At 48.7% G+C, this 144,179-nt stretch overlaps 1 protein-coding gene across 1 annotated transcript; it reads right to left on the bottom strand.

The window, feature by feature from the left end:
- Positions 1-38,278: 38,278 nt before the first annotated feature.
- Positions 38,279-109,448, bottom strand: GFRA2 (GDNF family receptor alpha 2). Its single transcript, XM_035119132.3, has 8 exons — positions 108,694-109,448; positions 93,068-93,382; positions 86,780-86,863; positions 73,836-74,184; positions 51,535-51,644; positions 49,303-49,443; positions 48,816-48,973; positions 38,279-39,737 (listed from the first exon to the last, which is right to left on the bottom strand). The coding sequence occupies exons 1-8, from the start codon at positions 108,731-108,733 to the stop codon at positions 39,612-39,614; spliced, it is 1,323 nt and encodes a 440-aa protein (XP_034975023.3). The 5' UTR covers positions 108,734-109,448; the 3' UTR covers positions 38,279-39,611.
- Between the last annotated feature and the right edge of the window lie 34,731 nt (positions 109,449-144,179).

The following is a 144,179-nucleotide window of genomic DNA, read 5'->3' as shown; positions in this document are numbered from 1 at the left end:
TCTCCCTCCTGTATATGACATCCTTTTATATATTTGAACATGGCTATCATATCACCCCTTAACCTTCTCTTCTCCAGGCTAAACATACCCAGCTCCCTAAGCTGTTCCTCATAAGGCATCTTGTCAGCATCCTTCTTGAACTGTGGTGCCCAGAACTGGACACATCCTACCTTTGCATAGTTGACCCCAATCTAAAAACCCCTCAATACAACAGCCTTCTCTCCCAATAGACTATTAACAGATGGATTATCACAGGGCGATGCATCAGCAAAATATAAACAAAACACCTCTCATGCAATTCTAGACTGCATCAACAGAAGTCTGGTGTCCAGATTGAGGGAAGTAATAGTTCTACTCTGTTCTGCCTTGGTCAGATCCCACCTGGAGTTCTGTGACCAGAAAGTTGAAACCAAGCCTCATGAGGAATGGTTTAGGGCAGGCTTCCTCAAACTTGGCCCTCCAGATGTTTTGAGACTACAGTTCCCATCATCCCTGACCAGGGCCGGCGCGTCCATTAAGGCGAACTAGGCAGGGGGAGCTGTGCGGCTTCACCCAGCAGGGGTGTGGAAGGGTCACCCAAGGCTGGGCGCGCGCCCTCTGCCAGTCCTGCGCAGTGGCAGGAAAGGGCTGGAGGGCGCCCTCTGGGGATCGCGCCCGCCTCCTGGGTAGGGTGTGCACACCAGAGAGGGGCGGAGGGAGGCTGATCGCTGTCCACCCGGCTCGCTGCCGCCAATTGCCTCCTCCTGCCTCCGAGCCTCGTCAGGGAGGCTCCACCGGCTGGGATGGCTCTGCTGCTGCGCCCGCCCGCTGCTTACCCGCTTTCCCCAAACTTATCCAACTCTGCCCCGCTTGCCGCGTCCTGTCAAGGCAAGGGAAAGGATGCCCGGCGGTGCCTTGTCCCAGGCCAGCCCCGGCGTTGAGTGAGGGAAGGCCGGGCAGCGAGCGAGCGAGCAGGCAAGGGATGTCGGCCCCCCCCTCCGGCGCTGGGTCCCAGCAGCAGCCATCCCCAGCTGCTGCCTTTGCCCTCCTCCAGTTGTCACCCGCGGCCGCCGCTCCGGGCCCCAGAGCAATTCTGAGCGGCTCGGCCCCAGCAGTGACTGCCGCTACTTCCCCTCACAGGGTGTGGTACAAGTTCTTCAGCCAACCAGATCCTTGGGTTTCCACTATTGTTTGTTTTTTAAAAGCAATTTATTGAGTTTTCCAAATAAACACACAAAAAACGATAAACAAAACAAACATTCAAAAAACAAATACCACACACACAATTATCTTTTTAACAATTCTTTCCAAATCTCTCATTCCCAATGCTCTGCCGAGCTTGACTTCCCTGCCTCCCCTCATTTGGTTTTATTTTCAACTCTTATCTCGCAGTTCCTTTGTTCCATCCATTTAAAGTCAATTCGTAGGATTTATTTCAACCCTGCAAGTGTCTTTAAACTTCTACAGTTCTTCTCCATATAATCCACAAATTCACTCCAGTCTTTTGGGAACCTTGTTTCCCCCTGGTTCCGGATCCTGCTAGTCAGTCTTGCTAATTCCGCATAGTCTATCATTTTTGTCTGCCACTCTTCAATCGTTGGTGATTCCTGAGTTTTCCATTTTTGGGCTAATAAAGTCCTAGCCGCGGTTGTCGCATACAAAAATATTCACTATTGTTGGCATAGACTTGCAGCAGCTGTCTGGGCTTTCAGACCCAGAGCCTCCCCCCCCGTGAGAGCTGAGCAGGATCGATCCTCAGACCTTCCGCAGGCCAACTAAGCTACGGACCTCCTTCTAGGAGAGGCAGGGCTTCAGCCCATGAAGGGCTTCCCCCTAGTCAGCCAGCTGGTCTACCTGCTGCGGGAGAGCCTGTTCTGCAGCCTTTGATTTCCCCCCTCATTTGAAATATGATTGGCCGGGGGGGGGGTGTGTGCCAGAAGGTGATCTCGCCTAGGGCGCAAAAAACCCTAGCACCGGCCCTGTCCCTGACCACTGGTCCTGCTAGCTAGGGATCATGGGAGTTGTAGGCCAAAAACATCTGGAGGACCAAGTTTGAGGAAGCCTGGTTTAGGGAGTTGGGGATGTTTAGCCTGGAGAAGAGAAGTCGGAGAGGTGATCTGAAGGGCTGTCCCATGGCTTTGCCCAGAAGGTTAGTTCTAATCCTCAGTGTATTTGATCACCACAGTATAAAAGACTGATATGCACCAAAGGCCTTGATTTACAAAGAAACAGTCCCCAAAGATGGCTCAAAGCTTCCATATGAGGATGTTTGTAAATGTGACTTAAGTGACTTTGACATCATTGAGTGGGAAGCTCTGGCATGCGTGAGGAACATCTGGCATCTCAGACTCTGGGCTGGTGCACACAACTGTGCCAAGAAATGTCTCCTGCAGGCCAGTAGAAGCTCATAAGCAGAATGAAGAGTAAGGAGGGAGGAGGCAAGCGTTGAAAACGGGCTCATGCCATCAGCTCGAGGCTGATTGAGATTGGTCTACCTAAGCATTTGCATACAGACATGTGCGGGCTACTTTAGGAAATCTACATTATACGGTATGCATATGGTGTTATATGTATGCTAATTTGTATACCGTAAATGCATCCGTCACCATCATCTTTGTGGGTATTATAACTTTGGGACTTTGGCTGTTGTGTTTTTCTGAAACACAAACTGTGTGTTTCCAGAGGATTGGAGAATCCAGAGGGCTTCTATATCAGTGTTTCTCAACCTTTTTTGGGCCACGGCACACTTGTTCCATGAAAAAAATCACGAGGCACACCACCATTAAAAAAGTTTTAAAAAATTAACTCTGTGCCGCCCTATATTGACTATATAATTATGACTGTAAGAAACACTTGCCAATTGCTGTGTTGGTTGCAATCTCCTGTAATAAGGCTTCACAAGCCGTTGATTTCTCTGCCAGCACAATCCTTTGCTCAGCAAGTTTCAGGTGGAGCTCATCCAGCCAGCTTCTTTAAGTTTGTCTAAAACCACCCTCCAGTCGTTTGCACTGAGCTTTGGGAAAGAGGAGGAGAAATATTGCTTTCCGGCGGGTAAGTGCTGTTTATTGGCAGCCGCCAGGCACGTGACAATGCAAATCGCCCTTCTCATCGCGGCACATCGCGGCACACCAGCCAGCGTCTCGCGGCACACTAGTGTGCCGCGGAACAGTGGTTGAGAAACGCTGTTCTATATCACCTGGTGGGACTTTATTCCCACTGCTTCAGTCTTCGATGCTCAACATTCACTATTCACACCAGCTCAAGAAATATGGGTGCCTTGATTTACATCAGTGCATCTCCTTTTCTTTCTCCTGTTATTTATTTATTGATTGCTTGCTTTGTATGTAGCATCGTGGGGGGGGGGAACCTAGCAAGGGTTGGGCTACATGACCTTGGGGGCATATTCGAACTGTAGGATTCTAGGATTCTGTGCTCACTAGTGGGGCAGACTAGGGGGTTGGACTAGAATGGTTTCCGAGGACCCAGCCAGCTCCATGATTCTATTATCCTATCCTGGCTGTTTTTCTCTTGGTGGCTCTTTCAGTGTCACCATCTCTAGTGGGGGCTCCTCGCAGGAGAGGGAGCGAGGGGCGGCTTAATACATTACCTGCTTTGTCTTGCAGGACTTAACACTGCGCTGGAAAGAATATCTTTATTCCTAAACCCTTCAGTTCCAGTAGAGACAGCTTTCCTGGCAGAGCTGTGCAGGGAGGGCTCCCCTCTCTCTCTGCGATATTCCTCAAAGGAATGAGCAGCTATTATGAAATCATTAAATTAATAACTTGGTAATATAGGCAGATATATAAAGCAATCTGTTCACAGAACAAAAGAAATTACCACCTCCCAAACATTCATAATTTAATTTAGCAATGAATTATTACCAGCATGGAGGATTTCAGCCTCAAAATGTCAATAGAATCATGTAAATATAACTTTGCATTCTTAATGCTCAGTGTGTCGACTGAGGAAGGGTGGGCAGAGCTGGGCATTGTGTGGGTACCATTTTGAAGATTCCTGTTGTGGGTAAGGGGCACTTGCTTCCCTTTTAGCCCCCAAACCCAACAGACAGAAATACATGAGATGTTTGGCTTTTAATTAAGAGTTTATTAAACGCTCAAAGCTCTCTGAAGGAAAATGAAAACATGGGCAAGAGCTGGGGTTTACTCCGTTTGTAGGATTTAACAGAAAGACTCAACCCAGCGATAGTTGGAGAGCCCAGGAGTTTCAGGCAGCTGAGAGGGTTTGTTGTGGGAAAACTAGAAGGAGCCCATTTGCAAGAGTGTGCAGTGAAAAACAAAAATAATCTGTTCAGCAAACTGCGAGGCTCCCACCTTGGCTCAAATATCTAAATGGCATCTAGGCAGCACCCATAACAAACTACAGTTCCAATTATTCTTTGAGGGAAGCCATGACGGTTAAAGTGGAATAAGAGTGCTCTTATGGTGTAGATGTGACCAAAGTAACACCAGGCCAGGAAGGAGGGTGGGGGGCTTGTGGTCCTATTTCATGCCAGAGATGCAGGAAGCAATTCCAGGGCCAAGAAATACTGAGCAGCAGCAGTGGGGTGCATTGGGCCACCCCATCAGCTCTTGGGTACAGTCCAAGGACCCCACCAGCCAATGGAGCGTGGGAGAAGGAACCTGGCAATTCCATACACAAGTTCTGTGCAGCTTGCTGGTTTGGGTGAATGAACATACTCAAGAAGGATATTGACAAGCTGGAAGGTGTGCAGAAGGGGGCAACCAAGATGATCAAGGGCTTGGAAGCCAAGCCTTGTGAGGAAGGGCAGTGGAGGGAGTTGGTTATGCTTAACCTGGAGGAGAGAAGACCGAGAAGTGATATGATTGTTGTTGTTTAGTTGTTTAGTTGTGTCCGACTCTTCGTGACCCCATGGACCAGAGCACGCCAGGCACTCCTGTCTTGCACTGCCTCCCGCAGTTTGATCAAACTCATGTTCGTAGCTTCGAGAACACTGTCCAACCATCTCGTCCTCTGTCGTCCCCTTCTCCTAGTGCCCTCAATCTTTCCCAACATCAGGGTCTTTTCCAGGGAGTCTTCTCTTCTTATGAGGTGGCCATAGTACTGGAGCCTCAGCTTCACGATCTGTCCTTCCAGTGAGCACTCATAGAATCATAGAGTTGGAAGAGACCACAAGGGCCATCCAATCCAGCCCCCTGCCAAACAGGAAACACCATCAAAGCATTCCTGACAGATGGCTGTCAAGCCTCTGCTTAAAGACCTCCAAAGAAGGAGACTCCACCAAACTCCTTGGCAGCAAATTCCACTGTCAAACAGCTCTTACTGTCAGGAAGTTCTCTTACTGACAGTAAGATGTTTAGGGATGATTTCCTTCAGAATGGACCAGTTTGATCTTCTTGCAGTCCATGGGATATGATAGTTGTCTCCAAATATCTGAAGGGTTGTCACAAGGAGGATGGAGCAAGCTTGTTTACTGCTGCTCCAGAGTGGGGGACCCAGACCAATGGATTCCAACGACAAGTAAGAACGTTCTGATGGTAGGGGCACTTGGACAGTGGAACAGGCTCCCTTGTAAGGTGATGGAGGGATTCAGTTCTAGGAAGGATTGAAGCACAAGTTGAGGGGCCACCTTCCAGGGATTCTTTTTCTGCGATTCCTTCGTTTTATGGGTGGTTGAACCAGATAGCTCTTGGTATCCATTCCAGCTCCACAATTCTATTTTTCTATGACCAAAAGAAGAATGCACATTCAAGCCCCATGCACAAACTCCATCGCTCCCTGTCAACAGTGGCTGGTTCAGGATCTCTTCTGGCGAGATTCATGGTTGCACCTCCATCTTCTTCCCTCCTGCTGCAGAAACTCACTGGAGCTCAGAGCGGCCCCTGCTGCCCGGCTAATTCCAATCCCACAAAGCACCAGAGAAATCTTTGCCCGACTCCTGCATCTGCCTCGCGGTCTGCCTCAGACTTTCCGCCCGTGTCTTTTTTCCATCTGATCAACCCAATAGTTTCTCTTTGGGTTGGAAATTAATTTGTTATAATATATGTGTGCATACGTTGATTGCTTTTGATTAAGTTTAACAAGCTGCAAAAAAAATCTGCTGAATTGAACATCAGAGTAAACAAACCCATTTTCGAGGTCTGCTTGTGTATAATTAATACACGCTGTCATTTTGGGTGCAGTGAATATATCTATTATGTTACAATAAAATATGTGTTGTGGTAATTACTACATGCAGCCCAAATATGCACTGAATAAGTTTGCAACCATCTCCAGACACAAGTTGCATGCCAGGCAATTCCCTTATTGCTTGTAACCGAAAGACATCTGTGATTGGGAAGGGGGGGGGAGAGAGGTTAGCAATTAGAGATGGCGCCAAAGGGGTGGGTGGGGGTGGGGTGGGAGTGTTCAGAAATGAACTTCTCCAGTTCATAAAGCTTGAAGTACTTACAGGGGGAGCCCAGCCCCCTCCTATATTGTCTGTTGAACCTTGGCTAATAGTTTCAGGCTCCCCACAGGTGTTGGCGAGTAGCAGATTTGTTTTACCGGGTCATAATTATAGAGCACTTTTGCAGGGTTCGAAAGCACATTCCCACAGCTGAGCTCCACTTAGACTGCAGAGAAAGACCAGAGGGAGCCAGAGAGGGACAGCTTGCTTCTACTTGAGGCTAACTTGAGGGACTCTGCTGATAGGGTCCCCGTCTCCTCAGTGCTCCTGCTCGAATGTGCATTGCAAGAGAGGAGGGAGACAGGCAACAGAGAAGGATCGTGGCAGAGTAGGAGTGGATGGGCAGTTCTCACAATGGAGGGATGCAAGAAGACTCATAGAACTGTAGAGTCGGAGGGGGACCCCCAAGGGGCATCTAGTCCAACCCCCTGCAATATAGGAACCACAGCTAAAGAATCCCCGACAGGTGGCCAGTCTTGGTAAAGGGTAAAGGGGCCCCTGACCATCAGGTCCAGTCATGTCCGACTCTGGGGTTGCGGCGCTCATCTCGCTCTATAGGCCGAAGGAGCCGGCGTTTGTCCGCAGACAGCTTCCGGGTCATGTGGCCAGCATGACAAAGCTGCTTCTGGCGAACCAGAGCAGCGCACGGAAATGTCGTTTACCTTCCCGCCGGAGCAGTCCCTATTTATCTACTTGCACTTTGATGTGCTTTCGAACTGCTAGGTGGGCAGGAGCTGGGACCGAGCAACAGGAGCTCACCCCGTCGCGGGGATTCGAACTGCTGACCTTCTGATCAGCAAGCCCTAGACTCCGTGGTTTAACCCACAGCGCCACCTGGGTCTATCTCTGCTTAAATACCTCCCTTCCAAGGGAGTCCATTCCAACATCATCACCCCAGTTATTTGATGAGTAAGGAAGCAGAAATAACTCCCCACCCGCTACACACACATTCAGCTGAGCTACACGTGAGAGTGTGGAGTGGGTGCATCCACCACTGGGGGGGTGTCCAAAAAGGTTAGCACCCCCTCATTGTACATGCTCAAAGGCACCATCTTTATTGTTCCTTCCCATCTTTCTTATCCGAGATAGGACCCATTTCAATGTCTATTTAGGGCTTAGCCATGGAATGCTTTAGCTCAGGCATAGGCAAACTCGGCCCTCCAGATGTTTTGGGACTACAGGTCCCATCATCCCTGACAACTGGTCCTGTTAGCTAGGGATGATGGGAGTTGTAGTCCCAAAACATCTGGAGGGCCGAGTTTGCCTATGCCTGTTTTAGCTCAAACTCTGCAATGCCCCAGCCATGAAGAGAAGACCAGGAGGCCCTGTCTTTCCACAAAGCCCTATCAGGGATCCTGTGACACAGCCAACGAAGGACTCTCCACACACAGGGTGAATTCTGTGGGAGATATTACAGTTGAATCTAACAATGAATACCACGCTACTTAGTTAATGAAGGCGTTAAGGACCACAGATATATAAATTTCTAGAGAAGGCACGGCTAGATCATGCCCTCTCACCTTCACGGAAGGAGAAAGTAAGGCTTGCTTCGTGTTTCTTTCTCTCTGTCTTCTCTTTGAATCCTGCAACTGAGCAGACATCTGAGGCTGGGGCTCTAGACTCAGACTGTGTGTTTGAGACCAACTTCTGCATTTTGTAACCAAGGATACCTTACTGGCGTTGTTTCTGCTGTGCCGTTGAACAATGCATGAGCGAGACCTTTGATTACTATAAGTAAAGCGTTTAAACTTACTTAAGGTTGTGGTCTATTCACTCCAAGAAGGGTAGAGGCCAGGGAGCACAATTGTAAGCACTTAATACTGGAACATTTAAAGACCTATATATTTCCTGCTGTTTTAAACTGCTGGGGTGTTTTTGGCTAGAGAGTGAGTCAAGCCCCATGTCCTTTTTGAAGTCAGCTGTTTTTTTCTTTTGCCCACATACGGGGGACATCAGGATTAACTGGTATTCCCCAGTTGATCCCAAGAAATTCAGCCTCTGACCAAACAGGTCCCAAGCCAGAGGAAGAGACGGTGCCTTAAAGGCCAGATGGAAATCCAGCCCCCATATACAGGCAAGGACTCCTCTGGAGCTATGTCTCCTTGGGAGTGAGACCCTTCTCTCAAGGAGACCTCTGGAGAGAAGGGAGTTGAGAGGAGTCAGCAGCTCCAGCTCAAAGAAACTAATGCTGGCCTGGAACAACATCCACGCACCAACTCTGTGCTCCTCTGTGTTATCCGATCACCTGCCTATGCCAAACCTGACCACAGGATGCTCTGGTCCTTTGTAGTGCGTTCTGCTTGCTTAGACTCTGACCATGGACCAGTTTGCTCCTCCCTGTTCTCCTGCCAGTTCATGGCATTTAGACAAATTCATGGAGGAGAGGGGTGTTGATGGCTGCTAGCCATGGTGGCTCTGTTCTGCCTCCGTGATACGAGGTAGCAATGCTTCTGAATACAAGCTGCTGGAAACAGCAGGAAGGGAGAACGCTCTTGTGTTCGAATCCTGGGTTTTCGATTCAGTAAGGTAAAGGTAAAGGGACCCCTGACCATTAGGTCCAGTCGTGACCGACTCTGGGGTTGCGCGCTCATCTCGCATTATTGGCCGAGGGAGCCGGCGTACACCTTCTGGGTCATGTGGCCAGCATGACAAAGCCACTTCTGGCGAACCAGAGCAGCACACGGAAACACCGTTTACCTTCCCGCTGTAGCGGTTCCTATTTATCTACTTGCATTTTGATGTGCTTTCGAACTGCTAGGTTGGCAGGAGCTGGAACCAAGCAATGGGAGCTCACCCCGTCGCAGGGATTCGAACCGCCGACCTTCTGATCAGCAAGCCCTAGGCTCTGTGGTTTAACCCACAGCGCCACCTGCGTCCCTACTTCGATTCAGTAGGATTGCCATATTTCAAGAAGTAAAAATCCAGACAACCCCAAAGCTGCTGAGTTTCTTTTACAAAAATGCCACGATTTCTCATTTTACTTGCCGAAGGTCCAAGACAAACCGCCGCCTTCTGGAAATTCCCCCTGGACGTCACTTCCGCCTTTGAAACCCCAGTAATGTCTGGGAAATCTCCGGTGAATGGCAAGCCTATATTAGGGCATCTGGTTGGTCACTGTGAGAACAGGATGCTGGACTAGATGGTCCCCCTTTGGCCTGATCCAGAAGGCTTGTCTTACAGTGTTGCACAGGTACCGTACATGTCAGAGACAGAATGAAATCCAAACTGGAGACGCAACAGAAACCAAAGCGGGCAAGAGCAACTTTAGAATGAAAATCCATAGCACCTGGGGCCAGCCCCCTTAGCCAAAAAAGAGGTTTAGATCAGGATTCAGGAGGACGAAATTGGCTTCCTGGTTCCCACATCAGGACTGGCTGCCAGCCCAAGTTTCCTTCTGCTTAAAGGAGGGACATTGTAGAAGGATGTGCTGTGTTTTATTAAGGCATCTTCTCTTTTCCCCTCCCAAACTTCACACCATCATCTCAGTTTCCTCCCCATTCCATTGTTCTGACAACATTTTGGATCTGATACTCATCAGCCATCAGAGCAGATTCCCCAAGCTCCTCAAATGTTGCCTCCCCTTCTTTCAACAGGAAGCTCAGTCTGTCACCATATTTCAGAGGCATTTTGTTTCAACTGAAATGATCAAGGAGATGGAACAACTCCCCCAGGGGGAAAGGTTGCAGCGTTTGGGACTTTTCCATTTAGAGAAAAGGCAAGTGAGAGGTGACAAGGTAGAATTATATAAAATTATGCCTAGCATGGAGAAAGTGGAGAGAGAATGGTTTTTCTCCCTCTCTCACAACACTAGAACTGGTGGACATCAGTTTCAGCTTCATTCAACACAGAGTTAAACTGTGGAACTCCCTCCCACTGGAGACAGTGGTAGCCACCAACTTGGATGGATTTAAAAGAGGATCATGGAGAAGAGGGCCACCGATGGCTACTAGCCAGGATGGCTATGCTCTGCCTCCACAGTTGGAGGCAGCAATGCTTCTGAATAGCAGTTGCTGGAAATCCCAGGAAGGGAGAGGGCTCAGGTTCTGCTTGCGGGTTTCCCCTTGGAGCATCTGTTTGGTCATTGTGAGAAGAGGATGCTGCACTAGATGGGCCCCCGTGGGCCTGATCAAGCAGGTTCTTCTAATATTCTTACTGTAGCCTGGAGAAGGAACAGAAATCTAGATGATGCTGGCAAGCAGACAATCACTGGGGGAGGTGTTGATAATGTTTACGATGCCCATTCTCTCTCCCGGCCTGATCATCAACTGTCCTCCTCAGCAGCTTCTGTTTGCATTTAACATCCCATAAACGTGGATCTCAAGCACAAGGTCACCTTTGACAGTCACACATACTATTTGGGCACCTGGAGGAGTTTCTTTGTTTATTGCATTTATATCCCACCCTTTCCTCCAAGGAGCTCGAGGTGCCATTCCTTGTACTACCCCTCCTCATTTAATCCCCACGACAACCCTGTGGTGTAGGCTAGGCAAAGAGGCATTGACTGACCCCCAAGGTCACAGCCATGGCTGAGTTCTCCTTACCATGTCCAGGTGAATCTCTTCTCATGTAACAAAGTATCAGACCATAGCTCTGCAGCCAGAGAGGGTTTCAAAGGCTGCTTTCCGCTTTGAAGAGAGGGCAGACCGATGGAAATGAGGTAGGAAGCATTTATTTTTCATTATAATCCCAGGTGATACCACCATGTAGCTGACGTTTTCCTATTCAAAAGGAGTTGAGCATTTGAATTTTGGCAGCCAAGGCCATTACAAAAAAAATAATTAATCCCTTTTGCCTACAGTTAGCAACATTTGTTGTATTTGGGTTAAAGGAAGTGTATCATTTTAGAAGCTACTTGGCCAATTATTACCTTTTATTCCTTAGGAGGCCCCCACCACCACCGCCACCCATGTACCGTCTAATGATAGTAATTGCAGGCAGCTCCAGAGAACAGGGAAATTAATGACTAAGAATGAAGGCAGTTAAGAGCCAAAGGAACCAGGGCACTCGGTGCAACGCCATTGTTGCTGGCATTTAATATTTATGGCTGGTGGTGTCAAATAAGCTGTAAATTGAATGAGGTTGTTTGCAAGGTAATTAAAAAGAGGCAAGGCAGGAGATGGAAAGTCTCCTTTATGGGGAGTTATAAAGCCGGATGTAATTGGGGAATTGGGTGTTCAGCAGAGAGGGAGCAGCCTATGGGCTCGCGGAGGAAGGGGGACCCCACTCGTGGGACGGGGTGGGAGGGAGTGCACCAGAGGGACAGGCTGAAGGCAAAGGAGCAGAAAGCCTGGCAGGTGGGCCTCCCTCTGCAGAGAAGCACCTTCTGTTCGTTGGGCCGATTAGAAGACAGGCATATCTAAACATGTCAGGCTAATTACAGAGTTGTTTAGACAGCAGCCGCGCTTCTGCTTCTCGTAGGGGCTGCGTAACGAGGGGTGGAAGCTGCTGCAAATAGCTTTGCTCATTCCCAGAAATAGGTCAGGCCATGAGTTTGGGTGGAGGGGGGGGGGCTCGTGGCAGCGGAGCTGCTCTGTGCAACGGCTGCCGGCCCCATCGGCAACGGCAGGCAGCAAAGTGCTCTGGGAGAGGGATTTTGCTCAAACAGGTGGGGCAGAGAACTAGGCATTGTGAGTGCACAGCATAGCAATTCAAAGCATCGCAAGTCAAAATGCAAGTGCCAAACGTACTTGAAGAGAGAGGCAGTATACAAGTGTTTATATACGGATGCTGAAATCCTCCAAGCCAAGGTGGGTGGACTCTACAGGAAGGACAGAAAAGGATGTGGTGTTACTCTGTCAATGTCTGCTATCTAAACCACCACGGCCATCGCCATCATAGCTTCCTCTGCCGAAGGACCTCCTTCCCTCTTTGTCGTGCCACTTCTTGCTCACTCTGGGGAAGAGGGGTGCCTCCTCCTCTAAGCAAACGCCTCACTCCCCTTGTCTAATGAAGCAACCAGCCTCCAGGTCGCTTTCCATGAGAACCTTTCTCCAGCACAGCCAAGAATCCTTGGCTTCCCACTCCTCAGCAAGGCTCCGACTCAGACTATTATTAATGTCAGCTTTGATGCAACCCTATTCCTGCTCCAGCTAATTCTGGAGGCAAGCCTGCGACAAACACACGCAAAGAGCACAATGGCTTGGCCGCGGTGCCGTTCACAGTCTCATTCCCAAGCCAATCTCTTCCCAAGCTTGCGATACAAGAGAGAAGGGGCAGGGTGGGAGAGCTCTAACGCGGCAGTGGGACGAGGGGCAGAAAGAAGGACTTGCATGTTCAAGAGGGGGGAGCGAAAAATCAGCATGGATTTGAATGGGTTTGCTGCGGCATGTGACGGATAAATTTTGTCTAAGTAAAAGAAAGTCACAAAATGGAGAACGCCATTATTCAGAAAAAGTGATGGTGCCACAGATGCCTGATGGCGTTGTAGACCAAAACTTCTAGAAGGCAGCAGGTTGGCAAAGGCTGTTCCACACTTTGCACATTCACATAATGACCCATCCAGTCCAGTATCCTGTTCTCACAGTGGGCAACCAGTTGCCTCTTCTGGGAAACCTGCAAGCAGGATCCGAGCACAAGAGCCCTCTCCCCTCCTGTGGTTTCCAGCAACTGGGATTCAGAAGCGTTTCGACTTCCAACTTTGGAGGCAGAGCACAGCCTAGTAGCCATCAATAACCTCTCCTCCATGAATTAGTCTAATCCTACCATATAGGTCAGTGACCATCTCCATACCCACCAACTGGCCCGAATCTGCTGGGAGCGCCACAGAAACAATGAAGCCATTGCTGCTGCTTCCTTTGCCACAAGGAGTCCCAATTTAAGCCGCTCTAAAAGGGGCAATGAGCTTGCAGCTTAAATTTAATCTCATTCTTTTTATCTGTTGAAGGTGTGTGTGATCCCTTCCCTTGCACTTTTTTCCTTTACAACAATCCTGTGAGGCTGAGAGGTTGTAACTGGCTCAAGGTGACAGATGTCTATGTGTGTGGTGAGATCTAATGTGGGACAAGCCTCCTGATGTAGAATAGAATGTCCCTATGTTAAGGGACCCAGGTGGCGCTGTGGGCTAAACCACTGAGCCTAGGGCTTGCTGATCAGAAGGTTGGCAGTTCGAATCCCTGTGACGGGGTGAGCTCCCGTTGCTTGGTCCCTGCTCCTGCCAACCTAGCAGTTCGAAAGCACATCAAAAAATGCAAGTAGATAAATAGGAACCGCTATAGCGGGAAGGTAAACGTCATTTCCATGCGCTGCTCTGGTTTGCCAGAAGTGGCTTTGTCATGCTGGCCACATGACCTGGAAGCTATACGCCGGTTCCCTCGGCCAATAATGCAAGATGAGCACGCAACCCCAGAGTCGGTCACGACTGGACCTAATGGTCAGGGGTCCCTTTACCTTTATGTTCATCTGAGGAATGTTGGCAGGTGGGCATCTCTGCCTCCAGTGGGAGAGAGTTCCATAGTTTAACTATGCACTGTGTGAATAAGGTCTTTCTTCTATCTGTCTGGAATCTTCTAAGATTCAGCTACCAAGGGTTCTAGTGTTATAAGAGAGGGACAAAATAATCCCCCATCCACTTTCTCCATGCCAGGCATAATCTTATAAACTTCGCCTCTTGCTCACCTTTTCTCTAAGCTAAAAAATCCCAGACACTGCAAGCTTTCTTCATAGAGATATATTTTTTAAAAGGTAAGGACCCCTGAAGAAGTGTGCATGCACACAAAAGCTCATACCAAAATATAAACTTAGTTGGTCTTTAAGGTGCTACTGAAGGAATTTTTTATTTTGACCCCTGAACACTTAAGTTCAGTCCAAGGCGACTATGGGGTTGTGGCGCTGATCTCGCTTTCAGGCCAAGGGAGCCGGCGTTTGTCCACAGACAGCTTTCCGGGTCATGTGGCCAGGAGGACTAAACCGCTCCTGGCGCAACGGAACACCGTGATGGAAACCAGAGCGCAGGGAAAGGCCGTTTACCTTCCCATCGCAGTGGTAACTATTTATCTACTTGCACTGGTGTGCTTTCGAACTGTTAGGTTGGCAGGAGCTGGGACAGAGCAATGAGAGCTCACCCCGTTGCGGGGATTTCAGCCCCTGCTTCTCTGAATCCACCCTGCACTGGATTATTCTGCACTGTGGGTGACTGGAGGCCAATGATGATTTACTACCCAGTTGCTGAGCTACTAGCAAGCCACTTGACGGTTTCCTTTCCCACTGCCTTGTCTACCTACCTGCCTGCCTAGCTCTTCCTCCTCCCCTGGATTCCTCTTCCAGGCAGCTTCTGTGAAACAGGCCCTTCCACCCTCCCGTTGGCTGTGGGTGACTCTGCCCCGGAGCTGATTCTCTCCTTGTACAGTACTCCATTGACCAGGGCTGATCCAAGAAGCAGAGCAGCCAATGGCCAGCCAAATTATTTTGGCACTTGAGGCATAAAATCCCACAAGCAGCTCTTCTCCTCTGGGAGCAAATAAAAGGGGTGGTGGTGGAATTAAGTAGCTTAACATTTTGCTGCCATGTTAACAGCAAGCAACAATTCTGTGTAGATTTGCAGGTCTCAGCATAACATACACAAACACACAAAACATGTTGCCAACCTAGATAGATGATAGATTAGATAGATAGATAGATAGATAATATAGTGTTAAAAGTACACTCGACAGGAATTTTAATTTGCTTCAGCTGTGAGGTGTTTAATTGTTTTATGATCATGCTGTAGTTTCTATTTTTGTTTGATGATAAATGGCAACCAGGCCAGTCCTGTTGTGGGGTGGGGCATGGGAAATCAGAGGGTGGTAACTGCAATATCACCATATTTTCTCAGTAGGGAGTAAACCTAATTTATTTCAAGAGAGGTATTTCTGAATAATTGTTGGGAAAGATTGAGGGTGTTGGGAAAGATTAAGGGCACTAGGAGAAGGGTGGGACGACAGAGGACGAGATGGTTGGACAGTGTTCTCGAAGCTACGAACATGAGTTTGACCAAACTGCGGGAGGCAGTGGAAGACAGGAGTGCCTGGCGTGCTCTGGTCCATGGGGTCACGAAGAGTCGGACACGACTAAACGACTAAACAACAACAACATTTCTGAATAAAACATACCCAAACCAACCAGTTGTATTTTATTCTGAAAGGCAGCACACTTGGGGTGGGGTGGGGTGTGTGAATGAAATAATGTGGACAGGAGGAAAGTACTTAAACAAACGTACCCTGGTATCTTCCCCTATCCAGCTTCTCCTGCTACTCTGGAAGGGACCTCTCCTGAGTCCCAGGGGTGGGGGATAGCATCCTTTTTGTTGCCTGCTTAGCAACAGTGATTAAGCATCCTTTGCAAGGATGCTGCCTGCCAAGTGCCAAAGCATTAGAGATCCCTCCACATTTTCTGCTCAAACTTTCTTCAGAAATGTCAAAGAGAGAGAGAGGAAGGGAGGGAGGGAGGGAGGGAGGGGGGGGAGGGCCATCTTAAGTATGTTGGGCGCCCTGGCACCATGGTGCGGAGATCGCTCCGCCCCCCCCCCCCCGCCCTGTTTCTCGCCGCAGCAGCGCCCCCCTCACCACGCGGCGCCCCCCGGCAGCCTGGCGCCCTGGTGCCCTGCGCCACCCAGCCTTCCCCTAGAGCCGGCCCTGAGGGTGGGTGTGGGGGCCCTGTTGGCATTGGGCCTGGCAAAATTGTACCCCTATAGCCCCCTGTGGCCTCGTTTCCTGGCATTTGGGAGCTTGAATGAACATGGAACATGCCTAACATAACATGTTAAGCCCAAAGGGATTTTGTTGAACGGATTGGATTAGAAGCAGAGTTCATTCCATCAGCTCTGATGAAAGGCCTGTTCCATCTCCTGCTCCTGAATTGTTCCCAGCTGGGTTAGAAGAACAACTATCTAACTTCAATAACGCGCCTGAGTGTGTTTTACCCCTCCCCCTTGTCCCTTTGTGTGTTGTGTCTTTTAGATTCAATTTAAGCCCTCCAAGCAGGGACTGTCTTGTTTGAATTGCTTGTATTTAAGCCACCCTGGGAGTCCTTCTTGGTCCAAGAGTGAGGTCCAAATGTTCTGAGGATGCCTCTGGACTCTCTCTCTATAATTTGGCCCCATGGATGATATTTAGCAAGGATCTCTCTGTATGAAATGGACTGATATAGTGATTTTTTTCCCAATGAGAACTTCAGAGAGCTTTATTGTTTTTCTGTTGTTGTTGTTGTTGTTGTTTGCAGTATTATTACAATCTGTATCATGGTTTGTTAATTTTCATTTGTACTTTCAGTGCCCTGGGGAAGGTTCTTACCACCACCCAACCCCTAACCTTATATCATCTAGTGAGCTTTGTGACTGGATACCGGATTTGAAGCTGAATATTCGTGGTCCTACTTCATGAATCGCATTTCAAACCATTGACAAGGCATCACATAGTAGGGTGGGCTGCCTAGGACTCAGCTATACAGCTGCAACTAAAACATTTTAAATGTGTTGCAAAGTGCAATATACAAATGTGACACTAGATGGCTAGAGTGAGCTATGCAAAATTCAATGTATTTTTCAAAACTTTTTTTTTTAAAAAAAAATATTTTCACAACGGTTTTTTTTATTTAAAAAATGTGTGTAGATCCCACCTCTCTCTCTGTGTGTGGAGGCACACCTGTCTGCGTGCGCATGGCTCCAAAGGTGTGCAAAAGAAACAGAGCTGACGCTTCTCGGATAGTACCGTATTCATTTTCCTGGGTAGCTTATTGCTTAAAAATGGGTAGGATTTTACTTAAGGTGAGAGAGAAATTTCCAGAAAAGGGTAGGGCGGCAGCTAAACCAACCTCTCAGTTGTGGAAAGGACTTCTTCTGTGACTTGGAGAGCTTCCTGCCCTCCCTCCTGGCTTCCAAAACCAGAATGATGTCAACAGAAAACAACAGGAACTGGGCCCATTTGCCCCCAGTTGGCAAAGTCTTTCCAGGTTGCAGAATCCTGATAGGTAGTTGTGCAGAATAGCAGGGAATGTACTGCAGGAGAAGGTTATAAACAAACAGCTGCCCCTGCCCATAAGCCATCAGCAAAGACTTCAAAACAAATTAAAGTTGTTATAGCAACTGGAATGTGAGGGCAGCAACTCGTGCAGCCCAAATTAACACACAAGCTGCCTCTTGTTGCTAATTAAACGATCCCTTCGAAAGGCCTTCCTTCCGTATCCCAGCCCAGGGAGAATTGTAAATCCAATCTTGCTGCAACAGGCAGAGTGCTTACATCAGCATGACGAAAGGGTGGGATGCGGCTGTTTTATATGAGCATTAGCATGTTTTTCTACTCCTCCCTTCATGCTTCTGCATTTCCTATGTACGAAGGTGGGTGGGTGCGTTGCAATTGTCTTAGCTGATGCTCTGCTCTACTCTGTTGCTCTCCAATTGGGGGGGGATTTGGAAAAAAACCTGACAGCAAGAGCTGCTCGGAAGAGGTTTTCAAGCAGAGGTTGGATGGCCATCTGTCATAAATGCTTTAGCCGGGATTCTTGCATTGTGGGGTGTGTGTGTGTGTGTGTGTGTGTGTGTGTGGACTAGATGACCCTTGGGTCCCTTCCAGCTCTAGGATTCTATGATTCTATGATCAGCCAGTTGGAGCCTTGGGGTTCCTTCCAACTTTGTTGTTGTTTAGTCATTTAGTCGTGTCCGACTCTTTGTGACCCCATGGACCATAGCACGCCAGGCACTCCTGTCTTCCACTGCCTCCCGCAGTTTGGTCAAACTCATGTTCGTAGCTTCGAGAACACTGTCCAACCATCTCGTCCTCTGTTGTCCCCTTCTCCTTGTGCCCTCAATCTTTCCCAACACCAGGGTCTTTTCCAGGGAGTCTTCTTTCTCATGAGGTGGCCAAAGTATTGGAGCCTCAGCTTCACGATCTGTCCTTCCAGTGAGCACTCAGGGTTGATTTCCTTAAGAATAAAAAAATTCCTTCAGTAGCACCTTAAAGACCAACTAAGTTTTTATTTTGGTATGAGCTTTCGTGTGCATGCACACTTCTTCAGATACAGTGAAATAGGAGTCCCCAGGCACTTATGTAGAGAAGGGGTGGGGAGGGGGTCGGGAGGGGAGGGGGTATCACTCAGAAGGGTGGTGGAAGTGGGTGATTGACTGACTGACAGCTGTTGATGACCGAAAACGGCTGCAAATTGTTTTGCATGAAAAAGCAAGGGTTGAGATTGCTGAAGATCGCTTATCATGTATAATGAGATAAGAATCCGATATCTCTGTTCAAACCAGGTCCCTCCATGGTTTTGAGCTTGGTGATAAGTTGTAATTCAGCAACTTCTCTTTCCAGTCTATTTCTGAAATTCTTTTGTAGTAAGACAGCTACTTTGAGATCTTGTATAGAATGTCCTGGGAGATTGAAGTGTTCTCCTACTGGTTTTTCTGTCTTCTGGTTCCTGTCAGATTTATGTCCATTATTTAAGAATGGATAGGTTTGATCTTCTCGCAGTCCATGGGACTCTCAAGAGTCTCCTTCAGCACCTTCCAACTTTACAAGTCTATAATTCAACGAAATCATGCACATACACACACACACACCAACAGGGAGATTTTGGGGCTGCTGTCAATTGTGCAACAAATAAACTGCTCTCCCGTGTTTCTGCCTTTCTCTTTAACCTGTCTGCAAGCTGGATTGTGTCTATTTTTAAATCAAGGTACATCAAGGCTAATAACTACAAAGTGGGGAAGCTTTGCCATTATGTAAACGACAAAAGGAAGACCATGATTCTCCACTCTGACGCCCCCAAAGGCCATCTATTTGAGGGAGGGAGGGAGGGATGGCTCTCCTTGCTGCAGTTATTCAGTCTGGCGGATTCAGATCTCGTCTCCAGCGCACCTATGTACACAGCAATGTTCACTGCCTGATCTCTCTGGGAAGCTTCCAGGGCGTCCCTAGATGGATGTGGCCGCAGGCGAGAATGCTTCTGAAGACCACTTGCTAGAAGCCACGGAGAAGCACTCAAGTTGTGCTTGCAGATTTCCCTTTGGGGCATCCGATTGGCCACTGTGAGAACAGGAGGCTGGACTAGATGGACCATTGGCCTGATCCAGATGGGATGATCAAAGGAGGATAACCCCGTTTTCAGGCCACAGGCCATGTGCCAGCTTCCCCTTGTCTTGTGCCATTTTCCATTCTGAATCATTTCCCCACAAAGCCAACCATGAGGGCCAGCCAAGGGAATGGTCTTCCTCACAACAGCTCCCAGTGATCATCAGCTTGCCTTCCTTCCCCCTCCCCTGCCCACCCCTTACTGGGTGCGTGCTTGGGAGACGTGTGGGCAATCAGTCTCCAGCTCCCCTCCCCCTGGTCACCCACGAGCTGCAATTCCTTTGGGTTTTAAAAGCTTTTGTCAAGAATGGGTGGGAATTTTCACACCGCCAATTTTGCTGCCAGATGATATGATCCCTCTGTGAGATTCCCCTGGAAAATGTCAATTAAGATGAAATGTTTCACTTTAGAGTGCAGAGGAAAATGAAGCTGCAAAGGGTGTGTTTCACCAGATTAAATCATTGCGATTCGATTGAAAAGCCAGCGGAAATGCACAAAGCCCTGTTGGCTTTTAACGTTCTGTGAAATTCCCTGACATTTGGGCTTCTGATGGGATGTGAAATGTTTTTAAAGGCTGGTTGAATTCCGCCCCCGCCCCCCCCCAATCAGTCAGAAAATAATATGGGCAGCGCTGATGAAAGCAAAATGTGGGGTGGGAGTTATGGTGGAAGAATTTTGAAAACAGTTGCACCATTTTTATTTTTATTTTTAAAATGTGTATTTAATTCTGAATATTGCATTTTACATTTTCCTCTGAGGTTAGAATCCTCTTTCGTGTCTTCTAGATTGGGGTACCCAGGAGCCAAATATGGCTGTCCAAGGCTCTCTGTCTGGCCCGCTGGACTCCCCAAGACAGAATAGAGCACTACTATTACTGAACACTAGACTTCTGTTGGTGTAGCCTAGAATTGCATTAGCTTGTTTTTTGCTGCTGCATCACACTGTTGACTCATCCTCAGCTTGTGTTCTGTTAAGGCTCCCAGATCCCGTTCACATCTGATAATCACAAAACAATTATTAATCAACACACTCATAAGTTCCCCGGAAAGTCATGTTAGTGAGAATAACGCAGTAACGCACAAGGCTGAGCATTATCCTTGTATAGCAAGTGGCTCCCAGGCCTGTTCACAACTGAGTTGAATTTTTTTATTTGATTCCAACTTTTTCTCCATGGAGCCTTTGTATTCCAACTTTTTCTCCATGGAGCTCAGGCAATCCCTCACTTCCTGGCCAAGTGGAGGATTTCAACCCTGGTCTCTCCCAGGCCCTTGTATGACACTCTAGCCACAACACGGGACTGACTGTCAAATGCAGTTGAACATGTATTTGACTGTCTTGTGGGCCCATCTTCCACATGACATCTCCCTCAAACTGCTCCTACCCAGTTGGTTTTCCCCTGTAAATTTGGATTTCCCTGATCCAGGCATCATCCAGTAAGTTTTGAAGAATGCAGCTCCAAACTGCTCTTTTTGAGACAGCAGAGGCATTTTCCCCCTATGTGTGTGCGTGTTTGTGTTTGTGTATGTATATACCAAGCATCCATTTTTGCTACGACCATTTCTAGGCCCCCGCTCCCCTCCACACCCTAACACCAGTTTTGTTCTGGCAGAGGTGGTGCCCATTTTCAGCAACCTCTGCAGCAATGTGATGTTGTTGTGGTTGGTGGTGTTGTTGTTTAAAAAAGCCCAAATGTGGTTGTTGTTTTTTTACTAGAGAAGCATATATATGGAGTAATTTATTTGATTTTACAAGTGTAAGATTACAGTGGTACCTCGGGTTATAAACACCTCGGGCTACAAACACTTCAGGTTACAGACCCCGCTAATCCGGAAGTAGTACCTCAAGTTAAGAACTTTACCTCAGGATGAGAACAAAAATCGTGCAGCGGCAGCGGGAGGCTGCATTAGCTAAAGTGGTACCTCAGGTTAAGAACGGTTTCAGGTTAAGAACGGACCTCCGGAACTAATTAAATTCGTAACCAGAGGTACCAAATACATCTCCATATTTAGAGATTTCTCCGAATCTCCAGACTTCCCACCTTCCCCTCCATGGGTCCTATTATCAACCTTTTCCAACTTATTTCCTCATCCAAATTTTATGTATCTCCATTTTATCCATAATAATTTCTACATTACAAGTGTTATCGCAATCCTGCTAATGTTTTCATCTACTGCCAGCAGTCTCTCAAGTAAATTGTCATTTCCCCCCATTCTTTATTAAAATTTTGGTCTTCTTGGTTCCTGAGCTTTTTGGTCAGTTTTGCCATAGTCCAAAAGCTTAGTTTGCCATTCTTCTCTGGTAGGGACTTTGTCTTCTTTCCATCTCTGGGCTAATAACATCCGTGCGGCTGTCGTTGCATACACAAAAAGTCTTTTCAGTTCCTTTGGGATCTCGGTACCTACAATTCCTAATAAAAATGCTTCTGGTTTCTTTATAAAAGTTATTTTAAACATTTTTTTCCAATTCATTATGTATCATTTCCCAGAATGCTTTTATTACCTTACAGGTCCACCACATATGGGAAAAGGTACCTTCTTTTTCTTTCCAACAGATATTTGTACTTGTCTTATACATTTTTGCTAACTTACTAGGAGTCAAATACCACTGGCACATCATTTTCACATAATTTTCTTTCAGCGTACAGCATGCAGAGAATTTCAAATCAGTTTTCCATAACCTTTCCCAATCTGAAAGTTGAATAAAGCCCAAACAAGTTTGGTGCATACAGCAAAACAATGATTTTTCCTTATCTCCCTGCCCCAGTCCACACATGCACACACCCCTTTTGATTTCACTGTATATTACTTTATTGCTTTGAGTCTGGAGTTTGGATGATGCCGAGCCCTTTCCAATTCTTGGGATCCTGTACTTGTGGGGGTAGAATGCATAAGACCAAGCTTGTGGACCCAGTTCTTTTATCAAGGTAGTGGCTTTGGGTGAATAGCTAAGTTTTGGAAATATATATATGAATAATATTGGAGAAAACTGGGTATTGAAACCTAAATCATATATCCCAGTTTCCAGCAGCCCTTTAAAGTACACTTCACGCAGAGTATACGCAGTCAGAAGTCGACCTGGCCAAGAAAGCACCACCAAGAATGTAGGGAATTATCTCCCTTATATGAAACCCCTTACTAGCTGTACACTTGTAAAAGTATACAGAAGAAAATACAAACGGTTGGGTTTCTTTAACTGAAAAGCAAACTGAATCAAAAGAGACTTTAAACTAAAGATAAATGCTTTCGCTCTTAGCAACTTTATCTACCCACATTCCAACCCTTCAATCCAATCCAAAACTCCCACAATACTCCCACATAACTCCCATTAAACTACCCAAGAATTAACAGCAAACTAGCATAATAACTAAGCAACTCTCATACTAAGATTCAACTAAGGAATCTCTTAAACTGAGAGTCTCTCTTATTAAGATTCAACTGGGAATCTCTTAAACTGAGAATAACGGAGAATCAACTAAGTATTCTCCAACTACAGTACTGATCTCACTGAGAGATACAGTTCTCCTAAGAGATACATTCAACTGAGAGAGTGATCTACTAAGAGATGAATCAAACTGAAAGATCTAACTAAGAGATACAGAAGGCTTTCTGGCAGAGCCTTATATACAAGGAGCAGAGCCCTCGCCTGTGAGCAATTAACAGAAATCACCAGCACCTGTTTCTCTTAAACAGACAGTATTTACATTAGACCGGCTCTAAAGTAACTTGACTATTCAAAAAAAAACACTAAGCACCACAATTAGCTAGTCCAAGCACCCCCAACCTTTGACCCTCCAGATGTTTTGAACTACAATTCCCACCATCCCTGACCACTGGTCCTGTTAGCTAGGGATCATGGAAGTTGTAGGCCAAAATATCTGGAGGGCCGCATGTTGGGGATGCCTGAGCTAGTCCAAATAAGCTGCTGTAGTCTATGCCATGGAACAAATGAGTGGGCCTTTCCTCGACACCCCTCACCTAGCTGCTAGGTAGGAGAACAAAAGCTGTGTATGAGGGCTGAATTGCAAGCAGACTGGAAGCTGGAGACACAGAGACCTGCTTGGTCTGTGCTGGATCCATAGCTGTGACCAAGGGACAAGCAATATCTGCGGGGGTGCCAATGCCACGAGCCCCTCCCTCCTATGCTCAGTGTGTATAGATGTGTAAATAAAATCAGGCTTGACCTTCAGCTTCAACTGTAAATACATCTATGCGTGTGGGAACTAATAACAGGAAGGGAGACAGTGTGGATTCCACATGAGATCCAGCTCCCAGGTGTGATCAAGCCCCCAGTCTCACTATTAATTTGTTAGATGCCCACCTGTCATTGCTTTTGATAGTTAGCAAGCTTTGTTGGACAGGCTCTCTCCCAGGTGCTGTCATACCTTTGTGGTCTGTCAAACAATTTACAGGATTTACAGTTAGTGGCAATCACCTGCCTAACACCTGCTAGCAGGTGTTTTTTTTGTAAGCTTGCAGCTTTCTTTGTTAAAAGTTCCTTCCAGGTAAGCCAGGAGGGTTCTGTTAGGCTTCCTGAGAATGGCATATCACCTGCACCATGTCCTTTATTACATTGAACATTTCTTGCCAGAAGGTTAATGTTTGAAGACTTTAGCATCGTAAATGTAGGTCAGTGGTGCGTAGTGTTTGAGACCTCCAGCCCCTGCCTAATTAGAGGGTTTGTGTTTTTCACAAGACCAGGAACCACATGCCGCCTACAACTCAATTGAAACTTGAATGGATTCAGTGTCAAATTTATCTGAAGCATCTCACTCCTAAACGAATCACCTGCACCATACTGCTCCTCTGCTTTTCTGCCTTCCTACACTCCCACCCCTTGTGGGGAAAATATCCTTTGATCTCTTGAGAAATCCAGCAGCGCCCTTCTCTGTTTCCTAGACACTCACTGCATGGCCAAGCAGAGAACAATCCCCACTACCAACTCCACATTTTTCAGAAGGAGAACTTTCCTGCAAGGGCAACTGTTACAGGTGTTTTTTTGGGGGGGGGGTGTCCTAATAAAAAGGATTTGCTTAATCTGCCATAGTGTTTTATGGTCAGTTGGTCTGGAAATAGCAGGCATGAAACAGGTGGCCTGCTGTAAAAAAAACACAACACACACACAAAAAACCTGTCAAAGTGCAGATAGATAGGTCCAGGGGCTTTAATGCCAGGCCCCTTTGAAGTTGATTTGGGGGTAAAGGTAAAGGGACCCCTGATCGTTAGGTCCAGTTGCGGATGACTCCGGGGTTGCGGCGCTCATCTCGCTTTACTGGCTGAGGGAGCCGGCATACAGCATGTGGCCAGCATGACTAAGCTGCTTCTGGTGAACCAGAACAGCGCACGGAAACGCCGTTTATCTTCCTTCCGGAGTGGTACCTATTTATCTACTTGCACTTTGATGTGCTTTCGAACTGCTAGGTTGGACCGAGCAACGAGAGCTCACCCTGTCACGGGGATTCAAACCGCCGACCTTCTGATTGGCAAGCCCTAGGCTCTGTGGTTTAGAACCCAGCGCCACCCATGTCCCTCGATTTGGGGGTAGGAAGAACTAAAAGAGATAAAATAATTCCCTCTGATTACAAGCAGGATGACTAAAGGGGAGTTTGGGTCATGGCAAAAAAAGGAGGATTATGCAGAATTTCTGGTTTAATATGCTGGCTGTTTGCTGTAATAAACATTGACTTGACTTGACTTGCAAAAAAGGAGGGGATTTTTAGACTGCCAAAAAACCATTATATGGGATAGAAAATAAATGTGTTATCTCATTTTTATGTTAATAATAGATATGATCATACTCATGTGGTTGTTGTTTAGTCGTTTAGTCGTGTCCGACTCTGCGTGACCCCTTCTCTTCTCATGAGGTGGCCAAAGTATTGGAGCCTCAGCTTCAGGATCTATTCCTTCCAGTGAGCACTCAGAGCTGATTTCCTTCAGAATGGATAGGTTTGATCTTCTTGCAGTCCATGGGACTCTCCAGAGTCTCCTCCAGCACCATAATCCATACTCATACCCTTTGAGAATATTAACATCTTAGTGACTAAGGGCAATAATGCAAGCGCCCACACAATTGTTGCTGAACTAACCATACACTTCAAACGCTAAGCTTGGACGTGTAACACAACACAATGTGCATCACACGACAACTTTGTTGCATTCACAGGGTGTTCGCTTACGAAAACCTTCAAGCCCAACTGTAAGTTATAAAGTGAGTCTGCTCTATCATAGTGTCAAAGTGCAGAGAGAGGGAAATGCTTGGAAATGCTCGGCTCACGATACAAGTTCACAAGCCACAATTCAGAATTGCCCATGCACTGCCCATGAAATATATATATATATATATATATATATTTATAAGAATAATGGAATAGAGTAGTATTATGACACTATACCTATTTTGATGCCACTTAGAAGAGCATTAGCTCACATGTGCCACTGGCAAGCCAGCTTATATTTGTTCAGCTGGTTAATCCTTCCGAAGGATAGAGCTATGTATTTGTCCCTATTGAAATTCATTTTCTTAGCTTGGCCCCAGTTCTCCAATCTGTTAAGGTCATTTTGAATTCTGATTGTGTCTTCTGCAGCATTAGCTACCCCGCCCAGTTTGGTGTCATCTGCAAATTTGATGAGCACCCTCTCAATTCTTTTATCCAAGTCAACAACAAATCTTTATTACGGTCACAGACCAGCATAAGGAGGGAGGGGTACAATCATTTAAAATCTTTTTTTTAAAAAAAGTTTCAGTATAAAAAAATTAAACTAAAAAGAGTTAAAACAGAAAATATATATGAAAGTCCATTAGACTCCAAAAGAAGCTAAGAAAGTCTAAAAGAAGGGTTAGGAACATCAGAGAAGAGTGAAAGAATGCAAAAGGCTAGTACTGTATATGTAAGACCACAGTATCTACAAAACACTCCGATACGAGTGCTCATCTTTTCATCCAAGTCGTTTATGAAGACGTTGAACAACAACGGGACCAGGACATGATCCTGCAGCACCCCACTCGTCACTTTTTCCCAGGATGACAAGGAACCATTAATGAGTACGGTACTTTTGGGGTTCAGACAGTCAACCAGCTACAAATCCACCTAACAGTTACCTCATCCAGCCCACATTTTACCAGCTTCTTTGCAAGATTATCATGCAGGACTTTGTCAAAACCCTGAAATCAAGATATGCTACATCCACAGCATTCTCCTGATCCACCAAGCTTGTAACTCCGTCAAAAAAAGAAAAAGGAAATGAGATTTGACTGCCATTACTTGATTTGGGGGGAACCCTTGCTGGGTCTTGGTAATCACAGCATCCTTTTCTAACTGTTTAATTATGTGTTCTTAGACCAGGGGTCAGCAACCTTTTCTAGCCGTGGGCTGGTCCACCGTCCCTCAGACCATGGGGTGGGCCGGACTATATTTTGAAGAGGAAAAAAATGAACGAATTCCTATGCCCCACAAATAACCCAGAGATGCATTTTAAATAAAAGGACACATTCTATTCATGTAAAAACACGCTGATTCCCGGACCGTCCACGGGCCAGATTGAGAAGATGATTGGGCTGCATCCAGACCCTGGGCCTTAGGTTGCCTACCCCTGTCTTAGACCCTTTTAAAAAAATAATAATGATGTTAGCTGGCCACTTAAGTGTTCTCGTCAGCATCCCAAAAGAATGAGCAAAGTTCCAAGAACTCCAGCCATGTGGGCCTCACCTAGCTGCTAGGCTGAAGAACAATAGCCAAACTTAGTTGGTCTCTAAGGTGCTACTAGAAGGAATTTTTATTTTTTTTATTTGGTTTTGACTATGGCTGACCAACACAGCTAAGGTAAAGGTAAAGGGACCCCTGACCATCAGGTCCAGTCGTGTCCGACTCTGGGGTTGCGGCGCTCATCTCGCTCTATAGGCCGAGGAAGCCGGCGTTTGTCCGCAGACAGCTTCCGGGTCATGTGGCCAGCATGACAAAGCCGCTTCTGGCGAACCAGAGCAGCGCACGGAAACGCCGTTTACCTTCCCGCCGGAGCGGTCCCTATTTATCTACTTGCACTTTGATGTGCTTTGGAACTGCTAGGTGGGCAGGAGCTGGGACCGAGCAACGGGAGCTCACCCCGATGCCGGGATTCGAACCGCCGACCTTCTGATCAGCAAGCCCTAGGCTCTGTGGTTTAACCCACAGCGCCACCTGGGTCCCACGGCTACCTACCTGTAAATAGCCATGGGAGTGTGTGAGAGCTGAGCTGAAAGCAGGCTGGAAGATGGAGACACACACACCTGCCTGCTCTGTGCTGGATCAAAATTTGCCACCAATGGAGAAGTAAGATCTGTTTGGATGTTAATGCCATGGGCCCCTCCATCTTATGTTTAGGTTGCATCCATGTGTAAATAAACCATATATCCTAATGACGCCATAGTCTCTGCTGAGTTTTATTCCTAGGAAACCAAAACCCGAGGAGGTAGCTGGAACCTCTGAAGCCTCTTGCTGCTTGGTTGTCGGGGTGGTGTGTAAACAGGCAATTACAGCTGGTGGAAGGAGATTAGAATAAAAAAAAATTAATAAGCAAATCTTTCTGGGGCTGTTTTTTTTTTACTAAAGCAAATAAAAGTAAATATTCACTGCACATCATCAATCATTTTGCAAGTACAGCTATTAGGCAACAGCAAAACCCTCTTTGTTCCCCAGTATAGCAGAACAATTGCAGAGTTAAAATGAAACATAAGCATCTATGGAGTTTGAATTATTTAGCAGACAGTATCCCTTACATCCCTGGACTTCTCTTTTGTACCAACCCTGTGCAGCTGAAAGTAATTCTGCATGCGATGATAACATTTCTCATCCCTATGATTAATTTACTGGAAATAAGTTAGGGAAACCACCACTGCCTTTCTCTTTTGATAGAATGCATGGATCTGTGATAAATTAACAAGGTATTCTTGCTCCCAAGCACGAAAACAATACAGAGGAAAGAAGGGGCGGGGGGAGAGAGATCCCACCAAATAGCATATTGAAATTATTGAGATGAACGCTTCTACAGTGGCTGCTTTCGGAGTTTTGCCACAAAGCGTATATTTCACTGTACATCTCAGCTGCGATCTTGTGTGCTGCTAAGGGGGACAAAACAAAAGCGAGGCAGTGGAACTTGGTGCAAGAAGGCCGTACTCTTTCCATGCTCTTGCAACACAGCATCCATTTTCACAAGGAACGCTTCAGCTGGAGTGAGCCAGTGTCACAGAATCGCAGAACTGTTCCACTGTTGAATAGCTCTTACCGTCAGGAAGTTATTCCTAAGGATTAGTCAAAATCTCTTTCCATAGATTATCGAATTGTAGAGTTGTAAGGGCCCTAGTGGTCATCTAGTCCAGCCTGCTGCAGTGGAGGAATCACTCAGTGGGACTTAAAGGTAAACGTAAAGGGACCCCTGACCATTAGGTCCAGTCGTGACCGACTCTGGGGTTGTGGCGCTCATCTCGCGTTATTGGCCGAGGGAGCCGGCGTATAGCTTCCAGGTCATGTGGCCAGCATGACAAAGCCGCTTCTGGCAAACCAGAGCAGCACACGGAAACGCCGTTTACCTTCCCGATGTAGAAATGCCAGGGATTGCAATGTAAAGCTGCATGGTCTCTCCCTAGTAAGCTGAGAAGACTTCCATTTCCAATAAAGGAATCAACACTCCCTGTGTTTCATTTAAAAAAATGGCTGGCTGCTGAAGCATTTCAGTTAAAGAATTTAAAGTGGATTGGTGACATTTCCCTTCAAAATTATAGGAAGGGTTTCATATGCCAGCTTCCCTATTTCCTTCATTTGATGCAGGCATTTTGTTTTCCATATAAACAGGACTCCGTTTTTGCACCTACCGGTACGCCCACACACAGCGCTTTTAATTGTCCTCTGAGACATGGAGGAGAGGAAAAGTGGGACATTCCAGGAAAAAACCAGAAACTGGGATGGCGACTGTAATTCTGGGTCTGTCCCTGGAAAATCGGGACAGTTGGAAGGTATGCAACCAGCAAGAATTTGCATTGATTAGGTTTGGCTGCTAGTCTCCCACACAACCTTGTTTAAAAACCCGAGGGAGTCCGTTCTACTGTCGAACAGCTCTCCCCACCAGAAAGTTATTCCTACGAACTTGGTTTGGTTTGGTCGGGATCTCCCTTCTTGTCATGTGAACCCATCAGTGCAGTCCCATGTCCCTCCAGCTCTGTAGCAACTCTGTGCATGGGCGTATCCAGGATCAAAGCTGGGGGGGGGCACACCAGCCACACCCCCAGCCACACCCCCCAGCCACCCAATTGGCTAGCTGGCAATGATGTGGCCAGGATCCCCCCCAGGAGGCATGGTCAACGTCCACGCCCCCCAGAGGAAAGGGGGCCGTTTGCAAGGCAGCACACGGAGCCACCCGCGCTTGCACTCCTGCCTCGCCCGCTCCTTTAATGGCAGTGGTTAGCTGCCTCTGTTGAAGGAAACCTGGACCTGGGCTAACTTCAGCCCACACTCTTTCAAGTCACAGCGAGCACAGCCCAGAAAGTGCTGCCCCACAATGCTCCACGGCACTTCATTTGCATGCAAATGAGGTGCCATGGAGCATTGTGGGGCAGCACTTTCTGTGCTGTGCTCACTGTGACTTGAAGGAGTGTGGGCTGAAGTTAGTCCAGGTCCAGGTCCAGGTTTCCTTCAATGGAGGCAGCTTCGCTGCCGCTGCTGCCATTTCGCTTCAGCCAAGCAGGCTGAGGCGGAGCACAGCAGGCAGCGTCCCTGCCTGTCCTCTCCAGCTGCCCTTCTTCTAGGGGGGCAGCTGCCCCCCTTGCCCCATGCTGGGTACGCCCATGACTCTGTGCCCTACACAAAGGAGGCTGGCAAGGCAGCCCTTTGCAAGAGGATGCCTGGGTTAGCCATGTCCAGCCCTGCCCCTTTGTGTTCAGCTAACTGGTTAACAATAGCCGCATGGCTGCCTTCCCTTTCTTAGAGGAGTGTGGAGCCACGTCCATGAAATCAAATGCTAGTAAAAACTGCAGGTGAACACGACCCACATCAAGTCCTTTGCAACTCCCCCCGCCCGCCCGCCTGCCCGCCCCACCCCCCAATATTTTGAGCAACCAGCTTTGTTTATGTCTTTAACATATTTGAGTGCCGGCCGAGGAGGTTATTCTCCCCGACACTCCAGCAGGCAAGTAATTCCCTTTCCACAAACATGTGAGCGGAATGCCAGCCAGACAATTAGTGCGGCTTTTATTTTGCCTGCTTGCCATCCTTGCTAAGCTGAAGGAAATTTGATTTATTTCAGTAATAGGGAGGCAAATGCGCTGCTCCTGCTAAGTTCAGCCTTTCGTGTGCCTCACCATATACATCGCCGAGTGGGGAGAAGGCAGGGAACAAACCATGTCAACACACTGTGCTCAGCTGGAACAAGACCTGACGGCCACAATGCTCTTAGCTCAATGCAATGCATGAGTTTGGCAAGGGGAAATAAAGGAGAAAGGTTATATCTGGCCCAAGAGCTGGACAAGGGGATAGAGTGACTCCCTTATTAGGGGCTTTTGGGACTTTTTAGTTTAGTGAAAAGGCAAGTAGAAGTTTATAACATTATGCTATGATAGAAGTTTATAAAATTATGCCTGGCATGCAGAGAGTGGATGGAGAAATGTCGCCCCACCCCCTGTAACACTAGAACTTGTGGACATCCATTGAAGGTGGATGTTGAAAGATTTAAGATAGATAAAAGGAAGTCCTTCTTCCTGCAGCACATAGTTAAACTATGGAACTCCCATCCACAGGAGGCAGCGATGGCCACCAACGTGGATGGCATTAAAAGGGAATTGGACGAATACATAGAGGAGACAAGGTTAAGTCCGGGGGGGGGAGGGGGAATAGGAACATGATGTCAGGGGCAGGCAGGACTCCAAAGAGTGTGGGATGGAGGCAGGGGACCAGGAGAGTGACCCAGGAGAGGGGACAAGTTATTGATGGGGCTTGGTGCTGCCCGTAAGGAGCCAGGGGAAGCAGGAGAGTCAGGGCAGTCTGCGTGGAGAAAGGCATTCTAGATGTGGCACCAGAAAAAGAGGCTGTTCAGCCAACAGAGGAGTCTGCAGGCTCCCCACCTTCTCCTGCCTTGCTGCCTCCTAGATTCCAGAGGACCAAGAGGCGGCAAGAGCTGCGGTGACTGCCGTGCAAAAGAAGTCTCAGGTTCTGTTTGTGCAACCCACCAGGGGAGGGCATATAAACCAGCACACTTGGGGGGGGTGCGCGCACACACACATGCACGCACGCACGCACGCATGCACCCTTGCTTCCTATTGCCATAACTGCTGCATAGGGTCCAGACCAGTGGACAGTGGCCTAGAGGCTAGAAGCATGTTTGTGTGTATGTTTCTCTTGCAAAAAAAAGAGTTAACTGTCAAATGTGTGCTTTCCTTATCTGTGACGGGACAGCACACATAAGAGCACCTGCTGGATCAGGCCAATGGTCCATCTGGTCCAGCATCCTGTTCTCACAGTGGCCAACCAGATGCCTTTCAGGGGCTGGACTGAGGAGGAATGGTGGGAACCGCACCCCCTGCTCTTACTGTACCTTCCCGAGAGGAGAAGGGACAGTATAGATTTAGAACAGTGGTTTGCAGAAGGGCATAGTTCAGAGGCTGCAGAGGGGAGAAGCTGGGAAATATTGGAGGAACAGCAGGAAGAAAAAGGCACCAGGGGAGAGAGAAGCTGACAGACTCAGTGTCTCTTGAAAGCATTCCTGACCCACCCACCCCTCCCAGAACCAGGCATGCCTTGAGGGTAGTAGAACAGAAAGCTCAAGATACAGAAATCACAGATCAGCCAGCGCAGGGGTGATGCAGAATAGGAGAGACGGAAGGCGTGGGGCTTTACTTGGAGCAACGTCATTATCTACAAGAGACCGCATTCCTTTGTCTCTCTCTGTGAATATTAAATAAACTACTTGGTAAGAACCTTAGGGTAGTAAGACTCCTTAGGGTAGTGCAGGATATCAAATCCAAACTACTACTCCTCCTCCTCCTCCTCCTCCTCCTCCTCCTCCTCCTCCTCCTCCTCCTCCTCCTCCTCTTGTTTTTTGCTTCTTGGCATCCCACTGTGGAAGGTGTATAGGATTCCCTGAAACCTTGACAGAGACCCAGTGGGAAACCTGCAAGCAGGGTTAGAGCACCAGAGCCTTCTCTTGGAGCCAGGGTTGTTCCAGGTGATGTAAAGATCCCATGGGCACCAAGGGGCGGAGATGACAAGCAGATGGAAACCTGGTGTGGTCATCAAACAGGAGGAAGGGTGGGATAGAAATGGAATAAATACATAATAATATGTGGTAGGTGTCAAGTCTGTAGGTGCCAGGCTCATCAGCAGGGGAACCCAGGACAACTCCATGGGCATCAAATGCCAGTGGTCATCTAAGTCCTGATATTCAGCCCCAGGTGTGGAAACATCTGTCCTTCCCCTGCTGACATGATAGAAGTTCATAAAATGATGCATGGCATGGGCAAAGCGGAGAAACGCTTTTCTTCCTCTCTCCTAACACTGGAACTGCTGGACATCCAATGCAGCTGAATGTTGCAGGGTTCAGGATAGAAGAAAGTCCTTCTTTATGCAGCACATAGTTAAACTGTGGAACTCACTCCCACAGGATGCAGTGATTGCCACTGGTTTAAAAGTGGTTTGGACAATTTCATGGAAGAGAGGGCTACCAATGGCTGCTAGCCACAACAGCTATGCCCTGCCTCAACAGTTGGAGGCAGCAATGCTTCTGAATACGGGTTGCTGGAATACGGGTTACAGGAGAGTGTTGCTATTGTGCTTGGATCCTGCTTGCAGGCTTCCCCATTAGGACATCGTGTTAGCCACTAAGAGAACAGGATACTGGACTAGATGGGCCATTGGCCTGATCCAGCAGGCTTTCGTTATGTTCTAATTCTTGGAGGTTACATACATCTTTTAGATTTTAATTTTCCTTTTTCAGAGCCGGCGACACCCAATTCCCCATGGCTGCCAATGCAAAATGATCACAGACCACATCTAGATGTACTGTATAGACTCCCTGAATTCAGAAAGGGGGGGGGGGAGCCAGCCGAGCCAACACTTTGCCGGAGCTCTCCTGCAGGAGCACTGCATAGCTTGGGAAATGTGCAGCCGCACCATTTAGTCAATTGATCGGTTGCATGTCTCTCTTAAAAAGAGCTCCCCCCCTGCTAAATCAAGCAGCAGCTTTTAAAATACTTTTGCACTGCTGTTTATAGGAAGTCCTGTTTTCTAAGAAGATTGGCACCACCGTAGATAGAAGAGGCACCATCTCAGGAAGTACTCCCTGATATGGCACGGGAAGGCGGCATCTGAAAAGAAATAAATGAACTGTTCTCTTTGAAAAGAAATTGTTCTTCTTCACTGATGATTGTTCTGTTGGTGGATCTGCTTAGATTTCAGGCAACAGCCCAAACTGACTATCCACTTACTCCTGAGCCAGGTTCAAGATCTTTGCATTAATTCACAAAGAAGTTCTGAACAACTTAGGTCCAGCATACCTCAGGGACCTCCCCTAAATCCTTCCATCCCAGCTTGGTCACTGAGATCAACTGCAAGAGCATCGTTGCTCATCCCTCAAGTTTTGACGTTCATCTGACACTGTCGAGAAACAGTGCCATTTAGTGCCATTGGCCCAGGCCTGTGGAACTCTCTGCTACTGGAGATTTAGCAGTCACCTCCTCTGCCAATTTTTAAATGCCTGCAGGCAATGAAGAATGCATCCTTCCATAGTGGTTAATGGGTATCTGTTTTAAACTTTTACAATAGTTTTCATGGCTGTAAAGCACTTCAATATTTTTTATGACACAGCAGTATGCATTCCCCCCCCCCCCCAATAAATAAATAAATAAATAAATAAATAAAGTGGAAGTGGCACATTTTGCTCTTGGTGGGCATGTCCGTGTGTCTCACCCCTAAGAGAAAGAGATGAGCTGCTTTGTCTGGCCAGTCACGTGGCCCATGGGCAGTCTTGCCCTTCTGCAATGCTTCCATGTCCACTTCGGTAACCAACTGGCATGGTACAGAACTGTGGCTCAGTGGTTAGAGCGTCTGCCTTGAAAGCAGATGGGGCTATAGGTTCACTCCCCAGTGGCACCTCCAGGACTGGAATGGACTCCTGCCTGAAACCCCAGGTTGCTGCTGGTAGTCAGTGTAGACAATAGATGGACCAATGGCCTATCACAGAATTCTAGAGTTGGAAGGGACTCTGAGGACCATCTAGTACAGGGGTGGCCATGTGATGAGTAACAAGTAACTAAAGAGTTAACTGTGTACTGTAGCACCTGACCACTGAGGAAGATCATGTTACAGAATGTACCAGAAGTGTTTCTGTACGTTGCAGTTGGTTTCGTTTCTGCCTGGGAGACGGTCGCAAGATGTCTGCGCTCTTACCAGGTTGTTTGTTATTTTCTCTCTAGAATAAACTTAAGTAGTTATTAGAACACTTTGGACTCTGTGTGTTCTTAAGAGGCTTTTTATCCAACGGCTATACAAGCTTTCGCTGTGTGAGAAGAAGAACTCTGCTGTGTGTGTGTTTTACTGCCAGCCCGGTTCTGCGGAAGCAGAGAAGCGGAGAGGAAGCGCGCCGGGCGATAATCAGAGGCTCCTAATTGAGTCATAAACAACTCAACGGAGCCCTATAGCCGTCACAGGCCAACTCCCAAGAGACTGCGATCTACTCACAGAGTTAAAAACTGGCAGTGATCTAGTGGGAGGTTCAGGTCAAAGTTGTTGAGCTTCTTTTAGGGATGAGGAAAGCCCCATTTTGGGGGATGCAGGAGCTTTTTTAGGGGGGGCAAAGTTGTTGAGCTTCTTTGGGGAGAGCCAGTGATCTACCACAGACGTCCAGTGGTCTACCGGTAGATCACGATCTACCTGTTGGACGTGCCTGATCTAGTACAACCCTTTGCAGTGCCAGAATATGCAGCTGTCCCATACGGGGATCAAACCTGCAACCTTGGTGTTATCTGCACCATGTTCTAACCAATTGAGCTTGTCACATTTGGCTCATATTTATCTGGCCCATATTTAAAGGCAATTGTGCGGTCTCTGGATAGATGCACCCTTCTCCTTTTGTCACCACTGTAATTTGCTCACCAGCAAGTCCCCAAGGACAAAAAAAAACCCAGCTGGGTGGGTGGGTGGGTGGAGATGCAGAATCTCAGCAAATGACTTCCCTCCACCAAAGGCAGGATTGCAGCTGACGGGCAATTTCAAGCCGTGGCTATCACCGTGGCTTCTGGCCTGTCTCCCTTCAGCCCAGAAGTGATTTCCTTTGCCTTGGTAAAGGTAAAGGGACCCCTGACCATTAGGTCCAGTCATGACCGACTCTGGGGTTGCGCGCTCATCTCGCATTATTGGCCGAGGGAGCCAGCATATAGCTTCCAGGTCATGTGGCCAGCATGACAAAGCCACTTCTGGCAAACCAGAGCAGCACATGGAAACGCTGTTTACCTTCCCGCTGTAACGGTTCCTATTTATCTACTTGCATTTTGACATGCTTTCGAACTGCTAGGTTGGCAGGAGCTGGGACCGAGCAACGGGAGCTCACCCCGTCACAGGGATTCGAACCGCCGACCTTCTGATCAGCAAGCCCTAGGCTCAGTGGTTTAACCCACAGCGCCACCTGGGTCCTTGCCTTGGAATACCTTGCAAAGATGCGTTTTCTCCTGCTCCCCACCCTTTCCCCCCCAATCTCCACCTGCAGGTAGAACAGGTGGAAGCCAATTATCATAAAGGCAGCGGCAATAGGCAATTTTGTGCAGTTCTGTTTGCTTGCGAGGCACATCAGAATCTTTCAATTTCATTGCCCTCCGGAGATTGTATCTATTTTCTTCCCCATTTGGAGAGGCGGCTGTTGAGAGCATATATAATGGGCCCTGGGTATTTCTGAGAAGAGCTCTGGTTCTTCCACCGAGCTCGCTTCCGATCAGTCACCTGAGCAAGCAGCCATTCACCTCTTAGCAAATGAGACCATTCAGACCCACCACTTTTTGCACCTGGCCTCATTTGAGCCCCGCAGCCACAAAAACATGAAAGGAGGCTGATGGATCAGGCCAATGGCCCATCTAGTCCAGCATCCTGTTCTCACAGCAGCCAACCAGATGCCGCAAAGGGAAACCAGCAAACTGTACCCAAAAAACAGGTGACCTCTCCTCTCCTAGGGTTTCCTGCAACTGGTATTCAGAAGCATTGCTGCTTCCAGCTGTGGAGGCAGAGCATAACCATCATCGTAGTTCAGCATCCAGTAATGTCTCCAGGTATGGCTGGAAGTGGCCCCACCTGGAATACTCATGGCCTGCCTCTGAAGCAGCTCCCCATGATCCTAGGGCCTTTTTATGGCTGGATACTCATGGCCACTGGTCCCACCACCTCCTGGCAAATAGAAGGGGAAGAAAATGGAGGCAGTGAGAGATTTTACTTTCTTGGGTTCCATGATCGCTGCAGATGGTGACAGCAGTCACGAAATTAAAAGACACCTGCTTCTTGGGAGAAAAGCAATGACGGACCTAGGCAGCGTCTTAAAAAGCAGAGACATCACCTTGCTGACAAAGGTCTGTATAGTTAAAACTATGGTTTTCCCAGTAGTGATGTATGGAAGTGAGAGCTGGACCATAAAGAAGACTGATCGCCAAAGAATTGATGCTTTTTGAATTATGGTGCTGGAGGAGACTCTTGAGAGTCCCATGGACTGCAAGAAGATCAAACCTATCCATTCTTCAGGAAATCAGCCCTGAGTGCTCACTGGAAGGACAGATCGTGAAGCTGAGGCTCCAATACTTTGGCCACCTCATGAGAAGAGAAGAATCCTTGGAAAAGACCCTGATGTTGGGAAAGATTGAGGGCACTAGGAGAAGAGGACTACAGAGGACGAGATGGTTGGACAGTGTTCTTGAAGCTACCAACATGAGTCTGACCAAACTGCGGGAGGCAGTGCAAGACAGGAGTGCCTGGCGTGCTCTGGTCCATGGGGTCACGAAGAGTCGGACACGACTAAACAACAACAGCAACTCATGACCAGCTTAAAACACAGTGAGGTTGCCCACCACCCACACACTTTGTTTCAAATGTCATGCGTGTGTCATTAAGGTCGGGGATGTTTCCACATTGCCAGCTGCCTGTCCACACAAGTGGGTGGAGAATGGCCATAAATGCCTTCATATGGCTTATGTGTATTCCTGCAGTGCAGAGGGTTGGTCAATATGACTCTCAGGGCCCCTTCCAACTCTGCGATTCTATGATTCCAAGTCAGGTTAACGCTGGTTTGCGGGAATGCAGGAATCATGGCTGAAAAATCCCAGACCAAGGGCCATCCAACCTCGGTTTAAAACAGTGTTTCTCAAACTTGGGTCTCTAACTGTTCTTGGACTACAACTCCCATCATCCCAGTGGTCAGGGATGATGGGAATTGTAGTCCGAAAAAAGCTGGGAAACACTGGTTCAAAACCTCCAATGAAAGAGAGTCGACCATCTTCTGAGGGAGTCGATTCCACTGGCAAATACCTCTTACCAATAGAAAGCTCTTCCTAATGTTTCGTCAGAATCTCCTGTCTTACCATTGGAATCCATTGGTTCAGGTCCTCCTCTTTGGAACAGCAGAAAACAAGCTTGCTCCACCTTCCATGTGACAGCCCTTCGGAATGTTGAAGATAGCTACCCATCTTCTCCTCTCAAGGCCAGAAATATGGTGGTCTGACCATTTCCAGCTGTATTCACCTACAGAAAAGCAAGTTGAGGCAGGTGCTCTGAGCTTTACCCTCACCTTCCTCAAGCAGGATGGGGAAGTAGGATTGTGGGGGGACGGCCAGTGACTCAAACAGCACACACTTTGCTTCTTGGTATGTTTATTTTAGATATTGTTTAAGCACTCCCAACTGCTCTCCTCTTGCCAATGCCCCCACCAGCCACAGGACTCTGGAGGAGGTCATCTTGAACATGGAGGGCAGAGATATTTTGTTCCCTGTTGTAGACATTGGTTAAATAATAATTAAAAAAAAACTTTACAATAATACATTTTTGTTGTGGTTTTGATCCTTAAAAAAGAAGACAGGAAAGCTAACAGAACCCTATCCAGGTTATGTGTTTGGTTACGTATATCCATATGTATATAAAGAAGCAGGTCTCTCTTGATATACATATGCTAGATATGCCTAGGATCAAAGGAGAGTAATGAATGCTGGTTGCCAGCTATGGCTGCTTCCATCCATCAGGAACGCAAAGTGACATTGGGGCAACCTTAAGAAGAGGAGAAGTTTCACCTATTGGACAGCAAAAATCCTAGAAAAAGAGAGAGGAGGGAAATCAGAAGAAACAGCAGAACGGGGTATCTCCTCTGGACCTGTCCGATACTCTTCTTGTTCCACCACGAGACTTGACTGGGTTTGCTATCAGGAAGGCTTTCCTGAAGGCCTCGAAAACCATGGGGTGGGTGTTGCTGCTCATCTCACAGTGCTCCTTGCACTCCTGGAGGGACCCCCATGCCCCACCCGCCCAGCTGCACAAACATCTTCTCCACCTTCTGCTTCACGAGGAGAAAGTTAAGACACTTCTGTGGGTGACGGAAGCCAAGCTTAGCCAAGGGGAGGAAGGAGACAGGGTTTTTTCCCCCTCCAAGCAGCAAAAAGGAATGGTATGGAGGTTGGGGAGGGGGGGTTGGACAAGGGGAAAGGGGGGAAGTAGCTGTCTCTTGCCCTGCAAAGCAGTTTGGCAAACTAAGGCGCATCAGCCACAATTGGCTCAGTCTCTCCATCCAGAGTCGGCCTCCTCGAGATTCTCCAACTGCTGGCAAAAGCAGGCGTGCTTCTTTGAAACGCCATTTGTGACCCCTTTCAAACATGGATGTATTTTGACACAATGGGAGACTCCTGGACTCTTGCTCTAGAGACACTTCAAACCAAAAAGAAACACAAAGCAAAAACCCCCCTCCTTTAAGTATGCAGAATTCCCAGCGTTTAAGTGCTCCCTCGGCACAGATTTTCTGGGGGAAATGTCCCGTCAATGCTCCTGCAACTTGCCGTCGTACCTTTTCGAAAGCAGAGACTCCGGAAGGCCAAAGGCCAAAGGAAACGTTTTCAAGGTGTCTTTGTCCATCTCTGCATGCACAAAAAGTTTGGGCTGCGCCTTCCCCCACCCCCTCAGAGCACTTGATCCCACTTCTCTTCTATAATGCCACTTTCAAAAGGAGAGAAAGAGCAAAGAGGGTCCCTGGGACAGAAGGCCGGATGCCAGATCCATTTGTGTCCACAAACGTCTTCTGTTCGGGGATCATGTCTGTGGTCAGCGACTTCTGCAGGGAGAAAGGAGGAGGGGGGGGAGAGAGAGGAAAAGAAAGGAGGGTCAGTTCAACAGAGCGGCAGCCACCCCAGGGCACTGGAGTTTTTTCCTGAAAGAGCTGCTTCTCTCCTTCCAAGCCAAGGAGTCAGACTTCTTGGTTTCGAGCGAGGATATTGGCAAGTGTCATTGTGGGCATGAAAAGCAATACAGCTCTCCTGGGGAGCTTAGAGAGTAAAAGCCCAGGCAGTAACTGCAGGAGGCTCTCTTCTCTCTGCAAGGCAATCCCTTGCTAGTCAGTGAAGACAATGGGCTCATCCACAAATCTGCTTGCCCCACTGCCTTCCCCATGGAAAACCCATGGCTTAGCTCTGAACTAGAGCAAACAGCAATCAGGTTTTGCACAGATTGCTGTTTGTTCTGATTTATCACTAAAGAACAGGTTTTTTGGGGGAAAGCAGTGGGACAAAGGCAAAACCACTTGGACCTGTACCTAGAAAGCAGAAAGCCACTTGGACCTGCACTTCCTAGACACAAGGCAAGCAGAAGTGTGGACCTGCCATACATACAGATACTTTCAATTGACGTTTCTGACTGCAGATTCCTTTAACTGTCGGCTTTTAATGGATCGTGGTTTCAATGTGCTGTGTACACAGACTGGGATTGTTACGATTCTTTGATAATGAATGGTTGTCTATAAATATTTAATAAAATACATAGAATCAATCTACTACGCTAAAGAGGCAAACAGTCTGGACTGGGCTGGGAAAGGGAGCTTCCTCGCTTTTCCTGATCACCATCTCCTGTTGTTGTTGTTGTTGTTGTTGTTGTTGTTGTTGTTTAGTCGCCTTGGTCGTGTTCGACTCTCCATGACCCCATGAACCAGAGCATGCCTTGGGAACTCTTCTCAAAGCTTCTCCTATTTTATGTCCATGGAGTTTTCTTGGCAAAATACTGGAGTGGTTTGCCAGTCCCTTCTCCAGGTGGATCACAGTTCCTTCTCAGCTATGACCTGTCTGTCTTGGGTGGCCCTGACCGGCATAGCTCATAGCTTCTCTGAGTTATTCAAGCCCCTTTGCCACAACAAGGCAGCGATCCATGAAAGGGCACCATCTCCTACCAGATGCTAATAATTCTGGTCTACTTTTGGAGGTGTTGTGAGGATTACTGAGCTAGAGCACATCTGCTTTAAGTACTTGAAATGTGCTCTGCTGGTATCATCATCATCATCATCATCATCGGTCATCAGGTCATCCAAAACAAAGGGGTCACAACCAACAGCATGAAATACCTTGGGTTCAGGTGACAAGGAAGGAGATTCTGGTGAATCTCAGTCTACTGCAGTGTTTCCCAACCAGTGTGCCTCCAGATGTTTTGGGACTACAACTCCCATCATCCCTAGCTAGCAAGACCAGTGGTCAGGAATGATGGGAGTTGTAGTCCCAAAACATCTGGAGGCACACTGGTTGGGAAACACTGGTCTACTGGATATTACAATATCTGCTTCTGTGTATGGACAGTTAACATTGATAAATAGGCACATAGAAGGGGACTTCCATTCCTGATGCCTCCTAGAGGGGATGGCCAGATGACCTTATAATCTTCCAAATGGATCGCTGCTCTACCAGTTAAGCAGCCAGGCCAGGAGTGACCAAAACAAACGTACAGTGGTACCTCGGTTTAAGTACACAATTGGTTTCAGAAGTCTGTACTTAACCTGACGCGAACTTTCCCATTGAAAGTAATGGAAAATGGATTAATCCGTTCCAGACGGGTCCGCAGAGTACTTAAACTGAAGCGTACTTAGCCCGAAGTATGAGTGTAATTGGTTCTGGAAGTCTGTACTTAACCTGAACCGTACTTAACTTGAAGCGAACTTTTCAACAACAAAAAAAAAAACTGGAAGCGAACTTTCCCATTGAAAGAAATGGAAAATGGATTAATCCGTTCCAGACAGGTCCGCGGAGTACTTAAACTGAAAGTACTCAAACCGAAGCGTACTTAAACCGAGGTATGAACGTACAATAAGAAGGGGGCGCTGGAGGGATCAGTGACTATCAGACTTTGAACAGCTGGTGTCACTGGATCAAGTTTGTCGAATTCAACAAAAAGTTTTCTATGTCTGCAATCCTATACCCACTTAACTAGAAGTAAGACCCTGTGAATTTGCAAAAGGTTAAAAAGAAATAAGATCCCAAATTGTCCTACCCTATATCAATCAGGATTGATGCCTTTGGTATGTTAGGATACAATATATCCCTTGGAACCTAAAATAGTTCTGCTTGGTTATCTGAAAGCTGTTATTCCACAAAATAATCAATAAATAGTGTTCAAACTTATAACAGCTGCTAAGAGTGCAAAATTAGGAGGTGGGGGAATCAAATATCCTACTATATCTGAATGGACTGAGGAAAAATTGGTTTGATTAAGCTAACTTATTACAAAACAAAATAAAAAAATCCTTCCAGTAGCACCTTAGAGACCAACCAAGTTTGTCATTGGTATGAGCTTTCATGTGCATGCACACAGTATGTTTCCAAGCACAGTTCAAAGTGTTGGTGCTGACCTTTAAAGCCATAAATGGCCTCGGTCCAGTATACCTGAAGGAGCGTCTCCACCCCCATCGTTCTGCCCGGACACTGAGGTCCAGCACCGAGGGCCTTCTGGCGGTTCCCTCGTTGCGAGAAGCCAAGTTGCAGGGAACCAGGCAGAGGGCCTTCTCGGTGGTGGCGCCTGTCCTGTGGAACGCCCTCCCATCAGATGTCAAAGAGAAAAACAGCTACCAGATTTTTAGAAGACATCTGAAGGCAGCCCTGTTTAGGGAGGCTTTTAATGTTTAATTGTTTTATTTCATTTTTCTGTTGTAAGCCGCCCAAAGTGGCTGGGGAAACCCAGCCAGATGGGCGGGGTATAAATAATAAATTATTATTATTATATTATTCTTCAGATACAAAACAATACATATAAACCAGCCTAACAGGTTGGTATATTTTATAATCGGAATGGTATATTTTATAATCGTTTGGAGCAACAAGTTCAATGATAATGTCCAACCTTTTGCTGCTTTCAACCTGCTGTGGCAGCACAGTATTTCTTTATGCTCTTTGTCTTTGGTTTATTTTCTTTACTTTTTTTATAATTAAGACCCCAAGGTAATTACAACTTGGTAGAATGGCCCCGCTCTTTAAAATGAGTACATAGTCCACGGGCCCCTCGAATCGGCACCCCAGCACCTCTTTTCATCCCCAAATGAGAGATTCTTTCTGTGAAATGGGGCCTAAATAGATGTCAGAGGGGACTTCTTTGTATTTGTCCCCTCCAGTTGAAATCTCTGAGCCTGGGAAGAATGACGAGGACGACGTGAGCTTTGAAGAGGCTCCTCTTAGGGATGGGCAAGAAAGGACCAAACAGCCACTAATGTTTCAAAACCAGGAGCTAGTCGAGGAAGCGGGGATCAGAGCAGCATCCTTTGGCATGAAACCATCAAAGACGCACGTCTCTTTGCCTTCATGAACTTGAGAGAGATAACTTCAGCTGCAGAAAAAAGACCTCATTAAATTCCACAAGATGGATTTCCTTCAGGAGCTCCTCAAGCCGCAGAGAACAAGCAAATTACCTTGTTTATGAGATGCTGCTGTACATATAAAAACCATCTCTGAATTGATGAAGTGGAATTTGACCTGGGCGACAGGGGGAACACAGTCGCACCAGAACGCCAAGTCGAGAGAGGTAGAGGGAGCAGAGGAAAGGTGGTCTTCATTCACGATTTACTATGTATTATTATTTATTGATTACATTTCCATACCACTTTTTTTCTCCAAGGGGCTGGGGGGGCATACATGGTTCTTCTGCCCCTCCTCCTTTAATCCCCATGACAAACCTAGGAGGGAGGTCAGGCTGAGAGGCAGTGACTTCCTCAAAGTCACCCAGTGAGTCTTATGATGGCCAAGTGGAGATTTGAACCTTGGTCTCCAAAGTCCAGGGACTTGTTGGGACACGGGTGGCGCTGTGGGTTAAACCACAGAGCCTAGGGCTTGCCAATCAGAAGGTCGGTGGTTCAAATCCCTGTAATGGGGTGAGCTCCCATTGCTCGGTCCCAGCTCTTGCCAACCTAGCAGTTCAAAAGCACATCAAAGTACAAGTAGATAAATAGGTACCGCTACAGCGGGTAGGTAAATGCCATTTCCGTGTGCTGCTCTGGTTCGCCAGAAGCAGCTTTGTCATGCTGGCCACATGACCTGGAAGCTGTGCACCGGCTCTCTCGGCCAATAACACGAGATGAGCACCGCAACCCCAGAGTCAGTCACGACTGGACCTAATGTTCAGGGGTCCCTATACCTTTGTACCTTACTCCCAAGTCCTCATGTAATCCTCACAATAGCCCTGTGAGGTAGGTTAGGCCGAGAGACAGTGACTGGCCCAAGGTCACCCAGGGAGCTTCATGATGAGCGAGTGACATCATCGGATGGGTTTTTCCAGGACTAAGGTGAAACTGCCAAGCTCCCAAGTTAGTTTTGCTGTTGGATGTTGCTAATGTACTCATAGAACTGTAGAGTTGGAAAGGACCCTGAGGGTTGTCTAGTCCAACCCCCTACAATGCAGGAATCTCAACTAAAACACCCCTGACAGGATGGCAATCTCTGGTCTTGTTACATTTATAGTACTGAAATGTTAGGAAAACGTTTTTGCACTCTTTGGTTTTGAAATGCCTTCCTGTTTTCTTGCTTGTAAGTCACTTTGGCCTGATTCTTTTTGAGTGGAAAAGTGGCATACAAATAAAATTACGAGTGAATGATGTCAAGTGAGGATTTGAACCCCGGTCCCAGAATTCCCAGTATGCAGAGCCAGGGGGGATACCTGTCCATCTCTAAAGTGGGATGTAATCCTCTAGAGCAGTCAAGTACAGCATTTCCTGTTTGCCTAGAGTGAACATGCAGGGGAATGTTGGTCCAGCCAGTTGAACTTCCTGTTATACCTGGTCCGGAGCATCCTTCATTTTGCATGTGACCAGGTAGGTGGGCATGGCCCTTCCAGACCTAACAAAAGGTCCAGTCACGCAGCCTTTTTGCCTCCTTTTGCCTCCAGTGGTTTACCAGTGTGGTGTAGTGGTTAAGAGCGGTAGACTCGTAATCTGGGGAACCGGGTTCGCATCTCCGCTCCTCCACATGCAGCTGCTGGTTGAGCTTGGGCTAGTCACACTTCTGTGAAGTCTCTCAGCCCCACTCACCTCACATAGTGTTTGTTGTGGGGGAGGAAGGGAAAGGAGAATGTTAGCTGCTTTGAGACTCCTTCGGGTAGTGATAAAGAGGGATATCAAATCCAAACTCTTCTTCTTCTTCCTGGACTGCTGGGATATACCCATGTGGAGTAAATCCACTCCTTCTACTTATTTGTAACTTCAAGCCTAAAACCTGCCTTCAGGGACCACACTGTGCTCTGATCGTGAGTAAACTTCTTATTGTTACTAACTGTATGAACAAGACTGTTGTGTCTTTATTCTTTTAGGAGGATTCAAAGGGGTCTTAACCAGGAATAATAGAACTTACGAGATTCTAACAAATCTGCAACTAGCTTCCTGCTTTGTAAAAGGGGGGGAATGTATGAATAAACTCACTAGCATGAGTTAGGAAGGATAATATTTAATCAATATATCCTCTCATGCTATTCACAACATTCCCACATCTAACACATCTGGATTCCCAAAGACCATTCCTTTCTCAAAGGTCTGCAGTGGTGGTCTTCCTTGCCTGCAGACTCAGCTCGCCCCCTCACCCTCACAGGTGACACCTATGCCTGGCCCCCTGGATCCGTGCACGCTGGGGGCTCGATGTCCTTGTGAAGCAGCGGCCCAAGGGCAATGGACAAATTCTCATGCTCATCACAAGCTGGCAATTACCCAGCTGGGGAAGCGGGAGGCTTGGATGCTATCTGTTTGCTTAAATATTTTGCCTCTCTACATGCATTTCTTGACACTCCAACTGCCAGAAGAGATTTGGAGAGGGAACAAGAAGAGAAGGGCCCCCACGTTTAGCTCCCTGGGAGCCTCCCGCCCTTTCCTTTTTTTTAATGAGGGGGGGAGAGAAGAGAATAAGAGAAGAGACTTCATTGCACCAACATTGCTGCTTCTTCATAAATGTCTAGATCTTGGGCAGCGGTTCTGCTACACAGGGTGCCAAGCCAAAAGGGGTGCAAAATTGAGAAGATCCATAACTGAGAAGATCCATTTGGGGGTGCCAAATTTTGGCCTTGCACAGGGCGCCATATTGCAAAAGATTAGCAAAGTCTGCCTGTGTCTTGGGATTTGGGGTGCATTAGGGAAGCTGGTATTAGGATATAATAAAAAGACACTATGAGAGCAAATCATCTAGCTGAGGAAGGCTTTATATTATTAATTTGCTTATTTAGCATATTGTTTGTCTCCTAATGTTTATACACCACTGGTTTGTAAAAATAAAATAAAATAAAAATCTCAAAGCAGTTTGCCGAAAAGATCCGACACTCAAAGAGCGAGTTCAATTCCTGAATTGCAGAAGGTTGGACTAGATGGCTCTTCTGGTCCCCTCCAACTCCACAATTCTATGATTCTATGATTCTAATGAAAGCAGGACGGCTCTTAGGCGGCACCTGTAATGGTGGCCGTTCCACCGATAGAAGTGGCCAAGTGGATGCATATGGGCAAGGTGATCTTGCAGGTAGACTGGTCCCAAGTTATTAAGGGCTTTGGATACTAATAGGAACACCTTGAACTTGACCCAGTAACATTTGAACTTTTCAATCATTCTTGTTATTTTTTTCTTAGTGATAATTTTATTGCTTTATCTTTTTTGTACACCATTTTGAGGTGTGTGGGGGGGTTTTTAACAATCAGGAGGTGTATAAATTTTTCGAAATAAATATTCACAGTTTCGGAAGAGAAGGGATGGAAACAGGTGCGCTGATATACTGAAAAACAGAGGATATCTACAAAGGCTGTTAAGCCACCCCCAAAAGGGGGTTCGGCACTGAGTGCATATTATGGGGTAAAGGTAAAGGTAAAAAGGTAAAGGACTCCGGCATGATTAAGTCCAGTCAAAGGCAACTATGGGGTTGTGGTGCTCATCTCGCTTTCAGCCGGCCATTGTCCACAGTCGTTTTCCGGGTCATGTGGCCAGCATGACTAAACCACTTCTGGCGCAACGGGACACAGTGACAGAAATCAGAGTGCACGGAAACGCTGTTTACCTTCCCACCACAGTAGTACCTATTTATCTACTTGCAGTGGCATGCTTTCAAACTGCTAGATTGGCAGGAGCTGGGACAGAGCAATGGGAGCTCACCCTCACCCCGTTGCATGGATTCAAATGGCCGACCTTCTAATCGGAGAGCCCCGGAGGCTCAGTGGTTTAGACTACAGCACCACCCGCATCCCTATATTATGCGCTACACACCCTAGAACCATAGAATTGTAGAGCTGGAAGGAGTCACAAGGCCAGGAATCTTTTGCCCAATATGAACCCACGACCCTGACATTAAGAGTCTCATACTCTACCGACTCAAAACCTCCAGAAAAATTCAAAAATAGGGCACTCTGGGCCTTGGGGGCGGGGTGGGTTGTATAGTTTGGAGCTGGTCTTTGTCAACTACAGCACCAAAAGACTTTTTTTTTTGTCTGAGCAAGATGTAACAAAGGATGTCAGGGTTTGACCCCAGGCTTGGGTAATGAATGTCCCTTGTTCCAGGGCAGGCAGCGAATCAGTCAATGGGGCTGAGGATGTGCTAATGGAGAGGAAAACGTTCTGTCCTATCCCCCACTTGCCATGGGGGGGGGAGAGGTTCTGTCGCGAGTAGAGGTGCCCGCAAACAGAGCACCGGGCTTCTGATGCGATGCAACTCTAGCATGAAATTGAGCCGCTGATTGTCTCAAGCGGCGGTAACGAGAAGCATAAGATGTAATTTCTCAGGCATGCCGGATCTAATTAGGGGCTGCCCAAGGGTGACATTGCTGCCTTTTGCATCTGCTCGCCGAGCTGAGGAGGGGATCCAAATGGCCAACAAGACCCCCCGAGAGAGGAGGAAGGGCTTCAGCAGAGAGTTGTCTCGCAGGTGGGCTGGGGATGGGGGTTCAGCAGGCATTGTGTCTCCACGCACATGGGAATGTGCCCCTTGGCGAGGGGCTCGCTGAAACGGCCATGTGGCAAGGCCTCGGTGCTCCCGCTGCTCCCTCGAGTCTTGTCCAAGTGTGGCTTAAATCACCGAATCAGAACTGTTGTGTTGGAAGGGAGCCCAAGGGTCATGTAGTCTAGCCCTTTGCGATGCAGAAATCGTAGGTAAAGACACTCTGACCAATGCCCACCCAGTCTCTGTTTAGAAGCCTCTGATGAAGGAGAGTCCATCACCTTCCCAGGTCATATAATTATAAAATTGTAGAGTTGGAAGGGACCCAAGGGTCATCTAGTCCAACCCCCGGAAATGCAGGAATCTCAGCTAGAGCATCCATGATAGATGGCCATCCAACCTCAACTTAACCTGCCACCCCAATGAAGATCATTTTTTAAACAAAAACAAAACCTCCAGTGAAGGAGAGTCCACTATCTTCTGAGGGTGTCAGTTCCACAGTTGAACAGGTCTTACCCTCAGAAAGCTCTTCCTAACGTTTAGTTAGAATCTCTTGTCATTTGAATCCATTGGTTTGGTTCCTAGGCTCTTGAGCAGGAGAAAACAAGCTTGCTCCGTCTTCCATGTGGCAGCCCTTTCGATATTTGAAGGTGGATGTCATCTCATCTCAGTCGTCCCTTTCCAGGTTAAACATCTCCAAGTCCTTCGGCTGTTCAAATGACCATTCATTGGAGGCAGACTGACCATGAGTGTGCCTGCTCTGCCTCCCTGTCCCCCCCATCACCCTCCGTGAGCTGACCCCCCTCATCAGCTGCTCTTTGGAGCTAAAACTTACACAAGGAATAAGAACATGAATAGAAAGTGGAGTTGGTGGGACTGGCCAAATGCCCCGTCCTCTGAGGAAGGAAGGCTGGGTCTTTCAGACTCCACACTCTGTGACCTGCTAAGCAAACCTGTGCTCTTGAGATGCCATGCAGGGATGCCTTCTCATAGGACTTACCTGGATGGAGGTGCAAGTGGTGGTCACCCCTGTGTCGTAGATGGTGTTGCTCTCGTTGGAGTCGTACGTTGATGTCTCCATCTTGGGCGGCAAGGTGATGTGTTGAATCGGCGGGAGAGGCCGGTCCGTGCCATTGCCAAAAGCCTGGATGGCATTTCCTGGAGAGGGAAACGGACAGCTTTACTGAAGGAACAACGAAAACTCCTCCTTGACATCACCTCCATGCCCTTTCCTATCAGGCTTCCATGTTAGGGACCCATCCCTCTCTGACCTGCCCTTTGCTTCCTGTGATAGCAGGATGCTGAACTAGATGGGCCATTGGCCTGATCACATTATGGTTGGTAGCCATCAATAGCCCTCTCCACCATTACATGTGGCGCTCTCTCTCTCACACACACACACACATGCGTGAGGCTCCACGGTGTTTGAGAGCAGCCCTAACCTCCCTCTGGCCAACTTCTACTCTGGGGACCACAGAATGACTTACGCAGGCAGGGGTTTTCCGTGAAGTCCTTCAGGAACTTCTCACACTCTTCCTCCATGTTGCCACTGCCCCGGCAGGAGCACGACGGGGACACAACGAGGTTGGCAGTGCTGGAGTCGACATAGTTGGGTGTCATGTCTAACCCTGTCCAAGAAGGGAGAGGGTAAAGCTTGAGTTTGCCACCTCCTACTCACAGAGGGATGGGCAAAGGCCACCTTCTTTGTAATTCCTTTCTCAAAACCCTGCCCCATTTGTCCAGCGCACATCAGGTATCTCAGAGACCCAGCTCTTTATTGTGAGAGATTGCAGTCAAACAGAACTACGCAAGACTCCTAGTTAGTACATGAAGGGGTTAAGGACTGCGTTGTATTGCTAGATAGCCTCAGTTAAGTCATGCCCCTCTCCAAAGAGGAAGCAAAGATTCTTTCCTCCTCCTTTCTGCCATTTGCTTAAGCAACCTCTACACTTAGACCACATGTCTGACTCTGGCTGTATTTTCTACCCAAGACTATTTTGCCTGTATTATCCTTGCATGGAACAATGCATGAGTGAGACCTTGCATCTGCAAGCAGAGCACTTTAAACTTGCTTAACATAGAATCATGGAGTTGGATGGGACCTGAAGGGTCATCTAGTCCAACCCCTGCAACGCAGGAATCTCAACTAAAGCATCCTCTACAGATGGCCATCCAGCCTCTGCTTAAAAATGCCCAGTGAAGAAGATTCCGCCACCTCCTGAAGGAATCCATTCCACTGTTAAACAGCTCTTACTGTCAGAAAGTTCTTCCTGAATCTCCTTTCTTGTAACTTGAATTCATCGGTTTGTGTCCTACCCCTCCAGAGCAGAAGAAAACAAGCTTGCTCCATCTTCCATGTGACAGCCCTTGAGATATTTGAAGATGGCTATCATATCCCTTCAGATGGTCTTTTCATTGCAAGAGGGGCAGAAAGAGGTCAGCTGCTGTGTGTGGCTAACTGGGATAAGAAAGATCCATGAACCTACATTCCTAATGTTGTCCTCCTGCACAAGCTGTGACTTGATTTTAGACTCTGCTGCGGCTTTCAGTGTGCTAGCTCTGGGTTTGGCATGTGTGGCGATGGACGGCACCCCACATGTGGAAAACCACCCACGCAATGTGCTCTGGTGCCAGGCTGCCCATCAGCCTTGGTGAGGACAGCTGGGGTGGGGCAGCAGATCCAGACATCTCTTTTTTTTCTCCCTTGTCACCTTCAATGTACTAGGGCTTCCCGCCTCCAGTAGCCTCAGGTAGGAGCAGAGGAGCCAGGGAGGCAGATGGAAGCCTCTGTCTGTTTTGCCTCAAGTGGAAAAATGCCTTGGGCCAGCCCCATTCAGTATATTCACAGTGGGGTAACATGCAATTTTATATTGGATTTTCTTCCGTATCAGACTATACATGGTTCAGTAAAATCTGATTTTGGGGGTGGGGTGGTAGAGTACAAGCCACTATTTTAATGAGGAAGATCATAGAAACCAACTGTAGAGCTGGAAGGTGTGGGAATGTTCAGGGAGGCAGGAGAGGATATATTGTCTAATAATATCCTTCCTAACTTATGCTAGCAAGTTCTGTAGCTTAGCAGAGTTTTACATTCCCCTTTTAAACGCACAGCAGTTAGCTTGTTGCAAGCTTGTTTAAGCATCTCAATATAAGATTCTGGTAATTTCCCTTATATCCCTCTTAAAAAGAATAGACACGACACAATCTTGTGTAAACTATATAAAATACGTTTACTCACACATTCAGTTCACAGATGGATCCCTGAAGGCAGACTTAGTTACAAAGTATATACATGTGGAACTATCCCACATGGAGATAGTCTCCAACAGAGCATCTCTATCTAAAAAGCTGCTGGTCTTGCGGCGGAGAAGGAGAAGAGAAGAAAGAGGGGGGGCGCATGCCCTGTGCTTTTGTGACCTGCACAGTTAAGGTCATGCCCACCTCTAGTCACATGCTAAAGGAAGTTTGTCCCAGCCCAGGAGGAAACAGGAAGTTCTGACTGGCTGGACCAAACATCCCCTTGCATGTCCACTCTAGGAAAACTAGGAATGTTGTACTTGACTGCTATCTATGTATCACGAAAGGGACCCCAACGGTTATCTGGTCCAAGCCCCTGCAACGCAGGACATCATGTGGACACTGCCAAAAATAAAAGACACAACAAGCAGTTTCAACTCAGCATTAGCTCCAGTGTGGATGAGCCCATTAATGCCACTCACCTATTAGGCCTGCGTAGGAACCAAGACAAGCCTGGTAATTGTCCCCAGGGCAGCTGGTCAGTGATTGGAAAGAGGCTTGGCAATTCGTGTGGAAATCTGCCAGTCTTGACCTGGTGACAAAGACAAGGGAGGAAAGGGGAAGGAAAGTTAAAATACTGCCCTGCTCAAGAAGTAGCAAGTTGCTTATGAGAGTTGGGGTGGAGGGAAGAGAGAGGAGGTGAAGGGAACCATGGTATTGCCAAATCCTGGACAGGGCCGTCTTAAGTATATCCGGCGCCATGGTGCAAAGATCCCTCCGGGAACCAAAGCGTTCCAAAACCAAGGCGCACTTTCCCATAGAAAGTAATGCACAATGGATTAATCCGTTCCAGACTTTTAAAAACAACCCCTAAAACAGCCGTTTAACATGAATTTTACTATCTAAGGAGACAACTTATCCATGAAATGAAAACATGAAACAACGTACTGCAGTCACACAATCAATCAGTCAGTAGCTGAACTGGGTTCCACACAGTCACACACAAAAAGAGCCGCAAAAACAAAAACGGAAAATAGCAGCAAAAACAGACAGACCTCAGCGTAACCCTCAAAACGGAAAGGTGGCACTCAAAATGTAAGCGTAACACTCAAAACGGAGCACGTTCGGCTTCCGGAAAAAAGTTTACAAACCAGAACACTAACTTCCGGGTTTGCAGTGTTTGGGTTCCAAGTTGTTTGAGTACCAAGGCATTTGAGAACCAAGGTACCACTGTAATTTGGATTGCTGGTATTCAAGGGTTTGCAAATGGTCCTTCTTGAAAAGGTATTTCATAAACCAGGCACGTCCAACAGGTAGATCGTGATCTACCAGTAGATCACTGGACGTCTGTGGTAGATCACTGGTAGATCACTGGCTCCTTCCAAAGAAGCTAAACAACTTTGGCTCCCCTAAAAATGCTCAACATTTTAGCCCTTCACCCCCCAAAACAGGGCTTTCTTCCCACCTCAGAAAATCTCAACAACTTTGACCTGAACCCCTAAAAAACAGGGATTTCCTCCTCCCTAAACAACTTTGACCTGAACACCCCAAAAGGGGGTAGATCACTGCCAGTTTTTAACTCTGTGAGTAGATCGCAGTCTCTTCGGAGTTGGCCACCCCTGTCATAAACCAAGTATCTAAAGGGCAGGGTTCAAATGGCCTTTTTTTTGGTATACAGTCATACCTCATGTTATGTCTGCCGCGGATTACATCTTTTCAGATTACGGATGCGCCGGAAGTCCCGAAACGGGTTACTTCTGGGTTTGGCACATGCGCAGAAGCGCTAAATCACGCTTTGTGCATGCGCAGAAGCGCCGAATTGCATCACGTGTGTGCGCAGACACAGCGCTTCAAGATGCAGCCTTTTCATGTTGCGAACGGGCCTTCGGAACAGATCCCGTTCGCAACCAGAGGTACCACTGTATATAATAGAATCATAGAATTGCAGATTTGAAAGGGACCCCAAATATTGTCTAGCCCAATTCCCTGCAATGCAGGAATCACAGCTAAAGCATCCCTGACAGATGTCCAACCACTGATTAAAAAGCTGAAATGAAGGAGAGTTCACCACCTTCCAAGGGAGTCCATTCCACTTTCGCATAGCTCTTACCATAAAAAAGCTCATTCATATGGCATGATTTTATTTCTTATACAAATATTGAGGCACATGGTCACTCAGTGCCACCAGCATATGCAAATGTCTGACTCATTTAAGCCTATACAAAACTTTGGACACATCTACACAGCTGCACATTTAAAATGTGTTATAAAGTGCAACATACAAACGTGACACTTGGTGGCGATAGTGAGCTATGCAAAATTCAATGCATTTTTCAAAACCTTTTTTAGAGAAAAGCTTGTTCACAGTGTTTTTTTAATATGTATGTAGATTCCACCTTTTATTCTCAGTAATGATGGAACTCACAGATGGAGAATACTTTTATTTTTATAAATCTTTTTGTTTTTTAAAAAGGAATATTTTTGTGAGTTAATACTTTATTATCCCTTTGGAGCTGTGTTGTATCTTTAACTATGATTCCTGCTTCACAAGGTTCAAATTAGATGACTCTTTGGGTCCCTTTCCATCTCTACAATTCTATGATTTTATTCTCTTTGTACTTTTGTCCTTCCCGGTTTTATGGTTTACATTTCTGACTCTCTCTTTTTTGCCTTTTTTGTTACGTTTGTACTTTTGGCTGTAGTTCGCAAATCAATAAAATAGAATAAAGAATAAAGGCAATCAAGGGTCTGAACAGCTGCAGGAGGTGGTCATCATGTCACAACTCATATTCCCAACCCTTTTGTGGCTCTTCCTGGACCTCAAACCGTGAGCGAGAGGAGGCAGAGAAAGCTGCCAGGAAGATCTATGTCCGAGATGACCACGGAGGCGTGAAGACCATCACCCAGGGAAGCACGGAAACTAGAGCTGGGCTGAAATGACTCACAGCTTTTCATAAATTTTTCTGGCAGTGCAAAAAAGAAAAAAGAAAAAAACCCACCCTTAGCATTTGGTCCCCACGTCCTTCTTGTGAAATTATGCACTTCCTTCGTTGACAACTGGCTGTCTTTTCTCTCAGTTAACCCTCAGTGACATCTTCACGCGGCCAAGTGGAATTGGCTTTGCAGTGTTGTGGCATCTCGTTCGCTGCATGAATCATAGAATCGTAGAACTGCAGGGTTTGGACAGGACCCCAAAGGCAATCTAGCCCAACCCCCTGCAGTGCAGGAACCACAGCTAAGGAATCCCTGGCAGATGGCCAGCCAACCTATCTTTCTAAACCTCCAACGAAGGAGAGAGGTCACCATCTCGCGAGTGAGTCCACTCCACTGTAGAACAGCTCTTACCATCAGGAAGTTCTTCCTAATGTTTAGACACTGGTGGAGGAAGAGGGGGTGGGGAGGAGTGCACCGCCCCCCAGCACCATGATCCCGGTGGGGTGCCATCACAGCTGCTCCCCCCCCCCCCAGGGCTGGGCGCCACGCCCACGCCTGCTCTCTGCTCCCGGTGCTGAAGCATGAAGCTCCGCCACTGTGTTTAGACACAGTTGCCTATATCCTTTTCACATGTACTGCTGTCAAACTAGGTGTCTCCCCTCCATACATTCTCTATTTGTGGATCTCACTAGTGGAGAACTTTACGTTTAAAACCTATTGGTTTTGAACCAATAAATAACCGTTCATAATTCAACCCACCTGCCTGTTAGGAAACCATTTTAATCTGTGTGTCTGGGAAGTAGGTGCGTTTCATTTCGCTGGCTTTGACCTCACACCTCTCTCTTCCTCCATCCCATCAAGGGAGAAACTTGCACCCCTATTTAATCCAGATAACGCTGAACCCCCCCTTTTTAATGTGTCCAGTAAATATATGGCGCGTATTGTGGAGTGACCAGTTTAACTACGTGGTTTGGTGAAGAAGCACCTCCTCCTGCCCAAATCTTCCAACAATTCAGCCTGTTGGCATTTCATTGGCATGTCATCGTCTTCAAGGCGATACAGGGCAGGCTGGCAATGCTAAAATCCTGGCATGCACTGCTGAGTTTGACATGCTTTCTCTGCCTTTCGCTGGAGTCTAGGCACGCTGGTGTCTTGAGGCATCTCCTTCTGGAAAGCTGGTTTGTCCTGGGCAGGTAATGAAGCAAGAGAATCGATGGGTTTTCACCCTTCTTCACTTTGAGGGAGGCCCCAGGGTGGGGGCGGGGAGGATGCTGTGGCCGCAGCAGGAGAAAGGGGGAGCCGTTTCATTTGCAGCGCCTTTGTGGGGCCAGGCTGAGCACCAGCAAAACACTGGGAGCACCGCTTACCTTTCTTAGTGGGTCGTGAAAACGACTATTCCAGATAACCCTTTTTAGAGGGTAGAATCATAGAATCATAGAGTTGGAAGAGACCACAAGGGCCATCCAGTCCAACCCCCTGCCAAGCAGGAAACACCATCAAAGCATTCTTGACATATGGCTGTCAAGCCTCTGCTTAAAGACCTCCAAAGAAGGAGACTCCACCACACTTCTTGGCAGCAAATTCCACTGCCGAACAGCTCTTACTGTCAGGAAGTTCTTCTTAATGTTTAGGTGGAATCTTCTTTCTTGTAGTTTGAATCCATTGCTCCGTGTCCGCTTCTCTGGAGCAGCAGAAAACAACCTTTCACCCTCCTCTATATAACATCCTTTTATATATTTGAACATGGCTATCATATCACCCCTTAACCTTCTCTTCTCCAGGCTAAACATACCCAGCTCCCTAAGCCGTTCCTCATAAGGCATTGTTTCCAGGCCTTTGACCATTTTGGTTGGGGCAGTAGGGGTGAGTTTATGGAAATAAAATGCTTGGGAACCACTGAGACGTAAATATCAGCCTGTAATATGAGTCTACCATATACAGTTGGTATAAGGATTTATGGCATCACGCTGGTGAGAGATGTTCAGCGCCTGCATAGGACAAGGCTACCTAAATACCAAGGAAGCTTCTTCTTATTTTGCTCCTTGCTGAGACCTGCTTAGTCCAGGCAGGCAGGCACACAGAATTATGAATGGTTATTTCTTTGTTTAACCACAGGCTAAAGGAAGCGCACAAAGAATAAGCAATATTCCAGGTGGGATATATGGCTTGGTTCTTATAAGGCTTAAATCAAGGCTATCTGAAAGACTCTGTTCCTTCATAAGAACCTGCCCGGGTTTTGAGATCTTCAGGAGAGTCCCTTCTCTTGGTCCTGCCACCCTCCCAGGCACACTTGGTGGGGACGTGGGAGAGGGCCCTCTCGGCGGCTGCTCCCAAACTTGGAACTCCCTCTCTAGAGAAGCCAGACAGGCTCCCTCCTTACTGTCCTTTTGCCAGCAGCTGAAGACTTCCCAAACAGGCATTTGGGAGCTGACTGCTTTTAAGGAAGGATCTCGCACTGTGCTTCTCCCTCCCTCCCTCCCTCTCTCTGTATAAATGTTATTGCTTTTTAATGATTGGCCCCCTGTCTTTTAAGCTGTTCTTATTTTGATCTATAAGCAGCCTTGAGGTCCGTGTCAAGGGAAAAGGTGGGGTATAATCAATCAATCAATCAATCAATCAATCTGGCAACTGGCGTAAATCTAGAGAAATAGTACATGTTGCATTTTAACAGATTCATTCCCTGGGTGGGGTATCTCAATGATCAGGTTCTGCCGCATCCCCAATCCCAGGATCAGAGTCGGTCGCATCAATGGCCCCAGGAAGCAACACAAGCTCGTTGCCAACAAGGAGAGAAATTTGTCACACACACACACACACACACACACCCTCCACCGGGTCTTTCTCCTGGCTTGTAGCACCCTCCAAGGCAAATGTTATTCTTTGCACAATACATGACAGGCCAGCTGGTAATCTTTCCGTAATATCCAAGCCAGATGTCGCTCTTTCCATTAGGCACAATGAATTCACAGTTATTGGATGAGATTTTAACTGCCAGGAATAAACCTTCCTGGAGCCATTCCAGGGCCTCTCAGGTTTCCGTCTTTCAAGTGCCTCGGCCGGGAGCCCTGGGCCAAGTCCCTGGGTGTGGTGGCATGGAGAAGTCCGGCCAAGCTGCCACTGAAGCACTCCTGGGGCAGGCAGGTGGTCCTGCCCAGGCTTCAAAGCTGAAGGGGGACCTGGCGGAGGTTCTGGAAAACGGGATTGATGCTGAAGGGAGGCCAGGAGGCCAGGAGGCGAGTCCAAAAACTTGGTTGGGTTCCTTTCCTGAAATACTGTACTTTTGAGAAAGGTATAAAGAAAAACAGATGAAAAACGTAGGCTGCCTTCCAAGGGCTCCATTTCAAAATTAAATCTCCCAGTTGTTCCTCTTTGATGAACTCATTACATGAATGTACTTTCCTTCTGGAGCCATTTGACTTGGCCGGGACATGCTGAGAATGTCTCCTTGGCAAACAAAGAGCACACATTGCTCAAAGTGTCTGGATCCCTGGACCTCTGTCATGGGATGGGGCCATGATCAAGCACTGGCCTAATCTGCAGAACCCCCTGGGCTTCCCGTGGCATTTTTTTTTATTGCATTTCTGCCCCACCTTTTTCTCCAAGAAGCTGAAGATGGTCCATAGGGTTCTCTCTCCCTCCACATTTTACCCCCCCCCCAACAACTTTGTGAAGTAGGCTAGGCTGAGAGGCACTGACTGGCCCAAGGCCACCCAGTGGGCTTCATGGCTGAGTGGGAACATTGGAACCCTGGTCTCTCCCTAGTCCAACCACTACACGACACTGGCTCTCAACCATGGAGCCAGACAGGAGTTGAAGCTGCAGTCTCCTTGTCCATAAGAGTAAGGTAAAGGGACTCCTGACCATTAGGTCCAGTCGTGACCGACTCATCTCACGTTATTGGCCAAGGGAGCTTCCAGGCCATGTGCCAAGCATGACAAAGCAGCTTCTGGCGAACCACACGGAAACGCCGTTTACCTTCCCGCCGGAGCGGTCCCTATTTATCTACTTGCACTTTGACGTGCTTTTGAACTGCTAGGTTGGCAGGAGCTGGGACCGAGCAACGGGAGCTCACCCCGTCACAGGGATTCGAACCACCGACCTTCTGATCAGCAAGCCCTAGGCTCTTTGGTTTAAGTCACAGCACAACACCATAGCTGCCAAGTTTTCCCTTTTCTCGCGAGGAAGCCTATTCAGCATAAGGGAAAATCCCTTAAAAAAAGGGATAACTTGGCAGCTATGCACAACACTGGTCCAGCTCTTGTAAAGCCATCCCAGGCCTGGATTGCAAAGCATGCCTGGATTTGAAGTGCTCGGTGCATATGCTGATTTGCAGGTGTGCAAGCGCACAGTAGAAATAGTTAACTAGGTATTTGCAATCAAATAATAGAAGAGCAAGTCTAGAGCAGAGGTGTCAAAGGGGAGGAGATCTGGAGAAATAAGCAGCAGGTGCATTAAATGAGGGTGGAGGGGACCATCAATAATACTGGGGATCACAATGTTGATTATTTACCAGTTAACACCTATCCATAATCAGGGGAGTAAATGGCTTGTGGGCATCCAATGAAGCCGAGTGTCAGAACATTCAGGACAGATTAAAAAGTCCTTCACGCAGCATGTCATTAAACTCTGGAACTCCCTCCCACAGGAGGCAGTGATGGTCACCAACCTAGATGGCTTTAAGAGAGGTTAGACACAAATTAATGGAGCCAGGCCACTACCCAGGGTGGCCACTCTCTGCCTCCACAATTGGAGGCAGCAATGCTTCAACTGCGGGAGACCACAGGAGGGGAGAGGGCTCTTGTGCATGAATCCTGATTGCAGGCTTCCCAGAAGAGACATCTGGTTGACCACTGTGAGAACAGGATGCTGGACTAGATGGGCCACCGGCCTGATCCAGCAGGCTCTCCTTATGTTCGTATGCTTAAGAGTTCTTATGCTTGTCCCAGACCTGCAAGTATCTGCAGAATCCCTAGAGGCCCCAGAAGTAAAGGGCTGAGGGGAGCCAGGTGTCTGGAAGGAGAGGACAATTACAGAATGGCTTTCAATTGGCAAATTTAGGCTAAGGAAAGTGCAGGTTGACTTGGAGAGATCCTATCTTCCAGAAGTATTGGCACAGTGGAGACCAACATTTAGTCTTAAGGTTCTGTGTAGTTGTTAACTGATATTAATTTTTGTATCTTTTTAAAGATCTTATTTAGATCTTATTTTAGATCTTATTGTGATTTATGTGGGAATTGTTCAAACTGGTTGTGTATTTTTTTGATGTTTGACTAATTGTTTATGACTACTTTTGTTACGTTGCAATTATGTACTTTTTCATGTTGTAAGGCACCTTGAACATGGTTTGAACTATGGAAAGGTGGCATGCAAATAAAATTTAATGCATGCATGTATTTAAACGCGCACACTCAAAATGTATGCATTAAAATGCACACTTTTAGATGGGGTCATCTGGACTGTTCCCATGCAAGTCCATGAACCACACATGGAGATTTCTTTCCGTCCCAAGGCAAGCCAAAATGGCAAATAGAATTGAGAACGGCAGCCCATAAAAAACAACTATAAAATCTACAAGGAACATTAAGTGAGTTTCTTATTTTATACAGAGGAAGGTAATTGAACCAACTGTTCAAACGGATGTTTTGGGACCCTCCAAAACGAGAGAGAGAGAGAGAGAGAGAGAGAGAGAGAGAGAGAGTGCTGAACTGGCACAATCGCTTTGGCCTTTTGCTTCCCTCCTCCACAAAAAGCTCCTGCCAAAAAACCTCCTTTCTTGTCACCTGGTCCCATATCTTGCTAGGAAGAAGCCTTTCTTTTGGGGAATGTAGGCCATGAAGAAACGTAAGCTTTCTCGGCGGTGTCATCTGTGTAGCCCTCTATTCCAGGCATCCCCAAACTTTGGCCCTCCAGATGTTTTGGACTACAATTCCCATCTTCCCCGACCACTGGTCCTGTTAGCTAGGGATCATGGGAGTTGTAGGCCAAAACATATGGAGGGCCGAAGTTTGGGGATGCCTGCTCTATTCACTTCAGTGTCTCTCTTAATGCCCTGACGACCTTTGGAAGACACGTACCTATTTTGTCTATCTATCCTTGCTGGACCCAGGTGGCGCTGTGGGTTAAAGCACAGAGTCTAGGGCTTGCTGATCAGAAGGTCGGCGGTTCGAATCCCTGCAATGGGGTGAGCTCCCGTTGCTTGGTCCCAGCTCCTGTCCACCTAGCAGTTCGAAAGCACATCAAAGTGCAAGTAGATAAATAGGGACCGCTCCGGCGGGAAGGTAAACGGTGTTTCCGTGCGCTGCTCTGGTTCGCCAGAAGCAGCTTTGTCATGCTGGCCACATGACCCGGAAGCTGTCTGCGGACAAACGCCGGCTCCCTCGGCCTATAGAGCGAGATGAGCACCGCAACCCCAGAGTCGGACACGACTGGACCTGATGGTCAGGGGCCCCTTTACCTTTACCTTTATCCTTGCTGCATCCAAGTTCCTTAGACTATAGTTCTAGCTCTTTGCTCATCTCTCTTCTGGAAACCTTAATACCCCTCTGGTCCCCGGAAACTTTGGATTCGCCTGCATCTTTTGGAAGTGTGTGCCTGCAGTAGCAAACACAAAGGGTATGTGGTTCCAGATCCACCTTCCCCAACCTGGTGCCCTCTGGGTGTTGTGGACTGCAGGCTGATGGGAGTGATAATCTAATAGAGGTGGAGGTTACAAAGCTGAACCATGCTGCACTCTGTGGACCAATATTGGTCTAGTCCAGCACAGGTAGATGTGTTTATCTTTTAAAAACATGAGCATCTGTGCTGGATCAGACCACAGTGGGGCCATAGAGTGCAGGTGGAGATTTGTGGGTGTCTGTCTCACTTAGGAGGCCAGCCAGGGCTGGGTCAGAGAAACCAGCAGCCAGTCAGTCACAGAGAACATCTCCTTGCATGGCGAGACTTGTTGAAGTGAATGGGGGGTTCCTCAACAGCATCTTCCATCACTCTGTTACATTTCAATGCACCCACCAGGGGGACTGTGCTCAAAGGCTTATGTTCCACGAGCAAAACTTCCTTTTCAAATCCCACCTCCGTATTTGCTGGTGTGATGTTGTTTCCTCTTAAGAGCCCGTGTTTTCTTTTTAATTCATGGCGGTTAAATGCAATTGAAGAGGAGCCCGCTCCCCATGGCATCCCCTCACCTGTGCTCAGAGGCCATGATTACCTAGCGAGGGAAGGGAAGAATTAAGGGCATGCATCATTTGATTTTAATAGAAGGAATGTTCTATCCCATTGAACTGCTAACTAAGCCGAACACAGGATTGTGTTTACATAAGCAAGCCCCGAGTCGATATAGACTTGCTGTCACGTTAAGTCAATACTTATGAAAGTTCCCTGTTTAATTATTCAGTGAGGATTGACTTATTATTGTGTTAAGATGGTGGTTAGCCTTGAGCAAAGGGAGCCGCAAAACTGAAAAGGCTTCTTTCGGCTTTCCCCGGAAAGGGCTAGGGCGCAGAGAGAGGGGGTGGGCGTCTCTTGCATCTTCAGCATCGTCAGATGCTGCTTCGATGGGGGGGGGGACACAGCTGGGGATGGGGAGAAGGGGCAGTTTCCCATTTTTGTATCTTTCCATTCATACATTCCCAAATCAAAGCACGACCCCAGCTAGCCTTGGAGCTGAATATCAGCCAGCTGAAATCAATGATTCCCTAACAAAAAGTCACCAGCCTTCTTTCACTTTCAGAGCTAATTGAAGAGCCTCTATCCCCCCCCCCACAAGATGTATTGTTCCACGCTACCCCAGTTTCTGAGCAATGAGAGACTCCAGGCCTCCTGCATGCTTAGCCAGAGTTCAGATTCCCTGGAATGAAGGTCAGTGGAGCCTGTTGAATCTTTAGGGTATGTGGTTTTATTTACCCCGACATACTGAGCATAAGATGAAGGGCTTCACAGCATCAACAGCCCAGCCGATCTTTCTTCTCCATTCTTTGGCTCCAGCACAGAGCAAGCAGGCCTCTGTGTATCCTGCTTCTAGCCTGTGTCCAAAAGCTCAGCTCACACAATCTACTCTGGCTATTGTTCTCCTGCCTAGCAGCTAGGCAAGGAGCGAGCCATCCCTTAGCTTGGAGGGTCCCATCACTTAGTTGTAGCTCTTGCAACCTGGCTCATTCATTAGGGATGTTGATGAGGACTCTTAAGTGGTCAGCCTAGCAGGGGTCCCCAAACTAAGGCCCAGGGGCCGGATGCGGCCCAATCGCTTTCCAAATCCGGCCCCCGGATGGTCCAGGAATCAGCATGTTTTTACATGAGTAGAATGTGTCCTTTTATTTAAAATCTCTGGGTTATTTGTCGGGCCTGCCTGGTGTTTTTACATGAGTAGAATGTGCCCTTTTATTTAAAATGCATCTCTGGGTTATTTGTGGGGCATAGGAATTCGTTCATTTTTTTTTCTTCAAAATATAGTCCGGCCCCCCACAAGGTCTGAGGGACAGTGGACCGGCCCACGGCTGAAAAAGTTTGCTGACCCCCTGGCCTAAGGTCTTTGTCATATCAAGAAACTTATCTGACTCAGTCAACAATAGAATCCTTTATTAAATTCTGACCCTTGCTGCCCCCAAGAATTGGAGGGTCTAAACTTAGGCATCATCCTGACTGACCTTCACCCCCCAAAAACAACAACAACCCACAACAGTATGCTTGCAGGGATGAATGTGTTCCCACCCCCTAGAGAACAAACCTCAGGTCAGGGGGAGCAGGGGGAGGTATATATGGATGTCATGATCAGTCCAGTCAGAGAGAGGCTCAGGGTCACCTCCCCCTTGCGGAGCACTTTCCAATTGGCACAGCCCCTCCCCTCCATTCCTCCCTGCAGGGCAGTCTCGAGCAGGTTGCGCGCCCTGGCGCTGAGGGGCGGAGATTGCTCCGGTGCCCCCGCCCTCGCAGGGCGCAGCATGGCTTCCACGTGGCTTTGCCGCGCAGCGCCCTACCTACCGGCCCGGCACCCTGGCACCCCACGCCACCGGGACTCTACCTAGAGCCGGCCCTGCCTCCCTGATGGGGACCAAGGAGAGCTGACATCTCCCCATCTGGTTCCATGAACAGTATATTCTTATTTATATATTTACAAGGGAGGTCATGATCATTTGTGAAGGGTGAGTCAACTGAATGTCATTCTGTCATGAGAGAAATGGGTGTGTGTGTGTCATTTCTATGACTTACAGTTCCAACATAACGCTTTGTTTTTCCCATGAGAGAAAGCATCCAAGGATTAACCATGGATCCCTGTGACACGTGAGCAGGTGCTACCTACCATGTGTTATTGATCCAGACAGCCATTTTACAAAGCGGTAAAGGTGGTGGAATCCTTACAACTGGATGAGCCCCCCCCCAACCTTGGTTATACAAGAGAAAGCATAGCAGGAAAGGAATTACATTGCATTTCATTAGTGCAGATGGCCAAGACACACTAGAAAATCTGGCCAGTCACATTGGGCTCAACTCCCACAAAGAGAACTGACCGTTGAGCTATGGAAATCCAGATTCTGAGCTCAACACCACAAATAGATGGCTCTTCCCCTAAGAAGCATTTCTGAACCCCTCCTTTCCACAGATTAATAGGCAATTAATCCTGCCCTGCCTATTCTCTGGCTAAAACCTGGACCTGTGAACAGCTGCTCCAAGCCCTTCTCATTACGTAGTGTAATGAGAAGGCCGAACCGCTCTGGTTGTTGGTTTTTTCCAGAAACGCATCTACTGTATTACCAAATGACATTTTGCCCATTGCTGTAGAGCAGTGTTTCCCAACCTTGTGCCTCCAGATGTTTTCGGACTACAATTCCCATCATTCCTGACCACTGGTCTTGCTAGCTAGGGATGATGGGAGTTGTAGTCCAAAAACATCTGGAGGCACAAGGTTGGGAAACACTGCTGTAGAGGATATGGAAGTTCTGTGGGTACACGTACAAAGAAAGAAAAAGAAAAAGAAATCAAGCGTCCCACTTTGGACACGAATGCTCTCAAAGTCAGGTCATTTCATCAGCACCACCTTCTCCTCTTTCGAGGTTTTCCGTTGGAGGGTGAGGAGAAGAGAGTCGGAATTGAAGGAAGAACCCCAATGAAAAATGAAGGTCTCTCCTTGCCTCTGGAGACGGTGGAAACACAGCCTTTGTAGAAGATGGGAAATTCTTCTGAGGCAGCATTCAGTGAAGCATGTTAAGACCAGATTATTTGTGGTCCTGATTTGCTGATGCAAGATGAAAAAATACAGCAAACTGCAGCTGCTGAAATCAGCTCTTTTCACCCTTTCCCCTCCTCTTTCCCCTTAGCTGAGGTTATGGTTTTGCAAAAGGTTTTATATTCTGAAGCTAAAACCTGTCCGGTACAATCAGCGCCATGGTGCAAAGAGTCTGTCAGAAATCCCTGCAGCTGCGGGGAAGACAAGAAAAGCCACACAGAGGGGAACGAGGGTGCCAGCAGAGGGGGAGGGGGTGCTGTTCCTTTTTTCCTACCACCTTTTTCCATTCCAAGGGGATGGGGAGCCTGATCCAGGCACCCTGGGATGGGGGCTTTTCCCAATCTCAGCCAAGGTCCCAAGTGGTGGCAAATGACACGTGACATACAAATGCAATGGGGGAGGGTGTCTGGCTGCTGCTTTAATGAAAAGCGTGTCATTGGGAGGCTGCGATTTTGAGCAAGGGAGGGGTGATGTGTGCTTAGCCCATAGAATTGTAGAGTGTAGAGGTACACCCGAAGGTCATCTAGTCCAACCCCCCACACAATGCATGAATCCCAATAAAGAATCTCTGATGGGTGGCCATCCAACCTACTGTATCTTTTGTACAAGGGAGCGACAGGGTTAGTTAGCCTTTCCCCTGCTAGCCACATTCCCATTCTTCATTTCTGCCCCCCTGGTTGCATTAGCAGTTTGACCCCTATCCTATAAGGGGCAATCTGCTCCCCACCTCCTTTCCTCTGATATCCTCCTGCACTTGAGATAAGAAGAAGAAGAAGAAGAAGAGTTTGGATTTGATATCCCACTTTATCACTACCCGAAGGAGTCTCAAAGTGGCTAACAATCTCCTTTCCCCTCTTCCCCCACAACAGACACTCTGTGAGGTAGGTGGGGCTGAGAGACTTCAGAGAAGTGTGACTAGCCCAAGGTCACTCAGCAGCTGCATGTGGAGGAGCGGAGACGCGAACCCGGTTCCCCAGATTACGAGTCTACCACTCTTAACCACTACACCACACTGGATGACAGTAAGGGGGGAAGGGGAAAAACAAAAACTCTCTTTAAAGGCTCTCCAATTACAGCTCATCTTTTTGCCTATTAGCTCTTGGGTTGGAGGTTTAATTACCTGCTGTCCTCCTAGCACAGAAACCTTATATTTCCCTGTGTCTCTAGGTTATTATCAGGGTGGTAAGTGCGGTTTTCTTGGTTGTAGCTGGAGTCCCATCACTTAGGTAAAGGTAAAGGGACCCCTGACTGTTAAGTCCAGTCTTGAATGACTCTGGGGTTGTGGTGCTCATCTCGCTTTACTGGCCGAGGGAGCCAGCATACAGCTTCCGGGTCATGTGGCCAGCATGACTAAGCCGCTTCTGGCGAACTAGAGCAGCGCACGGAAACACCATTTACCTTCCCGCCAGAGCGGTACCTATTTATCTACTTGCACTTTGACGTGCTTTGAACTGCTAGGTTGGCAGGAGCTGGGACCGAGCAACAGGAGCTCACCCCATCGCAGGGATTCGAACCGCCGACCTTCTGATTGGCAAGCTCTAGGCTCTGTGGTTTAGACCACAGCACCACCCGTGTCCCAGCCCCATCACTTAGGCCTGCTTAATAGCCAAAGGAATGAGCATCAAGGAGGCATTTTTCCCAAGAGCAGCAAAGACAAGACAAGCAGTGCCTTCCACATGGTCTCTTGCACCTGGCACTGCATGTTTCAGAAGAAAATAAGAAGAGCACCTGTTGGATCCAGCCAATGGCCCATCTAGACCAGCATCTTGTTTCTCACAGTGGCCGACCAAATGCCTTTGGGAACCCCACAAGCAGAATCCAGATATTCAGAAGCATTGCTGCCTCCAACTGCGGAGGCAGAGCATAGCCATCCTGGCTAGTAGCCATCGATAGCCCTCTCCTCCGTGAATTTGTCGAAATCCTCTTCAAAAGCCATCTAGATTGGTGATCACCATTGGCTCCTGTGGGAGAGAGTTCCACAGGTTCGCTATGTGCTTTGTGAAGAAGGGCTTTCTTTCCCCCCAGTCCAGCTAGAGCTGCTGCTTCAGGTCAAGGCGCACACAGTGACCACCTGTCCATTATTTAGTGGCCATGGTGGCTTCCGTGGAATCCACTCCTAATGCTTTTTGACTTCCGACCTGTCTGCTTTTCTCCAATGCCTTCAGCCACCCAATTTCCCTTCCCCCTTGCTGCCCTCTTGGGCTTGCAATGCTCCCCCTTTATACCTCTATGCCCCTTCCCTTTCCCACCAAGACTTTGGGTTTGGTCCCCTTGTGCCCCGGCCCTCTGCCAATCACAGAAAACAATGGCCCATCCTAATATACCAGGATACCGACCAGATTTGCTCTCTTTTACACTTTCCTCCACTTCCGCTGTCATCTTTTCTGAGCTGATTTATATACATACATATTATCCTTCATTCCTTATCTCACTGTTCCTACTGTAGAGCCCAGAGTAGCTACCAATGTATAAAATATAGCAATAAATGACTCCTGAAAGCACAGACTAAAAATACCGCCATAAAAATGCCATTAAGCAGCCTATCACAATCCAAAGTGCTGCAGGCATCCTGTCCCAAAGCCCTGCCAGAACATAAATGTTCTTTGCTGGCATCTGAATAAAGGGGGGGAGAGGAGACAACCTGACCTGCAGAGAGAATAAATTCCACAAACAGGATGCCACCACCAAGAAGCCCCCGCCCTCAGACCATCCTAAATGGGGGGATCACCAGCAGAGCCTCCCCCTGCAGCTCTTAACACCCAGGCTGGTCGGCACTGGGCAAGGCGCTCCATCGAGTACTGGGCTCTTAAGTCATTCAGGGATTTGTACATTAGTACCAACACTTTGAAACTGGGCCAGGTCATTTCGTTGGTGAAATATGAGCCTGCCTTGCCCTTCTAGATAATAAATGGGCAGTAGAATTCTGTACCAGCTTCAGCTTCCCAAAGCACTTGGGGCCATGCTGCCCTCCTCAGACTCCAGCTCGGAAGCCCTCATCTCTCCTGCTCTGCTCAACAACTGCTAAAGCCAGCTAAAGGTAAAAGGTAAAGGGACCCCTGACCATTAGGTCCAGTCGTGACCGACTCTGGGGTTGCGCGCTCATCTCGCGTTATTGGCCGAGGGAGCCGGCGTACAGCTTCCAGGTCATGTGGCCAGCATGACAAAGCCGCTTCTGGCAAACCAGAGCAGCACATGGAAACGCCGTTTACCTTCCCGCTGTAGTGGTTCCTATTTATCTACTTGCATTTTGACATGCTTTCAAACTGCTAGGTTGGCAGGAGCTGGGACCAAGCAACGGGAGCTCACCCCGTCACAGGGATTCGAACCGCCGACCTTCTGATCAGCAAGCCCTAGGCTCAGTGGTTTAACCACAGCGCCACCTGGGTCCCTGCTAAAGCCAGCTAGGCTGCTTTAATTGAAGAAGTTTCTGTCACCAAAGACAGAGCAAGCCACTGAGAGAGAGCTGCAGCTCTTATTCAGGACTCAGCCTTGGAGCGGCTTTCATGGAGCCTTCAGCCAGAGCCCTGCATGGATGGAACTGTCCAAGGTGCCACAGGAGGCTCTCCCTCAAAGCAGAAGAGACTCAGAAAAGTTCAGGTAGCCCCCTGCCCACTTCCTGACACTGGCCAAAATATCCTGTGCTGGAGCAGTATATTTTGCAGGTCTCTTAAGAAGAGCACCTGCTGGATCAGGCCAATGGGGGCCCGTCTAGTCCAGCATCCTGTTCTCACAGTGACCCACCAGATGCCAGGAGCAACCCTTCTGAAGGCATTCCACATGGGACAATGAAAGGACCTTTGAGGGCCCCCATCCCCACAAACCTTGTGCAAAGGCTGTTAATGGAGGGAACAAAGTGAAAGGAAAGTGAAAGGTGCATTAATATCAATGCTGGATGTTCCATAAACAGGTTTCCCTTTAGAATGGCCTGGCTGATTCCAAACCTATTTCGGTGATCCCATTTGCCACCCAGAATTCACTGCTCCTGGTTCCACAGCAGAGCTAACTTCTGTGATGTATAGAAAGAAACTAACAGGACAATAGTTGCTTGATTAGCCGAGCATCCACCCAAGAGTGTGCAGAGGAGGCACAAACACCAAGCAACAGGTGGTGGCCATGCCCAGGGAGTCTTTCTTGGGCAGCAGGAAGGTGAGGTGGCTGCCCAGCATTCCCACTGAGCAAGCAGGGAAAAGCTTCCCATTGGCTTATGGGTCTCCCTTTGGGGCATCTGGGTTGCCACTATGAGAACAGGATGCTGGACTAGATAGGCCATTGGCCCGATCCAGCAGTCTATTCTGATGTTTATATATATATATATATATATATATATATATATATGTAAAAATCGTGAAAATCCAGGTTCCACTTTTCTCCGTAACCGCTTGGCCGATCGTCCTGAAATTTTGACACAACAATCCAGGCCACTCCCCGCGCGTTGTTGGGGGCAAAAATCCCTCAAATAGCACACCTGTGCAGGTACAGACCTGGTTTTCCACCAACTCAAACAGCGCCCTCAAGTGGAATTCCTCCCACAGTTCACCCTCTCCCTTCCTGTGAAATCTAAGCCACACCCACAAACCAAATGACATCATCATCAACCAAGCAACTGAAACCACACAGGCGGCCATTATCAGACAGACTAGGCCACTTTCCAGACTAGGCAAAGTGGAGGTAAGGGGGGGGGCAATAGAGGGCACAGTGTACATAAATAGCACAGTGTACATAAAAATCACACAGTCAATTAATTAAAATACATTCTAAAATCAATTCAGAATCAAATAAAGGGCAACCATTGGGCTAGATTTCTATGAGGATTACAGAAGGAGAGAGGGGGTCAGACTGTGCCTTGGTCAAAGGCCTGGTGGATCAACTCTGTCTTGCAGGCCCTGCGGAAAGATGTCAAGTCCTGCAGTCTCTTGTAACAGAGCATTCCACCAGATCGGGGCCACGGCCGAAAAAGCCCTGGCTCTGGTCGAGGCCAGCCTAACCTCCCTGTGGCCCGGGATCTCCAAGATGTTTTTATTTGAAGGTTCTCCGTGGGACATACCAGGAGAGGCATGGGGGTCCTAGGCCGTATGGGGCTTTAAAGGTTCTTATGCTCTTGCACTCAGGTCGGGCATGCAGGCTTCCCACGGGCACCTGGCTGGCCCCCAGGAGACAGGAACCATCCCTCTTCCAGGGTGAGGCTTTGCCAGGGATTCCCCATTCCTGAGCACTTGTTGGGCCTGGGCCCAGTTCTGCTCCAAACACCATTTCCCAGGCCCACAAAAGGCTTTTCATTATTATGCCCTTAAATCATGGGAGAGCCTGAGAAATAAGATGACCTTTTTGGTTTGGAAAAGAGTCGAGCAAGAGGGAGGGAGGGAGGGAGGGATGTTGCAGTGCTAGGGACTTTTTAATTTAATTTAGGAGAGTAAAAGGTGACATGGTAGAAGTTTATAAAATTATACATGACTTGGAGAAAGCGAATAGAGAAAATGTTTTCTCCCTCTCTCATAACACTAGAACTCGTGGACATCAAGTGAAGCTAAATGTTGAAAGGACCAATGCAGATGTTTAAAAAGGACTTATTTACGCAGAGCAGAGTTAAACCGTGGAACTCACTCTTACAGGAGGCCGTGGTGGCCACCAATCTGGATGGCTTCAAAAGAGAATTGGACAAATTCAGGAGGAGAGGGCTATCGATGGCTCCTATGGTTCTGAATATCAGTTTCTGGGAGCCACAGGAGGGGAGAGGGCTCTTGTGCTCAGGTCCTGCTTGTGGGCATCCCAGTGAGGCATCTGGTTACTCGCTGGGAGAACAGCTGGACTAGATGGGCCAACATTGGCTTGATCCCGCAGGACTCTTTGTATGTTCCCATGTGCTGTGGTTCCCCAACTAGCCATTCCAGGAGCTCAGAGTTCCTTCCCTCCGCCTCCTCCCTTTGTACCCAGCATTTAGCAAGGGGCAAGGGGAGGCACACAAGGATCGGCAGTGCCCATTGGCCCTTGGAAGAGAATATTGCCCTGGCAGCTGATTAGACTGCCGGGGGAGTTCTGGCAGCTGGAGAGACAGAGAGACAAAACCAGAGAGACAGGGCAGAGCAAGAGACCGGAATTCAGGGAGACAAGTCTAGCACTAATGATGTTTCCCCCTTGGCCAGCACTTTGACACCTCCTTTTTCAACATCACTTGCAATTTCTTTCTCCCTGATCTCCTGAGACACATCCCTGCCCCTGTGTCCAGCCCTAGCAGAGCATCACGTGCCCTCCCACCCCCACAAACACGCAGACACATAACGCCTAGACCAGCTCCCTTCCCCTGCCTTCCTAAGCAGGCCTGTCGTCTTGGCAAAGTCAGCTCCAGGTTGCCTGGTCCATTGGGGCCAGATGATTGACAGGATCCCCATCCTGTCTCACAGTGGCAGACATGAGGGATGAACCAGCATGGCCAGCACTGTGTCACCTTCCCCAACAGCACCCCACCTGCATTAGAGTAATAGAATTGTAGAGCTGGAAGGAACCAAAAGGGCCATGTAGTACAACTCCCGGCAAGGCAGGAATCGCAGCTAAACAATCCCTGACAGGTGGCCACCTGACCTCTGTTCAAAAAGTTCTAAGAAAGAAGAGTACAACATCTTTCAAGGAAGTCCGTTCCCTTGTCAAGCAGCTCTTACTGTCAGAAATTTCTTCCTGATGTTTAGTCAGAATCTCCTTTCTTGTAACTTTTCTTGTGACTTTTAGAAGACATCTGAAGGCAGCCCTGTTTAGGGAAGCTTTTAATGTTTAATAGATTATTGTATTTTAATACAGTGGTGCCTCGCTTAACGAATGCCCTGCTTAACGAAATTTCCGCTTAACGAAAGTTTTTTTCTAGCGGAGGTTGCCTCGCTAGACAAATGTGTTTTATGAAAAATTCGTCTAGCGAATCGTGGTTTCCCATAGGAATGCATTGAAATTCAATTAATGCGTTCCTATGGGCAAAAAAAAAATTCAATGCATTCCTATGGGATTCGCTAGACGAATTTTTCATTATAAGAAAAGACCTGTGGAACGAATTAAATTCGTCTAGCGAAGCACCACTGTATTCTGTTGGAAGCCACCCAGAGTGGCTGGGGAAACCCAGTCAGATGGGCGGGGTATAAATAATAATTATTAATAATAATAATATTACTACTACTACTACTACTTGAATCCTTTCATTTGGCTCCTACCCTCAGAAGCAGCACAAAACAAGCTTGTCCATCTTCTCCATGACAGCCCTTCAGATATTTGAAGACGGCTCTCCAATCACCTTTCAGTCTTCTCCTCTCCAGGCTAAACATTGCCAACTCCCTCCACTGTTCCACACAATTCTTGGTTCCAGGCCCTTGTTACCCCTCCTTTCCACACCTTCCAGCTTGTCAGTCACAGGACTCCAGGTGGGGTTGGACCAAGACAGAATAGAGAGATACTATTACATCCCTTGATTTAGTTTCTTAGACTCCAAGGAGAGTCAACAAAGGTTGTATCTTGGGCTGGCCAACCTTGACATCCATGCTCAGTCAGGGCTGTGGTTGGTCAATTGGGGCACCTGAGCCACAGAGACCAGCACTGCCCAAGAAGGTATGGTACTATTACTTCCCTTGATCTGGACACTAGACTTCTGGTTTGTGCAGCCTAGGATTCAATGAGCTTTAGGGGAACTTGGAACCTCCATGTCCTCCTCTTTCACTTTACCCTCCCATTTCTTGCATTCATGAAAACTCAGGAGGCCTTCCCTTCCTTGGACAACTTCCCTCTCTCTCGCTCCCTTTCCTCCCATCTGAACTCCATTTCACGCTGGACCAGGCTGGTAACGAAGGCTGCACTCACTCAACACTTTTCCAAATGCATCAAGTTTCCTCCTGCTACTCAGATGCATCCAGATCCCTGAATGTCCAAGCGAGAAGCAGGAGAGAATAGCAGCCCTTAATTTGGCCACTGTGCACAGCTAGCCAAGAATCTTTTATTCATAAAGATGGGGTGTCTGCTGTTACTATTTGATGAAGAGCTGCATTCAGGAGAATCGGACACATTCCCTGGGAAATTCAGGACAGAAAGAAGAAAGGACTTCTCCACACAGCACATCTTTACGCTATGGAACTCGCTCCCACAGGAGGCAGTGTGGGCCACCAGCTTGGGTTTAAGGGGGGGGGGCTGGACAAATTCATAGAGGAGAGGCTACTAGCCAGGATGGCTCGGCTCTGCTTTCCAGAGGAGGGAGAAAGGTTGTTTTCTGCTGCTCCAGAGAAGCGGACACGGAGCAATGGGTTCAAACTACAAGAAAGAAGATTCCACCTAAACATTAGGATGAACTTCCTGACAGTAAGAGCTGTTCGGCAGTGGAATTTGCTACCAAGGAGTGTGGTGGAGTCTCCTTCTCTGGAGGTCTTTAAGCGGCGGCTTGACAGCCATATGTCAGGAATGCTTTGATGGTGTTTCCTTCTTGGCAGGGGGTTGGACTGGATGGCCCTTGTGGTCTCTTCCAACTCTATGATTCTATACTCCATAGTTGGAGGCAGCAATGCTTCTGAAAACCACAGGAGGGGAAAGTGCTCTTGTACTTGAATCCTGCTTATAGGTTTTCCTTTGGGGCACCTGGCTCCCCACCGTGAGAACAGGATGCTGAATTGGATGGGCCATCGAAGACTCTTACGTTCTTATCTTCTTACCCCACCACAGACTTTCGTGAGCCAGAGGACAAGTCACTTGCATGTGGAGTGAAAATTGAGAAGGGCAGTCATATGACCCATTATTTGAAGGCTTCCTCTATCCGGAGGGTGGCTCAAGTCCTTAGGTGGGAGAGGTGGTTGGAAATTGCTCACCCACAGTTGCAAACACCTGGATGGCAGGGACCTCACAGCTCACCAGTCACAGTCTGGCTGATTTTGTGTTCTTTATTGTAAATTTGCATTATAAGTTAGCCTAGGCAGATCTGCCCCCTCTTTGGGGGCAAGGCATAAGTCACAAAACCCTAGCACCGGCCCTGACCATTGGTTGGTCACTCATGGTTGGACTGAGTGACGAAACTCATCACTCAAGAAAGTGTTTGAAAATAAACCTGTATTTAGATGCATTTTACTTTAATTACATCAGTATTTTCATAACAAACAATACATGTGCTTAGGGGGTAAGGGTCTCTTTAACTAATCTAGTGGAAGAGACTCGAGTGCTAAAATCCACGGGTTAGGGGGCGCAAATTACTTGCCTTGCCCCGGGTGCTGACAACCCATGCTACGCCACCGCATAAGTGGCCACCCTGAAAAGGTGAGTTTCCCCAAGAACACTCCCAGCATGCACCCAAACGCACAGCCGCACATCCAAATCACTGCATCAAAGCAATCCATCGCCACTGAAGCTGGAGACTCCATCAAAAACCACACACACCCAAGACTCAAAGCCCCAAATGGGACACAGTGACAACGTTTCATTGGTGAGCCCAGGATGCTATGCCCGTTTTCCATAGTGACCTTCCTTTGGAAATAAACTCCAGTGCTCAAGGCCTTCCTTCCTAGGTACCTTCTCCCCCACGTTTGAAAACTCTGCTAATAACAAAACCCAAATTTCACAGATCATTCGTGAGCCCCAGGGGCTTTGCCATTGGGAAACCTGGCTTCACAGTGAGGCGGTCCTTACCGGCAGAGGGGGTCCGACCTGCACAGGCTGCGGAGCTCCAGGCAGTTGGGCTTCTCCTTGTCCTCATAGGAGCAATGGGGGACGATGGTCTGTCGGCGTCGCTCGGCACACGCCTGGTCCCTGCAGGAGCAGAAGAGCAGCCGGTAGGTGTACTCGTGGGGCACGCGGTCGAAGAACTGGCGCAGGGCTTTGTGGCACTTGCGGCGGTTGCAGGGCTCCGTGGAGGAGATCTCCTTGTTGCAGATGGAGATGTAGCTCGAGCGGAGGCGCTTGCAATTGTCGTTCAGGTTGCAGGCTTTGGCCGCATCGAGGCAGTGGTTGCTTTTGGCGTTGGCAGTCGAATCCATCCCTGTCCCGGCAGAAGAGAAAAAAGGGGTTACTGTGCATAAGAACACCCTGCTGCATCAAACCAAGGACCTACCTAGTCCAGCCTCCTCTTCTCACTGTGGCCAAGCCAAGCCCAAGAGCCTTTCCTCCCTGTGTGATTTCCAGCAACAGGTATGCAGAAGCATTGCTGCCTCCGACTGTGGAGGCACAACATGGCCATCATGGGGAGGAGCCCCTGATAGCCCTCTTCTCTATGGATCTGTCTAATCCTCATATATATATATATATATATATATATATATATATATATATATATATATATAATATTTATTAAGGTTTTTTCAAACAGTTAAAAAACATTTAAAAATACAAAAAACATACAAAGCACAAAAAATACAACAATACAAAAAGTATAAAAAGTACAAAAAATATAAAAACAAAAATTCAAAATTATAATCCTTATTGCTAACCTATTGACTTCCTCATTCCTCCTCCTTCTGCGATTCTTTACATATCTTCAGTAGTAAACTCTAAATCTTCTATTTGTTACTTAATATTACCTTATTTCTATATCTTTTACATCTTAACCTTTTATATTCTCTCCAAATCTTTCTTCTTAATTAGTTTATCATCAATTTCTAACAATGTTTATTTTGCACCATGGTATTATCTACAACCTCTATTTATCTCCCTCACTTCCACTAATTCTAATCTATTATATGCTTATTCTTTAAATAAATTTCAAATTTCTTCCACTCTTGTCTAATCCTCTTTTAAAGCCATCCACATTGATGGCCATCACCTCCACCAGTGGGAAGGAGTTCCATAGTTTACCTATGGACTGCCTGAAGAAGACCTTTTTTTATCTGTCCTACCGTAGATCTTCCATCATGTGCCACAGGATTCTCTGGGCACTTCCAGACTGGTCCTTTACAATGTGCTCTTTGGGTGATCTGTGCCCTTGACGCTCCTCCTCTAGCTGCTCTCTGGGACCCTTTTGCAGCAGGTGGGATTCTTATCTATGCTCCGGGAACAGCAGGTTGCAGCCATTTTAGAAGGAGAACTCCCAAGCATGGCATTTGGGTCCAAGATTACATGCACCTCTGATCCAATTTGAAGGATGTGCACCTGGGAGATTTGGCATGGGTACCTCAAAACTGCCCAGAAGGGGCAATCAAGCAAGAGAGAAGGCACTGGCACAGAAGCATCCTTGTGGGGCTTGCCCCCCATCCCTTTCCTTCCCCTCCATCCAGAGGAGAAGAAGAAGAAGAAGAGTTTGGATTTGATATCCCGCTTTATCACTACCCGAAGGAGTCTCAAAGCGGCCAACAATCTCCTTTCCCCTCCTCGCCCACAACAGACACCCTGTGAGGTGGGTGGGGCTGAGAGACTTCAGAGAAGTGTGACTAGCCCAAGGTCACCCAGCAGCTGCATGTGGAGGAGCGGAGACACGAACCCGGTTCCCCAGATTACGAGTCTACCACTCTTAACCACTACACCACACAGGAGAGGAGCTGTTCCTTCCCACCAAACCACAGAAGCACTGACCCACTAGCTCTGTGGCTCCCAAACTTTGGGGAGCCACCATTCCCATGGTTCCATAAACTCATCCCCAAAGCCCACCACCTTACCCTATATATATATATAAACATTGTTCAGAACATCAATTTGCACAACCCACAAAGGAAGATAATAGCACAATAAAATCCAAAACAGTAACAATTAATTGCAGTTATTCAAAAGCCAATTAAAAGTATTTCTTTTAATTAATTCAAGAAAACTGATCCAGCGAGACCAGCTTTTCAAAGTCTGGTAGTCATTTACACCTCCGCCACCTCACACACACACACCCCGCCACCCCCTTGCCTCTTAGCACCCCCTGCCCACTTTGGGAAACACTGGACTAGATTGAGAATCTCAAGGGCTGATGCCAGCAGAGCATTCTGGAGCCCTAAGCTATTTAGTCAAAAGATTTTTAGGTGCCCATCGGTGAAATTTGCAGGCCAGCATACAACAAGAATAACAGGGCATCAACTCTTTAAAAGGAGGGGAAAATGACAATTGAAAATGCAGAACTGGACAAAAGCAGAAAATGCAGCAGAGCTGAATGAAAGCCTCTTCCAGCTCCCAGTCATCCCTGGAGGGGCTCCTCTGCCCACTTTCTCAAGGATTTCCCTGGAAACTGCAGCTGAAATTGGACACAGGTGGGCAGCAGGGAGACCCCACACGCCCCCAGTGGGCCGCCTTGCTCCACCAGAACCACCAGAAGAAAGGATCACGGCATTAACCGCTGGTCTGGGTCATGTATGTGTTCTATAGTGGAGAAATATGACCCCCACCCAAAGTGGAAAGTCCTCTCCTGCCAAGTGCAGTTGTTAGATTCTCAGCATCTGCCCTGGAACACCAAATATTAGCACAAACAGAGAAGGTTGCAAGGAAAAATGAAAGGTGGGATTTCTATCTGAAAGAAGCATTGCCCCCCCCCTAGTTTGCTCCATAGCCACCCAGAACCTCAGCCATCATGTCATTCATACCTCATGGACCTATTAGAACCCATTGGAGTTCTTTGACACTCCTTGGTAGCAAATTCCACTGCCGAACAGCTCTTACTGTCAGGAAGTTCTTCCTAATGTTTAGGTGGAATCTTCTTTCTTGAACAATGGATTCAAACTTCAAGAAAGAAGATTCCACCTAAACATTAGGAAGAACTTCCTGACAGTAAGAGCTGTTCGGCAGTGGAATTTGCTACCAAGGAGTGTGGTGGAGTCTCCTTCTTTGGAGGTCTTTAAGCAGAGGCTTGACAGTCATATGTCAAGAATGTTTTGATGGTGCTTTGATTTCTCTTCCCATAACATACTCATTTTTCAACAAAACTGACCGAAGCACATAATCTGAATGAGAGTTGTGCAAGCAAGTTTTGGGGCCACACCATTCCTCCAGCCATACATGAACATCAAGAGATCTACAGCTACATTCAGAGACAACATGCACCCATCCTGGCTCCGCCCGCCCCCAGCATGTTCTGCCTCCAGCAGTGACCAGCAAGCTGGCTTGAGGCACGAGGCCTCCCTAAGCAACAGCCTCACACGAACTCCAGCGCGCAGATCTCTGACCTCAGAGATCCTTTCCAGATGTTCATTGGGGAAGTTGATTCAGCCTGCCACAAGCTGGCCTGAATCTTCAAAGCAGCTTCCTTGCCTTTAGCAACCAGGATGATCAAGGGACTAGAGCAGGGGTTCCCAAACTAAGGCCCGGGGGCCGGATGCGGCCTAATCGCCTTCTAAATCCAGCCTGCAGAAGGTCCGTGAACCAACATGTTTTTACAGGAGTAGAACGTGTCCTTTTATTTAAAATGCATCTCTGGATTATTTGTGGGGCATAGGAATTTGTTCATTTTTTCCCCAAAAATATAGTCTGGCCCCCCACAAGGTCTGAGGGACTGTGGACCGGCCCCCTGCTGAAAAAGTTTGCTGACCCCTGGGCTAGAGTGAATCCCCTGTAAAGAAAAGTTGCAGCTTTGGGGGAATTTCAGTTTGGAGAAAAGGCAAGGAAAAGGTGACTTGACAGAAATTTATAAAATGATGCCTGGGATGGAGAAAGTGGATCGAGAAACATTTTTCTCCCTCTCTCATAAAACTAGAACTCGCAGGCATGCGGCGAAGCAGAACTTTGGAAAAACCAGGACAGATAAAAAATACCGTATTTTTCCGTGTATAAGACGACCCCCTATTTTTGGGAGCCCTCAACAGTTGTTGAGCTTCTTTTGTGAGTTCGCTGAGCTGTTCAGCAGCTTTCCCTGCTACTGCCACAGCACCAGCCCTCACTTACTAAGCATATTAACCTGTGTATAAGACAGCCCTCAATTTATCACACACACACACACAAAAATAATCAGATAAAGGGTCGTCTTATACATGGGGAAATACGGTAGTCCTTCTTCATGCAGTACAAAGTTCAACTATGGAACTCGCTCCCACAGGAGGCAGTGATGGCTACCACCCTTGATGGCTTTAAGAGAGGTTTAAAGAAATTCATGGCGGAAAAGGCTATCAAAGGCTGTTAGCCAGGATGGCTCTACTCTGCCTCCACAGCTGGATGTAGCAATGTTTCTTAATCCTTGTGGCTGGAATCCACAGGAAGGAGAGTTGCTCTTGTGCTCAAATCCTGCATGCAGGTTTCTCACAGACATCTGGCTGGCCACTGTGAGAACAGGAGGCTGGGCTAGATGGGCCACCACTGGCCTGATCCAGCAGATGCTCTTCATATGTTCTTATGGTGGGAGCACATTCATCACTGGTCCTTCCATGCCAGCCTTATTATGGTGCCTGGGCCCTCCCTACCCTAAGCTGGTAAGCCTAATGGGAAGAGAGCTTACTGGGAAGTGCTGGTGCGCCCAGTTCCCTTCTCCTGCAATAGCCAGCTTCCTTTACTGCGCAGAGCCAGTTAGCCGCTTTCCTGATAGAGTTAACATGTGTCAGGTGCCAAGTTCTAATACAGCGTAAAATTAAAGTCATACCAGGGAAAGCATGAGGCGACACGCAAGTGAAAGGGGAGCCCCTCCCACATGCCTGCCTTGAACTCAAGCCTGTCCTCGTCCGCCATCTGCTCTTGATTCAAACCAGCTTTCTCTGCAACGTTTCGGTTCCTTTGGCTGAAGCTGATCCTGGCCCTGCTGCCACCAGCCCTCTATGGCTGGGGGATGCAGAGCTCCTAAAGTCACAACAGAAAGTCCTTCTCCACGCAGCGTATAGTTAAACTGTGGAACTCCCCCCCACAGGAGGCAGTGGTGGCCACTAACTGGGATGGCTTTAATAGAGGATTAGGCAAATTCATGGAGCAGAGGGCTACCGATGGCTCCTAGCCACGATGGCTCTGCTCTGTCTCCACAGTTAGAGGCAGCTATGCCTAGAAACCCAGGTGGCGCTTTGGGTTAAACCACTGAGCCTAGGGCTTGCTGATCAGAAGGTCGGCGGTTCGAATCCCTGCAACGGGGTGAGCTCCCATTGTTTGGACCCAGCTCCTGCCCACCTAGCAGTTTGAAAGCACATCAAAGTGCAAGTAGATAAATAGGGACCGCTACAGCGGGAAGGTAAACGGCGTTTCCGTGCGCTGCTCTGGTTTGCCAGAAGCAGCTTTGTCATGCTGGCCACATGACCCGGAAGCTGTCTGCGGACAAACACCAGCTCCCTCGGCCTATAGAGCGAGATGAGCGCCGCAACCCCAGAGTCGGACACGACTGGACCTGATGGTCAGGGGCGCCTTTACCTTTACCTTTATGCCTAGAAACAACAGGGCGGGAGAGGGCTCTTGTGCACCAATCCTGCTTGTAGGTTTCCCTTTGGGGCACCTGGTTGGCCAGACTAGATTGGCCTGAATTGGCAGACTCTTCTGTCGGATGTCGCAAGAGGGAGAACAAGGCAAGTCACACCTGCAACCTACCCTTGAGGCAAGGCAATTGGATAATGTATCCCCTCCTCCTCCCGCTTTTGAGCCTGAATCCAGGCTGCCCTTTTGCAAGACGCCAGCATCAGTGCGGGGATCTATGTAAAGCAGGCTGGATTGCCTAATCCTCCCGAGTCCCCCCTGCTCCTGCCCTGCCTGAGACCGGCAGGGACCTGGATACATTTTAATAGATTCAGGGCTTGCAGGAGTCTTGCTTTCTGGGGAGCTCATTAATGAGGTACAAGCATTAAACTTTCATGAAGAAGAAGAAGAAGAAGAAGAAGAAGAAGAAGAAGAAGAAGAAGAAGAAGAAGAAGAAGAAGAAGAAGAAGAAGAAGAAGAAAGGGAGGCTGGAGTCAGGCCTTTCAGAGGGGGAGCTGAACATCGCTGACCCGATTTGTTCTCGGGAGCTGCCTCTCCTGCCTCAAAAGGCCTCAAATACCCAAGATCCCTTATTCCACGTTCAGAAAGGAAAGGCATGTTCTCCCTTTGCCCTCCTGAAAACACTTGGGATAAAAAAAGTTCAGAACCTAAGGAGAGCCTGTCGGATCTCGCCAATGGCCCAGCATCTCACGGTGGCCGACCAGTTGACCCCAAAACAGGACCCAGGTACAAGAGCGTTCTCTGGACTAATGTGCCTTAGTCTCAGATGCAGGGGAAGTTGTAGCCTCTGCCTGCCCCTTCATAGAAAATGATGTCCCGTTAATGGGATCTGCGAGGAGCTGCTTCTGTCCAGGCACCCAGGTGGGTGCTAGGGCCAGGGCACTCCTCGATGGGGCTCTGGGGGTACCCCTATTTGACAAAGAGTTGTGTCGGCCCTGGGAACACTCCAAGCAGAAAGGCTGGAGTGCGAAAAGGTATACCCAGTGCATATGCCACAATTTTCAAACCCGTAATCAATAAAGCTGTGGCTTATTTGACCCATTTTACACTTACCTTCTTTGTCCTGCCTGGTTATTTTTACTATATTGAGGGTGAAGGGGTCACAGTTCCTTGGCACGCAACTCGGGGGGCTGGCCCTCTTAGCTAGATGACAGAAGGCCATTCAGCACTTGGAGAAGCTCTGTACTTGTGACAGCAGAGAAGGAAGCAAAAGCAGCTGATACACTTTGGAACTCCCTCCCTAGAGCAGTTAGGCTTCCTCCCTCCTTGTTGTCCTTTTGCCAGCAGGTGAAGAAAGAACCTTCTATTCCAAAAGGCATAGAAGCATAGAATCGTAGAGCTGGAAGGGGCCCTCAGGATGATCTAATCAACCCCCCTGCAAAGCAGGAATATGCAGTTGTCCCATATGGGGATCAAACCTGTGCCTTCAGCAGCTGACTTTTTTAAAGGGCTGGTACTGTGAAGCTTTTATATTCTTAATAGATTTTTAAATGTTGTTTTAATTCTATGTTTGTTTATTTTTAAAATGATTATCCTTTCTATGTTCTTAGCTTCTTCTCTTTTACCTGTGTTTTTGTATTTTAATCTGTGAGCCATCTTGAGCCTTGGTCTGGGGGAAAGGCAGGATATAAATTGTTGTTATTCAGATGCCTCAACATCCCATGCTCTGCAGATGATGCTGCGGTCATTCCTTGGCTCCCAGGCACTTGGCCTATGCTCAGCAGGTAAGGGGGCCTTGTGGCCCTGCCCATAGAACATGCCATGCCACCCCGACCCCCGGGAGAGCATCTGGAGCCACCCCAGCCTCCTACCTGCCTCTCCAGCTGCCATCCCCAGCACATCCCGAGGGGCTCCTTGGTTTTGCAAAAGAAAGCTTTGAAAAGCTGAGCCGCATTTCTAACCTGCTTTGTGGTGAGACTTAGCAGGTTTGACAGCCGCTGGGCGAGGAGGTGGGAGGTTTTGAAATTTAAATAGCATGTTTTCCACATCTGCCTTTGGATCCAACCTGAGGGTAATCGTTTTGCATCCCCGTGCAGCTGGAAAAGTGACGCTCTCCAACGTTTAGCTTCTTCTTTCCTTGTGCAAGGACAAACACCACCACCCCCAAGCTCTCTCTCAGCCCCCCGCCCCCCCCACCCACACCCACACACGCTTCCTGAAAATATTTTCGGTGATGAGATCCAGAATAAATACATCCTAGCGCTAATGCTTCTTGATGCCAAACACGGCCCCGTTCCTTATTTTCCACCAGCTAAATAGTTTATTGATGGGGATTTGCTTCAGAGCGGAAAAAAAGAAAAGTATTGTCGACTGGAATCTAAGCGCTGCATTTCTTGGAAGGGAGTTTTGCAGATTCCCTTCTGGATGTCAGTTCATATTTCCTGCCCACAGAATTAGGAGGGGGGAGGGGAGGACCAACGCGGCCCTGCAGCCCTTCGGGGCAACTCTGTTCATGGGGCATTGTCTGAGCACATCCAGTTCCCATCGCCCAGCACAACACACACACACACACACACACACACACACACACACACCAGGTTCCTTGGCTGCCCCCAACCCCAGCACCTCCAGGAAAGAGAGGAAAGTGTCAGGAGTATGGGCAGGAGTCAGCCCCTGGGGGCTGTAGTGCTTTGCAGGACTGGGGCCTGCCTCAGCTTGTGCTGGAGAAGCAAGGAGTGGCCACTCAGGTGAGGCCACTTGATACCTCACTGCACCTGGTGGCAGGAGCTGGGAGGGATAAAAGCTCAGCATTTCCCTTCAGCTCTTTGCCACAGCAATGCTATCCCTGCCTGTTTGCCTCTGGCCTCTTGCTCCTTGGACCCTTGCCTTGCCGACGCCTTGCTCTTTGGACCCTCGCCTTGCCGACGCCTTGATCCTCGACCCTTGGACCTTTGCCTTGCCGATGCCTTGCTCCCTGACTCCCAGACCTTCACCTCTGCCTTGCTCCTTGACCCTGTGACTGCCTGCTACTGGACCCTCAGCCCTGCACCTGTTCCTGCTTCTACACCTCCATCTTGCCTCTGGTCCTGACGTCCCCAGCCAGGGCTTCAACCGCCCGCCGACCGGACCGTGACAGAAAGAGCCCACACAAACCACAGGGCAATCAGTGGGGCTGCATGGCTGCCCTCCTGAGCCACAGCTTTCTTGAAGGAACTTCCCAAAGGTCTGCTTGGACATGCATACAATTATACATGGCATGGAGGAAGTGGGCAGAGAAAAGTTTTGCCTCCCTCTCTCATAACACTAGAACTCAAGGTCACCCAGTGAAGCTGATTGTTGGGAGATTCAGGACAGATAAAATAAAGTTCTTCATGCAGCGTGCAGTTAAACTAGGGAACCCAGTTCCACAGGAGTCGGGAATGGCCACCAACCTGGATGGCTTTAGAAGAGGATTGGACAAATGCATTGGGAAAGAGGGCTTTCGATGGCTACCAAGCCATGATGGCTCGGCTCGGCCTCCACACAGTCAGAGGCAGCAATGCTTCTGAATACCAGTTACAGGAAGCCACAAGAGGGGAGAGGGCTCTCGTTCTCGAATTCTGCTTGCAGGTTTCTCTCGGGGGATCTAGTTGGTCACTTTGAGAGCAGGATGCTAGACTAGATAGGCCCCCAGCGTGACCTAGCAGGCTCTTCTTCTGTCCTTGTGACACTAACATGCCACGTGCATGAACCCACGTGACAACGGAAACTGACTTTCCCTCTAAGATCAAGTATTAGTCATTGGCTATATTTATTATTATGCCTCTCTGGGTTGCCATCAGCTGTCATCAGCTCTTAATCTTTGCAATCTCATTTGCAGAATCAAGTTCAGTATCTATTTATTTTTTATTTGAAGTGTTTATCTGCTCCTGTTCAGCCACAGCATTGCCAACATTTAAAACAAGCAACTATGGTAGCAGAACCATTAATCTGGCAACGGAAAAAGGGATAAACAGCACAGCAGCACTGCCACCAAAAGCAGAATCAACTCTCAAGGATGCTGTGGGACTACAATTCCCATTACCCCTGCAACTGGCCAGGCTGGCTGCTGGGACTTGGAGTCCAGCCCCACCCCTACTACATCCCTGGTAGCCAGTTCAGATCCCAAAAGCTTTGTGAAATAAAATGTTTAGATTGCATGTAGCAGTAAGTTGAGAATGAGGCTCTTGATTCATTCCACTTTCATGAATGATTATTATTATTATTATTAATTATTATTATTATTATTATTTTATTTATACCCCGCACATCTGGCTGGGTTTTCCCCGCCACTCTAGGCGGCTTCCAACAATTACCAACATGCATTAAAATATCACAGATTAAAAACTTCCCTAAACAGGGCTGCCTTTAGATGTTTTCTAAATGTCAGGTAGTTGTTCATCTCCCTGACCTCCGATGGAAGGGCGTTCCACAGGGCGGGAGCCACTACCGAGAAGGCCCTCTGCCTGGTTCCCTGTAGCTTTGCTTCTCGCAGTGAGGGAACCGCCAGAAGGCCCTCAGCGCTGGATCTCAGTGTCCGGGCTGAACAACGGGGATGGAGACAGACGCTCCTTCAGGTATACTGGCACAAGAGCATTTGCACAGAGCTCAGAATGTGGGGCATTGCTAGTAAAAGCTCGTGCTTCTGACATCTGGTAGCAGTCAGGCCCCACCTATGTTGAAACAACCCAGCTCCTCCCTCCCCCCGCTGGCCAGCAGGGTCCCCAACTTCAGTTTCAAGAAAGGAGATTCCAACTAAACATTAGGAAGAACTTTCTGAGGGCAAAGAGATGTTAAACATGGGAAAGCATGCCTTTGGAAAGCGGTGGACTCTCCTTCCTTTTAAGCTGTGGTTGGATTGCGATCTGTCAGGAATTCATTAGCTAGGGGTTGGGCTAGATTGACTCTTGGGGTCCCTTTCAACTCTGTGATTCTAAGAGGGCAAAATCAACAGACACACACCCTCACTTTTTTTTAACCTGACTGGTATTAGAGGTTATTCTTCTCTCAGATATTTACATGCCTTTATTGCTGCTGTATCTGGATATTCTGTTTCCATATCAAATGTAAGCCTCTGCTCTAAACATTCCACATGTCATAATTAAAAACAGCTTCTGTATTTACCCAGGCTACTTAGTATCATGACAGAATGATCAAAGGAAAGACTGTCTCCATCAATGCCTGGAGTGAGTGGGATTTAGATGCACCTGGTGAGAGAAGGAGGGTGGATTTCATCACTCCACTAGGAGACAAGTCCCCCCCCCTCCCCTTCCAGGCCTACCAGAAGAAATGCAAATGAAGCCAGCTGGATGCCACCCTGCCTCCTTGGAAGATGGGGCAAAGTCCTCTTTCTGGCATCCTTCCTGGCAAAGACCATTGAATGTTGAGTTAGTGGCTTGACGTTGAGTCTGAGAAGCAAAGAATCTGCTCCTGAACTGGGATGGGGTGAAGGAAGGGTTGTTTTGCCCCACTTTGCTGACACAAGGTGCCTTTTGCCTGCTCTTGATTCCTGGAGAGGGGTGACCAGACCATCGAGGGATCCATGCTCTAGTTCAGTGTTTCCCAACCTTGGGTCTCCAGCTGTTTTTGGACTACAATTCCCATCATCCCTGACCACTGGTCTTGCTAACTAGGGATGATGGGAGTTGTAGTCCAAAAACAGTTGGCAACCCAAGGTTGGGAAACACTGCTCTAGTTATGTCCAGGCTGCGTTGCCATGGTGAGTAATATATGTGGGGCTTTAGAAGTGGTCCAGAAACTTCAGCTGGTGCAGAAGATGGCTGCAAGAGCCTTAAGCAGGACCAGGTGTTAACAGATGTATAATGCCAATGTTCATCCATCTAACAAACTTGTTTTGGGGACGACTGGATATCACAGGAGGAAGAACAAGGCAGGTCACACACAGAAGAAGAGCCTGCTGGATCAGGCCAATGACCAATCTTTTAAAGCCATCCAAGTTGGTGGCCATCACTGCCTCCTGTGGGAGTGAGTTCCATAGCTCATCTATGCATTACATGAAAAAGGACTTCCTTTTATCTGTCCTGAAACCTTCCAACAGTCAGCGTCATTGGATGTCCAAGAGTTCTAGTGTAACAAGAGAGGGAGTAAAAACTTTTCTCATTTCACCTGCACAAGGGAGTTTGTGAGACAACCCACCAGTCAATCATGTGGTTTGGCCCAAAAGGCCTATCCTGGTCAAAAACTGGCCTGCAGAGCCAAAGGCCCCATGCCCTGTTCTGTCCTAGGAACACAGCATATTCAAAAGTTGCATAGATCCGATTTCTCTTGTGAGCGTTTGCTGGCACACAACACTCTCTGTTGAACATCTCCATGTTTCTCAGGGTGGGATGCCTTTGTACTGCCTGTGGGCCTCCCCACCTTCCCTGAGTTCTGGAAACTTGAGGCCCACTATGCACCCGGCCAATTTCTAAATCATGTTCAAGATACAAGTTTCCAGTATACCAGACATGCACAAAACAGTAGTTAAGGAAAATATATTTTGCTGCCTGAGGCGAAAAACAAGATAGCACCCTCCTCTAAGGCCCGTCCTGAAGCCAACTGGACTGGTAGTTGAATCCTATATAATAAAGTGCAAGTGTCTCTGCGTCCAGTATTCCCTGTGTCCCTGGGTTTGCGCTACTGCGCATGTGCCCCACGGACACAGGGATTGGACGCAGAGACTTGGAACGCACACCGCGCGTGTGCTCTACCCACCCCACCCCACCCCACCCCACCCCTCTGCCTACCGTTTCCCTCGCAGTCCTCAGAAGAATCGCGGCCTTCTCCTGGGCGCCCGCTGGCCAGCTGGGCTCAGCGGAGCGCCCCGACGAAGCGGCGGCCATGGGAGGGGCCAGCCGGGCCCCCCACGCGCCGCCGCCGAAAGAGGCCGAATCGCGGCCTTCTCCTGGGTGCCCGCTGGCCAGCTGGGCTCAGCGGAGCGCCCCGACGAAGTGGCATGTTCTAGCGCCCATTTATTAAATGGGCTGAATGACACTAGTCCTACTTAATACTGGTGAAATGACTACCCTCAAGGGCAGAAGGCTAGCATAGGAGCTACAGGGCAGGTCATGTGGCACTCACAGCTCTGTTCGCTCCCTGCCCCACCTCAGCATCCGCCGCCTGAGGCAGCTGCTTCATTCTGCCTCATTGTAGGGCTGGCCCTCATGGGATGAACCAGATCCACTTCAAAGTGCTATGTGAACACAGACAGCCCTGAACTCCCAGGAGAGAGGAACAAGGAGAAGATGTTGGTTCTCCTGGAGTTCTGGCAGTCACCTGATGGAAAACAACAAATGGAAATGGCCAGGAAGCCTTTTCCCCTTGGCCTCTCTTACCTGAGACAATTGAAGCGAGTCTGAATATATCAGTGAGACGAGAGGTGACTGGTTCGTAGGGGGAAGCTTCGTAAAACTCTTCTCCTGGAATGAGAAGGAGGAGAAAGAGAGACTCTTAGCAACTCATAATGTCCTTTTGCTTTTGCACGGGGGGGGGGGGGGGGGCAGAGAGCCACAGATCCCTGGACCCCTGTTAAACTGTGATTTGTTTCTTGTGAAAACAAACTCAAAGCAGTTTACCAAAAACACGAATTAATAGCATTGTTAATAAGAAAAATTGACAACAACAATTTAAGTCTTTGGGGAATTTAAAATGACAATAGACTAAGCACAGTTTAAAACTCACATCAACTTTCTAAAGATCTGAGCAGGCTTGTCTAAACAAGAATGTTTTTAACAGGCACCAAAAAGAGGACAGTGAAGACGCCTGTCTGATGTCAATAGGCAGGGAGTTCCAGAGTGTCGGTTCCGCCACACTAAAATACCAGCTTCTTGCAAATGTGGAATGAGCATTACGTGGCACCTATAACAGCACCACTTCCACTGATTGAAGTGGATAAGAGGGTGATGTGGCTCAGCAGCTATCATAGGTTGGCCTTAGTTGATCTGTGAAATCAGATGAGGCTCTTTTGCCCCCTTTTTCTTGATATCTGACCCATGAAACAGGACTGACAGCCTCACAGGGTTGTTGCAAGGATGAAAGAGGCAAAGGCTATTTTAACACAGTTCTAAGCATCAAGAGCCTAAGTACGGTAACTTGATTGAATGGCCCCTGAAGTTGCTCAGGCAAGGCATTTCAGATTCATTCAGGAGCCCTTGGCTTCCCAATTCACCTCTGGAGCCCTGGCGTGACTGTGATTCACACACCAGACCAGAGGGGCATGGAAGCAATCCTGAGGAGAGAGGGCCCCAGTTTAAACCATGGATTTCAACAGTTCTTAGTCCCAACGCCACTTTGACCATAGAATTTTATGGTTCAATCCTCTGCAATGCAGGAATCAAAGCTAAAGAATCCCTGGCCATCCACCGCCTGTTTAAAACTTCCTACAAAGGAGAGTCTTCTCTGTAATATTCCGATTTTAGTATATGTGCTCCCAAAGCAAGCCCGCTGCAAAGGCGAGTCCGCCACCTTCTGAAGTCGTCTGTTCCACAGGCAAACAGCTCTTGCCACTGGAAAGTTCTTCCTAATGTTTAGTCGGAATCTCCTTCGCTTAAATTGGATCCATTGGTTCAGGTCCTCCCCTCTGGAGCAGCAGACAAGATTGCTCCATCTTGCATATGACAGGTATCTGAAGATGGCTATCATGTCCACCTCTCAGCCTTCCCTTCTCCAGGCTAAATAAACTCAACTCCCTCAACTGTTCCTCCTCCTAAGGGTTCGTTTCCAGACCCTTGATCATTTACTTGTTCCACCCTTTGCGATCAGGAGAAGGTTAAGGGGTGATATGATAGCCATGTTCAAATATATAAAAGGATGTCATATAGAGGAGGGAGAAAGGTTGTTTTCTGCTGCTCCAGAGAAGCGGTCACGGAGCAATGGATTCAAACTACAAGAAAGAAGATTCCACCTAAACATTAGGAAGAACTTCCTGACAGTAAGAGCTGTTTGGCAATGGAATTTGCTACCAAGGAGTGTGGTGGAGTCTCCTTCTTTGGAGGTCTTTAAGCAGAGGCTTGACAGGCATATGTCAGGAATGCTTTGATGGTGTTTCCTGCTTGGCAGGGGGTTGGCCCTTGTGGTCTCTTCCAACTCTACGATTCTATGATTCTATGAGTTGTAAAACAAGCTCAAAGGATGGAAAGACTGGTGGAGGAGGAGGAGGAGACCTCCCTCCCTTCCTCACAGGTTCTTCCTGGGCAGCTTACTCACAGAATATATTCTCAGCCTGGAGGACGAGGAGGAGGAGGAGGAGGAGGAGGAGGAGGAGGAGGAGGAGGAGGAGGAGGAGGAGGAGGAGGCAGCTGCCCTCCTCCTCTCTGGTAATTAAGAAGCTCAGCTGCTCAAACACAAGGTTATTAGCAAGCCAGGAGCACTCCAGGAAGGGTCGGCCCCCACCACAGGAGCTCCTCGCTGGACAGTTACAAATGCATTTCATTACAGTACAGGGGATTGTTCCCCTTTGCCAGGCGAGCTCAGCTGCCCCCATGCACAGAGGCTGCTTCTCAAGGGCACGCTTCTCACACAGGCTGCTTCTCTCCTTTCTCAAATAGAAACGGGAGCCCGGGAAGGGAAAGACAGAGCCTTAACGGGAGGTTCACATGAAAATCATAGAATTGTAGAAACTCCCTACAATCCCGCTTGAAATGCAGCAAGGTCATTTCCCACCCGCCCACAGAGTTCCAAGGTGCATTTACAGGGAATCGTTCCCATCAGGAAGTGGAGGGTTGGGAGGGATGCCTGAATCTGACACACGCAGGACCTTGTTAGTTTCCCACCCTGACAATTCCTATTTACGAAGCTGCCGTCTGCGCACGCATGATGGCCACACATTGGCACGACCCCACTCCCTCCCTCTGCACCCACTTTCCTAATCGGATTGAAGCTGGCTTCAGAAATGGCAGCATTTGTCAAGGAACAGCAGGAGCGAAATGGATCGTGGCTCACATCATGTGAGCATGGCATCAAAATTTAGCAGTGGGGGTGCACTGGATGCGGAGGAAGCGGTCATGTGGAGGTGCCCAAAGAGGCTCTGACTTACACCTAAGGGGGAGCGAGTGAGAAAAGTCCTGGTGTCTCTCAGCCATGGCTCAGTGGTAGAGCAGCTGCCTTGCATGTAGAAGGTCCCAGGTTCAATCGCTGGAATGTCCAGGAAGGGTTGGGAGAGACCGCCTCCCTGAAATCCTGCTGCCGGTCAGGGCTTGTCCACACCCCTGCTTGTCCCGTGCTTTTTTTGCATCTGTCCCACAGCTCCCCTGGAAAAATGCTCTTTACTGTTGAATTGGAACAAACAGCAATCCATGGAAAAGTCAGTTGCTGTTTGGTCTGATTCAGTGATAAGAGCTGTTCAGCAGTGGAACAGCCTCCCACGAGAGGTGGTAGACTCTCCTTCATTGGAGGTTTTAAGCCGAGGTTGAATAGCCATCTGCTAGGGAAACTTTAAATGAGATTCCTGGACTGCAGGGGGTTGGGCTGGATGACCCTTACGGTCCCTTCCAACTCTGCAATTCTATGAAATCGATTCAGTGGCTACCCTTGCTTCTGCCTCCAGTGGACTCTCATGAAGCTGGAGAATTGCTGGCGCGGAATCAAAGCTTTGTCTCTCCATGGGCAGCTCTGACAGGTCACAGCTTTGAATTTCCCCCTCGCTGGGCTTGCAACAACAAATCACACATTCGCAATTCAGGTACCTCAGTTGCTTCTTTTTCTATATCGCCTCGCCAGGGCCGTAAGTAATTAGGTATCTGAAAAACTTTGCTCCTCTCTAGGAAAATTGCCTTGCATCAAAAGGGCAATGGACCTCCCCTGAGCTGGAGGAGGCAGAAATAGCCTCTTGGGGGAAGCACCAAGGTGGAACAGGAGCAGCCTTGGTGGCGGGGGGGGGGGAGCTCAGCTGGGCTCCTTCCAAGAGCAAAGAGGACCTTTGGGTAGTTGGTCAGGGGCAACACCTTGGGCAGGTGGGCAGATCTCGCTGTTTCCAAACTATTCTTTGCCTTCAGGTGCAGAGAAATATGCCCAGAGATTTGCATTTGCTGGAGACAGGAAACTGTGCCACAGATCTTGTATGTGTAAAATGGGGTGCACCCATCAATACAGCACCCCTCTTTTCACCACTGCTTTCCTCCCTCCTCCTGCCAGTTTACTTATAGCTGCTGCACCTTCCTAGGCTAGTTTGTTTGTGACAGATTAGCACAGAACATAGCTGCCAAGTTCTCCCTTTTTTAAGGGAAATTCCCTTATGCTGAATAGGCTTCCTCGCGAGAAAAGGAAAAACTTGGCAGCTATGGCATAGAAAAACTGAGATAATGAGATTCCCTCACTGCAAGAAGCCAGGTTCTCGATAGTGGCACCTGCCCTGTGGAATGCCCTCCCACCAGATATCAAAGAGAAAAACATCTACCAGACTTTTAGAAGACATTTGAAGGCAGCCCTGTTTAGGGAAGCTTTTAATGTTTAACAGACCATTGTATTTTAATATTTTGTTGGAAGCTGCCCAGAGTGGCTGGGGAAACCCAGCCAGATGGGTGGGGTATAAATAAATTATTATTATTATTATTATTATTATTATTATTATTATTATTATTTATCACACAGAGGCTGGGTACTGCCTTCTTTTTCATTGACAGGGTCCCTACTTCATGCTAAAAGTTTAAATGGTAACACTTAGAATCACAGAATTGTAAGAGCTGAAAGGTACCCCCTCTCCTCGGATCATGGTGCAGGAATCTTTGCAAGAGTCTTTGCATTTCCAGTGAAAGGCAAAAGGCTGCATTTCAGCTGGCTGGAGATCTTTTGTGAAATCTCAATATGTTTTGCACGTTGAACCTCTGCAGTCAGGAATAAACCACACTGAGTTCCATGGATCTTACCCCCCAGTTAGATTGCTGATATGTGTGCATTGTAATGGATCAACACCATTAACTGCATTCCTGGACACGCTGTGGGGAGCATGCATGGCTATGGGGCGGGGAGGGCTCTCCTGATGAGCTCCTGCACTTCAGAATTTGCCATGGCACTGCAAGTCTGGATTGCAGGGAGTGCCAAAGGGGACACGTGCCTTGGGCAGCCCATTAGGGGGACAGCAAACCGTACTTTGTCCCCTTCTTTTTTCATACCTCTCGCTGCCTGCAGCAACACAAAAGCAAGCCCCTTTCAATTTGGCTTCTTTGCAGGGTTTGTTCTCCCCTGGGTGGGGAAGGGGAAGAGGTTGTTGTGGGATGGAACACTGGGGCAGACAAGTCACAACAGTTCCTAGAGTGTCCACTAAGAGGAACTCACCTGGGGAACACCTGACTAAGTTTCTGTTCCTCCAGATATGCAGATGAGATGGATTAGCTGGCAGACAAAAGCTCCCAGCCAGCAGCCATTCTCTCTCCTAGCCTTCTCTCCTTCAATGGGAACACATCTCCAGAGAATCTACAGTTAGGATGGTTCTCCCTCTCGGCCTGCTGCCAAGAGAGAGACCAGATGGAGCCTTACTCTACTAAGAAGACTCCAGATGTACATACTTGTAACTTTTCTACGCAAGCCTGCCTTTCTGAGATTATGCTGTTAACTCAGGATGAAACTGTAAGTAAACTCTATCTTATTTTATAAACACTGTGTTGTGTATTTCTTTTAAGAGGGACAAAACTTTGCCAGGAAGTATAATATTGTACAGGTTTTAGCAAACCTGGACGCACACGCTTTGCTGCGCACAAAAGGGGAATGTCACTCTGCTGATATTGGAAGCTTGCTAACACAAGCTTGGATAGGATCTATCTAATAATATATCCTAATCCACATCCCTAACATTCCCACAGTTGTAACAGCTGGCCAGGGAAAGGAGGCATGGGAAAGGGAGCACACCTGGTCTGCAAGAGCAGCAGCATCAAGAGCAGCCAGCAAGGTCATGTGGCATGGAGGGTGGGCTTGAAAAGCCTACAAACTTAACCAAGTCCACACAGCAGTAAACCTTATCCAGCCTCTTTTCAAAGGAAGCTTGGTCTAGGCTTCCCTGGGATTCTCCCATCGAAGAATGAGACGCAGACTTGCACAACCGGTACAGGTGCCATGTAATACCCGTTAGGCATTTATAAGAACTCAAATCGTTTGCTGTGGCAACACCCACACTTTGGAACTCCCTGCCTCTTGAAATCAGGCCAGCGTCTTCACTGCACTTTTCACAACGCCAGTGCTGCCAATTGAAACAGTTGTGTCGGCAGACATGGGTGAGGCGATCTCCCAAGTAAACCGGTCCCAAGGGCTTTATATACTAATAGCAACACCTTGAACTTGGCCCAGTAGCAAGCTGGCAACCAGTACAGATCTCTGAGCAAAGGTGTTCTGTGCTGACAAGGCCTCACTCCTGTCAGCAATCATGCTGCAGCATCCAGATCAGGCATCCCCGAATTCGGCCCTCCAGATGTTTTGGGACTACAATTCCCATCATCCCTGACCTCTTAGTTAGGGATGATGGGAGTTGTAGTCCCGAAACATCTGGAGGGCCGAGTATGGGGGTGCCTGGTCTAGATGAAGCACAAGGGCGGCCTCACATAGAGTGCATTGCAGCAATCCTGCCCAGTTCTCAATGCTCTACTCAGTTTCACACATGCGCACCCCACACCCCTGCCAGCCAGGGAGGCACTTACCCCCCGTCAAGCCAAGGTGGATGCTCCAGTAGATCTGAAGGCACAGGAGCTCCTTCTTCATCCCGCGCTTGCAGTGGCAGTCATAGAGGGGGCTCTCCTGCAGCACCTCCAGGGCCGCCTGGCACTCCTTGTTGGCCAGCATGGTGTTGCGGTCACGCCCGGCCACGCACTGGCGCAGCGTGCGGTAACGGGAGCTGCAGCTGGGCTCGGCGGCACACAGCTCGTTGGCGCGGACGCAGTCCACAGGGATCCGCCAGGTGTGGAAGTCCTGGGTGGTCAGCGAGGAAGAAGCAGCCCATGTGTGCAACATCTTGTCTGCAGGCAAGGAGGGAAACACAGGGAAGCGGCTCAGAGACAAAGAGAGCACAGGGCACCACACCCCCAAAGCCCGGGTAAGCAGTGTTAGAAACTCAGGTATATAAGCTAGGCGCCAGATGGCTCCTTAAGCCAAGGTTGCAGTCACCAAAATGGAATGTCTAGTTGCCGTCCGGGGGCAAGACGGCTCTAGAGTGTTGTTTTTCAAATGAGGGACTGGCTGTGATTGATTCTCAGTTAAACATCTCGCTAGTTCAGAGCACAATCTTGAGCTAGGTTAAGAGCTTTGAGAACTTAAAGAAGAAAAGTCCCTTGATCCAGGGACAGTCCACAGGCCTGCTCTGAGCTCTGCTTCTCTTAATCATAAATCGCGCTGCACAGAAAAAAGCATTTGGGTTGCAGAAATTCATTCCAGCTGTGCAGATAAAATAGAATTGATAGAATCCTACAGGATTAGTCTGTGAAAACTGTGGCGATCCAACGATCCCCAGATGGTGGAGGTGTCAGGTGTCATCCTGGCGCCCAGGCAGCTTCACTTGGTTTCAAGTGATTGAAAGCCAGGTGCTAAATGAGCCCAGTGCCAGGCTAATTTCGAACACTGTGGGTAAGGGGTGCCACAAAAGAAGTTTAGAAAATCATGCCTGACATGGATAAAGTAGACAGAGGAAAGTTATTCTCCCTCTCTCATAACACTAAGAACTGCTTGTGGGTATAGACCATTACACTCATAGAGTGTAGTGGGGATTGCGGACGAGGCCAAAAGAAATCTGGGAGGGGGTGGGCTGTAGTTAGGCTGAGTCACGGGGCGTGCCTTTGAGTTTGATTGACAGCCACTTCTTACTTAACGACCACGTTAGTTTCGCTTTTCCCCACTCTTGAAAAAGCCTGCAAATCTCCCGCCCGCCCACCGCTGCCTTTAGGCTTAGTCGACACTGCTTGCCCGTTCACGGGGGTCGCCTGTATTCAGGGGCCCAGTAGGAATTTTCCCACTTGGCTGATTGGCTGTTGCCATTTGGTTTTTGCCTACTGACAAGCAATTTGTCACAACTTGTTAGGTTGGCCGTTAGGCTTTGGTTAAAATGGTATAGGAGGGGCATGGCATAAAATGCCTACCCCCCATTATTTGCTCCTCATAGAAGTATTCCGTTAAAGGAATCCTGGGGCTCAGGGACTCTAGTCCATCATCCTGCCATAGGCAAGCATGGTGCGTCCATTACAGAGCTGAGCCTTGGGGAGCAAGCACTCCATGGGGGAAGGAGAGTGCTTGCGAACCGTACCTCCAATCCCTTGGGGTGTTTACTTGACTTACCAACCATTAGGTAAGTCGGAGCTGGTCCTGACCCAAATGATCAGATGGAATTGGTCCTGCCCAACCGGGCAGATGGTATGGTCCTGACCCAATGGGGGTCAGATGGAAATGGTCCTGTCCCTTACAGTGGACAGATGGATTAACCAAAGCCTAAGCCAACACTCAGAATTAAAATTGTATTTTAAATAAAGTTGTGGCCAAAATAATGCCCAAAAACCAAACCTAAAATATTGTGTCAGTTGTGAGTTATTGGGATTTCTGGGGGGCTTTGTCACGCAACTAGCTGGGCCCCTGGTCAGATCCAAAATGTTCTTTGGTTCTGATGTTTTAATGTTTCTGTGTTACCAGGAATGGCAATGAGAGGATCTAAGTATTAAAACAGTAGCCCCAAGCTCCTCCTGCCCCACCTGAAAGGCTGCCTCTCCTTCTATTCAGCAGGATCACCAGACCTTTAAGGCCTCACAGCTGGTGAGTGTTAGCGCAAGGAAGCCACCCACCATCCATTCCCAGACTAGCCCCAGGAGAAGGGAGGAGCACACCACCCAGAACCTGCCATCGCGCAGCACCCAAGGGTGCTTTCCTGAATATGGTACTTCATATATTTGCTGGAAACTGCCCTGAAGCATTTGTTTGGGCAAAAGGCAGAGAAGGCATCTAGCAATCAAATGCATGGACCACACATGGACCAAGAGCCACGAGGAAATGCAAGCTTCTTGTGTCTCATCATCTGCTGAGAGAAACCAGGTGTGCTCCTGCCAGCCAGGAGTCGACAACCTTCGAGGGACCAGGTGCACATCTGGAGATCTGAAGAAGCGCCCTGGGCACCACAAAATGTGGAAGGAAAACTGGGGGGGGGGGGTACTCAAGAACCTCCTTGCCCACACACAACAGGAAAGGCACACACACACAGAAAGATAAAATTTAGGACAGATAAAAGCAAGTTTTTCTTCCCATTAAACCAGGGCACTAAATTATGTCCAAATTATTTGTATAGAAACACGAAGGTGGCTTGCTTAAGCCATGCAATCTAAGCTTGGAGTATCCAGCTTAGGCCTCCTTACAGGTAGGGTTCACATGGTGGAAGTGAGAGAACAAAGCGTTTGGCAACCCCTTCCTAGAATCATAGAGTTGGAAGAGACCACAAGGGCCATCCAGTCCAATCCCCTGCCAAGCAGGAAACACCATCAAGGCATTCCTGACATATGCCTGTCAAGCCTCTGCTTAAAGACCTCCAAAGAAGGAGACTCCACCACACTCCTTGGCAGGAAATTCCACTGCCGAACAGCTCTTACTGTCAGGAAGTTCTTCCTAATGTCTAGGTGGAATCTTCTTTCTTGAAGTTTGAATCCATTGCTCCGTGTCCGCTTCTCTGGAGCAAGGTGAGGGGGTGTGACCTATCTTCCTCTCAAGGTGAGGGGGTGTGACCTATCTACGTCTGACAGAGCAGCTTACTCTATGGTCTTAACCCCTTCGTGCATTAATTAGGGTTAAGCATGTTGGTTGTATGAGGCTCCTTTGTCCCACATCGGCTGCCCTGGCAGATGGCAACACCTGTCTCAGCAGCAGAAGAAGAAGCACCTGGCCAGCTCTTTTGCAGGTAAAGCGCTTTCTTCTCTTTCTTTCTTTCTTTCAGTCACTTTAAAACACCCAGCTGCCAGCATGTCTTTGGCAGGAAGGTCACAACTGAATGTCAAATTAAAGTGTTACTGGAACGTCAGTTCTGGGGGCACAGTGGGGAGGCGAACTGCCCAGCACTGCCAAGCCTCGCCTTTTTTAAAAATGTACCACAACTCTCCTAACTGCTCAAGCTGGGTGGAAGCAATAAGGGTACAGCAAGCTCAGTGTTGTTCATTAAAGGGCCTCTTCCAAACACCACGTTTAAAGAGAAAGGCGGAGAGAGAGGCCTGCTGTTTCTTCTCCAAAGCCAAGAATATCCCATTGAAATGCTGGGGCTTTAGTTAGTCATTCTTGGGATTTAAAGGCCCATCTCCTGCACAGCTGTCCTACAAAGCCAGCCCTTTCTAAAGAATCCAGTTGTCTTCCTATTTTCAGGCACCAAAGAAACATCCCAGCAGACTATGAGAGCCTCCTGACCTAAAACATCCAACAAACCGTACTGCAAGACAAGAGGAGGACAATGGCGATTCTTTCATGTGCTGCAGAAGACGGAGGAATCAGAAGTAGCTAAGAAGCAAGAGGAGTCAGGGGTTGTGCTGTGCAAAGGCCTTGCTGCCATCTTGCAGGAGGGATATGCTTGGCAGAATCCCAGACTGCATCCCTCAGCCCAATACATGAAGATGCTCTGTGCTCCGCAGCACTTAAAAAGTACATGCCCAACATCCAGACTTCAATGTGTTGCTTGTTTTGTAGTCCAGTCAAATGAAGAAGCTGTGCTGTCATCACTTACATTCCTGGCTTTGAATCTTGGATCCAACAGATTTTCAGGAGCATGAATCGGATGGCAACAAAATTATGTTGCTCTGTTCTTTCTCCCAAGCCCAGTCCTTTCAGGTTTCATCTAGAAGGCAGAAACAGATCCACCAGCTATGCCAAGAAGAGGAAGACTACAAACAAAGACGGCATTGAATCCTTCTGCCTTCCCTTGTCACAATGGCAAGGCCCCCCAAGAGGCAGAAATGTATCTCACTCTTGCATGTGAGCTGTACTCTCAGGGCTTGCTTGTCCTCAGGGTACAGGAATTGTAGTCATCCAATACACTACATGGTCTTACATAAATGCCTTACTGTTACACAGTTTTAGAAATCATTGGAAGGGCATAAATATATGAAAACTTGGTCTTAAACATTTTGTTCATCATTCTAAATGAAAATATTTCATAATCCCAAAACCCTTTCAAAATGTCCATTTTGGGGGGGTGGGGATGGACAGGAAGGAAAGAAAGGATGGGACAAAAAGGGCTTTGAAGAAATGGAGAAAGACCTGTTTTCTCCCCTTTTTCCAGTTCAGCCCCATCCAGCCTTCAAAGGTCTACATTTGGGCAAAAATTCCTAACTTAACATATATTCTAACAGGGTTCAAAGGGGCAGGACTGACCAGGAACAAGATTTTGGGGCAAAGGTGGATTCAATGAAGACATTGACCCAGTGTGTGGCAGCCTTGAAAAAAAAGTGAATTCCGTGCTAGGAATCATTAGGAAAGGAAACTGAAAATAAAACTGCCAACATCAGAATGGCATGTAATTCTATGGTGTGGCTGTACTTGGAATATTGTGTACAGTTCTGCTTGCTGCACCTCAAAAAGGATACTGTTCGAGGTGTATAAACCTATTATTTACCACTGAATTGGAGCAAACAGCAGTCTGCAGAAAACCTGAATCAGGCATCCCCAAATTCGGCCCTCCCAATGTTTTGGGACTACAACTCCCATCATCCCTGACCGCTGGTCCTGTTAGCTAGGGATGATGGGAGCTGTAGTCCCAAAACATCTGGAATCGTATTTTGCTCCAATTCAGCAGCAAAGAGCAGGTTTTCGGGGGGGGGAGCAGCACTTGGGCACAGACCAGGGAAGTGCCAAGCTGTGCCTAGAAAGTACAGGGTGTTGATTCCTGAATGTTGGACAATTTTGGACAGACACATGTCTTCACATAGTTCAGCTATGGAACTCACTCGCACAGGAGGCTGTGACAGTCACCAACTTGGATGGCTTTAAAGGAAGATTATGAATGGAGAACAAGGCTATCGATGGCTGCTAGGGCACCATGTTGGCAGAGGCTGGCTGGGGGTCTTCTGCATTTCACTGGCCCTCCAGTCATGGAGTCTCAGGAGGGTCCTGTGGGAAAGTGTAGAGGGAATTGCTGCTTCCTCTTCTAAGTTGCCATCTGTGAAATGACCTCAGTCTCAGGCTGCTGTCTGCAGGAATTAGATGCTAAAAGTCTGGAAATCCCCGAAGGGGTTATCCCAGCAGCCTTGAAGCAGAGCAGCCCCTCTTCCAAACGCAAAGGGGTCGGGCTCCATCACATGTCAGATGTGCAGGTGCTGCGCGGAGGTTAGCACAAGGTGACACGAGAGCCACAGTTCACGCATTCCTTTGAATTCAGCACCCTCTCAGGGTTCACCTAAGTTCACCCAGTTCCATGCCTGGGACATGTTGTTTTCATTAAAACTGCATGATGCGCTGAGAGAGAAAGCATGACAAGATTTGATGTCTTCATCTGCTTTACAGGATTAAAGTCACGCAGACTCGGGAGAGGAGGGAATTTGGGAGCGGTGAATAAGTTGGTCTGGTCTGATTCCATAGGCTTGTAGAACTGGAAGGGACCCCAAGAGTCACCTAGTTCAATGTGCAGGAATCAAGCTGAAGAATTCTTGACGGATAGCCATCAACCAGTGTGGTGTAGTGGTTAAGAGCGGTAGACTCGTAATCTGGGGAACCGGGTTCGCGTCTCCGCTCCTCCACATGCAGCTGCTGGGTGACCTTGGGCTAGTCACACTTCTCTGAAGTCTCTCAGCCCCACCCACCTCACAGGGTGTCTGTTGTGGGGGAGGAGGGGAAAGGAGATTGTTAGCCGCTTTGAGACTCCTTCGGGTAGTGATAAAGCAGGATATCAAATCCAAACTCCTCGTCCTCTTCTTCTTCTTTAAAAACCTCCAGTGAAGGAAATCCCACCATCTTCTCAGGTAATCCGTTCAACTGTCAGAATAGTCTTCCTGATGTTGAGCCAGAATCTCCTTTATTGTCACTGGAATCCCTTGGTTTTGGTCCTCCCCTTTGAAGCAGCAGAAAATAAGATTGTTCCATTTTCCATGGGTCAGCCCTTTAGATATGTGAAGATGGCTATTGTGTCACCTCTCAGTCGTCTCTTCTCCAGGTTAAACGTACCCAACTCTCTCCACTGTTCCTCATAATTCTTGGTTCCAGATCCTTGATCTGTTTGGCCATCCTGCTTTCCATACCTTCAGCTTGCCAACCTCCTCCTTAAACTGTGTTGACCAGAACTGGTCACAAGACTCCAAGCGGAGTCGAACCAAGGCAGAACAGAACAGAACAGAACAGTACTATACTTCCCTTGATTTAGCTTCCTGGGAACCTCCAACAAGAGCCACCAAAGGCTGCATCTTGAGCTGCTCAATTCTGACATCCATACTCGGCCCAAGCTGTGGTTGCTCAGCTTCGGGCCCCTGCTCTGAGTGCCATATGAGCCACAGAGACCAGCACTGCACAGAATGAGGCAGAACGGGTTGTCCAAGGTAAGGCCAAGAGTTCCAGGCAACCAAGGAAGCTGGTGGCCAAGGTGGTGTCAACCCTTTGAGTCAAAGCCAAGAACAAGGCTAAAGGAAAAGGAGGGAGGGGGAGGGGAAGGCCTGCCAATGGCAACACAAGAAGATACAAAGGAAACTTGAAATGACCAGTTGCCTAAAGTAATTTGACACAGGCAAACAAGCAACAGCAAAGTTTGGGAAGACAGGAAGCTGGTTCATCCAGCGTCAGACCATTGGTCCATCTAGCTCAGCACTGTCAACAGGGGCTGGCAGGGGCACTCTGGGATTTGGGGCATGCTCTCTCCACCACCACGTGGGTGGCGCTGTGGTCTAAACCAGAGAGCCTAGGGCTTGCAGGTCGGCAATTCGAATCCCCATGACGGGGTGAGCTCCCGTTGTTCAGTCCCAGCTCCTGGCCACCTAGTAGTTCGAAAGCACGTCAAATGCAAGTAGATAAATAAGTACCGCTCTGGCGGGAAGGTAAACGGTGTTTCTGTGCACTGCTCTGGTTCGCCAGAAGCGGCTTTGTCATGCTGGCCACATGACCCGGAAGCTGTCTGCAGATAAACGCCGGCTCCCTTAGCCTATAGAGCGTGCAACTCCAGAGTCATCCGCGACAGGACCTAACGGTCAGGGGTACCTTGACCTTTTACTCTCCAAAACCACCACCACCCAATCCAGAAGGAGAAGCAGGCCTGGATGGGAGCCATGGCAGGACAACCCCTTAGCAGTGGGTAATAAGAAACTGCTAAGAAACCCGAGGAACAGGATCCAGCTGCTGCCAGCAGAGATCAAAACTTGAGCCTTCAAAGGGCATCTTCTCCCAAGACTTTGTTGCTGGCCCAGATGCTCTTTGAAGTGTATCGGTAAAGTTTTAAGGCTTTGTAGATCCCAGCTCAGGGAAAGGATGGCCTGCCTTAGGGGGGTTATTAAAGCATTGCCCATCCCTGCTGGGTGCATGGCCTCTTCCCACCCCCATATGCCCTGGACTACAATTCCCATCAGCCCCAGATAGCATAGCAATGCTGGACTCTTAAGACTGCAGTGGCTGGGGCTGGTGGAAATTGTGCTCTGAAGCTTTAAAAAAATGATTAGGCCACCATGGGATTAGAATACAGTTATCAATGGTTGCTAGCCATGATGCCTCAGAAAAGCAGTTGCCAGGAACTACAAGTGGGCAGAGTGCTCATATGCTCATGTCCAGCTTGCAAGCTTCCCAGTGTGAGAACAGGATGCGGGACTAGATGGTCCATTTGCCTGACCCAGCAGGCTGCTGCTCTTATGTTGGAAGGGAGGGAAAGAAGGTTCTGCCCCACATCCATGGAGCCCAACAGGCCAGGAGTCCAAACACAATCACCTCCTCTCTTCGCAAAAGTGAGTCTCTCTGTCTCTCCCCATCTTCCTTCTCCCCTCCCCCCCCCCCGAACGGATCCACTTAATCCAGCGTAAATAAGCTCAGCATTTCAGGGCTGCAGCTCTCCACCCTGCTCCCCCAGGAGGGAACTTCGTTTCTTTTGTACTTTGTTTGGCTTGCTCTGGCAGGAACATCCCATTGAATGCCACCCCCCTCCTGCCACCCACTTGACTAAGGAGGGAAGGCTGGGAAGGCTTTCAAACAGCTTCTTGGCTGAAAGACAGTGGGAAGGGGAAATCAAAAGGGCTGTCTCTCCAAGGCCCCTGCCTCCAAGCACACACAGCCTGGCACTGGCTTGTAATCTGGGCCCATGGGGCCTTTGCCTTCCCCACCCCACTGATGCCACCACCATACACAGAAAAGGCACCAGGCTGCCTTGAGCCTTCCCACCAGGCAGAGCCCCTAGGAAGTGAGGCAGCAGCGACACCTACAGGCAGACGGGGGCTCAGCAGTCAACACACAGATGGGGCAGTTTGCAGGGTTGCTCCTCCAGATACTTCCCAGCATCATGGTCCAACTGGAGCCTGCCTGCTCCATTGCAAGGCCCGCTGAAGGCCAGCGCCTGGTCCCTGGCAGTAGCCAGCACACGGCCTCTCCATCCCAGAGGCTTAAGGGACACCCTGGACACTGGCCTTGAAGCCTTGCATGGTGACCCCCACCTGAAAGGGAGGTGCATCTGCCTCAGAGAGGCCTTCTGATCAAGGCCCCAGTCCCTCATGGCCTGGCTCTACAGCACACAGAGGCTCAGGGAGTCCAGGGTGGAGTTGCCTGGGCAGAGGCAGGAGGGCCAAACAGCTGGGGCCAGAGCCCCCCTCCCTACTAGCCTGAGGTCTGCAGGCCAAAAACGGAGGGCTCTGTGAGGTAGGCAATATGGAAAGGACTGGGTGGAATGGCTGTTTGTGTGGTCACATCCTGGCCTATCCTTCCTCAGGAAATGAGACGAAGTTAGAGCAGCTGAAGTAGCGCATGAAGGGTCTGGCTGCTGGATCCAGTATCCCATTTTCACAGTGGCCAAATGCTTCTAATAACTTAAGATTCTGGATAGACTGCCTCCGGACCTGGAGGTTCCACAAGAATGTAAGAAGAGCCTGATGGACCAGGCCAATGGCCCACCTAGTCCAACATCCTGTTCTTACATTGCCTTAAAGGGAAACGCTGCAAGCAGGAGCTGAACATAACAGCAACTCTCTCCCCACTTGTGATTCTGAACAGCTGGAGGATTATTCTTACTTAAATCCCCACCCCCACCCCACCCCTATTTCCAGGCAGAGGTCTGGGTCAGAGCAGAGGGTGTTTTTTTGCTCCAAACTTTCCCTGCAAAATACCCATTCTTTAAAGCTGAATCGGAGAAAACATCAATTTGGCTTTTCAGTGGATTGACGCTTGCTCTGAATGAGATTTAAAGGGCGGGTGTTCGCGGGGAAAGCTCTAGAGCAAAAAGAGGGTGGGCACTCGGACACGGAGCTTTAAATCGCAGGCTGTGCCTGTTGATAAGGGGAAATAGAAGGTGTTGCAATTGCTGCTCCCCCCCCCCCCAGTTTTAACACTGGAAACAGTGGAGGAAAGGTAAGCCCTGAGATTCAGAAGCGTGACTGCTTCTGACTGTGGAAGCAGAGCAGAGCTACCATGGCCAGTACCCCTTGATAGGTCTCTCTTCCATGAATTTGTCCAATTCTCTGTTAAACCTCCACTGGCGTCTGCAATAAGCAATGCCATCGGCCTATGACAGTGGTCACTCTCAAGTTCAGTGACTTGAGCCTCAGAGCATTTCCAGACAGAAAAAATAAGTCCTTTGCCACCTCTAGAGGGGAGGGGGCAACCTTTCTGTTGGGGGTGGGGGCAGGGCAGGAAGAGCAGAAGTATTAACATTTCTCCTGTACTCAAACAACAGCACTTGAGTTCCTGGCAAAATTCACCACTGCAGAACTACTCCATCAGCATCTCGTCCTGAAGGAAGGAGATCTCTCACGTTCCAGCTGTTCCCCTCCCACACACCCTGTGGCTTTATTGCATCATTTTAATTGGTGCTTATTGTTTTAATATTTTTATGCACACCATTTTGTGGTGTGTATGCAGTAAACACATTGTGTAAACAAACAAACCCGTTGCAAGGAAGCAGAGTTCTGCTCCAACACTGGACAGAACGGGGGGGGGTGTACACTGAGAGACAGTGTGGTATACTGGTTAGAGTGTTGGACTAGGACAGGCATAGGCAAACTCGGCCCTCCAGATGTTTTGAGACTACAATTCCCATCATCCCTGACCACTGGTCCTGTTAGCTAGGGATGATGGGAGTTGTAGTCCCAAAACATCTGGAGGGCCGAGTTTGCCTATGCCTGGACTAGGACCTGGGGAAGCAGGATTTGAATCCCCACTCAGCCATGAAGTTCACTGGAAGACCTTTGGGAAGAACCATGTAGGCCACCTTGATCTCCTTGCAGTAAAAGGTGGGATATAAATTCAATAAAACACTGGAAAGATTTGTGAAATGATTTTGTGTGGACAACAGTCATTGGACAGGGTGTTGGGTGGGAAGCATGTGAGCTCTACATTGGGGAAGGGGTGCTCAGTTTTAAACACCAGCTATTTCAGGAAAGAGTCCCAAAATTGGCTGCACATCGTTTGTGCAAGAGGAGCTTGCGACCTTTGACCTCGCTGCCTCCATGACCACCAATCAACAGTCCACCACTGGCACTTCTATACCACCAGGTAGATTCCCCTGGTACAGTAAGATCATAAGCACATAAGAAGAGATTGCTGGATCAGGCCAATAAGGGTCCAACTAGGGCAGCATTCTGTCCCCACAGTGCCTGACCAGGTGCCTCAAAGGGAAACCCGCAAGAAGGCTTCAAGCACACAAGCACTCTCCCCTCCAGTGGCTCCCAGCAGCTGGTATTCAGAAGCATTGCTGCCTCCACAGCATAGCCATTGTGGCTAGGAGCCCTCTTTGCCATGAAGTTGTCTAATCCTCTTTTAAAGCCATCCAAGGTGGAGGCCATCACTGCCTCCTGTTCTGTGGGAGGGAGTTCTGTAGTTTAACTACTGTATATTCCTGCATATGACTACTTTTTAACCCAGGAAAATCTTCTCAAAAGTCGGGGGTCGTCTTATACGCTGGGTCATATTTCTTATACAGCGAGTATATCCCAAACTCTATACCGTATATTCCGGCGTATAAGACGACTGGGCGTATAAGACGACTCCCAACTTTTCCAGTTAAAATATAGAGTTTGGGATATACTCGCTGTATAAGAAATACGACCCGGTGTACAAGATGAGATTTTCCTGGGTTAAAAAGTAGTCTTATACGCAGGAATATACAGTATTTTAACTGGAAAAGTTGGGGGTCGTCTTATACGCCCAGTCGTCTTATATGCCGGAATATACGGCATGTGCTGCGTGAAGAAGTGGCTGTTGCCATTCATTTTTGTTGTGTGCAGGAGAAATGTGATTCCCCCTGCTCCCTCCTCCCCTGCCCCCCCCAAACAACAACAACACACACACACAGCACTTGGAAGATAGCCATTATCTGAATGATGTTCAGCAATGGTGTTTCCTGTCCCCTTACGCAACTTTGGTACCCTTGTCTATCGCAGCTCATCCCTCATCTGGAAAAGCCCCCCCCCCTCCTTGAGCATAGCAGACTGTCTTGCATAACCAGACAATGCATCTCTGATCAAATTGCTGGAAAAGGAGTGGAGCCCAGCACCCAGGGGACACGTGCTGAGAGACAATTTCATCCCATGTAGTAGCTGCTCCTTTCCTTGTGTGACTGTCAGCAGAAGGCCAAGACGGAATTCAGAAGCCACTTCAGACCTAGAGGCCAACAGGGCAGCGCTGTGTGCTTGTCTAACTATGAGGTTAGGCAGTTTTTCACCAGACACTTATGCAAGGTAGCATAGAAAAGGTGCAATGGCAAATGGTGGCAGAATATTGTTTGTTTGTTTGTTTGTTTGTTGCATTGATATCCCGGCTTTTCCTCCAAGACCTCTGTGAGGCAGGTTAGGCTGAGAATGAACGACTGGCCCAAGATCACCCAAGATCTGAGTGGGGATTTGAACCCTGATCTCCCAGGCCCTAGTCCGACACTCTAACCACTACACCACGCTGGTTGCTTTGACTTTATCACCACCAAACTGCACTCTTAGAAGGAGCAGACACCAAGCTCAGTAAGGAAACAAAGCAGTCCTCCCTCTAGGCTTGGGATCCACAAAGCAAAGAAGCAGCTTCGGCAAGCAGCAGCAACCTTGATCGTTAACAGAATCATCCATGAGGGGGATGGGAAAAGTCACCCACCAAACTGCCACAGGTCCCACTCACGATAATCCAGCCCAGATGAGACCACTATATTCCAACGTATCAAGAGACAACTGAATCTAGCAACAAAACAACAGGAAGCGTATTTACTCTACTGCAACTGCAATCAAGAGCACCCAACTCAATATACTCCACTTGGTTAAGACTCGGTGATCCGTCTGTCCTGTTTCAGTTTCACTGTTTCCAAAACATGCTTCCATTCGGGGATAATTTTATACAAAGCTCACAGTGCTATAGGAATCCCCAAAAGGTCATTTCCAGGAGACCTAGCCCCTAAATCCCGCGCCCTGCATCAAGAACAGGGGCCTGCAAACCACATTCCCCCCCCCCAACCAGGAAAAGAAGGGCATCTTCCCCTTTCCCACCGGGATCTCTCTCCTTTCACATGATGCCTGAGCCCATCCCACTTTAAAAAGATCAGCTTCTTCCTCGTTTTGTGACCCTGTTCAGAAGGCAGCCTAAAGACATGGGTGGAATTGATGTCCTGTCAGTTCACAACAAGACACTCTCCATGGATTTTGGACCTGCTCTGCAGAGGTGATCCAGTACCTGGCTTGTGCAAAAAAAAAAATGCCTTTCCCTGCCAAATCTTCTGGATACCCAAGTTATCCCAGGCACCTATTGATGCCTGTGGTCAGCCAGCAAACGGAAAGCAGATCTGGAAATCTAATCATGCAGTTTGTCTGGGTGCCAACCTCCTGTTCCAATAAGGTTGCATTTGTAATTGGTTTGCCCCCTGCCTGGATCACCTGTCCTAGTGCCAGCCCACACTTTGCTGCTGTATTAAGAGAAGAAGAAGAAGAAATCTCACACACGCCTCCTGAAGACAGAATATCCCCCCCCCCCCAACAAAGAAAGCCAGAAATGCTCACTGCCAGCTAGTCAAGGCTGTACACTCTCCCCCCAAACCCACAGCACATTCACCAACAGCAGGCCTTTGTGTTCAAAAGTCAAATGTGAGGCAACACACACAGAGGACAGCGGATTTGTGGAGCTGGGCTGTTGATTCTACTTACAGCTTCCAGCTTTCCTTATCATACAAAGGAAAAGGTTTCAATTGCATGCCACTCTTGAATGGTAGAACGAGCCAGCTGTGGCTTTGCAACTCAACTCCAACTCCCAGAATCAGCACCAAGAGCAGCTTTTTTCACCAACCTGGCTGGCACCCTCCAGATGTTTTGGACTACAACTCTCACCAGCACCAGCACCAGCACCAGCACCAGCAGCAGCCAGAGCAGTGACTCTCCCATTCCTTGAAGCATCACACAGCTGTAGGTTAGTTAGGACACCAAGGGAAGTGGCATAGGAACATAGGAAGCTGTCTTACAGTGAGTCAGACCACTGGTCCATCTTGCTCAGCATTGTCTACTGACTGGCAGCTGCTCTCCAGGATTTCCAGCAGGGGATCTCTCCCAGCCCCACCTGGAGATGCTATCAAGGACTGAACCTGGGCCCTTCCACACGCAAGGCAGATGTTCTACCACTGAGCTACAGCCCTTCCCCAACACATCAGGAGGGCACCAGGTTGTTGGAGAGTATTCAGGGTGAAAGGAAGGAGGTGGGCAGTCTAGATCCAGCTGGGTGGGTGGGTAGGGGGACCACTGGACCTCATCATCAGCCCTGTGCACCTGCTGATCATCGCTGTTGCCAACGGCCCAATCCTCCTGGCCACCATCTCCTTACACTTTGTTGTTTGCATGCACATACATTTGTGCAGAGAAAGACAACATGACGACTGGGGTCAGTCTCAGCCTTCGAAAGCATCGCATTTGGCAAGGGCAGTGGAAAGAGAAGAGGCAAAGGTGGGGAAATGCTGGGGGGCTCAGCAGGCCTGAAATGACACACACACACACACACACACCCTTCCTCCGTTGAGAACTGAGGCTCTCTCTTTGACAGCACCAGTCACTAGCCCAAGCGGCAAATGGGGAGTGGCAAGGTTTTGGCAGGAGGAGGGCAGGCATGAGCTGTATCCCCCAGTGTGCCAAGGATTGCTCTCTCATGCCCAGTTACAGCCAGGATGGCCAGAGAGGGCAAAGATGGGTTACTGGGCCCCTGGGGCTGTTCCAGCTGGTCTTCCTGCCACAGACCTTTGCGAGGCTGGACCTTCTCTTGAGGAAGCCCCTTCCTTTCCCTCTCTGGTTCTGCCATCCCTGCACAGACATCTGGCATTCTGGGGGGTGGGCAAGTGCTTAGCTCCCACTGAGGTCATTTTCTAGTCCAGCAAAGCATTCAAGGCGGTCTCTTCACGAGGCGCTGGCCACCCGCCGCAGCCTAGTGTCAGCAGTCTCATTTGAGGAGAGATCGAGGCGATCCTGCTTCTCTCCCCTCAAAAAAAAAAAGAAGAAGATCTAGGTGGGCAGTGCCCCACCCTGTCCAGGAGACAACCCCCTGTCCGTCGCCCTGGCCTATTTCTCCAACTCGCCCTTCAGGATCCCACCCCTTCCCCCCGCACATCAACCTGGGACTCGACCTGGGGCAACCCCAGGAGACTGGCCTCTCACTACCCTCCAGCAGGCGGGCGAGGCGCATTCTTTTGCCCCCCCCCCCCAGATCGTAAGCCAGGGAGGTTGATTCCTCCGGACAAAAAGAGAGGACGCACCCCCTCCCACCCCCACAGCTTGGTTGGCCTGACAAGACAAAGATGGCAATGCCGCCCGCACCCCCGCGCGCTCCTTCTTCCAACTAAACTTTCGGCGGGGGCTCAGTGCAACCCGACCTTGGCGGCGGGGAAGCAGCTCGGATCAGGAGCGCTGCAGTGAAGCAAAGCAGCCGACCCCCCCCCCCAAAAAAATCCCCCGCCAGCCATGTCCCATTTCCTGCCGCGCTCCCAGCTGGCAAAGGCAGCGCTGCCCCCCACCAGCTGAGACGCCCCCTACCAGGCAGATGTGCCCCTCCAACGCACACCCGTCCTCCCTTCACACAAGAAGACCCACCAGGGCGCCCCCTTTTCAGTCTTCCCCCACCCCGCTCTCTCAGTCCAAGCTGGGGCACCCCTCCGCCTCGCCGTCCAGGATCCAACCTTTCCCAGCGCACCTGCTCGGTCACTCACCCAGGCAGAGGCAGAGGCAGAGGACGCCGGCGGCGATCATGGCAGGCAAATCGTCCCCGGGACCGGCGGCGGCTCCGCCAAGGCAGCAGCAGCTCCCGCGCTCCGTGCGCTCTCCCGGCTTCGTCCGCCCGTCCTGCCGCCGCCACCGCCGCCGCCCTGCTCCTCAGTCCCCGCGAGGCGGAGGCGCCGTCCGCCGCTCCGCCGGCAGCATCTTGCCTGCCTGCCTCTTCCACGACGACGGAGCGGAGCTCAGAGCGGAGGCTCCATGCCGCGCCGCCTCTCCGCGCTCTCCGCCTGCCCGACGACGACAACGAGGACGGCTCTCGGCTCGCTCTGGCGGCCGCGGGAAGCAGCCGCAAAAGTGGCCGGCAGGAGGCGGAGGAGGCGGAGCTGTCCGCGGTGCTTCGCCCGGCCTCCGCGCCCGCTCCTCGGCAGCCTCTCCGCCGCCCGCCGGAACCCAGACGTGCAGAGCTCTCCCCCGGCGGAGGCGCGGGCGGGCGGGGACCTTTTGAGGCGGGGGGGAGGCCCTTGGTGGCTCCGCCAGGGAGGGAGCGAGGGCGGGGCACAGCCTCGCCCGGCCGCGCCGTCCAACTTGACCCTGCGCCGCCCGGGATGCCGCTACCTTCTGCCCCAGCAGCGGCAGCGATGCCTCCCCTCCGAGTAGCGGCACAAGGGAGGCGACGAGAGGCGGGTGAAACGCGGCGAGGTGGAGTCGGGTCGCGCGCAGTCGAGCCTCGCTTTCGCAGGATCTACCTGACCTCCCGCCCCCGCCCCCCACTCCCCGGGACGTCTCCGGGGACGTGGAGCTGCCGCCCCAAACCGAGATCGTGCCTCGTGGTGACGTCCTGCCGCGCTGGCGGCAAACGGCCCCGAGGGCATCTCTGAGGCGCATACAAGCGTGCCAAGCAAAGGAACGCCCAAGGACCTCTGTGTGCGTGCAGAGTGCGTTTCCCTCCCAGCTGATTTCACGCAGCCTGCTCCCCAAACCTCTCCACGTTCATTTTTAGGAATTTTATATTTGCATTTATATCCCACCCTTTCCTCCATGGAGTTCAATTTGGTGTGCCCGGTTCTCCTCTGCCTCCCCATTTTATCCTCACAACAACCCTGTGAGGTGGGTTAGGCTGAAGGTCAGTGACTGGCCCCACTTCACCCAGTTAGCTTCTTTATGGCTGAGTGTGGATTTGAACCCTGGTCTCTCCTAAGTCCTAGTCCAGCACTCTAACCACTACGCTGCACTGACTCTCTAGTTTCTGGTTTCGTGCCTTCCTTCCAGGCAGCCTTGAGCTCCCTCCCCTGCTCCTGGAAAGCAGCTGGGGGAGACACTACTGACCCCAGCAAAAGAGGCACTTAAGAGTCTTGGAGTATGCTTAGACCTTGGAGGTCATCTCAGTGCAGGATCTCACAACTGCAGCCTCCACCACCTCATAAGGAACTCTGGCCTGTCCCATCAGTTCAACAACCTTCCTGTTGGAAAGTTTGCCCCAGGTAGAGGATCTTCTCTTTTCTAGATCTGACCTGTTGCCCATTCTCTCTAAAGAGAGGGGTGTCTGCGTGGAGAGGGAGACAGAGGCAGAGAGACAGGGCGCAGATTTGGGAAGTGGGGCTACTGGTAGGGAGGTGGTTCTGACATAGGCCTTTTCATGGTTCTGCTCAGCCTACAAACCACTGGACCTTTCCCCCTGGCCTTTCTGGGTGACTCATTTCTCCAGGCCTTAGAATCATAGAATGATAGAGTTGGAAGGACCACCAAGGGTCAGCTAGCCCAACCCCCTGCAAATGCAGGAATCCAGCTGTACCCCTGGGGACAGAATGCAACAACCAAAGAGGCTAGTTTTGCCCCACCATCTCTTTCCTCCTGTGCTTCTTAGATGGGTCTCCCGGCCACCATCCTCCCGCTGCTTCTCTTGCTTTCCCAACCTGCCTGGGCCTGTGTGACACTGAGGCTGATTTTGCCCCTGGGGCCACCCTGCATCTTGTAGGAGATTCTGCTGACTTTCTCCCCACTTCCCATGAGAATTCTTGCCCAGATGCCAAGACGATGGGGCAGACACAGATCCCTCCAAGCAACCTCCCTCTGTCCCTTCTTGGAGCTGGCTAGGACAGGAAGGGGAGGGGGAAGGGCAGAACACCTGCCGTGCATGCAGAAGGTCCCAGGTTTAATCCCCGGCATCACCAGGTAGGGTTCGGAGAGACCCCTGAATCTGAAACCCTGAAGAGCTGCTGCTGGTCAGTGTAGACAATACTGTACTGAGCAAGATGGTCTGACTCCATATAAGACAGCTTCCTATGTTCCCAGCACAAGGTAATCCATTTGTGTGTGTGAGAGAGAGAAAGAGAGGTGGAGGGGGGAAGAGATTAATTGTTGTTGTTGTTGTTTGCTTGCTTGTTTGCTTGTTTATACCCCACCCATCTGGCTGGGTTTCCTCAGCCACTCTGGGCGGCTCCCAACAGACTATTAAAAGCATGATCAAACATCAAACATTTAAAACATCCATAAACAGGGCTGCCTTTAGATGTCTCCTAAAAGTCAGATAGATTTTTATTTCCTTGACATCTGATGGGAGGATGTTCCACAGGACAGGTGCCACTACAGAGAAGGCCCTCTACCTGGTTCCCTGTAACTTCGCTTCCTGCAGTGAGGGAACCGCCAGAAGGCCCTCAGAGCTGGACTTCAGTGTCTGGGCTGAACGATGGGGGTGGAGATGCTCCTTCAGGTATGCTGGGCTAAGGCCATTTAGGGCAGGCATCCCCAAACTCAGCCCTCCAGCTGTTTTGGGACTACAACTCCCATCATCCCTAGCTAACAGAACCAGTGGTCAAGGATGATGGGAATTGTAGTTCCAAAACAGCTGGAGGGCCGAGTTTGGGGGTGCCTGATTTAGGGCTTTAAAGGTCAGCACCAACACTTTGAATTGTGCTCGGAAATGTATTGGGAGCCAATACAGGTCTTTCAGGGCCAGTGTTATATGGTCCCAGCGGCCACGCCCAGTCACCAGTTTCGCTGCTGCATTCTGGATTAATTGCATTTTCCGGGTCACCTTCAAAGGTAGCCCCACGTACAATGGCGTAGTAATGGGGGGGGATGGGGGCATGCTGCCCCAGGTGGCAGGCTGGACGGGGGGCAGCAGGCTGGACAGGGCTGACCACCTCCGACGGCTGCCACCGCTGCTGCGCGACGCAGCCGCCACCATCGAGGAGAAGCCCCGATACAAGCGAGACTGCCTCACTCCACGGCTTGCTCACGGGGTTTGCCACGTCGCTGCGTCATATGCCTCCTGTGCGCGCATGCATCGTACGTCATGGCGCATGCGTCATGACACATGTGTCGTGCATCGTGCGTCATGATGCATGTGTCATGACACATGCACAGGATGGACACCCCACCCACCCCCAGCGGGATGCCTTCGGGTTTGCCGCCCCAGGCAGCCAGGCGGCTAGCTACGCTGCTGCCCATGTAGAACGCATTGCAGAAGTCCAAGTGGGAGATAACCAGAGCATGCACCACTCTGGAGAGACAGTCTGTGGGCAGGCAAGGTCTCAGCCTGCATACCAGATGGAGCTGGTAGACAGCTGCCCTGGACACAAAGTCAGGAGTCAGGAGTGTGGGAGGAAAGGAATCCAGAGCACAATGCCTGGCTGAAAGGGATAGACTAGAGAAGGGCAGAACTGGAGCACCCTTAAAATTAGCCCTGCTGAAGGTAAGTCAACCCCACACAACCAAGCAGGCTTATGGGGCCACCCACTGGAAAGCTGAAATAGTGGGAGGAGGCACCCATGTCCCCATGGGAATTCCCAGCAAGGTGGGATTTCTCAACTGTCGTGGAGGTAGCATGGTGGTGGATACTTCTTAAAACACCCAACAGAGTTTTGCAAAAACTAAAGTCAAACAAAATTTTGATCTTTCATGTGAGGCTTGCTTTCTTTTGCACCATCATGGAGTGAGGGAGCTTCGTTCTTTCTCTCTCTACTTTGCAGGGGAAATATAACTAAAGGTTCAGAATTCATTTTTGTTTTCTTTTGTTTAATTTTCATCGAGTGATTAACAAAAAAAGTGCGAAGATAACAAAAAGAAAGAAAACAAAGAATGAAAAGGTTGCGGCGTTTGGGACAGTTTAGTTTAGAGGAAAAAACAAATACTGGTAAGAGGTGACATGATAGAAGTATATAAAAGCATGCCTGACATGGAGAAAGTGGATAGAAAAAAAGTTTTCTTCCATCTCTCAAAACACTAGAACTCATGGACATCCAATGAAGATTCAGGACAGATAATAGAAAGAAGATTTTCATGCAACACATAAACTATGGAACTTGCCATCGGTGATGGCAGCATGTGATGAAAACTTGCTGGTCACAGTGAGAACAGGATGTTGGACTAAAGCGGCTGTTGGTCTGATCCAGCAGGCTCATCTTATGTTCTTAGGTTCTTGTTTGCTACGTTTGTTCCACCTCATCTGGGGAACAGCACTCTGGGGAACATTACCCTTTGTAAGGAAATAATAATAATAATAATAATAATAATAATAATAATAATAATAATAATTTATTTATTTATACCCCGCCCATCTGGATGGGTTTCCCAGCCACTCTGGGTGGCTTCCAACAGAAACATTAAAATACACTAATTTCTTAAAGATTAAAAGCTTCCCTAAACAGGGCTGCCTTCAGATGTCCTCTAAAAGTCTGGTAGTTGTTTTTCTTTTTGACATCTGGTGGGAGGGCATTCCACAGGGCGGGTGCCACTACTGAGAAGGCCCTCTGCCTGGTTCCCTGTAACAACTTCTCGCAGTGAGGGAACCGCCAGAAGGCCCTTGGCACTGGACCTCAGTGTCCGAGCAGAGCGATGGAGGTGGTGATGCTCCTTCAGGTATACTGGACCGAGGCCATTTAGGGCTTTAAAGGTCAGCACCAACACTTTGAATTGTGCTCGGAAACGTACTGGGAGCCAGTGCAGGTCTTTCAAAATGTTATGTGGTCTCGGCGGCTGCTCCCAGTCACCAATCTACCGGTAGCTGCCACATTCTGGATTAATTGTAGTTTCCGGGTCACCTTCAAAGGTAGCCCCACATAGAGCGCATTGCAGTAGTCCAAGCAAGAGATAACTAAAGCATGCACCACTCTGGCAAGACAGTCCACGGGCAGGTAGGGTCTCGGCCTGCGTACCAGATGGAGCTGATAGACAGCTGCCCTGGACACAGAATTAGCCTGTGCCTCCATGGACAGCTGTGAGTCCAAAATGACTCCCAGGCTGCGCACCTGGTCCTTCAGGGGCACAGTTACCCGATTCAGGACCAGGGAGTCCTCCACACCTGCCCGCCTCCTGTCCCCCACAAACAGTACTTCTGTCTTGTCAGAATTCAACCTCAATCTGTTAGCTCAATCTGTTAGCCGCCATCCAACCTCCAACCGCCTCCAGACACTCACACAGGACCTTCACAGCCTGTGTCAAACTGCGTGCCTGCTTTTCCTCAGTGATGCTTTGTCAGTTGATAAGCCATTTGCCTCTTTGACCCTTTCCCTAATGCAGTGTGCTCCACTCCTCCAAGGACAGAAATGCACGTTTTCCCCCATTGCAGGGTTTCTTCCCCTGCTTAAAACATTGTGAATGGACTTCTCTCCTCATGATTCCAGAACCACACACAGCAGGGTTGCATGTTGAGGCAAGAGATCAACGCTGCCTCCCACCGCCTTGTCGGATTAGGTCAACTGCAAGGGAAGCACTAAAAATAAATGTGGTGTTTGTTTTCCTTTCCATCTCTCCAATTACGGTAGGAAAGGTCCTAATTTGGCAGCAGCTGCTTCTGCTGTGGTTCCCCTGGCTTTGGCCTTCATGGGGGGGGGAGGAGGGCTTGGAAGAGGCCCCTTCAGGCTGGAGCTTTTAACTCCTGTGGGCTAAGCCATTGCTTCTGCCTTTGGGCCGGAGCTTCCTTTGGAAGCCTGCTGAGAGATCCTTCTTTATGCAGAGAAGATCTAGAAGAGGGCAGTCCAACTTTTCATACCAAGTGTGCCAAAAGAACACTTTGACATGGAACCCATGGGTTGCACACTGCCTTGCAGTGGGGTGGGGAGCGAGGCCGAAATTTGATGCCCCCCCCCAGCCTCCATTCTGCCTTCCCAAAGCTTCCCTCCCACATCCTTCCCAAAGTTGGCAAAGCACTAACTAGGCTTTGGGAAGGAGGTGGGAGGACCCTATCAATGCCTTGTGTCTCCTTCCCAAAGCCCAACGCCTCGCTTACCTCACTTTGGGAAGGCAGGGCAAGGATTGTGGGGGGACGGTGCATCAAAAGTTGCTGAGGACTACAAAAAAAGGCCTTGAGGGCCACATCCAGCCCTTGGGCCCTGTATTGGACCACCCTGATTTAGAAGGAAGTTGCACATGGAGAGTCCCATTATTTCTGTGTTGCAGGACAAGGAAATACTTCCTGCCTGGGACCCCAAAGTCATTGCCCATCACCATAATAAAGAATGCTGAGCTGGGAAGATCAATGGCCTGACTCAGTGCAAAGCAGCCCCCTCTCTTCCCAGCACAGAGTGGTTTCTGGCTATTTCGGGGCGACCATGTGAGTCGCCAGTTCAATGCTGTTCCATACTTGGCTATGTACAAGTATGTACAAGCTTAAAACGCAGCAAGTCGTTTCCCAGGCTTCAGGTTGTGTTTTCATGTTTTCATCAGGGAGAGGAGGCGGGAGGAGTCTCCACCCAATGCACACAACCTTTCTGTATTCCCTGCCTCTGCATTATTCGCCCCCCCCCCCGTGTCATTTGCACATGTTCAGTGGCTGTCTCAAATGTACACACCTCAGCTTAACTGCAAAGAGAATGTGGCTCAAGTTTTCCTTTTGGATTGAAGTTGGTTGGAGGGCAAAGAACCAAACAGAAGCATTTCTCAAGAGACAACAGGATAGCTCTTTTATTATTGTGAAAATTGGGGGTGGGGTGGGGGGAGTGCCAAATTTTGTCCTCGCTCAGGGCGCCATATTGCCAAAGTTAAACCGTGCACACTTTGGCCTGATCCAGCAGGTTCTTCTCTTGAACTGAAAAGGAATCAAAAGCCAGGAGTGGAAGCATTATTCATTATTATAACAAAAGCCTTGGACTGATTTCTTTCCTCCACTAACACAGACAAAAGTGTTCAAAATCTATTATCACGGAGTGTGCTCTGGTGAGTTGCTTTGGCCTGATAAAGACATCACTCTAATAAGGATTTTGGGTTGTTGTTTTTCCCCTTAGGGGAACATACATAACTATTTTTAGTTTACGTGTGACCGGAAAACATTGTGTCTGGGATTTATTCTGAAGCAAAGTATGTTTGAATCTGGCCAGAGTGCAAGGACCGAGTTTTCCCATTTGGCAGTGGAAATTTCCAAGGAACACAAGATCCCTTCCTTTCCCACTTCAGACTCCAGAAAGGATGGGCAATGAGTTTTGAGTGCAAATGCAAGAGGGAGAAGAGAGATGATCACCTCCCCGGGGTGGAGGCATGCATGAGATTAAAGAAGTGATTGAAGAACAAAGTTAGCAGCCTTGCTCTGGCTGGGGTAACTCTTGAGTCCTACCTCCACTACTGAAGTCTGAGCCAGCTACCAGGCTCTTCTCATAACACCAGAATTTGTGGACATGCAATGAAGCTGGGCGTTGGAATATTCAGGAGAGCTAAAAGAAAGTCATTCTTCGTTGAATCACAGGGTTAAACTATGGAACTTGCTCCCATAGGAGGCAACGGTGGCCACCAACGTGGATGGCTTTAAAAGAGGATGAGACAAATTCATGAAGGAGAGGGCTATCAATGGTTATTAAGCCACGATGGCTATGTTCTGCCTCCACAGTTGGAAGCAGCAATGCCAGTTGCTGGAAGCCACAGGAGGAGAGGGGAGTGTTCCTGTGCTTGAATCCTGCTTGCGGGCTTCCAACTGGGGCATCTGCTTGGCCACTGTGAGAACTGTGGGAATGTTAGGGATGTGGATTAGGATATATTATTAGATATATCCTATCTAAGCTTGTGTTAGCAAGCTTACAATATCAGCAGAGTGACATTCCCCTTTTGTGCGCAGCAAAGCGTGAGCGTTAGGTTTGTTAGAACCTCTGCAACAATATTATACTTCAATATTATACTTCCTGGCAAATCCCCTTTTTCCCTCTTAAAAGAAATACAGTACACGACACAATAGTATTGAAATAAGATAGAGTTTACTCACATGACATCCTGAGTTAACAGCATAATCTCAGAAAGGCAGGCTTACGTAGAAAAGTTACAGATATGTACATCTGGAGTCTACTTAGTAAAGTGAGGCTCCATCTGGTCTCTCTCTTGGCATCAGGCCGAGAGGGAGAACCATCCTTACTGGAGATTATCTGGAGATGTGTGCCCATTGAAGGAGAAATGGCTAAGAGACAGACTGGCTGCTGGCTAGGGGCTTTTGTCTGTCAGCTAATCCATCTCATCTGCATATCTGGAGGAACAGGAACTGAGCTTAGTCAGGTGTCCCTCCAGGTGAGTTCCTCTTAGTGGACACTCTAGGAACTGTTGTGACTTGTCTGCCCCAGTGTTCCATCCCACAAGAACAGGATGCTGGACTACAGTAGATGGGCCATTGGCCTGATCCTGCAGGTGCTCTTCTTATGTTCTCATGTCATTATGTCTGGCAGGGGATCCGACAGGGTGCCGGGGCAAACACAGTGAAGCACCACATGTGGACTTGAATTTCTGAAGGATGACAGGGCGGCTGGGAGTTATAGTGGAGGGCACCTGGTTGACAAAGACTGGACTAGGAGGATCTTGCTCTGATCTAGCAGGGAGGCTCTCATTCAGAGGGCTTTTCCTTCTTTCTTTTGAATGTTACACCTGGCTGGCTGCCCGAGAGCATCACTTGGCTCCCCCCACACCTTCCCGCCTCCTGCTCCCACGGAGCTCAGGGTGCCGTGGGTGGGTGATTCCACCTTATTCTCACAGCTGCCCTTTGAGGTAGGTGAGGCTGACAGAGAGCAGCTGGTTCAAAGCTACACAGAACGTAAAGCGTGGGCAGGGAGTTGAACTCCCTGGTCCTGAATGGGGTAACTGTGCCCCTGAAGGACCAGGTGTGCAGCCTGGGAGTCATTTTGGACTCACAGCTGTCCATGGAGGTGCAAGTCAATTCTGTGTCCAGGGCAGATGTCTACCAGCTCCATCTGGTACGCAGGCTGAGACCCTACCTGCCCGCAGAGTGTCTCTCCAGAGTGTTGCATGCTCTAGTTATCTCCTGCTTGGACTACTGCAATGCACTCTATGTGGGGCTACCTTTGAAGGTGACTCGGAAACTGCAATTAATCCAGAATGTGGCAGCTAGACTGGTGACTGGGAGTGGCCGCCGAGACCATATAACACAGGTCTTCTTCTTTTTTAAAAAATTTAATATTTATTTTAATTTTTTTTTAATTTTTTGCAAGAATTTACAAAAACTTTGCCATAAACAAACTAAAAATATAGTGAATAAAAATAATCAAAAATTACCAACTAACCAAAAGCACAATAAATAATAAATTATCTTAGCTTAATTGAAAGACAGTTTTCATCTTCTCAACCACCCCCACCACCCAACCCTCCACCCACCCTATAAAATTATTTATTAAAAAAAAAAGACTTCCCGGATTTACAAATCAGTCCCCATACAAAATCCATTGAAGATGAAGCGTGTCCCCGGATTCATTGAAAAAAAATCTGGCAACCTTATTTTAAAAGACATCTGAAGGCAGCCCTGTTTACGGAAGTTTTTAATGTTTAATACTGTTTTGTGTTTTTAATATTTGGTTGGGAGCCGCCTAGAGTGGCTGGGAAACCCAGGCAGATGCGCGGGGTATGAATAATATATTATTATTATTATTATTATTATTATTATTATTATTATTATTATCCCGGGTCTACCTGGCCTATGCCTGATATCTCTAGTCATTTCACCAGAAGCCTTTAACTGGTGATAATCAGATGATACTTCAGAGCTTTCGTGGCTGCATCACCATCAAAATCTAAATTGCCTCCTGAAGTTACTCGCAATATCTGCATAAATCTCACAGCATGCCTGGGTTTGGGCTGACTGTGCTATTGTGCAAACCATTTGCACCTCACAGTGCAAAACCTTGTAGCTGTCTGCTTCTAAAAATAACTCTGTTTGTACCTCAAGAGATCCTCCTTGTTCTCAGCATCCTGACATCTTGGTCAATGGTGGGGAGGGCAGCTCCAAGTCTGGTAGAGAAACACCACTGGAGGGACCCAGCGTCAGTTGGACCCATGAGGAGGAAGCAAGTGTCAATGCATGTCGGGGCAGGTGGTTACATGGGGGGAGAGCAGGGGCGGAAGAAAGGGGGTGCGGCGGGGGTGATCTGCCCCAGGTGTCACTACTGAGAGGGGTGACAAAATGCCAGGGGGCACTCACCATGGGGCCTGCAGTGCGCCTGAGCCACAAGTCTCTCCTGGGAGTGACACGGTGGCTTAGGCACCCGCAGGTTCCGCGCTGCCCCAAACGGTCCGCCCACGTAGGGTGGCTGAGTGGGAGGAGGCAGGCAGACTCCTAGGAAGCTCCGCGGAGTGTCCTGCCCCTGCTTGCCCCGCCCCCGCAAGCGGCTGGCCCCGCCCAATCGGCTTGCTCCACCGCTAGGGGGGGAGCGGAAACTGTGCTTCTATTCATGCATTTATTTATTTACAATTTCAAATCCTGCTTTTCCTCACCAAAACAGATTGCAATCTCCAATAAAAGCTACTCCACCTGACAATAAACCATAAGAATGAAAAATGCTGTACAACTCAACAATAAACCAGCATGAAAAGTGGAGCAGAGAAATGCAATATAAAACATAATGCAGATCACACAAGCAGTTAAAGGCTGCAGGATTGTGCCCGTGCCTCTGATCCAACACTTGTGGGGGGGGAGGGGAGGCAGCATCGTGGAGGGTTTGTGTTTACCAATACATAACTGAATGTTAGTGAGAAAAGCCAGGATGAGAGAAAAAAAGCAAATCAGAAGACAGGAAAATGTGAAGGTGCAGAGGAATCAATAGCAGACTTGCACTCAATGCTAGTGCTCACTTTTTCTCTCCTGATTTTTATTTTTGCTTCACTCCAAGTTTTGCTAATAGAGCCTTGTTTGCTCTGAGGACTTTACGCCTTCTCTTTGTGTGGAGAAGAGATTCCTTGCTTTGAACGTCTTCCTCCTTCTGGCCATTTTATCTGAATCAGCCCTTCTGGTAAGCCTGGATACTTGGCTCATGAATAGTTTTTATGAGATGCAATTTTGATAGGGTTTTGTTTTCCCTAAAATCCTTCCTACAGTATTTTGATTTGTTTGTTCTGTTTATTAACTGCTGAGACTCAGACTGCATTATTCCGATTTTAAATATTTTTCCTGAACTTATTTCCCACCTGGACCATACTGGATTTTGGATTCCTCTTTCTCAACTTTCCCTTGGAGCCCACAGAAGCCAGTTTCATGGATTCCTTGTGCCGAGATTGATAATTCTGCACACACACACACACACACACACACACACATTTAATCTTCAGGCTAAACTAATGTAACACACACATTTAATCTTCAGGCTAAACTAATGTAAGGCTGGGAATCTAGTAAGCTTTTAACTGGTTTTGACTGGGGGAGGTGTAAAGGTAAAGGGACCCCTGACCATTAGGTCCAGTCATGACCGACTCTGGGGTTGCACGCTCATCTCGCATTATTGGCCGAGGGAGCCGGCGTATAGCTTCCAGGTCATGTGGCCAGCATGACAAAGCCGCTGTTTACCTTACCTTCCTATTTATCTACTTGCATTTTGACGTGCTTTTGAACTGCTAGGTTGGCAGGAGCTGGGACCAAGCAATGGGAGCTCACCCCGTCACAGGGATTCGAACCGCTGACCTTCTGATCAGCAAGCCCCAGGCTCTGTGGTTTAACCCACAGCGCCACCTGGGTCCCCAGGGGGGAGGTGTAGGGAAGATATAATCCAGAATATAGCAATATGCATGCTTTCGTGGTAGCTGTTTGGCAAATAAAAACGATTAAACATTCTCATCTCGTTTTCCATTAATACATAAATTAATTCATATATTCTCTTTATTCTTATCTTTACGTTATTGCTGAGTCTGTCCTTTTTCATTCAAATCTTTCCCATTTATGTTATTTTGGTCAGACTGTGGTCCCTCTCTCATTACCACCACAAGCTCACTGGAGCGAAAATTAAGAGCCTCTTTTCACATGGGGCTTTCCTCTCCCCCCCCCTTTTAATTTTTTATTTATGCATTTTCCAAAATTAATCTTTCAGTTCTCTTCATTCGTCTCCTTTATCCCCTGCTCCATGGCTTTCAACTTTGTTCCTTGTTATGCTGCATATGGATTTATATCACCCATTTTGATTCTATGCAATATCTCAAGTGTTATTAATTGCTGCTCACATACGTATCTATCCCTACTTTGAAATTTAACTGGCTGTTGCACCCACTCCCTTTTTTATTCACACAACAACCCTGTGAGGGTGGTTAGGCTGAGAGAGGTTGACTCCCAAGATCACCCAGTGATCTTCTTGGGGATCTGAAGCCCAACCTCAGAGGAATCAGATCCAAACTGTAGCCAGTCCCTAACACCGGTTCCCAACCTTGTACATCCCAATTTTTGTCAGAGAAATGTTTAAAGGCATGCCTTTCGGATATATGGTTTTATTTACACATATATTGTGGGATGCAATCCTCTGGAGCAGTCAAGTACAACATTTCCTGTTTGCCTAGAGTGGACATGAAGGGGAATCAGGGGCGTACCCAGGATAAAATTAGGGGGGCAAGGGGCGGGGGCAAGGGGCAGGAGGGGAGGGGCCACAGTGGGAATGCGGGCGGGGCTACGTTGCCTGCGCCTCCCCGGTCTTCCAAGGAGGCGGCCCCAGGCTCCCGCTCCCGGCACGAAGCCCCAGAGGTGTGCGGGGAACGCGAGCCTGTGGCTGCCTCCTCCGCGCCTCCCCGGTCTTCTGAGGAGGCGGCCCCAGGCTTCCGCTCCCGGCGTGAAGCTCCAGAGGCGCGCGGGGAACGCGAGCCTGTGGCTGCCTCCTCCGCTTACGCTCCTGCTTAGCGCTCCTCCGCTTACGCTCCCCGCGCGCCTCTGGAGCTTCGCGCTGGGAGCGGGAGCCTGGGGCTGCCGCGCCTGCGCCCCTCAGCCTTTTGCTTCTGGGGGGGCAATTGCCCCCTCCTGCCCTCCCCTGCCTACGCCCATGAGGGGAATGTTGGTCCAGGCAGTTGAACTTCCTGTTACACCTGGACTGGACCATCCTTCCTTTGCATGTGACCAGTAGGTGGGCATGACCCTTCCACCTCCTTTTTTTTCACCCTGCCTGCTTCCTGCTTCCCTAGGTTATCTCCCATATGGGGTCAACCTGTTTGTACATATTTGCAACTTTAAGCCTAAACCTGCCTTCAGGGATCACACTGTGCTCTGCCTGATCGTGAGTAAAACTTCTTTTTGTTACTTATGAATAAGACTGTTGTGTCTTTATTCTTTTAGGAGGGATCAAGGGGGTCTTACCAGGAATAATAGAACATATCTCAATCTTATTGTTTTAAGAGACTCACATGAGTCTTCAACCAGCTTCTTGCTGTGTAAAAGGGGGGATGCACTCTGCTGTATAAAGAAACTCAGGGGCATAGGAAGAGGGGGGCGATAGGGGCGCCCCCCGCCAGTGCTGGGTGCCCGACCCCTGCAGGCGGCATGCCATGCCCCCACGGGCAGCGTGCCATGCCCCCAGAACACATGTCAGCCCCGTCCCCACCTGCTTTCCACCTCCGGTGCCGGATCATGAAGCTCCGCCACTGAAGAAACTTGCTAGCGCGAGTTAGAAAGGATAATATTAATCAATACGTCCTCTCCTGTTACCCACAATATTCCCACATATATGCAACCTGAGCATAGGATGGCAGGGCTCACAATATTAACACCCCATACAGAGAGATCTTGCTTCTCCAGCTTTGGAACCAGGACAGAGCAAACATGCCTTTCAACTTCCAGTGTCCTTTTAGCTCAGCTCACGGTCTCTCTCACAGTACAGTCGTACCTCGGGTTACGAACCGCTCGGGTTGCGAACACTTCGGGTTACGAACTCCGCACCCCCGGAAGTGTTTTCGTTGCGCGTGCATTCCGCGCATGCGCAGAAGCAGCGCACGCGCTTTGCGCATGCGCAAAGATGGCGCTCGGTTTGCGACCTTTTCGGGTTACAAACCGCGACCGGGAACAGATCGTGTTCGTAGCCCGAGGTACCACTGTATTGTTCTCCTAACCAGCAACTAGGTGAGGGGGTGGAAGAACGGCCCACCCCTTAACCCGGAGGGCCCCATCACTTAGTTGAAGCCCTTGCAACAGAGCTTATTCTTTTTGAGATGCTGATGAAGTGGCCAGCTAAGGTCACATATCCTCCAAGTGTCCCGATTTTTCCTCTCATTTTCCTGTGAGGTTTTAGGCATCAAGGAAAAGGGCCCCTATCCAAGAGTGTGGTGCCATTTTTGGATTTTCCACCCTGAGCTCTTCTGTACACAGCAAGAGCCCTCTCCCCCCCCCCCCCGGGCACTATAGCATCGGGTCAGAACAGAGTTGTCTTCATTATCTGCACAAAATTGATAATTATGACGAAAGGATTTTCCTTTCCATTTCAGCTTCATTAGGATAAGCTGGATCTTCTCCCACTTTCTGAATCTAATTCGGAAAGAATTACCACATTAACCAGCGTCAAGGTTGTTAAAGTGATGGATAACTCATTAAGACGCCGTTCTCAAGAGGGAAAATCCTGTCTGGACACCACAAAGTGGGCTCTGTCTGCCTTTGGAGGAGTCATTTGGGGCACAGGCAGACAGAACCATACACACACACACACACACACACACACACACACACACAATCACTTTTCATCCTTGTGCACAGAGTGTGATTTGTGTGTCTGATAGTTGCCTAAAGCAACCAACCAGTTTGGCCACTGTGAGAGCGCACAATGCTGGGTTAGATGGGCCATTGGCCTGATCCAGCAGGCTTTTCTGATGTGCTTACATTCCCACAGGAAATCCAGGGCCTCCTCGTTTTGGCTCTGTCACTAGGGCGGTCAAGAAAGGGGCAGGGAGAGCACCCAAGGGACCAGGAGGATCACAGTGAGGCAGCCAGCACAACCCACATATCATAGAGCCCACATCACAGAGCGGCATTATCACCACAGAGCTCCCTTCCAAACTTATGTCTATGGGCTTCTTGGGCCTTGCAGAGAGGACTAAGGAGGAAGGCAAACCAGTCCAGCTTTTCTCAGGGAAGACTGGCTGGTGGGTAAGGAGCCTGGAAGACCAGATTCACCACCACCACCACCAGCTCCTACCCACTGCCTCACCTTTTGCTCTCAAAATCCTGGGCATGCCTTGCCTGGATGATAGCTTGTTCATTGGCCATCTAATTAATTGTGTGCTAATCGCTAATGTGCAATTAGCCAACATTCTCCATCTGTCTCAAATATTAGTGCAATTTCAGAGTTCAGGCACTAGCAAGACTCAGCATGTGGGAATCAAGAGGAAGAGTCCGTCCTCTGAAGGCGGTGGGCTCTCCTCCACTGGAGGTTTTTAAACAGAGGGTGGCTGGTGATTCCTTAGCTGTCATTGCTGCATTGCCGGCTTGAAGAGGTGTGGTGCATTTCATAACTTCGCCATAGCTTGTCTTTGAGGACTTAAAGAACATAAGCACTTGAGAAGAGCCGGCTGCATCAGGCAAATGGGGGCCCATCTAGTCCAGCCTCCTGTTCTGGAAGCATTCATTCCAGCACAAGAGCCCTCTTCCCTCCTGTGGTTTCCAGCAACTCGTGTTGCAGAGCACAGCCATCTCCTAGTAGCCTCCTCCTCCTCCATGAATAGATGGTTGGACAGTGTTCTCGAAGCTACGAACATGAGTTTGACCAAACTGCAGGAGGCAGTGGAAGACAGGAGTGCCTGGCGTGCTCTGGTCCATGGGGTCACAAAGAGTCGGACACAACTAAACGACTAAACAACAAACAACAGATTTGTGGGCATCACGGCCTCCTGTGGGAAGGTTGCGTTCTCCCCGCTTACCAAAGAACTGCAATGGTTTGCCATGAATATGATTCATATTAAACAATTAGCGCTGCTGAGAAACATTTCTGAATGTTTGCAAGGCAGATGTTTTGAGTTTTCTGTACATGAATTTGTGGAGGGGAGGCTCGAATGTTATCTTCTACAATCTAAATACCATTAAAGTGAATAAATGCAGATTATACAAAAGCCTGCATTAAAGCAATAGCAGTGAAGGTGACCTGGAGATGTGTGGGTGGATTTGATTCATCATCTCTGTTTCCCCCCCCCACACACACACACGGATGGGCCATGGACAGCAAATGGAGAGGTGCTACAGCTCAGTGGCAAAGCGCAGGCTTGCTGTGCCCAGAGCTACAGGATCAGTCCGCAGCATGTCCCATTAAAAGGAGCAGGGAAGTGATGGTGGAAACAGCCCCTTTGCCACCACCCTAGGAGACCCTGGATTGCTGCTGCTGTCTGAGCAGAGAATTTGGGGTGAGATGCCTTAGGGCTCTGTCTCATCCATCCCTGGCCAGTTTCATCCATGCAGTGCTGGGGAAGAGAATTGGTACCATCGCATTCCAAGCCCTTAGCACAAAGCTGTGCAGCTTTGTATGGATTTTAGCAGTGAAAAAAGCATGCCTTTCAGGACACAAAATAAACACACTTCAACATTTCTCTGATGAAAATAGGGACATCCTATTCTATTCTATTATAGGGACCCAGGTGGCGCTGTGGGTTAAACCACTGAGCCTAGGGCTTGCTGATCTGAAGGTCGATGGTTCGAATCCCTGCAACGGGGTGAGCTCCCGTTGCTCGGTCCCAGCTCCTGCCCACCTAGCAGTTCGAAAGCACATCAAAGTGCAAGTAGATAAATAGGGACCGCTACGGCGGGAAGGTAAACGGCGTTTCCGTGCGCTGCTCTGGTTCGCCAGAAGCAGCTTTGTCATGCTGGCCACATGACCCGGAAGCTGTCTGCAGACAAATGCTGGCTCCCTTGGCCTATAGAGTGAGATGAGCACCGCAACCCCAGAGTCGGACACGACTGGACCTGATGGTCAGGGGCCCCTTTACCTTTACCTTTATTCTATTATTATTATTATTATTATTATTATTATTATTATTATTATTATACTATTTATACCCCACCCATCTGACTAGGTTGCCCCAGCTGCTTTTGGCAGCTTCCAACATATATAAAAACATAATAAAACATTAAACATAAAAAAACCTCCTCCTTATACAGGACTGTCTTCAGAAGGCTCCGGGGCCAGATAACTCCATACCCTCCAACATTTCTCCGGTGAAAGTGGCGGTATCCTAAGGAAAAGTGGGACGTTCCCAGATCAAATTGGAAACCAGGAAGGCTTCTGTAAATCTGGAAAATAGGGTCACTTGGAGGATCTGAAAATATTCAGGGCCAGACCAGGGTGGAGGAGGTGAGGGGACCACGAACGCCCATGGCTATGGGACTCAGGCCTGATGCCTCGGCCCCACAGCTCAGCCACCAACTTCAGAAGGTCCAGCAGGCCTTTCTCAAATCCTTGTGTTCATTTGCTCTGATCCTGCTTGCAGGCTTCCCACTGGGGCATCTGGGTGTAGGGTTGCCAGACTCAATAGAGGACGGGACTTCTGTGCCTTTAATTGCCCTGCTCTCTTTTGAGTCTGGAAACCTTAAAGAGAAACCAGCAGACCCTTTGTTTAATTTCCAAGCAAAGGGTCTGCTGATTTCTCTTTAAGGTTTCCAGACTCAAAAGTTGTTGTTGTTGTTTAGTCGTTTAGTCGTGTCCGACTCTTCGTGACCCCATGGACCATAGCACGCCAGGCACTCCTGTCTTCCACTGCCTCCCACAGTTTGGTCAAACTCATGCTGGTAGCTTCGAGAACACTGTCCAACCATCTCATCCTCTGTCGTCCCCTTCTCCTAGTGCCCTCAATCTTTCCCAACATCAGGGTCTTTTCCAGGGAGTCTTCTCTTCTCATGAGGTGGCCAAAGTATTGGAGCCTCAGCTTCACGATCTGTCCTTCCAGAGAGCACTCAGGGCTGATTTCCTTCAGAATGGATAGGTTTGATCTTCTTGCAGTCCATGGGACTCTCAAGAGTCTCCTCCAGCACCAGAATTCAAAAGCATCAATTCTTCGGCGATCAGCCTTCTTTATGGTCCAGCTCTCACTTCCATACATCACTACTGGGAAAACCATAGCTTTAACTATACGGACCTTTGTCGGCAAGGTGATGTCTCTGCTTTTGTAGACTCAAATTGTAGACTCAATTGTAGACTCAAAAGAGAGCAGGGCAATTAAAGGCACAGAAGTCCCGTCCTCTATTGAGTCTGGCAACCCTATCTGGGTGGTCACCGTGAGAACAGGATGCTGGGCTAGATGAGCGTTTGGCCTGACGCAGCAGAGCTCTTGTGTGCTTACCTGGGGAAATGGGCATTTCTCTTCCACCCACTTTGTTGGCAGTGCAGGGTTTTATTTTATTGTTTTAGTCCAGGGCAGAAGCAAAATGAGAAAAGTTCCCACCTGGGGAAATTAGATCACCCAGCGGGGACCCTGGTCGGCACGCTATTCATCCTCCTGATTAATCCTGATGCGAGTCTGATGAAGGCCTAGAGAGGCTGATTGCCAGGGTCTCCCCCCTGTGTCACCTTGCTCAGGAAGCCACAACCACCTCCGGCTGATTGAAGCTCCTCACAGGCTCAGGGATTGCTGCTGTCAGAGAAGCTGCCTTGTTGTGATTACAGAAGTGAAGGTGAGCCATCGGCATGGCAGAAAGAGAGTCTCCTGACAGCCTTGACCCCTCTGAATAAATACACCTCTGTTTGTCAAGCCAGAGAGCTTCTTCGGGTGGAACGCTATGTGTAACTTCGACAGCGTCCTTGTCTGGGGAATTTGCTCACGGACACATCTGACCAGAGAGCCCTGCTGCTTTGCGTCCTTTCGGAAAGATGGCAATTAAAGCTAGGCGGTGCTTCTGCAATGCAATGCAGGAACCTGCCACTTGCTCACTGTCGAGGCAGGAGGCGTCACTCACCGAAGGTCACCCTCCTCTTCTCTCCGTAGCTCCACTGTCTTTCCTCTCCCAGCTGCTTGTGGGGCTCGAGCACCAGCGGAGAGGAATCTGTCTGGGGTGCAGGTGATGTTGGGTAGGAACAGTAAGGCCTGTTCTAGAGAAACTAGACTGGCTCCCTCCTTGCTGTCCTTCTTATTCCAAAAGGCCTTTGAGAAGTGACTGTGTTTTAAGGAAAGGGATTTAAAAGAGCGTTGTGCTGTTTTTATTACCCGCATTTTAATTAATAACTTTCCATGAGTCCTTTGTATTTTTCTCTCTCTTTTTTTGCTTTTTTTTAACCGTCCTGCAACTGAGGTAAACTATCCCCAGTTCCACCAGTGCTGTCTAGAGCAGTGTTTCCCAACCTTGTGCCTCCAGATGTTTTGAGACTACAATTCCCATCATCCCTAGCTAGCAAGACCAGTGGTCAGGAATGATGGGAATTGTAGTCCGAAAATTGTAGTCCGAGGCACAAGGTTGGGAAACACTGGTCTAGAGACATCTCAAAGGGATTAGGAGACTCAGCGCCCTAGTATGGGGAATTGTAGCACATGGCACCTTACGCGTCGGGGTGGGTGGTTGTGGACTGGGAGAGTTGGCCCTGTATTGGAGATGATAAATGGGCCAGGTCATTTGAATATACCAGTCCCCCTTTTCCTGTGGCCTCGTTGGCCTAATCTCCCTGCCACATTGTGACACCACAGTAGGGTAATCACATTAATTTTGTGAAACGGCTCTTTGCTGTATTTCCACCATTATCCAGTCTAGGTAGGAATAAAGGGGACCCTATATATGGGGACATCACACCTGTCATTAAATGCAAAGAATCTTTGAAGCCTTTTCTTGGCAAAATATATTGCTTTAATTCTATTTGTGTTAATATATCATTAATATCTTTTTAGCTTTTTGTATTTTATCTGTGCTGTCTTGATTTGTATAAAGCACCTTGCGTCCTGGTCTGGGAAAAAGATGGGAGAGATGGAGGGACAGACAGAATGTGGCTGGGATTGCAGCCCTTTACAGACGAAAGAGACACATGCAGGATCACATCCAAAGAGGGCGAATGTGAGCCATGGTGGCGCTGTGGTCTAAACCACTGAGCCTCTTGGGCTTGCCGATCGGAAGGTCAGCAGTTCAAATCTACATGATTTGAGTGAGCTCCCATTGTTCTGTCCCGGCTCCTGCCAACCTAGCCATTTGAAAGCACACCAGTGCAAGTAGATAAATAGGTACCACTGTGGCGGGAAGGTAAACAGTGTTTCTGTCCACTCTGACTTCCATCACAGTGTTCCATTGTGCCAGAAGTGGTTTAGTCATGCTGGCCACATGACCCAGAAAGCTGTCTGTGGACAAACGCCGGCTCCCTCAGCCTGAAAGTGAGATGAGCCCTGCAGCCCCATAGTCGCCTTTGAGTGGACTTAACCGCCCAGGGGTCCTTTACCTTTACCAACTATTTAGCAATGTCACAGCATACCACCAAGGGCTCCTTGGACAGTTCCCCATGAGCCAGCTATGCCAATGGAAAACTCCCAGAAGGCTCTCAGGAATCCATCAGGATCCATCTGTGACCAAGTGGGGAAGTCATAGAGAACCCCTTTCCTTGCCCAACTGCAAGGGAAGCCACTGGGTCTTACTTTTCTGTAGTTGTTCCCCCACCATCCCACTCACTCCTGCAAACCAGGTGGACCTGGGATGCACTAAAGCAATTACTCTGAGAAAGGTTCGGTGCCAGGGCCCCAGCACTGCTCAGTTCAACTCACACCCTTGTGATTCACGCTGAGTGCAAATACAGCCCTCCCTTTCTCAGAGACCTCAGAAGGGTGTGTTGGTCTCTTACAACTCCAACCCTAAACTCCCAGTAGCCTGAATGCCAAGCACCTGGGCACGCAGTGATTCCAAAAACCCTGAGGGTGGCAAACATACACACTTCAGCAGTCAAATTAACTTTGCTGTGAATAAAAGTCAAGGGGCAAACAGGCAGAAGGTCAAAACAGAACACAAAATGAAATGGAGCCCTGTGGCTCTGAAACTGAACTAATCCTCATCCACTCACTGCACTGGTTGTTCTGGTTTACTCAGCAAGGCTTCATAGAAAATCAGTCTTGGATCCCTGGTGCTGGGAAGAGAACTGGACCCCCTGATGTTGGGAGGGGAACAAGATGCAAGAAGCAGCTCAGCTTCTTAAACCCTCTCCGCTGTCTCCTGGGAGGGAGGAAACCTTGACTCCTTCTGGACAGGTATCTCACATGTCCCAGGTAGTACCCTTTTTGCTTATGAAGAGGACTGGCAGGGGGTGCCTCTCAGATGGACTGGCAGAGGATGCCTGCTCAGGGTCCTTCTTCACACCATCAGCCTCCAATGTTGGACCCAGACGCCTGGAATTCATGCTGCTTCAAGTGTAGGATCTGCGGTGTAAGAGACCAGCATGCTCTTCTGAGATCTGAGAGAGACCCAGGGAGTGTGGATTGCCTTTACCCTCTGAGTAACTTACAAGGTATCCATTGGTCTCAAAGTTCCCAGCTTTTAGGAAGCTGAGAGGGCTCTGCCAGGGAAAGGAGCGAGCGGCTTAGATCTTGGACTGGCATAAGGCAGCTAGAAGCATTCCCCCAGCAATTTGCCTGTGGGTTGGACCGAGGAATGCTGGGCACCCAGCTGGGGATCTCAGCAGAGGTGTGGCGCCCCAGGGGCACTGCAGGGGGTGCTGCAACTATGATCTAGACTGGAAGGCGAGAGATACCCGTAGGACATGGGAAAAGACCCTCCCTGGAACCTGGAGCCATCCGACATGCCTCCAAGCCAAAGAGTCCGCTGGGCTGATCAGAACTGCGGAAAGCTGCCTTCCTGGGAACCTGCTGCCCCTTCCTTTCTTTTGCATTTCAGATGCAAGCCCACCTGTGCGAGCTGCTCTCCCCAAACCCCGCAGTTGAATGAGGGGCCAATTAGCTCCCAAATGCTCTGCATTGGGTCCGCACAGGGGAAAGATGTCAGGCATCCTGGTCACAGGCCCATCAGCTTCCACAGCCCCAAATTATATTTGACATTTAATTAAGCCCCCTCAGGCACCTAAGCAAAGAGTGCTGGCTTCGGAAGCAAGATGACGGGGGATTTTCTTCCTAAGGAGCAGATTTGTTTGACTCTGGTCCCTGCTTATCATTTTGATCAGCGGCAATCCAGCAGCTTCACGAGGTTAGGGAGACTTGCTTAATGAGAAAGGGAGATGGGGGCGAAGTGTGGAGGGGGAAGGACAGCCAAATCTGGGTTTGCCTCTGAAATTGAGCAAAGCTCTTCACTGTTCTCTGGGACTCCCGTCACCTTCTCCCCCAGAAGCTGCCTGCCCCACCCCCCACCCCACTTGGGTTGTAGGGCAGAGAAAGGTGGCTCGCAGACTCAGAGCCTGAGGCTCAGGCAGCCTGAACATAAGCAGAGCCTGCTGGATCAGGCCAATGGCCCATCTCCCGTTCTCATAGTGGCCCACTAGATGCCCATGATGGCAGACCCACAAGAAGTAGGACCCGAGCACAAGAGCCCTCTGCCCTCCTGGGCTTTCCATAAAGGACATCAGAGCCTGCTGATGGATCGGGTCAACGGCTCATGTTCTTACGTTCCTCCTGGTATCAAAGAAATAGCTGCTCTTTCTGGTTTGTTTTCCTGCAAAACATCTTCCCATTATCATGTCTCGCTGCTGCTCTGCCTTTCTCTCTTTCAAAAATGCTCCCATTTGTTGTTGCATAATTAGACATCAAGTGTTTGCTGGTGCACTGAAGCAAGGCCAGGGGAGGAGTCGTACTTACATAAGAATCCAGGTACTGTTTTCATCCCCCACCCCCAATAATGCTCAGATTTTTGAAAGTCCAGCGAGTGGTGGGGGGAGAGGCTTGCTTATTTATTTATTTATTTTATTTATATACCTCCCTATACCCACAGCTCTCAGGGCAGTCCACAAGATTTCCCTTCGGGATCCTCTTATCTAAAAATATGTCCCTCACACTCTAAGACAGTTCAGGAAGTTTGTTTGTTTGTTTGTCTGTATTCTTTATTTATTGCATTTATATCCCGCGTTTCCTCCGAGGAGCTCAAGGTGGTGCACGTGGTTCTTCTTCTCGCAACAACGTCACAACAACCCTGTGAGGTAGGTTAGGCTAAGAGTCACAAAGTCATCACTCAGTGAGCTTCGTGTCTGAGTGGGGATTTGAACCCTGGTCTCCAGGCCTTAGTCCTCATTTAATCTTCACAACAACGCTGAGAGGTAGATTAGGCTGAGAGACAGTGACTGGCCCAAGGCCACCCAGTGAGCTACATACCTGACTAGAATTCCAGTCTCCCAGGTCTCTAACCACTACACCACATTGCCTCACTCTGATAGCAGGGAATTCCCCAGCTCTTCCTTCCTTATCTCAAATCCTTTCTTGCTTCTGAGCATCCCCTTCCCAACCTGGTACCCTGCAGTGGCCCAAAACAGCTGGAGAGAGCACAGCTGGTTGGCAAAGGCTTACTTTGAGGATGAGCAAGGAAACTCTGCCTCCGCCCCCCCCTCCCACTCCAAGTAGGGAAGTGTGGGGCATCTGATGGATTTTTTGGAGAGCTGCTCCTGTGGAAATGGCTTTGGGGAATGGAGCAAGCAAGGTGCTGAGCTGGGCCAGCTCTGCTTTCATCCACTCAGCCTCGCTCAGGCCAGGCAGCAAATTGAGTTTCGCTAAAAGCTTGGGAGGCCGGCCTCCCATCCTGCCCGGGCAGTTGAGGGGAATGAGTGCGCCATCCATTAGGGGGATGTAATCAAGAAGGTTCCAACTGGGAGCAGAGACAATGTAAGTAAATTAGGAGCTCCCTTTGCTGAAAAAGGATGAGCTGACTTGGGCTTCGTGTCAGAAAACAATGTTAAATCTTCCCCAGTCAACATTTCTTTACTCTGGCCAAAGGGCTTTGGAGCTGGTGGAGGGAGGGGCAAAGAATCAGCTGAGCGGAGGGACTAGCGCCCCATCACTTAGTTGTAGCTCTCACAACCAAGCACATTCTTTTGAGAGGCTCCGAGCAGGGGGGGGGCGTGTTCGGCCCCCTGCTCCACCTTTACCTGCCGCGCTCAGGGCCCTGGCTGGCCAATAGGGCCAGCTGTGGGCAGGGCTACCTGTTTTAAAAGAGCGTGGCAGACTCCAGATCGCCCCTTTTCGCTCCTGCTCCTCAGTTTCCTGGATTTCAAGGCGTGGTATGCGGTGGGAAGAGCTGATGCCTGCTGTGATGGCTCAAGCTGCTGCTTGCGGTCCCCCTGATGTCATCATTATCCAGCTGGGGGGAAATGATCTTGCATACAGGAAGAGCGTGGACTTATTGCTTAATATAAAGAAGGACCTTGATGGACTTGCTGCCTTGTTCCCTGGTACAGCCTTGTTTTGGTCCACACCGCTCAAGAGGAGAGTGTGGCGCGACTGCCATTACCCACGGGCCTTGGAGAAATCCAGGAAACTGTTGAATCGTGTTTTGGCACGCAAACTGCGTGGCATGGAGGGCCATGTTGTGGAGCCCCCTGAAATTCGGTTCAGTGAGTCGGCTCTCTTCCGTGATGATGGCGTGCATCTTTCAAACCAAGGAAACGACATCTGGCTAGCTGATATCACACGAAGCATTAGGGCTTGGTTACAGCGGGGAGGGTATTGGCAGCGAGCCTCTTGGCTCGTGTGGCGGTAGGCATTGGAATATGGAGTTGTCTGGTGTGTTTGAGGACTGGTTGTGGGCATCATCCAACCCTCCTCTTATAGGGGTATCCCCTTAAGGGATCCGGCGGTAGTGGATCCTGTCCGACGCCCTGCTGGTGGCTAGGGCCATGGCACGACCCCCGGTGACACCAGGGGGAGCTTTCAGTTGTATTTGCATCAACAGGCTCCTTCCTTGGGGTGTTAACCTGATATGACCCCCCCCCACCGAGCGGGGTGGAGTCATGCTTGCTAGCGAGTCCAATGCCTAAGCCAATACCTCTCACTTGCTCTAACCAATAAAGTTGTGGCCTTATTCTACCCATTAACTCTAATACCATGTGTCACTGTGTCTTTATTTATCGCGGGGGGCGGGTTCTCAAACCGCAATGGGAGATTTTAGTCTTCTACTAGAATGACTCAATTTAGCAGCAGGTGGGCAAACATCTGGGCCATCCATCACATCTGGGCTGTGCCACAGCCACGTCCTCCCTGCCCACTGATCTTTGCTTTTCCTCCAATGAGCTCAAGGTGGCGTGCATTATTTTCCTGCTTCTTATTTAATCCCCACAACAATCCTGTGAGGTTAATGAGGCTGAGAGGCAGCAACCGGCCCAGGGTCCCCCAGTGAGTTTCATGGCTGAGCAAGGATTTAACCCTGGTCTCCCAGGTCTGACATTCTAACCACTATGCCACACTGCCTCTTATACCCCATGGCAAATTGCGTACAAATACAGGCTACCCAAGGGATTGATGAATTGAAATTGCCACGGCTTTAAGGCAATGTGGCCGCACAGAGCAAAACATTCACTTGGAATAAAATGAGCATTTACCAAACTGCTGAGAGCTCAGGTCTGCTGTTTTTTATTAATTAGACTTGGAGGCACATTTCACTTACACCTGAAAACGTTTATGAAAGTGTGGTTCTTAAGGTGCCCCAGTGGGCGAGGTGCCTGTGTGTGTGTGTGTGTGTGTGTGTGTGTGTGTGTGAGAGAGAGAGAGAGAGAGAGAGAGAGAGAGAGAGAAAGCAAAACCTGGGAAGCAACAATTAGCTTGGAAAAATTTATTCTGCATACACCAGCAGAAGACCACTGAATTATTTCAGTTTATAATAACAGTAATATCAGAGACACAAACAGCACATTATATATAAATAAATCTCAGAGAAGAGAGGAATATAATGAGCAGTGTAGATAAGTCATGATTACATGGAAAACAAAACAAAATATGAATATGCAATTTAACTTTTTAACATAACTCTACGCAGAACAACATGATGCAACTTAACTATTGCAAACAATAATTTGGGCATATGAAACCAGTAATTTAAACAAATACTCAACTCGATATTTATTTATTCCTTTAAGCTTCCAAACCAGCTGAAAGGCTTTGCAATGTTGCAGCTATATAGGAGCGTATCCTAACTATTAAGAAAAGAGAAAAAGGGAGGCAATGATAGCAGAGATGCAAAGGAAATGGTTTCTGAGCGCTCAGGGAAGAGCTGAGAGATGAATGGGTAAGGGGAGAAGAAAAGGTTGGGGAAATAAAATGGGGAAGCAAAAACCTCAGCTGGGATTCGGAATAAGACAAAATATTAAAACACAAGCTAGAGGTAGAGGTACCCCTGACCATTAGGTCAGTCGCGGATGACTCTGGGGTTGCGGCGCTCATCTCGCTTTATAGGCTGAGGGAGCCGGCGTTTGTCCACAAACAGCTTCCGGGTCATGTGGCCAGCATAACTAAGCCGCTTCTGGTGAACCAGAGCAGCACACGGAAACGTCGTTTACCTTCCCACCAGAGCGGTACCTACCATATTTCTCTACTTGCACTTTTTGGCGTGCTTTTGAACTGCTAGATAGGCAGGACAGAGCAATGGGAGCTCACCCCGTGCGCGGGGATTCGAACCACTGACCTTTTGATTGGCAAGCCCTAGGCTCTGTGATTTAGACCACAGCGCCAGCCAGCCACGTCCCATTCATAAAACACAAACAGGTGTATAAAAACTACAAAAGCTAAATCTCTTCAAAGTTGTTTATGAGCCAAAAGCCCAGCTCCAATGGGCTGGTTTGGAGGAGAAGGGCCAGGAAAAGCTTCAAAAAGTGAAGGAGTGACAGGTTCAAAGCAAGGTCCGCTGCAAATTGAGCTGCAAAAAAAAAAAAAAGGATCAGAAAAACTTGGAACTAAGCACAGATCAAATTAAGAATGAAGAAGTGAGCTGCAAGCCGAGCAGTTCAGCAGGGATCAGGGAGACTCAGGAAGTTCAACCAGCCCTGCTAGTCGCCCAGAGCGACGAATCTTGTACCATAGTAACATTGGTACACTTTGGAACTCCCTGCCTATGGATATCAGGCAGGGACCTTCACTGTACTGTTTTTGGTGCCTGCTAAAAACATTTTTGTTTAGGCAAGCCACCTCATATTTAGAAAACGATGTGAGCTTTAATCTGTTATTAGTCTATTGTTAACTTAAATTTTCAAAATAAAAAAATTTGTTCAGTAGCACCTTAAAGACCAACTAAGTTTTTATTTTGGTATGAGCTTTCGTGTGCATGCACACTTCTTCAGATAAACTTGAAACAGAATCTGAAAAGGTGTGCATGCACATGAAAGCTCATACCAAAATAAAAACTTAGTTGGTCTTTAAGGTGCTACTGAAAGAATTTTTTTATTTTGCTTCGACTCAGACCAACACGGCTACCTACCTGTAACTTAAATTTTCAAACTTATTAAATTACAGTGGTACCTCGACTTACAAAGATGATCCGTTCCACGGCCGTCTTCGTAAGTCGAGGTTTTCGGATGTCGAAGCGCAAAACACTTCGGAAGTTGAAACCTTCGGAAGTCGAAGCGTTCGGATGTCGAGGTATGACTGTATTGTTTTTAATTGTTTTATTGTTTCATCTGTTTTTTGTAAACCATTCTGAGGTCATTGTTGCTTTGCAGTCAAGCGGTGTATACATTTTATGAAATAGATACAGAAATGCATATGGCCAAAATGTGAACTTTCAAGGAAATATGTACAAAGATGCTGGTGAATTTTTTTGAGGACTTTTTATTTATTTATTTCTCAAACAGAAATGTGGTAGAGGGAAGTTAAGACTGGGGGGAAAGAATGCAAACAAATTAAGCCCCACAACAACCCTGCGAGGTAGGTTAGGCTGAGATGCAGTGGCCGTGACCCACGGTGAGTTTCGTGGCCAGGTGATTTGAACCCTGGTCCCTCCCAAGTACTGGCCTGACACCTGACAACTGGAAGGGAGTACAGTTTGAGAGGGAGAGGGTTAACCCCTTGAATTACCAACCAAACCTTAATTATTAAAAGAGAGATTGTGTACACTGCCTTGCTTTCAGAAAAGAGGGGGGGGGAGGGAACCAAACTGGACTCTGGTCTCCTGGTTCCCAGACTCTTCGAGCTTTTCCAAGAGCAATCGATATTACAGTATTCTGTATCCAGCATATGAATGAAATCATGTTCTCGCCAACTTTTTCTCCTAGTAAAGCCCAACGCATTCTGCTGCGTGTTTCTTAGACCGTAGCCATCCGTGATCAAAGAGATTGCGATATCTTTCTCCTAGCCAACTTCAACCCCATTGCTCAGGTTCTCCGATATCATGCAGAAGACGTGACGAATCAAAGGAAGAGTCTGCTGCAGGGGTGTGTGTGTGTGTATGTGTGTGTGTGTGTGTGTGTGTCTGTCTGTCTGTCTGTCTAAAACAGCGGCCTGTTTATCCTCCTGCAAATGCCTCACTGATACGATCCATCACAAAGTTAGTGATCTTTATATAGGAGCAGCGAGACAGGGAGGAGAAAAGCTCTTAGAAAGCTTACATAGCTAGACAGAGGAGATGATCTTAGCAGCCACTTTTGATCTTAACTGACTTGGAGGGAAGAGTAATTATGGGATATAGATAGATAGATAGATAGATGATAGATAGATAGATGATAGATAGATAGATGATAGATAGAGCAGATTATAGTGTTATATGCCACCCCAATCTCCAAGCAGTAAGGAGGGGTTCTAAGTGCTTACCCAGAGTCATACCTGCCAAGTTGCTGTCAGAGAAATAAGGGACCGGGCAGAAATAGCAGACCGGAAGTAGCGCTGCCGCCATTTTGGAACTGGGCAAAGCAACATCAAAAGTCACTTCTGAGCATGCTCCGCCCAGTTCCAAAATGGCCGCCACGCCAGAATAAATCGGGGGGAAACAAAAAAAATCCGTTTTTTCAGCTAGGAACAGCTGGGAAAACGGGGATTTCCCGGGGAAAACGGGAGACTTGACAGCTATGCCCAGAGTTCAGTCTCCTTGGAATCAAGGTCAGTGGAGAATGTGACATCTTTAGGATATCTGGATTTATTTACACATATATACAACCTGAGCATAAGATGAACGGGCTCAGAACTAACACCCCAACAGATCTTACTTCACCATGAGTCACAGCATTGGATCCAGCACAGAACAAGCAGGGCTCTGGGTCTCCAACTTCCAGACTGCTTCCAGCTCAGCTCTCACACATTCTCTCTGGATATTGTTCTTCTACCTAGCAGCTAGAAGAGGAGGATGGAGGAAAAGTCTACCCATTAGCCTAGAGGCCCATCATCACTTGGATGTGATTTTTTTGGGATGCTGATGAGGACACTTAAGTGGCCAGCTGAGGCCATTGTCTTACAAAGAAACTTGTCTGACCATTTCAGCAAACTCCCCTGCTAGACCCCTGCTAGAACCCCTATCTGAGTAAGGTAAAGGGACCCCTGGCCATTGGAAAGGCCCTTGGGGCATCATCCAAACTGACCCCACAAACCCACAACAATATATATTATATCACTGGGGTATATGAAGGATCTCATAGAGGAAAGGGGTGCTAAACTTTTGTTTTGTTTTGTTTTGTTTAAAAAAACTTGCAAAAACAGAGATACCAAAAATATAGAAAACACCAGATGTCCCAACAAAAATAGAAATTCTGTGGAGAGTATGTATTGTACAGTCATTAATAAAGCTAACAAGCTGGATTTGGGCCAGAAGTGGAAGGAGATTAATGATTTTAAAATAAAATAGGAACAATTCCTCATTTTCTGGTATCAATACAGAATATCAGCCTTGAATGTCATTATCTCTCTGCAGAAAATAATGTGTATCTGTTTGAATTCTTTATTGTGTGCTGTATTTTATCATTTGGGTGTTGACTGCCAGAAAATTGACCAGTGTACTCTTTTCATTTAAAAAGTGACACAAATGTCATTAAACAAATCTATGGGGCCACCTGCCTTGAAATACTGCACCGTCTCACTGCAAAAACAATATTATACGGTTGGGAAAGATTCAGAAAAGGGCAACCGAAATGATCAAGGGGCTGGAACACGATTCCCCTATGAGGAAAAGTTGCAATAACTGAGTTTTTTTAATTTAGAAAAAAGGCAGGTGCTAGGTACTAACTAGGACCCAGTGGAGCCACTCAATGAAGCTGATTGCTGAAAGCTTCTGGACAGGCAAAAGAAAGTCCTTTCTTGCACAGAGAATAGCTGAAATGCTCTCTCAAAAGATGTAGTGATGGCCACCAACTTTAAAAGAGCATGAGTCAAATTCATGGAGGCTGGCTATGAATACCAGCTGCTGGTAATCACAGGTGGGGATAGTGCTGTTGCCTGACTCAGAAGGACTCTTCGTATGTTTCTGTTTTCTTTGAGGCAGTCATGTCCACAATGGAAGGGACTCAAAACCCCTTAACCCAGCTTTGGGAATAATCAGGGAGGCAGGAGAGGATATATTGTTTATTAATATCCTTCCTAACTTGCGCTAGCAAGTTCCTTTACTTAGCAGAGTTTTACATTCCCCTTTTAAACGCACAGCAGGTAGCTGGTTGCAGGCTTGTGTAAGCCTCTCACTATTAGGTTCCTAGTAAGTTCCCTTACATCCCTCTTAAAAGAATAAACATGCCACAATCTTGTTTAAAGTCAATAAAAGACATTTGAAGGGACCCAAGTGGCGCTGTGGTTAAACCACTGAGCCTAGGGCTTGCTGATCAGAAGGTTGGCGGTTCGAATCCCTGTGACGGGGTGAGCTCCCGTTGCTTGGTCCCAGCTCCTGCCAACCTAGCAGTTCGAAAGCATGTCAAAATGCAAGTAGATAAATAGGAACCGCTACAGCGGGAAGGTAAACGGCGTTTCCATGTGCTGCTCTGGTTTGCCAGAAGCGGCTTTGTCATGCTGGCCACATGACCTGGAAGCTATACGCCGGCTCCCTCGGCCAATAATGCGAGATGAGCACGCAACCCCAGAGTCGGTCACGACTGGACCTAATGGTCAGGAGTCCCTTTACCTTTACCTTTAAAAGACATTTACTCACATCATCAGTTCACAGTTGGATCCCTGAGGGCAGACTTAGTTACAAAGTATATACATGTGGATCTATCCCATATGGGGATAATCTCAGTGTCCTCTGTTGGCTGAAAGCCAACAGAGCATTTCTAGCTAAAAAGCTGCTCCAACAATGGAGGAAGTCAAAGAGAGAGAGTATGGCAGCATGCCTTGTCCTTTTGTTACCTGAACAGGTAAGGTCATACCAACCTCTAGTCCAGGCATGTCAAACATGCGGCCCTCCAGATGCCTGACCACTGGTCCTGTTAGCTAGGGATCATGGGAGTTGTAGGCCAAAACATCTGGAGGGCCGCATGTTTGACATGCCTGCGTCTAGTCATATGCAAAGGAAGTATGCTCCAACCCAGGAGGATCGAGGAAGTTTTGACTGGCTGGACCAAACATCCCCTTGCATGTCCACTCTAGGAAAACAAATAATGTTGTATTTGACTGCTACTTATGTCTGACATTCCACACCAGCTAACTAGCCTGAAGACTATGCAGATCCGCTTAGATGCCAGAGGTAGCTCAATCAAGAAGCACATCCTTCAAGAGCAGGAGAAGCCCTCGCGGGGGGGGGGGGGATGCACTTCTTTCATCTTGGCAGGTGTCCAGAGGCTCGAGGTCCCGTGTGACCAAATGCCTGCCAGTGCCAGGACCTTGCTATTTGTTTTCTCATGCACAGTGGTGGAACTACATTTGCACTGTCATCATGGGGGCCCTTCCACAACAAGGGTAACCACTGTTTTCTTCTTCCATGGGGTTCTTCCACGACAGATCCCCATGCCTTTAAATGTCTGCGCAACTGACTCTCAAACTTTGGGGTTGTTGAAACACATGCAACAATAACAAAACAATCCATTTGATGGTAGGTTCCAGTGGCAAGGCAGCTGGGGTGCCCACAGGGGTGCCACCTCAGGCGTTTCTGCTGTCCAAGGTGGCTGCTTCACCTAGTCTCATGGGTGGGCTGGCCCTGGCTATCGGTGGCCACTAGCCATGATGGTTATGCTGTGCCTCCATGCTCAGAGGCAGTAAGCACTTCTGAATACCATTTTCTGGAAATGCAGGAGGGGAGAGGGCTCTTGTGCTCAAATCCAGCTTGCCGGTTTCCCACAAGCTTCTGCTTGGCCCCTATGGGAAGAAGATGGTGGATTAGATGGGTCATTGGCCTGATCCAACAGGCTCTTCTTATGTTCTTAGGTTGCAATGTGGACCCAGCCCCTTTGCAACTCATTTCCCTTTGGCCTGATCTGCCGCTTTGGCAGGCTAGTTGTCAGGAGTATGGGCAGGAGTCAGGCTCTGGGGCTTGTAGTGCTTTGCAGGACTGGGGTCTGCCTCAGCTTGTGCTGGAGAAGCAAGGAGTGGCCACTCAGGTGAGGCCACTTAATAACTCACTGCACCTGGTGGCAAGAGCTGGGAGGGATAAAAGCTCAGCATTTTCCTTCAGCTCTTTGCCACAGCAACACGATCCCTGCCTTGTTGCAGCTGGCCTCCTGTTCCTTGATCCTTCACCTTGTTCCTTGCTCCTTGGACCTTCGCCTTGCCAACGCCTTGCTCCTCGACCCTTGGACCTTCGCCTTGCCGACGTCTTGCTTCTCGACCTTCAGACCTTCGCCTTCGTGACTCCTTGCTCCTTGACTCCCAGACCTTCGCCTCTGCCTTGCTCCTTGACCCTGCGACTGCCTGCTGCTGGACCCTCAGCCCTGCACCTGTTCCTGCTTCTACATCACCATCTTGCCTCTGGTCCTGACGTCCTCAGTCAGGGCTTCAACCGCCCGCCGACAGGACCGCGACACTAGTCAGCGGCAGCAGCCGACCGTCTTGGCTGCTCTTCCAGACAGACAGATGGGCCTGTGTCATCTGAAGCGTGGAGTCGAGGCTCAGCCCAGCCAAGTCCAGCCAGCACTGGGCAGGTGGAGCAGCTTTTTGTCGTGCACCCAGCTGCAAAGCCCCCCAAGTGATTTCCGCCTTGGGAGGCTGGTGGAGTGAGAAGGCAAGTGGCCGGTTCCTCCAGATCGCTTCCTTTGAGGCTCCACCGAGGCTGATCCCTCCAGCCCACATGGCCAAAGCAATATCAAGGACTCTGGGCTTTGGGTTCACCTTCACAGGCAGCCAGCCTCCCCCCCCCCCCCGCACGAATGCCTTTTGCTCTTATGCCAAGAACCATAATGTTGCACTGAGAGGGCCAGTTCCCCAGGCCTCCTCTGCCACCTGCTCAGGATGAAGTCTGGACGGGAAAGGGCACAGGAGCCAAAGGCAAATGGAGATAGATCTGCTGTTGGTGGGAGGGGAAGGGGAGAAAGGATGGCAGCAGGAAAGAGAGATTTTCTGGCATCGGAGCTGGAGGACCCCCTTTTTAAGGCAGTAAACGCACAGCTGTTTCTTTTCCCTTCTGCTGCATTTTTCCTACCCCTCTCACACCGCGATGTTCTGTCATTTGGGGGAAAGCCATTTTCTCCACATCACCTGTTCTTTGCTTTTGATGGAAAGGTTGTGCAGAATGTGGTGATGCGGGGGTCAAGGGTGCCAGCCGGCTAATGCCCATCAGACGGCACAAGTGATGAGTAACCGCCAGGCGTCTAAGCCAGGCACGGAGCACCTGGCGACCCTTTAAAAAGAATTATGTCTCGTCTCCCGTCAGATTTCCACAGGGACTGAGCAGCCTCCTCTTCTACCACTTGAGCACACCCAGACCTTCGGAATACGTCTGAAAAGGGCAGCTCTTTCCTGTGTTCAAATTGAAGTTTGTATTTTATTTCTCTTTGAAGGATATACACTCCTTGCTTTCCAGTGCTGAAGGATTCAAGCAGACCATGGTCATTGCAAATCTCTGCAGCATGGAAAGCCACCCTCCAACTAGCAGGACACAACCTGGTACCCTCCAGGTGTTTTGGAACACAAATGCCATCATTCCCATCATGCTGCGGCTTTGCGACACCAGTTTGGGGGTGGCTGGTGTAACAGGCTGAGCGGTGAGAGACTCCAGGCTCTTAGGGTTCTGTTTCCTTGGAATGATGGTCAGCAGAGACTGTGGTGTCCTTAAGACAGTGATGGCGAACCTATGACACACGTGTCAGACGTGACACGCAGAACCCTCACTGCTGGCACGCGCCCCATCGGCCCCATCGGCCCCATCGCTCTGTTGTTGTTGTCCCCCCCCCATTTGTTCTCCCACTCCTCCTCACGCTACAGCTTGCTTCCGCTGTTAAAACCCGTTGTCAAAACCCGGATCCTTTTTTGTTGTTGTTGTTGCTGGTAGCCAGAGATTGGTTTTTTAAACCCTTTCTGTGCTGTTTTTCTGGCGCTTTGGCAGACGATGACTGGGTGTAACTGTTCATTTTTTAACCTGTTCTGTGATGGGGGTTTTTGCGCTTTGGCAGACTATGTCGGTGCTGCGTGTTAGTTCCAGCGAAGGTATTATCCGTCATTTATTTCTGTTCTCTTCCCCCCCCCAAAAAAAAAGCATAGCCGCTTTGGGGCACCCCTCCCAAAAAAGCAAAGCAACTTTTGCACCAACCCAAAAAACCTCCAAAACTTTGGTCAGCAGCTCCCCCCCAAAAGCTCAACAACTCTGGGCACTTTGTGATAAATAAGGGTTTTTTGGTTTGGTTTGGTTTGGTTTGGTTAAATAATTCGTTTTTGGTTTATTAAATACAGTTATATATTACAATTATACATTTTTGTTATTTAAACTATATATATCGCGAAATTATGTTTTTTTTTCTCGAAGTGACACACCGCCCGAGTTATGCTCGGTTTTTTGGCGAATTTTGACACACCAAGCTCAAAACTTGCCCATCACTGCCTTAGGATATCTGGTTATCACAGAGGTACAACCTGAGCAGAAGATGGAGAGGCTCACAGCAAGAGCACCCCAACAGATCTTGCTTCTCCATTAGTCGCAGCCTTAGATCCAGCACAGAGCAAGCAGGTCTCTGCGTCTCCAGCTTCCAGCCTGCTTCCAATACAGATCACACACAACACTGGCTATTGTCCTATGCCAGGGCACCAACTCCAGAAAACTGACCACCAAAAGCTAAGTTTAGGAACAGAATCCAGGTTGCACAACTGTCTCACTTTAATGCCAACCCCTTTCCTTCCACAGGAACCAATAGTGTGCATTACAGAGTCAAAGGAGAACCCTTAAACCTAGGTCTGGTCACCTCTTTCTCCAAATGAGCAGGCAGTTCATCTGCCCTAGGACAAGGTGGCAACCAAATGTTTGGGGGCAGAGCAGAGCAGAGCCAGCAGCTGGGAGCAAATGACTGTGGAGAGAGGATGCATGCCGGCTGGTCCCGTTTGATGCCCTCTCCCAAACTTCTGCTCTCTGGAGGGAGATCTT

Source organism: Zootoca vivipara, chromosome 6 (genome assembly GCF_965207765.1).
Source record: "Zootoca vivipara chromosome 6, rZooViv2.hap1.1, whole genome shotgun sequence".
In the NCBI taxonomy this organism is placed as follows: Eukaryota; Metazoa; Chordata; class Lepidosauria; order Squamata; family Lacertidae; genus Zootoca; species Zootoca vivipara.
The sequence above is the reverse complement of the archived record's forward strand: the minus strand, read 5'-3'. Positions and strand labels throughout refer to the sequence as shown.

Bases quoted from the DNA above. Each gene is read 5' to 3' on its own strand.
- GFRA2 (XM_035119132.3), bottom strand. From the start codon at position 108,733: ATGATCGCCGCCGGCGTCCTCTGCCTCTGCCTCTGCCTGG. The intron at 93,383-108,693 runs GTGAGTGACCGA...CCTTGCCTGCAG, and splicing joins CTGCCTCTGCCTCTGCCTGG to ACAAGATGTTGCACACATGG. The intron at 39,738-48,815 runs GTAAGTCCTATG...TTCTCCCTGCAG, and splicing joins CCACTTGCACCTCCATCCAG to AAGTCGCTGACCACAGACAT.